The following is a 122861-nucleotide window of genomic DNA, read 5'->3' as shown; positions in this document are numbered from 1 at the left end:
TCATGTACGAACAATTGATTAATTACTCAAATTTATCGAATAGGACAACCGTGTGAAATATTATAGAATAGATTCTCTAGGACGGTTTGAATTTTCACATGCCTTAATTTTCATTTTAAGGAAGAGTCACTATCAGATACATTGAAATGCTTAAGCCAAGATACGAGAAACGATTAAAGGTGTTTAACTGCGAATCTCGAGCGAAACGTTTGACCGTTGATGCTCCGAAGCGGGTCGGGCTCGATCATTACTCGTCGTTTCATTAGAATATCGTCGATAAAAGGGGTTTAATTATAAAGGCACCGGGACGCTTCCTGTATGCGGTCACGCATACATATACATGGACAGTGGTGCATGCTGCACGCATACCCGCCCTTTGCGCGGTCTCCTCTCGTCTTTCCTACCTAGCCTACATTTTTAACCACCGCAGGCGATTACTAAGGCCGTTTTTTTTAATTACGAAACATTGTTGTGAGGAGCCGTTCTTGATACAGCCGAGCGATTATCTAGATAATCGTATGCGAGATTATGAAAATTATGCAAATCACGAAGTTCCTCCCAGCTCGTACCCGTACACGTCGGCAAACTATTACGATTAAATCAACGCTGTTCAAACATTTAACCACGTCATTTTATTTTGTATTAAGCAGCCATTTTTCTCCTCTACCATCGCCGGATGAAGATATGCAGCGATTATCATGCAAACAGGATTTTTTTAATGCATGCCTATGAATATTTTTTCTACTTTAGCATCCATGACAACGGCATGCAAAGCTAATAGAGTAACAGGTTTTTTTGATACGCGTCGATGAATTTACAAAGGAAAAAAATTGATACTTTGTCTATGGAATGGTGTCGTCCTACTTTTCGATACCTTTAACTCGCTATGTCCCTGTTCTCGCGTCAAATATTACGTAAAGCAATTTGACCACACCTTCGAATACCTTTAAAACAATTTCTATACCTTACCAAGTCCTGTATCGATGACGATGCAAAGTCTCGTACCGATATCTACATTAGTTTTCGTTCTATGAAATTTCAAAACTGTTCCAAACTTTTCCAAAGCTAAACTTTTTTAAATCTTGTCGTTTAAAGGCAAGATCCGCATTTATTCGTACCATTTCGCGCGACAGGTTTGCATGGCGGATGTTGGCGTTGATGGAATATAACGCGTCGGACTGTTAAAAGGTTTCACGAATCGTCTATTTGCGCGAGCAAATCAAATATCAGGCTCGATCGTCGCGCGTTCAACGCGCGCGGCGTTCGCAGAAGTGAAACTCGCTATTCATCGTCGCGGTCGTTTTCATGTGTGCTGCGCGACGTGGGATGCGAGCTAACAGTTGGATTCGCGCGATACACCTAACCGTCCTGTCTACAGCACAATTATAATGCAATATAATTGAGTCGTATTATGCGTTATGCATGAGGTGTAACGATTGCACTCGTTACTAATGATGTTAACAATTTTTTTTTCGTTGCGACGCAATTGTGATTACAGTTCGTTAGCGTGTTATTAAGATAGAAATTACAGGTTGCTCGAGTGTATGCATTTTCACGCATACGTAATCCCTATTTCCATTTTTAAGCAGCAATTAGGAACATCGTTGATTCGTTGCGAAAAGATTTTCACGTATTATCGCGTATAGTGTGTCGGTGTACCTTGTCCATAGCGCTATTCAAATGCAAGGAAACTATTTAGGTTAGTCGCATGCTCACAACGGAATCGCGGTTTAATTTCGCGGGGATTGAACTCGTTGTTTCGCGCCAAGTAGCACAGATGTCTTTTTTATCGACAGCGCGGAGCGCAACCGCTCCGGTGGCGCTAGTGTCCCAGCCAGTAGTGACAAGATGGCGACGCCCAGCGAGCTGTCTCTCGAGGAGATACGGAAACATTTATTGGAAAACGGTGGTACTGCTCGCAATCATGACGTGGTGAAGCATTTCAAGAAGTTCCTGACGGATCCCGACACCCGAGGTACGTCAAAATTCCTTTATAGACCGTGGCGAACTAACTGTCTCGTTTCTTCGAGGTGTGACCTCGATGCTAACACGGTGCGCTGTGTGTAAACACAGGACAGAGTTAATACTTGTCACACTCGGTGTCGAATATAACGACAGTCAGTGAACAGTGCACAAATTCACGTTACAGTCGAAGCACGGAATCGGTTCAAGGAGTATGTAAACACCCTGGCCACTATAAAGAACGAAGAGGTGCGTCATCGAGTATCTATTCCCTTCCGCCTTGACAGGAGCGACTTGTTGCGCGCCATGCGACGTTGCCAGGTTTACGAATGTATCGCGCGATTGATAAGAAACTCGTTATCTAAAGAAACTTTTAATTTATCGTTTCGCGTATGCTTCCTTTCTTTGCCATACGTGTTTAATTTATTGCTCGCGTAATTCATCATTACTAACGTTACGAGGTGTTTAAATATGCAAATGACTTATCGGAGTGTCTCTCAAACTTCATATTCAAACTCCTATACAGTAAAATTAAATTCCTCTATATCGTCTACTTATGAATTTTAGTGAAATGTATTTGTTTCGAATCTTTTCTACGTTGTTTACTAAAAGAATGCTCCAAAATACATGTAGAGCAAACTGGGATCTGTAGACACAAGTTTGAGAAACACTGGTGCAACAAAGGGGGTTCAGTTCGCGCAAACGTGTCGCGAAATTCGAGTTTTCAATAGTGTCTACTTCGTAAACTATGGCGCTCGTCGAAACCGGTCGCGTCGCTCCGTTCGTTCGTCCAAGTGTAACAATCTGAGAGAAACTATTTGCACAGGGGGAAAAGTATTTGGTCCTGAAGAAGAAGTATCGACAAACTCCTCTGGGGTTTTCGTCTCAGGAGCAAATGACATCTCCTATCGCCACTCCCGACATTGCTAGCCCGATTTCACCTGTAAGATCTCCTCCACCGTACCGGCCTCCGCCCCCTGCACCTTTAAGTCCAACAGCAGGCAACTCCACCACGATTCACGAGGAATCGTGTTTGAATTTTGCGCGCGATGGAGACGGTATCGATGCGCGGAAAAATGGCGTTGACTGCGTCGAGACCGGATTTTCAACGTCCTCGCCCCCCGTGCCACCGCGCCGTAAAAGTCAAGATAAGATCAAGATCGAGAATAAGGAGAACGTCGACAGGAACAGGGGTGTATCCGAGGCGGTTATCAAGGTGAGTTTTTTCCACGCATGTACTATATGTATATGTGTACGTAGTGGTGGAGAAAGCGTGAAATTTTGTCGACGTTTTGGCGCGATGAAAGGGGTTGTAGATGGCGCCAGTCGAGCCTGAGATGGCTTTCGTTTCGTATAATTTACAGGTTGGGTGCAAAGCTGCATTCAGTTTTTTTTTTATCTTTATCTTGAAAAATTGTAACCAATTTTGTATTATCCAGAGAAGAAGCGTCGCATGAAAAGCAAAATATCACGTTTTCTTTTGTTTTAGCACGCTATGTAGTATGTTGTCTATAGATTCCCGGTTGTGGTTCCATGTACACGTGAATAGAATTTGCAAATGATAAAGTGGTGAAACACGTATTCGCTTTATCGCGTAGTTACTTGTGACCAGATAATTTCGGCATTATTGTGGAACATTGTTGTGTGTACATTGTATGATTATGTTGAAAGGTGTTCACGGTTTGGTAAACGTCATTTAAGCGGCCGTAATAGCGGATGTAGTACACGAAACCATTGTTCCTCGTCCCGCACCCCTACTGTCTCGTTAAGAATGCACGCTTTATGTGAAATCAATCCCTGTTTAGAGCCACTAACGAACAATGAAATTATTTTGATTCTACAGTTTTCATCGATAAAAATTAATTCCACTTATGTCCTTACATAAGAAGTAAATTCTTAGTTATGAAATCTAAAACAGTTTACAATTTATAGATGAAAAGAAGATTCTACTCTTTTTACCTAAAGACGAAGTAGTCTCTTCGATTAAAATAAAAGGACTCTCTACGAAGATGGACAAACTTTTTGGTCTTCCAATGTTCACACTTAAACTCACTTTCGAAAACGAATTGACCCGTTATGTTCCTCTAATATTCGGACTCGGGATTGGAGTCAGAGCTGGCTAGAACATCGTCATTTCATCGCTAGTCCCCTCCTTGTCATGCTTGCACGGCACACGATCGACCCCCTGTACGGTAGCATTGCCTTGCTTTAATTAGAAGCACGAAAGTATGCCATAGTTAGCGAGCACGCTCCGTTTTCTGTATCGTCGTAACTCCCAAGTTTCCACGGTTCGCGAACGGTTGTAGCCGCCCTATTTGTCGCTGTGTTTGTCGCTGCTTCTACGTTTAATCAGTACAGTTGAACGTAGTCGCGAACATGATCCTATCCTATTGAGATTCGGCAATTCGACGATATTGAAACGTGCAGGAAGATGAGGCTGTCGCGGCGAATCCGGGCTCGACCGAGCAATTAAGCTTCCGCGAGCGGATGCAACGTTTCAACCGGATGGCTAGCGAGACCGATCTTCAAGGCAGGCCTAACGGCTCTCTCACACCCACTAAAAAGCGATCAGACAAGGTAATCAATAACTCCTTTCTTTCTAATATCTGCACTGTGAGTTCAGGCGTTCAGGGCACGTGCACCGAGAGAAATCAAAATATACAGGGTATCGTCGATAAGTGTCGCGGGGCCAAGACTGCGCCGCGACATTTATCGAACAAATCGTCGCGAAAAGTAATACAGCATATCACAAAACAGCATAATAGAGAAAAATACACTGTAATACAGAATATTCCAGCATTACAGAGCATAATACAACGTGATACACTATACCACAAGACAGCATAATACAGCAAAATACAGTGTAATGCAGGATATTCCAGCATAATAATAATCGTTCGCTGTATACATACATCCTCATATGGAATGAAATAGTACTATTACCAACGTTGACTCACGAACGATATTCTCCATACATTTTGCATTGTGTTCTCCTGGTTAACATAAGCCGTAAATCGTATAAAATTCGCAGTGTACTAATATGTTTCTGTCTCGTTACTGAACATTTGCACGCTTTCACCGGGGCGCTGGTTTCTCACGTCATTGTACAGAAGTTCACAATAATTGTTTCTGCCCGATCGTCCGACGGAATCATGCCTCGTAACCTATTCAGTTTCATTGACTAACAAATCTGCGCGGCCATTCTTTCGAGTACATTCCGTGGCAAGGTGCGCCTCTAACCGCCTAATCGCGATCGGTAATCGGTGCCTCGTTAAATAACAGAGTCCGACGATTGCAAAGTGTACTCGAGGCTTAACGTACCCGCGATACGCTCGGAGAAAGTAACGTGCCGGCCATCTTGCACAAATTTCCCGAATAATAATAGAAAGACTGCTCGACGTGCACCTGCAGTCGCTAATAATGTTCCACATCTACCATACACACATCTAATCTATTTAACTTATTCTTAGTATATTTCATCTGATTTATTCAACTTATTCTTAGTATAATTCATCGCACTGACATTCTACATCCCGTATAAAATATCGACAAATTACTCTGCTCTAACAGAAAGTTTACGCTATCCGACTGTGATCTTCACGCGGATGTAATTCATGTGAGAACACGCGTAGAGGATCTCCTTATCTATTAAACAAGTATCCTTTATTTCGCCCCGATAACCATCGACTAGAACACGAGGAGTTTTTAAACGTTTCGTCTTCGAATCGCGACCACCATCTACAAGACGCGTCAAACTTAGCACCGTGCAAGACTGTGTAAAAAGTAAGAGCGCGAACAAAATTATTTCGAATGACGAAGATTCGATAGAGCCAACAGGACTTCTTAAAAATGGCTCTTCGTGCAACCACTTGCAGGACCACATTTTTAACACACATATGAGAACAAAAATTGACTTGAGTTTTAAGACGCATAAACATTGTGCAAAGTTAAAAATCTGAACTTGCATTCGGCATCTTTGATATTAATTCCTAAGGGAAACCTCGTTTCGGAGCAATTCGACTGCCTAACCCCTAAATGCTCAAATGGAGGCGTATCGAATAGTCGACTCGCGAGGATACGCATCCTTTAGCGAGGAAGGGACGCCGCGGTGCGTACAGGTCCGACTGCCCATCTTGCATACCGAATAGACTACTAAGAATCCTTTTCTCGTATCCTTTACACGCGCGCCACCCTCTCGCCGCACGGCTCCACGCGTTTCTTTTCCCCTTTTCTACCTCTCTTTCTCTTGTCTCCTCTTGTCGTTGTTCGTGCGCCGTTTATCGCGGCGAGCAATATTCATCGCATTTGAATATCCTGCGGGCGGTATCTCGCGTACCGATCAGGATGTTGCGCCGATGTTGCCGTAAATCATAATTAGCCGCGCCTGAAAATTAAAAGTGGAGGAGGCGGAGAGGGTGGAGAGGTTCCTTTCCGCCGCAAAAGCTTGCACGAGCGTACCGCTCGTCCTTTACGCGGCCGATTCTACATCATCGTCTCGATATGTTTATCGTGCCGAACGATTAAAAGGACCGGCCACGCGGCAATCGGAAGGAAGGAGCGCCATCCTACTCGCTGGGGCTCGAATACGGCGCAGCTTGAGGGTATAGAACTTACTATATTAATCGTCTCCTTTGGTTACAAGAGTATCGCTCCCTCTTTAGGAATGGATGGAAAGGATTTTGTTAAAATTGAAATAGTTATGTTACAGTAGGTGTGACTATAGAAGAGGAGGTTATATCATCATTCTGCTATTGTAAATACAATACAATACGCAGATCTTTATGAAAACTGCCTCTTAAGTTGCTTTTAAGATGGGAAAATTGTGATTTAAACCTCGTGAGTTGCCACGTGAACTGCACTATATTTCAATTTGACTAACGTTCCCGACATTTTAGTCTCTAAGTAAAATTCTGGACTTGCATCGATTTCCTCGGAACTAATTTCCAAGGAAGACCCTCATCTCGAAGCAATTTAATTGCCTACTCCCTCCAGGCTCCATACTCAAATTTTCCACTTCTTTCCGTCGAAAAGCACCCAAGAAAACGTGACACTCACAAGTAAGGGTATCCACCGGAAACACAAATCGCTTTCGGGCACATTCGTCCGCACACCTCGCCGCAAAGAAGCTCGCGGGTGGCGCGTGGGACCGCGAGAATTGTTCATTATTCAAGAGCCCACCGTCCATTTGTGACGGACCGCCTTTCATGTACATGAATTCAACTGGGCGGTTGTTCATGTTTCTTAGTCGCGAGCTAGGGATTTCGGGGCACGCCGATCCTCTCGCCTCCGGACATCCTGTAATCTCTTGGGAGCTGGAACCTTCCTCGTCCGAGAACTTTCTTTACCGAGAATTATCATGCACCGTGGCTACGGCATTTCGCCCCTCGCATCCCTAATGACCCCTTCGTCTAGCGTTGTGTCGCGTGCCGCGGTCGTTCGCCGGCCAATCGCCACGTAAACACGTTTCACGTAATTTTCCGGCGTGCCTTCTTCGAAAGGCTCGTTATGAGTCATTGAATGCACAACAGTTACGTGCCCAAGATGGCTTATGGTAACCGTGACGCCGACAATTAGACACTGGGATCGTGATCGACGGAACCCTCCTTGGAAAACAGTTTACTTATGGGAACGCAAGATCACGTCGTGGGCTCGAGTTGGTTTCTGTACGAGCAAAGTTTGTTACGACATTTTGACTCTATCACTTTTGGGCCTTTTGCATTACATAAAAAAATGACGAATGGAAAATGTGTAACAGAAGTTGTAAGTGAATATATTCAGAATTATTTTGTGTCGGGACCAGAATGTGATTTAAGGGATAATTCGCTGAATTTTCGAAATAAATGGGAAGCTATTAGAAAAGGTTTTGAGCCTCGCGTTAACGAAAGGAAATATTAAAACGATGCCACGGAGTTAATGCGGCTGTTCGTAGTCATCGCGCTTCGGGGCTACGGAGCTCGCTCGTTTTTATGTAAATACGCTGAAAATGTGGGTGGTAAAGAATACTATTAAGAGTTGTATCTTCGTGAGAATTTTCGTAATCGTTTGTATATTCTTCACCGCTTCCCCGAAAACGGTATCTGATGCAACGGCGTGTTTTGAAATTTGTGAGCACCACTCGAAGCCTCGCCGCGCTTTTACAAACTCGTTGAAAAGACGTGGAAAAGACAGAACCGTGAGGAAGGAAACGAAGCTTACTGTAATCCGACAAAAACGTTAAAATACTATTAGCTCGGGAGTAAACCAAGAATTTTCTTTCGATAATTTGTAAAACTAGAGAAACGTAGCCTTTTTAACGCCGTATATAATATTTTTCTGTCATCTGCTCTTTCGCCAAAAGACGAACGCGCTTTCATCCCTCTTCGTAGCGCATGTTAACGCGCGAGCGCCGAGGGCGTCTCCGCGATACGCCTAACAAGAAACCCGCTTTTACTTCGACACCTCGAGGACGCGTTCTAATTAGGATCACGCGTGTTCGCCTCTTCTACGGGGGCGAGTCTTGTCGGGTAGTTCCTCCTTTCCGCATGGCGGGCGAAAGAGGCAGGGAGGCGGGGGGTGGCTAGAGATACTCATCGTAAAGGCACCTAACACGGCCATGCCGAACTTGGAATTTCTCTCGTATAGTTCCGCATACATTAGGGACCCTTGGTGAAACTTGCAGGGTAGTTTGCCTCCTGGCGAAAGGAGCGAGGTCGTCGAGGGCTGAGGCGCGCCGGTGCTGAAGGACGAGAGCAACGGGAGGGTGGGGTTCGAGGGTGTAAACCGCACAAAGTAATCTTACAGAATGTATATGCAAAGAGGTTCACTGGCAGAACGCCGGCGGAGAGGGTTAGAGGGGAGGGCACAGCTTGCATGATCCCATCCGCGACAACACCGACAAGACACCTCCAGAGGCAAACTTACCTCATAGTTCGAAGACTCTTCGACCTTTGCTCGCTGTCGGTGTCTTCGCTACGGTTTTTACCCTGTTTTCTTTCCGGAATTTAATCAATAAGTACGGGCATATACGCGTCGAGGGAATGCTAGTCGTATCGAATAGGGTACACGGTTTTGCACTAAATACCGATATGAATTAACTCCGTGCTACGTGATACATTCTTAGGCGTTATTAAAATAATTCGAAATTATAAATTTCATAATAACTTCTTTATTTTTTCGCAAGGGGTTAAGAGGAGATCGCAAACTTCTGAGATGAAATCCTCTGCAATTTTTCATTGGTTTAGCACTCTGACTTTACGTGGATACGCTCTTCTACCATTTATTTTATTTTCTAACTCCTTGCGTACAAAAATAAAATAGGTATCCATTTTCGCTGCCAACATTTAACTCAACACACCTGCTAACTGTATAACAATTTTATAGCGTGAACTCTTTGAAGGGAACGAAAGAACAAAAAGAAACCTGGCACACTTATTAAGGTTACCACTCATTTGCCTCGACGAGCATTTAACGGCTTCAAAGCATAATAACAGCCATACTTTATGCCCGGTATATTATCGAGCATCCATCACACGACGCGTGAAGGCGCTCAAATTCAATTCACGAGCTGACCGGACACTTTTTCGAGCGATGATTTGTCGTCGAACCGATCGACCGTGACAGTTCGTTCTATGATAATCAAACGCTGGGCGAAGTTTAATAACCGGTCCCGGGTAATTGCAGGCTCCGTCGCTGCGGTACCGTTCGCCGTGGCTAATAATTTATCGCCGTTATGTTAACAAGAATATCGCGATCGACGAGCGCGAACGATGATGCGCGACCCAATTCCCTTGGCGCCATCGGGCACGGGACAAATTTACGCGTAGGCCTCGGAGATACACGGCGCACCAATATAAACAGGCTTGTCTACAGGAGTAGTTAGCACCTACTGTTCCCGTGTAGCACTGCTAGATACGGCTAACAGAGCCGCCGACGTTTATTCCGGCCTATTACGAGTTAATCTTGGAAGCATACACATACACGCCGCGCATTATCATTTAAATTGGTGCCGTTATACACGCGCATTAAATTTGTTTGCTTAACAGTCGTGTCGACCCGCCCTCGCTTCCGCGGGAACTCTTTATGCCCTCGTGGCTGGAAGTAACCGTTCGGTTATGGAGAAACGACAGTAAAAATGAGATATGGACGTGATCATTGCACCGTTACAGCCAGTTAACCTGAATTCGTTGCGACTTTTTTCTCTTGTCGTGGATACGCTGGTAAAAGTTACTTTGGGATATGAGATTTCTACTTTTCTGCTAATTTTTAGGGCTTTAGTATTATTTAAAGGATTGAATATGCTTACTATTTCTTGTGTGAAAAGTAATGGAAAAGTCCTCTACCATTATCCAATCTGTAGCTCCTTTCTATTGCGACCAGTTTGCTAACATTTAGACCGACTCACAAAAGCGATGGTTGAACTTACCTTGCACACTACCACGTTTCACCTGCATCCGTAGTCTCAGCATTTCACGACAGGATAGTTTCGTACGGTTACCTGCTCGACTATTCCGTGTCAGTTTTATCGGAGCACGTGACTGTCAAGGATTAATGAAGCTCGGTGGACTACCGGCGAGCGAAATGACTTTCTTCACAGTCGAGGTCCGTACCAAATAAATCAGATTGCCTGATTCCTCTCGTTTCGTATGCGCCATTCACCAAGGACTGGCTTCGTCCGCGGGAGTTCGTCTCCCGTAGTGACAGCAGGAGAGTACGTCGAAAACTGATTGTGAACGTCGCGATAGCGAACCGAGGCTCCTCCCTTCCGGGTCGTTCTTGGTGGTCCAACCGTGGGACAACAATTTTTTCTATTGCCTAGCCGGCCGATCCTTGCGACGACCGTAAGTTAATCAAAGGAGTAACAAAGAGATACGAATGACGCAGTTGCCTGTTTACGGTTCCGTGTTCGAGGTCGCTGAATAATTCTACGTTGAGCTTTTGAACAAAATTCTGTTTTGTTATAGAAAGAAGATGGTAAAATCTAATCCAACCGTATCCATTGGTGTGAAAAATTGCAGAGTAGCTCATCTTACACGAGCGTACAAAGAAACGGTATAGAGTTGTAATTCATAGCCTGCTGGCGGTTCTCTCTCTCATTTCTTTTGTGGCCAAAAGGATCGTGAATTCGTTACAAAGTTTCGAGTCACCCTCCGTCGCGGTCAGGAGTGTCCGAACAAATGGTTGTCAGTGGATCGAAGGGAGGCGTAGTTCTTACACGACATTAGCCGCAGATAAAGGCAGATACTGTCTCCAATCCTGAAACGCACGGCAGGAGCATAGGTATCTTCTTACCGATCGACCGGATGAAACCGGGGAATGACCGATCGAGCGATGGCATTCCTTTCTGCTTGGAAGGCAGAACATGGATGAAGACGCGTAATTTGTTATCGGTACTGTAAAATGCATTCCACACGACACAATGTAGAGGAAAAGAGAGAGAGAGAGAGAGAGGTTGGAAGAAGGCAAAGATCGTCGCGCGAGATCGTCGCGAAACACCGAAACCGCATGAATATTTTTTCCGTGCTCGTACACCTAAGAATATTCATACTACTTTATCTGGTTCATCGATCGTTCGTGTAGTGTCAGCCATCTCTATTAGCGTGACGTTTATACGCACTTTTCAAATAGAATACATGAAAATTAATAAGCATCCGGTTCCGTTCCCCCCGTGCGTCCTGTTTACTATAAATTAGCCGCGAACACGCTCCTAATTATTTTCTGCAATTTCGCCCAAGATGAGACCACCTAGACGTCGTTACGCCACAGCAGACATCTAAAAACAAAAAAAAAAAAAAGACTCGGGGATGGGTCAAACAAATCTTTCCCAATGATTCAGAGGGGATGGTAAGAGTATAAATAGTCCCGCAGTTTCTCGCATCAGATTTGTTTGTATCGGAGTGCCATCATCTCCATCATTTCGAGTCTGTACGGATGCTAAATGACCAAACGGCTTCGAGAATACAACGAGGAACACGGCACGGTACCATCTGCCTATCGATGATTACGTTTCTAGCTAAAACATCCGCCTCCCCGGAAGAAGCGTATCCGTTCCAAGCTAATAACGTCTCTTTCACCGTTCACGCGGGGAAACCGATACCGAGGGATCTCGGGCCTGGGCCCCTGTTTCTCTCTACCGATCCCTCCTCGACTCTGCACAACATTCCGTAGCCGCTTTTTCCTTCGGCCGATACAAGGACGATACCGTCCGATGCGAATCTCGCTCCGTCGCGAGGATAATCTTCCGTTAAACGGTCGTGCGTCGGTGTCCGTGAGGGTCTAAGTCCGTACTTTATGCTAGGCGGTGGTAAGCCAGGAGTGCGCCTTATCAGGGATCTGAGTCGCGCAGTGAGCGGCTATTTGTATTCATAAGTCCGCGGGAGGCCGGCGCTCGCTCCCTGGGCCCTCGAGTCCTGGCTTCCACAAGGTCCCCGTCATTCCCCAGGGATATCCGACCGTCCCGGGCACCGCACGGAGAAAATGGAAGACGACGGAGGGAGAAGAAGAGGGCCACGTCATTCAACCGAGGCGCCCTTCGCGCCGGACATCTTGGAACGGTGGTCCTCGTGCGTGTGGGTACGTTGCAGGTCCACCGTTCGACCGCTGCGTATGCCCCGAGTGTCGGAGAATGTGACCAGTCATCGAGTTATTTAATTTTTCGAGGCACCCCCGTCGCGCATGTTTGCTCAGCCCCGCTGTGAGCACAAATTACCTCGCGACCGAATCACCTCCAGCGAAATATTCGGTCCTCGTCCTCGTCTTCGTCTTCCACTTCTCCCCACGTGGCCGCTGCCAATGGCCAACTGCCATTCATGTCGATCACACTTCCTGGCGATGCTGCGGTCAGGGACCGCGCTCGCCGAAAATGTTACCAATACCTTGCATAAACGCCATTCCGTTCTAATACCGCGGCAATTGTTCGCTCTTGTTCTTAACCGGCGTTGACCAATATTGGTCGTTTGCTAGAGGCATACAGTCCCAGTGCCAACAGCGCAGGGGAGTTCCTAGACACTCCAAAGATTTACTACGGAGCTGGAATATAGCCTTTGACGTTTCCGATAATCGCCGATGCGATTTTTAACATTTTGCACTATGTCGAGTGTGACTCGACATCAGGAAGAATATTGACCCATTGCGTCTACGACGTGGTCCCAATTATACGATCGGTTATCCAGTTTAGCGAATACTACAAACAGCAGGATGAGAGAGCTAAGAAAATGTAGAAAGCGCGTTGACGGACAAAGGATCGCGATAACGTGTTTAAATGCAGATCGGAGAGGAAAAACAAGAACGATTACGAGCGACTGAAACGGGCATTAGCAGACCGATCCTAGTTGCCATTACACGGGTTAGGTTGAAGGATCGTGAATGGGTATGAAGGCGGTAAGGCGTAAAAATCCATATCTGTTGCATATTTAAGTCCGGCCGACTTTGATGACGGTGATTCTCATCGGTCGATAAAACTTGGCGGTCATAACGAAGGAAATCGTTGGTTAGACGCGACGATTGGTCCGGTGTTTTCTTAATTAGCCACAGACGCGTCGAGCATACAACGCTCTCGGGGTTCATTCCCCGCAATCGTGGGGGTGTAGCAGCACCGGCTGACCCCCTTACGTCCGTAGGACACGAGACCAAAACGGACATGGCCGCGTCCCCCGACGTGGTCTAGGCGCGTATATATACGGTCAGCCCACCTCGCTATCTATATGCTAATCCATTGAGATGGTACCCGCAGATTACACCTCGGAATTAGCCCAGAGACTGGGGTATCAGGGCCGCACAGACAGCCAGGGCTGCGCCTATACGTACCTTTATCCCACCTTCTACACGTAACCCGTCCCGTCGAGCGCTTGCTCTCGCCCTGCACTTACAAGCCCGTCCGTATAAACTTACATACGTACACAGCCAGCCAGCCGAGCACACGCACAGGTGTACAGCGTACCTGGTGGAACCGTGGCCCCGCCGTTTGGCGTAGGACCTCTCGGTGACTCGGCACTTCCAGTTCGTTAGCTCGTGTTAATAACGTTAAAGAGGATGCGATAAACTCGTTAGGAGACGAAACAGCGTGGAGGATGGCTAAGCCCCGGTCTTCACGAGCAGGGGGACGTTTCTTTCGTCGCCGTGTCCGCTGGCTGGGAGACCTGTTCCTTGAATGAATCCGGGGGACCCAACCGCCCGATGACGGGATTCCGTTTAACGTTGCTCGGGCGCAAACCGTTACGGCGTTCTGCCACGATAAACAGCGATAGTCTGATCGCGAGGAAGGTTTCTTGTTTACCGAGGAGGACTCAAGGTGAATGAAAATGTAAGGAATTATTTAAATTGAGGCGTTACGAGCAAATTGTTACTGGCTGAAGTGCTCAAAGGTATAAGTCTGGATATGTTAAGTTGGTTGAGAGATGCAAACAAGTGTACCTTATAGACAGCAAAACGAATTCTTGTAATTCAAATGCTGGAGAAAAGACGTCGGCCTGAATGCTTCGGTAACGAGCGTCCATTGTCGTTGCGAAAGGTTCTCGAAACAGTGACATCGCCAACGGGGCAATCGAGTGACGACAGTTGTACGATGGCTAGTGCGCTCGAGTACCATGGTAAATTTATTAGTCGACGGGAATATGATCGCGCGACGCGTATTGCGGGACCGAGGTACATCGAGGGACATGATTGGTACGTACGAATATAATCCTGTCGACGGAGGGCGGCAGGGATCGAGGGGGTGGGATAGCAGAGCGACGTCGATGCTCCATGTTCTCCATCCGGACCAAATTCGACGTGCCGTCCGCGAAAATACGAGGCCCTGGTTATGAATTACTCACAGCCCCGCACCACCGGCGAAACTAATAATCGTCTCCATGACTGAATTTCTCTGGCGTCGTGTAATCGTTCGATGCTCGGCTTGTCGAACGTGGCCCCCGAACGATCCTCTTCGTATTTCAATATGAAAAATGGCTCCGACTCGGAGGATCGTTCCTCTATTCGATCGTACGAATTTCCAAGCAGTGCAAGACGATAGTTACAGTTGAAGACGTATAGGTAGGGTTAACTTGTACTCTTCGAGCTTGTTTACCAAAAAAGAAATCTTTCTAAACTAGCGAGGATATCGTTTCGAATCCTCTTCGTTATTCAAGTCTCGACAAAGACTAGTGTCCAATAATGACGTTAATTCCATTAATTAGCTACCATTGAAATCATACTAGACTATTTCCGTTCATCCGAGCAAAGGTGTACCCAAAAGATGCATCATTTTTATCGCGTTTCACAGCGACGAAATTTCAATTTCTCGCTAAATGTATGCTTTCCAATTGCGCTTTCCCTTCTTTGGGAGCGATTTTGGTGAACAGCCAAAGGGATCCCCCGACGAACAAGCCGGGCCGGTATCTCGCAGCTAGAGTAGATCCGAGGCGCCGCGTGATTCTCCCATTCCGCGCGTTCAGTTCTAACAGCGGTCCGCACTTCGGTCCGCGAATTTCGTCGGAGTCCGGGGCTAAACCTTGGATTATGATCCCCGACGATAGTGGCCGATGGAAATGGCGTTTAGGTAGGTGGGCGCTGGAGCTAGGTAGGCATTATGGTGGTCGTTGGGAGGCGTCGCCGAACCGAACGCTGAATCACCCAGCGAGAGTTTTCCTGTCAGCGGCAGTACGGCCGCCGCCGACCGACGAAGCCCCGTGGAATTGCCTCGTACGGCCACGAAATGAATGCGCGAACGCCCATTAGGGGAATAAATCAGGCCAACGTTATCCGCAGCGTCGCATAATCGATCTCGCGCGCGCCCGCTAATCCGGGGCCTAATCGTTCGTTCCGCGTCGCGACGCGCCCCCATCCGCTGGAAAACTTCCTCCTCGTTAGAGGATGGACGGTGGAGGACCGTGGGGATGCGCCGTTGCGGGTGATCTAGGAACCATGGTCCTCTTCTGGGAACTCTCTCTGTGCCTTCTGGGAAGGGATCAGGACCTGATTCCTTGTGATTTGAATGGATTTTTGCATTCAGAAGTAAGGGCTGACTGATGCGGATACTAGAAACGTTTAGTGGATTTTGATGCTAGAGATGGTGTGGGGTTTCTCAGATAAGTGGCCAATGATGGCGAACACCTAGGCTTCGAATAAATCTGAAGTTTACCGATACGTTTGTCTCATTTCCTCTTTTCAACATTTTCCAAAGAAGGAAACGAGACAAACTTCAGATTCATTCGGACCCTAGGGTTTTGCCCATCACTACAAGTGGTAAATTGTAATATAGTCAATCCCATACGTATTCGTACCCTTGATGTCTATCGAAGAAATTTGTCTAAATTAAATGATAGCTTTGATGTTTCCAAAAGAATGTTTCATTATAAATATGTACATGAATAAACTTTGCACATGTATATATATATAATGAAAAATTTATTTGGAAACATGACATCTATCATTTAATTTAGACAAACTTCTTCAATGAACACAGGGTGAACAAATATTTATCAGACTGATTGTATCTCAGTGGCAATTCAAATTGCTTGTATCCCGTAATTCTTCGTTTCCTCTTTCGATCTTCCACCATTTGCCGAATAACTTGACCCAACGGTTGAAGGTAGCGAAATGTGGCGAACAATGTCCGAAAAGAACATTGGTTGGAAACCACCAACTATTATTTTGCGCCAAAAGAAGTGTTTCGTTCTTATTAAATTAAGTGGCTGCCGATAAATCGTTGACCACGGATGGTGAGGGACACCGCTAATCCACGGACTTCGATAATTGCCCAAACTGTCGGTAATCTTTTAAGTGGTTTCCGCAAACAGCCAGACGTATTAATAGTTGAGCGCCAACGGACATTAACGGGACGCATTAAACAGATATCCCAGCTTTAATTTGCGAAATCGATCCTCCTTCCTGGCCGTTGCTGGCTTTACGTCCGACGCGCGGGCAGGGATAAATTCGAGGGTGCGGCGAGTCGCGAAAATGTTTGGTTAGCATTCGGCTTATTGGCTGGCGAATGTTCGTGCTCTGTTAGGCATGTATGGATGGCCCCCAGGTTATAATAAAGCTAATTCTGCGGTGCTCTTGAGGCAGCTCGTGCCGCAACATGTTTTGCCTCTCGTCCCGCCCGCCATCCCTCCCTCGCCGACTCCTTTCGCGTTTCACCGATATATCCGACCCTCTCGACTCTTCACCTCCTGACTTGGTACCACTGTTCCACGCTTCCCCCGCCTCTCCCCGGCTTTCTCCACGGGCTGGAACAACCGAATATATTTGTACACCCCCTCAGGAGGGTAGCGCGCGTCCGTTTATTAAAACGTTTCCACCCTGACGAGCTCGTTCCGCCTCTATATCTATCTCTGTTTTCTCGTCCTTTCCATTGTCCCGAGAAAAGAAGCTCGCTGGCTGGCTCCATCCAGCACGTGTGCACGATTTTCAAGTGTCCACGCGCTGCTTAATTTAATTATGAAATACGGTTTCGGAATTAGCAACAGCGAGGTCTGTATAAAAACGATCCCTTTTCGGTGTAACGACTGCAGGGCTCTCGATGTAACGCGTTTTTCGCCGTTTATCGAGCGACGGTCCAGGAGCATCGTTCTTTTGTTTGTTCCGAAGTAGGTGGGGTAATAGACAGGAGTAAACCGAGGAACTCCGGGAGTCGAGAGTCTTTGACGTCGAATCACCCGGAAAGTTCTCGAGGACGTTGTCGCACCGGAAAGTTTTAAGTGCGTGTCTTGGTCCTTCAAAGTTTTGGTCCTCCCGCAGGTATCCCCGATCAAAGAGTCAACGAGTCGCGCGTATTTCCCTGGGAGTAGTTCTGCGCCAAGATTCGGGCACGCGTGTCTTCGAATGTTTTGGCTCTTCGGTCCATTCACTCGAGCTGAAGAAATATACAAAGTATTATAGTTGGTTAAACGGGAACGGTGTTTCACCACACTCGAGCTGCCACGTAACAATGTAATCGTAACGGTTGTACGAGCTTCGACGAGTAAGAAATTAGTCTCGAGATAGCATCCAAGAGGGCGGTCCACGCTCAGCGTGACGCCGCGATGCTCGAGGAAATTCATGGAACAACCTGTACAGCTTTGACGGACGCCGTGTTACGATCGATTAAACGAACTGTCCAGACGGGGAGGGTTTGACGACGCCGTTGCATTAATTAATTCTCGGTGATCTCAATTAAAATATTAATTACGAAGAAACAGTGACCCGCTGACGGGACCAGGCGCCGATGAGGATGGACCTATCTTTCCTGCGTCCCCCTTCGCCTACCTCCCACTCTCCCTCTTCGATCTCTGCCAACGATGAATCAGAGGAGCCATCGTTGCGATGCTATTACGATTACCGCGCCTTCTATAAGCTTATCTGATAATCAGCGCCATTATGGTAGATGGTCTTGCGGCTTCAACGTTTCCGACTTGTCCGTCCATCTGATCGTTTACGGACTCGTTGCGTCGAGACAGGATGGGGACCATTTGCATATTTCTGAACCGAGATACGTGGAAACAAGTGTCTCGTGGTTGCTAGTCCCGTCGAAGATCGACGCGATCGCATCTCGAAATCGTTCGAGCATCGAAGAAGCCTACCGGTGACACGAGAATTCTGATGTTCTGGTTTCGAGACAACTATTAATACCCTTCTTATCGATGTCGGAGAAAGAGTGCACCGAGTGCTCGCAAATTTATGCTACGAGCCGCGAAGAGGTAATAAACGTGGCGTTGGTTTCCGAGTTACAGGCTAGAAGTTAGAAGATTCCGTGTTTGTATTCATTCACAGCTTGAAACCAGTAAATGACGGATCTTTCTCATCGCAGGATTTGTTCTCAAGCCTTGAAGAAGGTTTGATCTCTCATAGGAGACAAATAGGACACAAATTGTCCTATAGGACGTCGTTTCTGCCCCTTTCCAAATATCGAACACTTCTCACATACTACATATCTTCGTCTAGCCCTCAGAGGCTTTAGAATGCGAATATGCAGCTACAGTGCGGGCTTAGCGACCCCGAGGTATCCTAGCTAGATGAGGACCAGTGTACCAAAGATAAGAAATAACGTAAATTAAGGAGTTATATAAGGCAAAGTAATGTCAAGAAGAATAGAAACAATTGTATCGTGATGTGTGGATTCAATACAATAACTAAAGTGACATTTATGCACTTAAAAAACCAAGCATTTTCCTCTACCATCGTCGCTATTTTTCGCTTCCCGTTTAGCCGTCTCACAAAAAGTTATCGAAAGGTTACTCGATCTCCGTTTTCGCCAGCGAGCTCCAAAAAAGAAGAAAACCGAGCGAATCTGTTTGCGGGTCGTCCGCCCGGGTATTGTTGGACCCGTCAGGCAATAACAACCGCTTATTGAAAATACGATTGTCGAATCACTGATGGCGGATAACGCTCGGGACACGTACATAATAAAGACTATCTCTCCGTTCGTGTGTATCGATGCATTTGCACGAGAGCACGGGCGTCTCTCGCTCGGAGATAAAGAGGAAGCAAGCGAGTGGCTGTAGCGTACGAAAGCTGGGAACGTACCTCGATGCACCACCTGACGCGACGGGGGGTCAGTGGTTCTCATACCATAACTCCGTTCAGAGGAAGGATGGAGGTGGTGTTGGAAATTTCGAAGTGACACTCGCGGTATCTCGTTGGCAGATCTACCGAGACGACTCGCGTACAGAGGGTGGACGGGATTTGAACCGAAATTAAATTAACCGTGGAACGCGTGGAATGCGAACGAGTTTATGTTGACGGGATCGAACGGCCCCTGAAATCATGATTTCACTTAAGGACACGCGAGGTGGTGTCGATCGATAGAGATATATCGGGGCCCGGCTAATGATGACTCGACCGAATTCAAGCGGGCATCACGGCCCCCGCATCGCTTCGAGTAATTTACGAGGAGTCACGATTGATTCGGCTACGAGTGTCGATGTGAGCACCTCGAACGAACGATGCAGCCGTGACGAGTGAAAATACAAACAGTTTAACAGGGATGAGTAGTCGTTTAACGTTCTTGGGATTAGCCGCTCCTCACCACCTCCTCTATCCTTATTCCTCGCCTCTTTCTCCATTCCTGGATCTTCCTACCGCATCGCATGGACTGAACGCGTAGTTGCGATTAAAGCCGCGGAAACCGAACGAATGGCGCCTGGTACACGCTGCCTTGGACGACATTTTGTCGACAAGTCGGCTGGGTGTTACGAAAATAGTCCACGAACACGAATGCCAATTGTATGTTGTTGTGTTGTTGCGTTGTTGAAATAATAGACAATACACTTCGATAAAGGTATAAATAATGTCATCGATTCTTTCGCGGAGCATGTGGTTGTTGATCTAACTACCTCATTTTTTACTTACCCCATAAATCTCACAGATATCGTCTGATACCCCCCGTTTCCCTAATGCCAAGCGAAAACTTTGTCGAGCGTCCGATCACTTAGACATATGGCCTACTCGGACAGCTACCCTACCTCTCCGAGTACGTCGTTTCGTTGCTTGATCTATTCGCTTGATAGGGAGTCCTGTTGCCAAACAGCCATCGAGACGAAGTTTGCCTAACCCAGACCCCAGCTGACGAACAGCTCTTCGTGCCTGGCGGTGGTCGACAGGGGTTGCGTAAGTTAGTCCAGTCTCCCGCGGTCTTGCGTCAGAGAATCAATTATTGGATCCGTATATCAATCTGATGACCGGAGCGCATTCGTGGTACGCGACGCCCCGCTGGTTTTACGCATTTTCTCTCCAGAACCCCCTTACCCTCTTCGTGGCCGCTTGTCCCGGTGCTCGTAACCGCGAGCACGCATCGCTTCGTGCGTGAATGCACTTCCTCAACACGGCCAACCAGCGACGAATTAAGATCTCATAGATCCCTGGACTGGACGAAAAATTGCAGTCTCGAGGAAGTTGTTAACAAAAATGTAGGATCCTCTTTTGGATTGGAAAACTTTTACCTCTATGTTAACTCCCCGTATAATGAATCTATCTTTACACTTTGATTTTGCGTTTATCTCTCTGGAGGATCCCAGAACGTGCCCTCTTAAAGTTTATACCTTGATTCGGCCCTGTATTGAGCCGACGGTCGGGCAGACGACCGGTTTCACGCGGAGATGCAACGACGGCTCGCCCTGTCACGCGCAACGTTAATTTTTCGAACGACTGAGTGACTGACTTTCTTCTCTTCCCCGCAGGGTGCCGACGAGGATGACAGCGCTTCCGTTGCCTCGGTAAGTTCATCGTAGTCGTCTTCCGTGGATCGGTGATTATCGCGCGCCACTTCGAACGGGGCTGGCCGGAGATGATTCGGCGGACGCCGCCGTCCGTGATAAACGCACGCGATGGATTATCAAGATCTTAATTAAAATTTTCATCGGCTAAGTCACAGGCAAAATTCCCGTCTGGATGTGAATTTCGAGAAACGAATAAAGGGTCGGTAACTTTGATTCCCAATCGGTGCAGCAAAAATAGAAACGAAAAACGTCCACGGTTCTTCGCTGGCTCCGTTCGACCACGGTGTTCAATACCATGGGCAACGTCTATTAATCGGCGCAATTATCGGTTTGGAAAGCAGCAATTGGACGGGAAGTCGCGGGAGTGGTTGGTGAGAGCTGCGCAAGGGGACTATCAGGCGTTGGCGAAACTTGTTGGGGAGGAACCTCGCTTGGCTCGACTCAAGGTAACATAAATCCTGATCTCTTTTTTTGCTTCCGATTCAATCATACAGGATGGTATATTTGAGACCCGTCAAAACAGATAACTTCTGTTCCAAGTATTCTCCCATAAATTAAATAATTTTTACCATTAAAAAAAGAGACAAGATATCAGGGTGACCCGTCTCGAATGATACTATATTTCATCGAGTTCGATACAGATGACAAGTCGAACGCACCACGAAAACGAAGTCAAGGATATCGCTCGTAAATTTCTATCGACTCAAAATAATTACCGTTCGGCAGTGTGTGCGCGTTAAAAAAATTGCGGATTCGCGCGCGATCCGTCGTGCAAGCGTTCTCTGTTATCGTTCGCGCGCACACGGCCAATGGATCTCGCTGAGTTACGGCCGCGCCGCCTCGGGTGATAATGACAAAGGTGGCGGGCCAGAGGTTCGGAAATATAATTACGGTGTGGCTTACCGTAGGCCTGGGATCAGGCCGTTATTACACGCACGGCGGAACTTAACACCTGCGGCGTTGTAAATTCGCCGTTTTCGCGCGCCACCATTGACAGGTCAATAAATCTAAGGGCCCCCGTGGCAATCAGGCGGCCGGTGTACACCAAACCGCCAATATGTGGAGCGGATCACCAGTTGTCCGATAGCAACGAGTTAAGGATTATTCAGGCTATTGATATTCGTTATAATCCGTGTAGGGGTCTCGAAGACACGGAAGAGCTCACGATCGCCAGGGTTCGACGTGTTCCACAGCCACTTGAATCGATGTTGCTCGAAAGGAGGCTAATATTCGTGTCGCTATCTATATCAACGTTTTAGTCTCGTTTATAGAAATAAATGATACGATCCAAGGCGTGGAACCTAACCTCTCGAACCTAATTTCTTCGGTTCGGTTAAATCCAGGTGGCCATTGAGCGCAGCCTGAAAATCGTCGCCGTGATCGTCATCGTCGGATTAGCGATCAGACAGCAGAAACAGTTCACCGCGAACGACGATGTCGTTGTTGTTAGCACGCGTCGTTTCCTGACCGAGCAGTTTGAGCTGGCCTTAGCGGTCGTTCCGCGGAGAATGTCGATGGCGAAGGTGGAGTTGAATATTTCAGTGGGATGGAAAACGGCCGGGAAAGCGGGGGGTTGCGGCACGCTGGCTGGAGGTGGTCCGCAAAACGGGGGTTGGAGGCGGCCGAACCGCACGGGGGCTGCGTGCTGAATTCATTCCGCTGGACAAGGTTGCCCCACACCCTTGCTCCAGGCCACGTCGGCCTCATCCCTTGGGATAAATTGGCCGAACCCGCGTGTTTGCGGATAACATCGCCGCGATATACGCTTCGCCTATGGCCGCCGTACGAACGTAACCGTACACGGCCCCACGGTTTTTGCGACGAGTATCTCGCGCTCCCGTGGAAATTGGCAACGAACTTCGTTCACGGTGTCTTTTCCATGCTCTGCTCCCTGCAGCGTCCTACACTCGTCGTCTATCACGCCAGACCGCTTTTACATTGCTCGCGAGAACGCGGAAAAATGTTTTTGCCCTGGGTGCGCGTGGTTTTATTCGAGTCTGGTGCGTTGTATCTCTTTTATCACGAAATTCGTATCCCTCCCGGGAAGCGTGGCGCAGATATTTTTAGTAATTGAAGTCGAGGTTCCACGGAATTCGCTGCCTTTGATTAACCTACTAAAACTCCTGTAGAGGTCTTGAACTTACGCTTTATCGAGATGTAAGGTACCACTTTGGAAGGTATCATGTTAAAACTCTAAAAGTTTCAAGACTGGAAATTTCCAGATAGCTCGTTCGCCAAATTAGCGAACACCGTCGCTAATTTTAGCCGATATGTTCGTCGATACAGAAATTCGTTATCGTTCGTATTCCGGGCGATGTAACATCGTTTCCAGTCGAGTCTTCGACACATGGGATATATATTAATCCATCGATGAATATGCAACGGGTCAGGTCGCGAGAACGCGAGGGCAACGGGATGCAGGAGACAAAGTGAAGCAAACGATGGGGGGATGTCGCGGTCGAAGGGGGGGAAGGGAATGTCGGTAGGCATTCCAATTATTCCCCCAGTAATTAAATCAACACGGAAGCTAATCAACGTTACTCCCACTCGACGTTGCTCTCCCCTTCGGCCAATTTTTGCGCGGATAAATAAATCGGACCATTACCCGATATATCCGGGACGGGAAATCGTATTTCGCGCTTGGTTATTGCGAGGAGTGCAAACAATCCAAATCTATTTGTTTCCGACGAAGAAACGAGAAAAAAAGAAGGAGGAAGCTACTGCGAGCTGTGTATTACGAATGAGTCTTAGATAAACAAATATCAACCATCAAAATAGTGTAAATCCACGAGGACGAATTATCAAATGCTTCCGCGAAATCAAAAGAATGCAAGGAAGTACTTGGAATTATCATCGTGGACACCAGCTGTCCACCACGATTACTTTATAAATTCCGATCACATTGCATCGCCGTTCGAAGCGCGAACCTTTTACATCTCCAAAAAAGGAAGGTGGTCTCTTACCACTTTCTTAACGAACGCCTTATATACCGCGATCAACTGTGTCGAATCCTCTAAAACACCCTTCTCAATCTTTTTCGAGTGTCCGTGCAAATTCGCGCGCTGATCGATGACGCATTTGGAAGCCCGACAAAAGATTCGGGACAAGCTCCCTCGCGACCTTCTTTTCCCGTAGCGTTAATTAGCCATTTCTGGCACGTTGTTCGGTATTCGTGCACTTTTGTATTTATTGTTTACGAGGCCCCGTCGGGAGTCACGGCGCGTAGCTTTCCTTTTCTCGCTGGATAGTTTACGAGCCCGTATTAAAGAGCCGTTCACACACGTGGGCTACGTGATCGGTGCTCGAACGCCGTAGACGGCCATTGTATTCGCCGGGTCAGGTGTACATCGTCGTCGGGGTACCGTGTGCCCATTATACTTTATTAACGGACGCGTCTGGCATCGCGATAGATTCGACTCTTCGATTCGTGCGTCCCTCGGAAATGCAGGACGGGTGCATCGGTCTGACGTGGCGGCGGCCGTCTCTCACTCGACTCCATTATATTCCTTTCAGTGAAATCCTTAAAATCCTTTTTCGTCCTTTCGACAGGTGCGGTGCTACCGGTTTCGGCCCAAATATCGCGGCCAGTTCGATTGCGTGTCGAGCTTTCGGTACCCGTTATTAACGGGAACGATTGCTATGTGGTTATCTTGCTCTTTATAGTCGAGAATACATCCAAAAGGGTGGATTTTTATGTTATTTTAAAGTGCATCCGTGTTTCGATCAATTTGTACATGTAATTCATTAAATGAAGCTTGTTTTAAGTCTTGAATTGAGGCAAACTTTCGATGAATGTAACAATCGAGTCAAAATGATGGTACTCGGACAGGAATTACGATTAATAATAAACAAACATCACGACAAGTCTGAAGAGTATTCGTACAATTGAATTATTCAATCGAAATTAACACGAGTATCATTACTGAATTGATTTCAATATAAAGTTTAGACTACGGCCGTAATATCGTGTCGAATCTCTTGTTTTTAAAATTGTGGTTTGAAAGAATTACTTTTTGATACTTCCTCGTCACGGTTCCGTTGCCTCCGAGCCGATCCTCGCGAGCAGATTGGACGTTTGTTCCAGCGCGTGAGAAATTCACTACCTGGCTATGCCACGCATAGTCACAAATTAAATCGCGAGACGAGGAGTTAATTGCACGAGAGTTGTTCTACAAATAGAGACAAGATTGCTGGCGATTTCGTAAATGTTTATTTATAAAAACAGAGAAGCGTTTCGTCCGCAACTCGGGCTCATAATCTCGTTCCGCGTTTTAGTGGCTCTTACGGAATCGCGTCAGCTTGATCGTGTGATATAGTCACGCGGTTCGTGTGAAATATTTTTATCTTTACCGAAAATCGGCGTTCATTCAAAATAGTGTTCTTGTCTAGAGTACTATTTATGGCATGATGATGCGAATATATTCTTATACGCAACATATTGTCTGAATTGTGTAGAATAGAATCTGAAAGAGACGTACGTCGATTAAAATATAACTCAGGCCACAGCTACTACGATTTGAAATATTTCTTGAAAATTGAAGACGATCCCAGCTACTGCTTTGATCTTTCCGAGGCGAACTGTCTCCTGAAACCTACCGAATATGTGTACTTACGTACCCGAGCAACGAAATATGGTAACGGAAAGCCGTTGGCAACGATCACAGCATTATATATTGTCCGTTGAGCTGGGTTCAGCGCACGTCCGTGTATTTATCTGGTGGTATCGGTTGGTTTAATAACGCCAGGCAATCAGAAGGTGTTCCCTCCTACCTACTCCTGCATTCGCCGGTACACCCGTCGCCCCTCGCCGATAAATAATAACCATTTGTATCGGTTTCTAATTACTCGCTCTAAGCAAACAAATAAACGGCAAGCCAGGCAGAAGACGCGCCGTGAGAGGCAGCCTTAATGTTATGGTGGCTGCGGGCTGATTTAAGGAGTGTGGGACCGCCCACCTCGAAGATGCATCTCCCAACCGACCATCGGTCCACCTGTTATGAGTGTTCCAACGCCACTGTGCGTTCTTCTTTTTTCCTCGTTCGGTTCCCGATAGCTTGTCCCGATACGTGACCGTGAAAAATATCAGAAATACCGCGGCGTAATTAAATTGCTCGGGAACTGCGATTCCCATCGACGACCGATTGGACGCTGGAAAAGATCCATCTCGCGGTGCTGACTAATATTCAGCAGTCCTAGCAAATATTGCTGGAAATTATTAAACGATCATCTAGGATGCTCTGACATTGTTTGGAAAGCAATTAAGCTCTAACGAAACACCAAAATGGATTTCAAAATCTCGACTGTAGACAAAATAAAGTGATCGCCTATCTTTCTTCACGCTTATTCGTAGCTTAACTAGCTGCTAGCATTTATTTTGTCGTAGAATGCAGTCCATCGTGTGCCAGGTACCTAGACTCGATTACTCCAACCGCGATTGCAATTACAGCAATTGGTTGTTGCCGTTCGAGCACTCATTAGACTAAAACGCGCAATATTTTCTGGGACGCCCGATGACCGGATGTCCCACCGCGGTTTATCATCGGGTATTCGTTTCCAGAGGCGATTCTTTCCCCGTCGGATGACGAGGATGATCGATAAGAGGCACGTCGAGAGGAGAAACGCGTTTTCGCTTAAAAGGTCCTCGAAAAATGTCGACGGTAGTTCGTTACCAGGGGGCTATTAGCGGGCGTAACGCACGTCGTAGCAGCGTCGCAGGACTAAGTAAACCCTGGCTAACAAGGAGGCGTATCCGACGGCCACGAATGATCTACCGATCCAGATTTGGCATTATTTCGTTCTCCGTTTCTCCCTACGACTCCGTCCTCTTCGTCTCCGTCGTGCCTTTTTTACCCGTCGACCCTTTTCTCGCTCTAGCTCGCGCGTACACGCATCCCGGAGACCTCGCAGGCTATACCTCTACCTGCACCTCCTACCTACGCCCCCGAATATTAACACTCTGATTTATGCGCGTAATTATCTCTAGTTATTTTCTCAGGAAGGCCCCGGCGCGCCTTCGTTGCTTGTCTTCGTAGCTGCCGGCGCTGATACACAACAAATTAACTGTTCCTTCTTCCGACTCCCCGTTATCCTCGCGTACCCCTTCCAGATCCCGGCGTTTTCCCTCTTGGTATCGCGACTATTTATAGGCGCCTCGTTCCGCCTCGTAATTGCGTTCTTATTATTGGACGAGGCCCCAGTCGACGGATGGTAGCGAAGCCACTCTTCGTCCAGTCAAGTGCTTTTACGAATTGCGTATTTTCGTCAGGAATTACAGACTTTGCATCTTTTCCTAATAATTTCAATATTTTATTTTATTCGAAAAAGTGACATTCGCTTGGTCGTCCTGAGGTACATACAAAATCAGGCGCCATGTCGAGCGCGTTAAATTTTCCATTTCGTTGCACAGTCCGAGGTGACTTTGTCGCAGTTAGACGAAGAGAAAGTTGGGTTGTTGGGTAGAATGGTAAAACTAAGAGGACCGATAGTGGATCAGCGCCGGAGGGATGGTTTCTGGAGCAGGCAGGGTGTAAGATCGGGGCGCCAAGGAGGCGTCATCTTCCCGTGGCATCGTCTTCCGCGACACGATCCGACGGACGCCAGTGCTTGTTTTTCAGGACCCCAAAACCTCTCCTCTTTTCGCTCTAATAGTCTTCTAGAATTTCACGTTTCGTTTTGCCTCGGCGTTCCCCAACTATTCGTGCTCGAATTAGTCCCTCCTGCTCGTACGTAGATACTACGCGAACGCACGTTTTAATCGACGAACCCTTCCTACCGAAGAAAACGAAGAAAACGTTACAAAGACAATGGCGACGGTGGCCGTGAAACTCGAGAGTCGAATTCGTCTAGCTGAAGAATGGGCAACTTAATCCTTCGCGAAGTTTATTTTATCCTTTTGAAATAGGAACTATATCTCGCTTGTTCGTGTAATGATTCGTGAAAGTATGCGTATTCAAGTATTTACCAGGTTACGGATATGGTACATAATTATCAAGTATTCAGAATCAATTTAATGTAGTTATCTATCTATATTCACGAATTATTGTTGAAGTAAACAACACCATGAGTCGAATCAGCTACAGAGCATCCAATACAGAGTATACTCATCTCCACACGCGATATACAAATTAAATACACTATGCTCTGTATAGTTAGTACAAACTACAGAGTTACTAGTTGTTTCAAAGATTGTAATATCTCCTCAAAGTTCCACTAAATTCCATGTAGTCACTCATGTCAATCCTATCCCAGAGTGGCGTAGTCTTCTCTGTACATTGTGCCTGGAATTTTCATGATTCCCGAGGATCTTCGAGGTCTCTGGTCGTTTCATTGCTGGTAGAGTTTCCCTTGCAGCCCGCAGCGACGGATACTCTTCGTTCTTCGTGATTAATGTCGCCGATACAGGTGCGTTTCGCGAGGCGTACGTGGGTTCGCACGCACGGCCGAAGTCGATCCTTCGGCCGTAACTTCACCGTGCCCTGAGCGAGGTTCGGTGAAATTATGCGAGTAATAACGAGGAACGACGGAACGTCGCTCGGTATCTGGCCGCGAAATCGTTCGTGTCGCGCGGTCGTCGATCGTGGCCGGTGCGCTCGAGAAGCGTACTCCTCGACGGCGAGAGAGAAGGTGGAAAGAAAAAAATGCAAAAGGGCGTTCGCCATCACGTGGAATACACGCGTTTACGCATATATCGTGGCCGAGTCGAGTCGAGTCGGTGACTGCTTGTTCGCACTGTGCGCCGCTAATTAGCTTCAAGACCGATGGCTATCTGTCCGACCACATGTCCCTAAAGTGGCGAGCTCAAACATCCGGTACGCCCCTTCCGTTCGGAAACGCGGTCGGTTTCTTCGCCGTGGCGGAATCCATCGGTCGATTAAGATCCGTTTTCACTACCAGTCTTCTGTTCGCTTGGACTTCCATTTTAACCCTGCGATAGCACCCTTTTATATCCCTCTAACCCTTTGCCTTCAACGCTTGGTACAGTCTTCTAATTATAGCGTACGCCTTGCTTCAAAATGCCTAGAGAGCATGTATGTAGCACCTCGAATGCAAGAAAAAGTATATCATGACAACTCGACATTTCTGACTGGTGTGTCATGATATCGCGACGTTTAATTTCCCGAGATAACGAAATGCCGTGACATTCGGTGGCTCGACGTTAAAAGTCGTGACTTCCTATCACGTGAAAACGGACCTATAGGCGCGTCGCCAGGTCCCTCTTTGTTGAGTTGTATCAGTTAACGACGCCGATGTCAAACAAACGACCTGCAAATGCGAGTGGCATCTACACTCGGTCGTATCGATGCGTGACAACAGCTGTAGGCACTTTAAAATTCATAAAGTACGCGTGTCACCCCTACTCCGATAATTATACTCACATGCGAGATCGGATTATCGGGCGCTGGCCCTTTTCCCATGCGCACCGCGTCGCGTTGTGTCGAACCTGGCGAGATTGACGGGAAAAGACACCTTTTGTGGATGTCAACTTCAATTTGGTAGGTGGAAGAACTCTTCCTTGTTGAGAATCATCTTTTCGTGTTTTTAATTATTTATCAAGCATGAATCGAATCCCTAACAACAAATTTTGTCAATGTTCAGGATATTACCGTGCTCCAAATTCTGTAGTAAAATTGGAACTACTCGAATATCTTTTGAGGTAATTCACCGTGTGCTCGCTCGTGTTCAATTCCGAGCTGCCGCGATGTCTCGAGTTCCAAGACAGGCTTGATTATTTTAGAGATTCGCCGTTTCGCCTCTCAGAATTGGTGCTTCGCGCTTCATCCGATCGTACCTCTCCACGGCAAACGGAACTCAAGTTAATACGCGAAATTACAGACGGAGCTTAGACGCGTGTGCGCGGCGCAATTAGCGAACGGGGTTCGTTACGGAGATACCTTGCACACCTAAATAGTTGATACAAGGTCTCGCCTGTGTCTCTCGGTGGATTCGCAGCGAGTGCTGGCAACCCGCATCGGAGACGAAATTCTCGTCTACGTGGAAATTTAGAATAACGAACACGGAATAAACACCTTTTCGCCGTTGCTTGTCGAGGAAGAACTAGAATTTAAATGTTTCACGATGAGAAAATACAAAATTTCAACTGAAAGTAAAGAGAGGCGACTGTTTAATATGCTACTTCTATCTACACCTTCGGTATGAGACGCTCTTTCGCATACCTCATCTGCTAAGCGTCATCAAGACCTAACAGTCTGATAAAAATCAAATACAGTAATTTTATTTTATTTCGTCAGTATCGTACACGACATTAAAATAATTTTTTTATCCATACCTGCTCTTTGAAATAGCTTTTGTATGTCCATACCTGCGCACGTATTTTACAAGCTGAGGAATGTACAACGAGAACAATTCGTCGAAGCGGAACAGTACGTGCAACTGTATTATTTTATCCTGTATTATTCCTGTAAAATTTCGCCCATCCCGCGTGCACATAGCTAGTTCTAAGAGAAAAGCCTGCCGGGCGTTCGTTCCGTAAGCGTCCAGCGTGGAAACAACCGCGAGTTGCGTGCGTGTGCGCGAACGCGTTGCGCGAGAAGCGACGTTTGTGTGCGCCCTAAGCGGCGGACGGATTGCGTGTCGATCTGCGTCGAGATATTTGTTACTTTACAGTTGTATCACGTTTTTCGCGTGGAAACAAAGCCATTGTTTGTAGTTTGTGCACGCTACGCCCGCCTGAGCCGGCCGTTCGACGCGATCGAGGATGCGGAGCGCCCGTCGATGCCGACCTCTTCCTCCTGACCTCTTCTCTCGTGAAATCTGCCATTTTGACGACCGTCGCCAAGATGGCTTCGCGCGATTCTGCCCCTCCAAGGTGCTCGGGATCGCGCCAGTGCATCTCGAGGAATTCACACCGATCCTTGCGTTCAACTCCACGTCTGGAACAATCCTCCGTTTAGGAACACCCCTCGTCAGATGGGTAATATGCTTTTTTGCGAATTTCAATCCTGATGGAGCAATACTGTATATTGCTCTGGAGTTGACGAGGCACTCACGAATTGAAGGGGACAGAGACAAGGAAATTTCACCGTTCGGTTCGCTTTTGCTCCCCCAGGAGTCCCCTTTTTCTCTTGCAGTCACACTGCATAGTAGTAGTTCGCACTAGATCGTCGGTTAAACACGAAGTGTATCTTATGCGTCTCGAACTTTTTAATTTTTCTTACACATATCTACCCCGATAGTTACTATTGTTTTATCAGTTTACCTCGATACGTCTCGCGTTTGCCGTCTTCGTTACGCAGTAGCTACGTAGATGTACGCTCCAAACGCTCCAAAGGAATTAAATCATGTTCGAGACACGGGCTCCTCTATCATTAGTGTAATTAGACCCTAAACTCGATTTAGCCCGACGACGACGACACGGCGACGCACCGGTGTATATATGGCGATCCGGTCCTAAGGCTGCCGGTACAAATGACAAAAACTACCGACGGTGACACTGAAATATCAACGGCGACTCACGAATTCATCAGGTCGTGCCGCCCTCGGTTCCATTCTTCGCGGACGTCGCCACCACGTGTGCCCTCCTCAACTCGCTCCGTCTCCTCTACCTCGCTTGGAATTCGTGAATGGACGAACACGCGCGCAGAACGTTTACCCCGGTCACGGAACCATGGATTTTCTGGCCTCGTTGAAATTTGCTACCTTTCGTTCGATAGCGTTGATAGTCATGTTCGTTTTGCCAAAGATTTTGAAGAAGTACACAAACGGTTGCAGAAAGAAACAAAAACAAGTCTATCGTTTGTGTAGTACCATGAATGCGTTATTGGAACGGAATCAATTATGTTTTGGGACGTATACGCCTGTAATTGTCACGATATATGCGCTCTTCTTGGAACTCCGGGGCGGATAATCTGCTCACGAAGCGTTCGGGGGATGCACAAAAACGCCACCCTAGTTGGGCTCACTGGACGAAGATTAGCCGATCGCTATCGCCATCGGTTGTCTCGGCGTTAACGAGCCAGCTACACTCGGCCCGCCATAACCTGATCCCAAACCGTTTTCTCCCAGTTCGCTTTCGACCCCACTTCCGGCTTCTTCCAGCCCCCGAGTTAAGGGATGATCGCGCAGGTAGGAAGTTTCGTGCCTATGCGCATGAAACTTGATTCTCGCTGTAGTCGAACGTTAAGAGAAATTTTAAGACATTGTTGACCGATAATTTTACACAGAAACGACTTCATGTCATTTATTTCTTAATTGAATGTAAAGTTAAAACAATCTAAATAAACTCCAGTATACTTTATTTATATTTTACCAACATAATGAATTGAAGTGAATTATTTTACATACGTAACACGATGAGCAAAACTTTTGCAACATTCTGCATCGCCCTGGGTTTTATAAATTGAAATAAATAATGTAATTGCAAACACGAGCTTACTCGTGACCGGTGAACAGTGTGCTAAGACAGTTACCGTATTTGAATCTTATAGTTCCTTCACTGAGGAACGGTACGTTAATCGTTTGTCGTTACTGCACTTACAGTACATGTATGTCAACGTTACTTCCATGCCACAAAACATGGCCGCGTTTTATGGCCTCTATCGGTCGAAGTTTCTAAAGAGGATGTTTTTTTTTCTCCGGTAGCACATGAAAAGTTGAGAGTACATCTCCATAACGGAGGTGAACCATAACGCTGTTAACGCGAACAACAGATCGTCTTCGTTTTTCGAGGAGTGGACGAGCCCGGTTATATCGGTGGGGCAAAAACGCGTCCGTAAATCTTGTCGTCGGCGGTGCGCGGTCTCAATTTGTAAGCGGCACTAATATATTGTCCCCCCACCCCCGATTAATCGAGAAACGAGCATTGTAAATCGAGGATTATCGCCGGTCGATTGCATCTAGCCGCGGACGGCGCATAATTTATCCCTTAATTGGCCCTCTTAAAGAACGGATGCGACAGCAATTAGCCGATATGAGCCGGTTGTTAATACGCCGCACTTGTTAACACGCGAGACGGTTGGTGTAATCGACGCGCCATTGCCTGTACTCGATCCAACGAAATCGAAATCAACGTCGTCGGTTTCTGTTATCGACGGACGCTGAAATCCGCGAGCGTTAATCGCACTGGTGTTAATCCACGGACGGTACGATTTATTCTGTGACGAGCCTTGCGTGAAATTGAAACTATGTTAAGTAGTACGAGAGCTAGTCCCAGTAGCACCCCACTTTCATCCCTCTATTTAATCTCCGCGTTCGATCGAGGGAACACAGGTTGAACGCAAGAACCTCAGAACTCAAGGAGTGAACGACTTCGTGCTGGGAAAATTTACTGCTAATATTTTTTCGCCGTCGACGCAACAGGCTTAAAACAGTCGGATTGTATGGCACGTTACCGGCTCCGGAAAATTTATTAGTACTTTTCTGGCCTCGTGTTACGTTCGCTACGCTGCAACTATGCGGGGACAGAGGCCTGGCGCCACTCCGAGCCCCACGGTCGTCGTTAAACGATCGTTAAGAACAGATCGTATCTTCTTTCGGGTCTTCTTGCCCCGTGAGGGGCTCGATTTCACGAATTTTCCCGGCGATTCACGCGAACTACCGGTCATCGAGGGGAGCTAATCCTGCGTTTGCGAAAGTTTGCTCCGAAAGCGATATCTTTACAACCGTTGCAGGTGCAAAAGAAATCTGGAATGGCTCCTAAGTAAACACAACTTCGACTACTTATGTCGCGAGGGTGGTTAGGCTTCGGGCGTAAAGGGTCATCTTCGATCAGTGATTTTACAGAGTCAGACGAAGTGAAGGAATCTCTAGAAAAAGAGGAAAGGGGTTGCATTATCTAGATCGAAGTTAGCAGTCGAGGTAGTAACGTCTTTCTCTTTCATCATCCAAACCCGTCATTCTGAAAATTTACAGATTTATCGTGGGGCGCCACCCGCGCAGCCGATATCGGTTAAGAAAGTTTGAAATGCCTCTCGAGAGGTGAATAAATACGGATTAATTAATCGAGTTAGGCGAATGAAATCCACGGTTTCTGCGGCCACCTGGGAGGTAGGGCCATTTCGACGTTGGGAGCGCTGTTACTCTCCGTAACGAATTGTTCATTTAATTCCAGCGAACATTTTCGCCGTCGCGATGGGACTCGTTTCTCTGGCCCTCTACAGCGTGTTGCGATAAATCGGGAACAAAGGGGTCAGGAGGAGGGGTGGTTTGGGGAAAAAATGCGGCCGCCTTCCGCGTCAGGGAAAACGTCGATGGACGCACGGAAAAGAGACGCCGCCAGCAGTCGGAGCGGGTTGAAGCTCCGAGGCGAACATCTTTTTTCGAGATATTATCTGGTTTACGAGCTTTTACGACGATCCTTGTTTATTGCCGGGTAACGGAATGAAGATCAGCCTTTATTGCGTCTGCTCTTCCCGGATACCGTGAACCCGGCGAAAGGGCGTGAACTATGTTAAATAACTTTAGATGCATTACGGGAAAAAAATATATTAAGACCACTCTATGCAGTCAAACAAATGTGTAACATTACATTTAATTATTTTTCTTTAAACTGTTACGATTTGTTGCGTGTATTACACTCTTAATAATTGTAAAATTCATCGCATTAACCAAGGATTGAAATGTTAGTGTCTCGCTGGAGTAAACTTGAGATAATGCAGACTTTTGAACCGAGCTGTATCCACAGGTTCGCTATATTTTCCATCGGAAATATTTTAACGAGAGCAATGTCGAGCCCGGGATTATATCTGTCCGCCGGAGCGTTCCTGTATTGGATTCCGGAGGAATTACGAAAAATATCAATTAAACATAAAAGCACGGGTCCGTGTCATCCGATAATGGCGAGATCGAACGGCCCGGGGCGTCGAATAATTGGGATGGCGGCGGAAGGGAAAAAGGGAGAGCTCTCGGAGAAAACAATAGTGCAAATAACACAAAGCAAATTGCAGGTACAACTTATCGTACCCAGCGGGGACATAATTGAAGCGTGCGTTTAACGAATATGACGAATAATGCGCGTATCCTTTTTTAACAAGATCTTCATCACGGGAACCACTCCTGCCACCACGGGAATACAGAATACTCGACACATAATAACGAGTACTGTAAAATTACGCTCCTTTTTACTGGTGAAAAATCGAGTACACGTTAATAATTATTAATCTACGTACTATCTCATAGGAGCTGTTTTTTTGTTTCAAGCCTTGGCAAATCATCCCCTACGTATAGTCAAATATTTTAAGAAAATTCAACATCCACTCTCCAAATTATGTTTTCCTAACAAATTGGGAAGAGACTCATTAGAGATTTGTTATAGTTCCATCCCCGCCCTCAGGGGCTGTAGCATACGCGTACGCAGCTACAGTACGGGATTAGCGATCCCGAGGTACCCGAGCTATAGGGGGGTCAGTGGGCCCCAACAGATATACAAACAAATGTAAGATATACTGTAAACAATATTAAAACTATGGAGCAACGAAAAGAAGAAAATTGAGAGCAATAGTGATAATCGTATAATTAAGAAGAAAGCGTCAGTGGAATAACTATGGCTGTATAGTTGAAACACATAAATAAATACAGGATACGGGATACAGTTCCATGCCCCCCAAAAATTTGACAGCACCCTGTTGAAAGCATCTAACGTTTCTAAGTACACTTTTCCCTTCACAGCTTCGTTTTCCAAAGCAACACGCGTTCAACGCGCAATCCGACGCTCTTCGTTCCCTCGGGAGTAATTTTCATTGGGCGAGCAGGCTTTCTCGCGTAAACGTTCATAATGTCCGTTCCATTTGTTGGCCGTCGAAGACGCTCCCGGCGCTGCACCGAAACGGCAAACTTTCCACCGGTAAGCTGCTCGATCATTCGGTCGCGGAGCAGCGGCAGCAACCCTCTCCCCGTTCATTTGTTTGCTCGTTGATTCGTTTGCCCTCCGGGGTTTCGTGGATTCAAAGACGGACGCGCGCAGACCAGAGAATGGCGGTCGTCTGGTGGGGTTCCTTCGGCCAGGGGGACGGCGAGGAGCGCTGAACCGAACAGAAACGGTTCCCCAGTCCGCGATTCCAGCAGGTTCATTAGCGCTCCTGTCCTTTGATTAATGGCCGCCGGAGGATACCACTCGCCACCGGTTTTCTTACAGATCATTTCACCGTCGCCTATCTAGATGGTCGTTAAGATGATCCTCCTACGAGCCACGAAACTCGGGACCGGGCTGCAAATGCAATCGCGCTTAGCCTATAGCTATCCGTTACCAGTTTACGCGAGTTATCACCTGCCACGTCGCCGTGAGCATCGCCTGTCGTCGAATCCGGTCGCCGATGAGCGTTATCGCCGACCCTGTCGCGTCTATGATCTCCATCGAACCCTCCTCCGTTGCGTTGCACCGATTAATCAGGGATCGCCGACGATCTTAGCTTCATTCGAGCAGTAGGTGATCAGTATATTTTTTGAAAGTACCATTTAATTCCTCTCTAGTTTGCTATATTTCTCTGAAGCATTGGTGAGGTCTTCATCAAATTCTTCTGTTCCTATCTTTTGACGGACGTGTATTACTTTTAAATAACCTTTGTCTTCTACAAATTCCACGAGTAGCAGAAAGGCTTTTCGAGTCATCGAGGCAACAGCGCCAAGGCGAGTTGCGAATGCAGTCGCGGCGATTCCTACGCTTCCTATTACAAGTTTACACGAGTTATCACCTGCCACGTCGCCGCAGGCATCGCCTGTCGTCGAATCCGCTTCTCGACGAGCAAGATCGCACGATCCTGTCGCGACACGCGCCTTTGATGTCTGTTAAAGCCTTTTCTCCGCTGCGCCGGACTAATTAATGAATTCAGTTCGAACGATGTACCAGCAGGACACTTTACACGCGCTTCGACGCAGATGCCGTTGGCGCGAGCGAGGATTTGCGTTACGCATATATGTCCTCCTTTTTACAAAAATACAGCTAAATATTTGTATCGTATTTAATTTATACTTCCACGTACTTTTTCTATCGTAAACCACCTAGTTTCCATTTGCTCGTATCACGTATAGATCGCCATCTGTGGCATAGAGCGCGCCAACTTCATGCAGTAATTTTTCGCGTAAACTTTTAGTTACGTAGTCGTCGGTCAGACTCTCAGTCGAAGGATTCAGCAATTCAATGGTCGAGTATTGAAAAGTTCCCTTTGTTTCCGAGCGGCGCGGAGCGTTGTGGGAAATTTTGGTTTCCGAGACAGGCTGACGCGTCTCTTCACAAAGTTATCGATTATTCGTCGCGGCCTTTGGAATTATTCATAAGCTCTCTCGAGCTTTGAAGGGTACCGCGTGTTCCTTCCCCGGGGAGGAAGTTCAATATGAAAAGTAGACGTCGTCGTATCTTTCGTGACGGCGGTCGTGCCTCACAGAAACACTCTGTCTCCGAGAATCCGTCGTCCGCCTGGATGAACGAGGTTAATTCATTCATCCAGCGAGACAATGGCGGATCGGTTACACGGTGACTTGGCCGTTTATTAATGATCCCCCTTGAAAATCTTCCTGCGCTCCTAATGGCTCGTTTGGATTCCAAGGGCTCAGGGCCGGCTTTTGTCGTAGGAGTAAAAACGGGGGAGTAAAAAATTGGTCCCTATTATTTCACTCCAAAGTGACCGAGTTTCTTAGAATTTTCTGGAACGTGGAATTAACTCAGCTTTTGAATCGCGAATTACAACCTACGAAATCAAACCTCGACCATTCGTGTCGTCACTTGAAATCGTATTCGCGAGGGTGATATCTACGACGCGTGCATTTTAAGGTGCAAAAAAAAAGCAAGCGAAAATGCAGGGGAATGGTACAAAAGGCAGATCTCTTGTTGGTCGCTTTCGACGTGGTTTATTGCTCGGAAAAGAAAGGACACGTCGTCTTGGGCGCCATTTTCGAAATGGTCGGCCCTGGTAGTCTTCGGCGCGGACAGAGCCGCGGTGACGTTCACGACTTATGCCGACCCGGAAAGGGATGTAAGAGGAGGGTAAAGAGGTATAAGGAGGAAAGAATGGCGCCCACGCGTTATGCTAACACTAACGCTGCCGACACGGGCTGGGTGGTCCTATTCCGCTCCACCTACTCACCCTTCAGCCCTTTCCGTGGCCCACACCTTCGTCGCGGGATGAGCATACGAATACGACTAATTTTATCGATCGAGAGTCCCAAACGATCTTAATACCCGATAATGGCGCGACGACGAACACGAGGCTTCGCGACGGTCGTTGCATCCCGCATCGGATGCGCCTATTACGATTTTCAATGGAGCTCATCCTCCTTGAATGCACTCATTTTTCAAAGTCCTTTCAAAGTGCTAATCACGTTTATTCCGACGAGTTCTGGAGTTTGCGGAGTTGCAATTTTTCTTGGTGATCGTCATCGATGACCAAGGTTTGTAACTCGTGATTGGACAAAGCCACGAAAGAGGTGTCACCCGTGAGGTTCTCCTGTGGTCTTTTCCGGAGATCACAATGAGGAGAGGAAACGAGAGAGGCGGAGGTGTGAATGAGACCGGCTTGTAGTGACGCCTCCACCCGCGGCGTTCCCCTTGTGTCAACACCTTCCACGGACCTTCACGCCACCCTACGGTTAGCCGTTCACCGCACCCCCGAGCTCTTCGTCTCGTCTCGTCTCGTCTCGTCTCGTGCCTGCCTCGTACTCCCCTTCGTTCTACGCTCCTGAATTCATTCGGACGATAAACATCTTGGCCGCTCCTCGCATAATTCGTCGCGCTGAGGCGCCCATTCACGCCGCCACGACGCGTCCTCAATGAGTTGCAGCCGCGTGAATGGTGACGACTAGACGTACGGTCTTGCATTAGGTCGATCTTCCCATTGTCTAGCTCTTTCAATCTACTTTCGTTGATTTCTATGTAAATCCTCCCTCGTTCCGTTACATGTCGGCAGTAATATCGGTTGGACCACAACGCCAATTCAGAATACTTTCCAGAATATATCAAACTCGATTTCGAATTTCGAACGCTGTATTGTTTATAACACAGTCGTCTCCATAACTCTCGCAGCTCTCCCCGAAGTTGCACGCTTCTTTTCGCGTGGATGAATACTACTAGCCTCTTATCTAACCACCGCCACGAATCCACCGATAGCGAGTCGAGGCGAGTATTTATCAACGATATACGGTGCAGGGGTACGCGCGAGGGGGAGGGGGATTTTTTCGTCGCCGTAAATCTCGAACCCTCGCGCCGCGAACACAGGTAATATATCGTGCGAGCACGGGCAAATGGCCATCTTGTCCCGATTCGGAAACGATGTAACCGTTTAAAGCGTGGCGCACAGAGGCCTGGGGGCACCGTGGACGAGGAGGGTGGGGGAAGGACCTCTGTTGTCCTCCCTGCGGCGGCGTTTCAAAAAATTTCGTCGGTTCTGAACCGAAACGAAACGTATATCCGGGGACACCGGAGCCGTGACGGGCTCGAATGTCTCGCGGAGGCACTAAGTGGAAATTGTTGTCAAAAACGGCGGGGCCCTGGGACCCCGCGTATACCGGTTCGACGTTACCTCTGTGACCGCCCGCTCGTATATTTCGGCTGGACCCCGCGGTACCAGAACCCCGAGAGGACGTGGGCGTGAGGGAGAAGAGACACACGCACACACGCTGGCCCGATACGCGGCCGTCTCTTACCTGTACCCCAGACGGCTATTAGTCTCGTCCCGCGACGAGGAATCGCTCGCGGTTAGCAGGGGACGGCCACCTTCTTGAAAGAAGTACTCGCCAGAGCTTCAAGATGTCTGCTTTTAATTTCGACCCTGACCCAGTCACCGCCTTGGAGAATGGCTATGAAACCTCGGGACAGCTTTATTGTTGGGTGCGTCGAAACCATGGCCACCGTTCCTCTTGTTGTATAAACAGGATGTATCTCAGCAAGGGACTTCTGGATCGAGGGCACAAGATCCATGAGAATGACACGACCACGCGCCCTGTTTGATCTTCTCTCCGAGTTGAGAGATGTCCTCTTTCTTACAGCGAAGATTCAACCAAGTTGACACGCATGGAATATCCGTACCGCAGCGAGCGCGTTAAAATACCGCGACCGAGCAATCTGCCTCCATCTCCAACACCTAACGATCCCCCTCCGCGTGGCAAGAGTCCCGTTCATAAAAGTGTCACTTGTTTTTTGACGAACGCCAGAGAGCCGCCTGTGTAAATACCGAGGAGGAGCAGTGAACCACTCCCGAGGCTCTCTCTCGCCACCTCCCTCGTTCGGAGCCGGGCAATAAAGTCGTATTGTTTTTGCGGCGTTTGCGTTGCTTTAACGCCCCGGCAATATAACCTTAACAACTCTCCGCGAGCCGATCCGAGCCTATCCGCGAGGATGGAACAGAGACGGAGCTAGAGGCACCGGACAACGATGGATAAAGAGGCCCAGAAGAGGTTCCAGTGACTTTGTGCCCAATACGGCGCCAGGAACCTTCGCAGGTCCCGGTGCACCATGGGACCGTCGGACGTTGTACATCGTCGGACGGTCCATGGGTCCGGATGCGGCGGGGATATACCTCTCCTCGTACACACGGAACGACCCAACCCACCCGTTAGACCCTCGTAAAATTTTTTCTCGATCCTTTTGGCCCGATCCTACGGAGCAAACGGTCCGCTACAGCTTCGACGTCCGAGGATTTAATTTGGGCGACTACGTTCTCGTTCCACGTTCCCTTTCGCCCCCGTTCCTTCCATTCCTCCCTCTTGCTCCCTCCTTCGTTTCGCGACCGTTCTGCCTTGTCCCTCGATCCTTATCCCGATGGTTTATCATATCCGCTGCTCGCCGTCAGGAGCGAGCGAGAACCGTGCAGGTTCGTTTCATCGAGTCGAGTCTAAGAGGTACTTCGCTGAATTAATGCGTCGTTATCGATAAAAATGTTGGCAATTTTATCTCCGTGGCTTCCCTGATGTTGATTTGAAATGTATCTAATTCTGTCATATGTTACCACGTCATATTTTATTCGAGTACACCTTGCTGGATACTTACATCCGCTGTTCAGCCCCCTGATGAGATACCATATCGTTCCAGAGGGTCTAAGACTCCAACAGTCTAGTGTCTGAGTTTATCGAGTGCCGGAAGGGCTCGCTTCATGATGTCAGACGTTAGTCTACTACCAATGTTTGTAAAACGACAAATTGGCGCCTAATAACTAATTATTAGTATCAATACCACTGGCGAGGTCCGCGAAAGTAATACCTTGGCGACTGAACCAATACGTCGCGAATCCATCGCCGAGGGACGATAGTTTTCAACGGCGCCAGGTGAGCCTCGATCGGAATGCGTTCAGCGATCTTTCTTTCCTCGCTGTCTCGAACGGAACGTTTTCTCTCTTTCTCGTAATTATCGAGTTTAAGTGGTGGCTGGATGACTAGGGATCGTTTGTAAGAGGACTGTTACGCGTGGCTGCGGGACGCGCTCTTATCGTCTTTACCTCTCGTTATCTTCGAGTACAGAAGGTGTTAATTAAAACAAAAAGAACGACCCGGACGGTTCTCGCACTTATCGTGTCACTTAAGTCGTTTATCTCGTCAACGGCTATCCTGCCGGGTGTAAACATTATTGACGCGATAATGCGCGTCCCATCGAGCTTTCTAACGCTTTTCCACGCCCGCTCCAAGAGGCTACAGAACGATGCGTGTCGCTCGATACACGCGGTCGTACAATTGTTTCGTTGCAAGTACCTTGTCACGCTCATTTCGGAGATACCCTGACTTTTACGACCGCTCTCTCCTATTTTACGTCGGTCGGTGGTCGTGATAAGGCGTCGAACGAGTTTCCCTCGAGGGCGACTAATAAGTGCACCATGCATTTCAAACGAGGAATTTCAATTTATAAGGGTAGGTTAAGAAGAGAGAGAAACATTTGGTCTTCGATTACTATCGACCTGGGCTCTTTGTAAGCGAAAGTTCAGACACTGAAATCGTCGACTGGATGCGTTCTTGCGTCATTCTTCCTGATCGACTCGCAAAGGTATCGCGGTAATTGACAGCAGGTGGAGGGAAAGCGGCCAGGAGTCTCGCAATCGCGAATAATAACGATCACGCCGCTACAATATAGGATTTATTGCTCCGTGGGAGCGAGATAGCGAGGAAGAGAAAGGACGAGGGTTCGGGGAGAAGTGCTCCACCCGTAAAGCGGATAGAGTCTCTCTCTCTGGTTCTCTGGTTCCTCGTGTATATGCTAATGCGAGACGAATGTCTACCTCCCGTGCACCCTTCGCGTCCTCTCGCCACCAAGAGACGGTGTCTTGTGCCTCGGTACGGTGTGTCGACGACTTAGGAGGATGCGTTACCTCGTGGGCGTGTTTGTTCCTCTAAACTCTCCGCAGCGGGGCGGCCGCAGTTGCAACAGATTTCTCCCCCCGCTCGGCTCCCTCCTCGCGGCGTCGCTCCTCCTTTCGTGCAATCGATTGCCTATCGACACCGCGATAGATTAGTCGGAATTATCGTGATACGTTGCCAGGGACCGGCTCGTGGCCGACAACCGGCTCGCGGAGAAAAAGAAACCGAGCGGTTACATGCGCTCGAGGAGGGAAAAGATCCGTTTCAGAGCCTCAGACATCTCGAAATTATTACACGCCGACCGCGAGCTTGCCGCCATAGATTAGCTGAAATTATAGCGGATAACGCTGAGGGACGGGGATCGGCGACGATCGATCCGCGCTGCCGAGGCGCTGCGATGCTCGCCGTTCGGGTACCCGTCGATGAACACGGGGATCGTGAATTGTAGCAGTTCGGGAGCCCCTCGTTCAACGACCTGGCAGCCTCCTTTCGGCGCCAAAAAACCCACTGCTAGCATCGCGCGCTTCCTGCCGAGCGAGGTTGAATGTACTTTGAAAATACTTTGAAAGCACATTGAAAACTTGAACTCTTAGATGAGACGAATTCTTTTCAGTTTTCTTTCTATTAGATGAGCGTTTCTGTTGAGTTCAACTAACAGCCTTCTTTTATTAATACACTCGAAGTCCCAAAAACCCAAGTGACCTAACCCTCTCCCTCTTAACCCTTCATAGGTCACTGGTACTCATTGTTACCATTAAGGAAGGGATGGGAATTTTGTATTTTTAAATTTATAGTGAAAGTAAATGGATTATTCCACTTCATACAAGTGGACAAAAAAAATGCCCAGGGAGTTTTACCCTATAAAGGTCTTTTTTCTAAGAAAATACCATCAACGATAAGAATAACGTGCGAAAGTGCGAACAAAGGATGAATTTTCGCGGTCCGAGTCGCGAGTTATACGTTATCTCGCGAGATTCCATTACCGTGCAACGTAATTAAGCGTCAAAGCGCTGGCTGGTTACGCGGGGCGAAACTTTTCGACGTCGAGGTCCTGGAACGATCCATTTAACGTCGTGCAAGCGCCGCGCTCGCAGCGACGAGCTAGAACGAAAGATGGAACACGGTGGAATGGCAGGAAGAACCCGAGGAGGAACGCGGAGGTAAATGTCTGAGGTTTCCCCGGGAGAGCAACAAACGCAGGGGTGGAGCAGACGCGAAGCGCGGCGATTCCTCTACACCGAGAATTCGTAACACGTGTAGCCTGGTGGTTTATGGTGATTAGTAGTTTACGGGAGACATTTCCGTTGTCTGGAATCGTTCCTGGCCTCTCTGCGACCCATTCTTACATTAGTTACCCGATTCCCAGCTCCTACTAGCAACCCCCAAGCTCGGAACGTACGAAAAGGCAGCGACGAGTCGTGGAATTCTACCAGCCGCCATCTTTCTTCTTCTGGTTGCGCAAAGAATTCGTCGAACCAGTGGGTCCTAGAGTTGAAGCTAACGATTTCAGGTAGCTCGTAAACATGTCACTTCGAGTTCTCCCTTTTTGCAACCCTCGAGTTGCGAGAACAGTGCTCCAAAGTCTTTCTTCTGGATAGAGACAAGACCAGCTTATCGTCCTCTTCCTCCAACGCAACTTTGTACTCGTTCGAGTACGGAGGTCTGGAACAGGAGGTCGAGTTCGCTCGTAAACGTCAGCCAGATTGAGATTCCGGGAAACTATGACAACCGAATAGTTTCGGTGTGTCGGAATAGCGGAGGCAGGCATCTCCTAATTATCAGCACGACGCGCGGCTCGGTGTCGGGTGACGGGTGTATCCGGGACGGACTCTGGAGACTGTTAAATGTTTACCCGACACCGACGCGGACGCCAGCGGGTTAGCGCCAGATTATCGTGACACGGTTCCAGCAGCTTGAGCTCTCGAGTTCGAAAGGTTATGTTTTCGTGTAATAGGATTCCATCCACTCGCGTTTGAGTGCTTCGAGAAAAAATATGTTTCCCGAGTATGGCTACTTAGCTTCTTGCGTGGCTCCTCGGTATCCACATGAAGACGTTACCAATTTTCTTGGACTGCAAGGGCACTCTGGGAGTTCCTTCGAGTGGCGGAGAGACAGTGACAAAAGGAGTTCTTCCTGCTTTTCTTCTTTGTTGTGTCGCCTACTGGTCCTGTTTGCTGTTATTCACCCCGATGTTCAGGATGATTTATGGTGTTATTATTTTAGAAGTATCAAACCGCGTCCTACACGTGCTTCCTCCAGTTTAAACTTCTGTCCGGGTGGACATGATTGGATAGTGGATACGAGGCTTTTGTTCTATTCGAGGTTGTATCCAGGGTTTTAGAATCAAGATCACTCGTGCAACAGCTTATCCAATTGAGAAATAGTTTAGCCCTCGGTTAACTACGAGTCTACGAGCGTGTTGTCCAAATTCCAACGGTCGTAAACACGAAAATCCCAAGAATTGGGTAGGCCTCGGAAATCCGATCGCTGGGGGCCCCGGTCGATATCGAGCGGTCCTCCTCGCCGCTGGAAAGCGTGTCGCAACACGTGCTGAACGCATGTTTCTGCAAGCTGAAAGCCTCGATTGCCATGGGGGTGCAGCCACCGATGGAACCGGGGGCTGACAAAAGAGGTCAAGTCGCAGGACACTCGCTGTCAAACTAAACATTGACCACACACCGGAGCTGGCTGCTTCGTGTCCTCGCGGCGCGGGACGGTGTTATGTTTCGAGCTTCGTTACATCCCCACGGATACGTGAGAACAGAGCGAGGTCGTAAGGGGCTGCGCGCAGTCGCCGTTCTGTTCGTCGTCTTGTCATTTATCTGGCGCGGAGAGAACCAGGAAGGACCGAAGGGGGCTGGATCGACGAGTCCTCGTGATTGATCGGCAGCAACGCCTCGACGACTAGCTGGCGTCTTTCTGCTCCTCCCTGCGTCTACTTGCCACAGGAAATTCGCTACTTCCGCGAGCAATGCTTCCTACGTACCCTCTACGAGACCCTAATTCCGGGTTATTTAAGACGCAGTTCTGTTACGCGAATTAATCGACAGATTCTGGCTCGCCTCAGAAAGGATTTAACCATCGCGTTGCTTTTCTGTTTCGAGATGGACGTCATATCACAGTCCATTCTTTTAACGCATTCTTGACCGACAGGTATTCTACCTTTCTAATACCGAGTTACTGACGAAAATAATAAAATTCTGAAGCTGGTCGCTGGAAGCTAATTTGTTAAATTACAATCTTTTCATAACCAGGAGTAGAATTCGAAGTGACGAGAATTCACATCAGCGGTCGCGAATGTGTTAATTTGTCTCTTAGACCTTTCTTATTTCCTTTATCACGAAAGTCATCTTGGGTTACCCTCGATTTTTTTACTATTGGTGCTGTCAATTAGAGTAGGGCATACGTTACCCAAATTCAGGACGTTTTTCCGGTGGAATTGTACGAATCCTCTCAGGACAAATGTGTTCGCGGTAGTCCTGGCTCCAAGAACGAAATTTCCAGCATACCATTCCGTCGACGTGCTGGGTTATTCGACCCTGGTTCGCAGAGTCGCCCGGAGCACGGTCAATTAGAGCTCGAACGACGAGTGATTCGTCGTGAAATATTTCGGGTCGAGGGTGGCGGATCTCTCGGTAGAGAAAGGCCAGAAAAATAAGAGCAAGAGGAAAGGAGGACGAAGGGTGCCCTCCTCGGGTGTCTCCTTACCAATCCGAGAACTCTCGAGGATGTCGCTTGGGAACTTATAAATCGCTTCCAGGTTTCGGCGGGCGCTCCAAGGGTACGGCTGTCACGCGTTATCCTAACGACGTTTAACTAATCACGCCCGGGGAAAAATATATATCCGCGATGGGAAGCTGGCGCCTCGGGCCACTCTATCACCAGTGGGCCCGGATGCTTAATTTGTATCAAAACATGTCAGACTGGGGCGCCACGCGAACGAGTTATGCGTTAACCTCCTCTCGGCCCTGATTTTTTGCTCTGGACCGAAGAAATGGTCTCGCGTGTCTCGAGTTATTCGGGCGTCGATAAATGTAATTCGATTAAAACGTCGCCGTGCTGAACCATGTTTTGTCATGTATACGTGAATCGGTCACAACATTTCCTGTCTATAAAATTCATCTCAATGTACAATAGATGAACTTCAGGCTTGGAATCGAAGTTTCTTGCAAGAAAAGAATACGATCTTTTCCCTTATTTTGCATTAAAACAAAATTTTGAAATTCATGAACGTTACAATGTATACTGGGGCCTAAACGCAGCCACGCCGTTCGCGCAATGTGCCCCGCATGTGTGCGACCAGAAAATGCCATCCCCTGTCAGCGCAAGAACGACTTTGTTGCCCCCTCCGCCCCGTCCGCTCGTGAGTGAAATTGTACGGGGTAAATCAATTAGTCGGACCCTCGTGCACGGAGCGCAGCCGAATTCAATTTCCGTACAGCGAGGTTAAAAATTATTGTCCTCGTGCACAGTTTGGGATTGCGATAGCGAAACGATACACTTTCCGGTGCACGATGTGTTCTGTGTCCCAGGGATTTTTAACGAGCGTCCCACGGTACGATGAAAAGGACCACGACAACTTTTATTTAAATATCACACTAAATTGCTCTTCTCAATATTAATCAAGTTTTCCACCAATTAAAGGAAACCTCTGGTTGAAGTAACTGTAAATGTAAAACGCTTGCATAAACAGTCTATTTTCTTTAAATTCCTTCTTCCTTTTACGTAGATACAAATGTTGCCAATCCTGGTTCATGATATCATCCTAAGTCTTGCATATCGAAGGTGTCTTCGATATACCTAGACCTTCCGTGTGTGCATTTCGATCCAGTCGTTCCTTCTTTGGTAGTTAATGGATTTTCGTGTTGTGTCGCGCGGATTGCATGCATACGTTGCACCGAACGCGTGCATCCAGTAATTAAGACAGTGACTGCGAAACTGCGTCGTTACGACCTCTTTCCCGCTCGGCCCGTCCGTCGTAGATTGCACTCGTGCAGTGATAACCGGCAGCTGCACTGCTCGAACCCCCTTTGGTCGCGGGACTGCAATTGCCGTGACACCATTGCCTATACGCGATATTGCGCGCAAAAGGTATTACCGTTAACGCGTATCAACACACTGGAAACGTCGCTTAGAACCCGCTTGAAAATTATTTATCAATGCACTCTCGTTGTACAACTTGTGTTGCTCTAGCGACGGTAGCGTGGACAGTCTTTTATGCACTTCCTGTACGCACCCTTTAGCGTTTAAAAGAATATGAAATCCTATTATTTTATAAAAGATGCTGGTATATTTTTTCTTTGACTCATTTGCCACTCTTCGGGGGGTGTATAGTTCCATGTTCTGATTAACATATTGTTGACCGGACACGAGTAAACTCTTGTTTGCACTTGCATTATCTATTTCAATTTATGAAACCCAGAGAGATATAAACAAATCTTATAGTAACGTAAGAGATATGTATGTAAAATATTTCATTTCAATTCATTATGTCGGTAAAATATCAACAAAATTTATTGGAGTTTATTTAGATTATTTTAATTTCACATTCAATTAGGAAATAATAGTCGGTGACATGAAGTCTTTTCGCTAGACTCTAGAGTCTAGAGAGACGTCGAATACACCTCCAACTCCTAGAAACGGCACATCATCGATGAAACATTTACGTTTAAATGGGGGAAGAGGAGGCCCAAGCTGGGTATCGTAGTAGAAAATCTTCCCCGTCGGTCGAAATATGCGGGACAGCGATAGAGCCGGCAAAAAGTACGAATAACACGTTGTCCCGAAAAATTAATGGGGGAAGAGAAGGATATCAGTCGACGACATCGGAGTCCGTGGTACCTTCTGCCGCCAATTACAACATTCCACGTTGTTTTGCCCGGACGGTTGTCTTCGTGCGAGCAACGGCACGCGATTTCCTGCCAAATTGGGGCTGGATTACGATCGTTTCCATCGACGCCTCGAGCGATCGCAAGAAAAACTCCGGAGACCCCGTCGAATCTTCGCGGGGCGGTAGGAGATTTCGTTTCTACCCTATGGCGGAGAAAAAGAGAGAGGAATCGAGAATGCAAGCCGGTTATTTAGTCATAGGCTCAATTACATCTGGATGCACGATTCCTCGCAGCGAACACGAAGGATAATTCAAAGGGGTCGACTTTTTTCCAGCCGCGGGGACTTGTTGCCAATTTACTACGTTTTACCGCGTGCGCGTGTTATATGACTCGTTGCCCCGATCGGTTGCCGACCGGTAGAGGCGGGGAAAGCAACAATATTGTAATTAGAAATCGGTGGAAACAAGCTATACACGCGGGCAGAAGTTATCACTTTGCTGGGATCGATGCCGGCCGCGGGCTGTGATTGCACCCTGCCTACTCGTCGACTTTACGCACCGAGTACGCTTTGCCCGAACCGATCGTGTGAATTTCAAACCGTTTAAAATGTTGTGTCAACGTTTGCGATGAAAAGAGAGTCGAGAAACTCTGGAAGTTATCGCGGGATGCGACCCTAGCGCCGCCAGCGAGCTGCGATTGCATCACGGCTCTTTGTCAGTTTTACATACTGGTTCCACGTTTTCCTGAACTTATAATGTAAATCTCGAATCACTGAAAGTATCAGGAATCGTTAGTTCACTTTCAAAAGACTCTTCCCCGGATACGTTAGAGTTAGGAAGGCCCAGACACTGCTTCTCACTGGTTTCTCGTAGCAATTGTTCCTCTTCGTGAAACAACCCTCGTACATATGACCGCGGTCGACATAGATCTGGTATCATCCACTGCGATCCCTATCGAGCGAGTATCCAGGAATCGGGATGAATTTCATCGGGACGAAGAAGATGTTCGCATATCGATGGTACCTAGTCTCCTCGTTCGTCCCCCGATCGATCGTTATCCGTTTGGCAAGGGATATCTCGGCAAGATCGGTTCGGTGGTTGAGGCAACCGCGAGCCAGATCCGCTAGCGGTCACGAGCGATATCGGGATCGGTCGAGGCTCGAATCGAGAGATTATAAGAGCCGATCCTAAGCGATTTACAAAAGGGATAGCGATCATATATATAGCGTCGCGCGCTGCATAGGCGGTGCGGTGTCCCGTTAAAGCCGCATTAAACGTTACGTCGGTATCTACGTCGACGCTTGGGCACCTTCCGCGTGCTAGTACGTATACATATTCCCTGTGTACCTACCTGCCTCGCCGCGATACCGGTCCGTAAATCAGGAACACGAGCCACGGCGGAAAAAATCACTCGCCATCTCGTTGCCGTGCCCGATACGTTTACCTACGACGATGGCGATGGTAACTTATGCCTCTGCCTATCCGATCCCGCGCATGCCGGCTCCACGATATTTACGATTTGCTGGAAGTGCAGTAAACCACTCTCGTACGACCCTTTATTCTCTCCTCCGAGGCCCCGCGCCTCCCTGTCGTCCTCAGGCTTCGACGTCTCTTTGGGAGAGTTCTCGGTGAAAAGGCTGCAGCGTGGAAGCGATCCGTCCGATTGCGATGGATACCGATTTCGTACCAGTCACGCGACCGTACGAAATTGTCGAGCGTGAGGAAAATAGAGTGATCGTTGAGACTGTGGCATATCAACGAGGAGGTTACAGATTGCAAGTGAAAGGTGCCCTCAAACTTTGAAGATTCTTTGCGTCTAGAGAAGGGGTGGATGAGCTCGTCGTTAGTATGGATGAAATTAACTGCAGGTGAAGTTAGTTTAACTATTAATCTCAACAAATATTTTGAAAAGGCTAACTCTACATTCCTCCATCATTGCGCGACACGTAACGATTTTCCAATACCGATAGCTGCTTCACCCTACGCGTAATTGCCAACGGGAAGAATAATGTTATTTGTTTTTCCGAAGGTAATTATCGTTTGCGTAAGGAAGGGTAAAGAATCGAAGGTGCGAGAAGAATCGTTCCGTTTGAGATGGGCTAAACGAGGCAATCGGATGGCGATGGTCGAAGCTCGCCACGCGGCGGGCATAAATATTCCACCGGTTGCTTAAGAAGTAGCTATGGAGCTGCCGCGAGGCCAATTTAGAGGCAGCTCGGTTAATGAGCCACCGCGGATGCCACACGCATCTTTTTGCGCCCCCGGGTCCCTGCCTCTGTGTGGCCGACTCGGTGCTTAACAAACGAATGGGCACCTGGTTCTGCCCCTCCTTCCTCCACTATGTTTCTACTCTTCGGCTTCATCTCAAGAATCTCAATAACCACGTTTAGAAAATCGATTTCAATATTACCAATCGAGTTTTCATCGGATGATTAAAAAAAAAAGAAACGACGTCGATTGAACAGTCCCGTTGGTTGAACGTGTATCTCTTATCCCTTTGCACTCGAGGCCTTTTTTCTGTTATCTATTACCACGAATGCTAAGCTTAGATTTATTTCGAAGAATGCTTAAAACACTTAGACATTCTTATTCCGTTCATTCTTTTTCCAACTGTTTTTAACTTCTTTCCATCGCGATATATAAAATTCCCCCTTCGATAACACAGCGATTACACGTCAGGCGGAAAAGGAACACCGCGAGGCGTCGCTGGCTTATTTCATCCGGCGACGCGTTATTAAAACGTATAAACGAAGGTGATAAAGAAACGTATACGCGAAAGTTAACGCCTTCGGATTTTAACGGGTATCCAATTAATTTTGTGACACATCGCGCGCATTCGTACGCATTCGTGCGGAGCGCAGCTGCGGGACACGGGGCACCCCTGCGGCGCGCTTTCTCTTCCAGCTTGCCCCTTCCTCCCATATCCTCCGGGTCCGTTCTGCGTTCGCAGACAATCGCGCCACGGGCCCACGAAGAACTTTAGCTCTGATCTTCTTCGCCCCCGCGTACCACATCTGCTTGGAGAATTTGCTATATGGAAAAAATTACTCGATTCTGTTTTCCTCCACGCGTGAAATTCCATTGAGATGATCGAACTAATCGTACACTTCTTATTTTTCAAATTAGAAGAAAGATAAATATTACAATTGAGACAAATTTTAACAAAATTTGATCTGCGAACCCTGATTTCATCGCAACTACTCGACCTTTCGGAGTTTCAAAAACCTCGATCATGCCTCAGTTGATGCACACTCGTGTTTTTTCATTTTTTTTTGCCTCTCGAGGGGGTGCACGAATATCGCGACGGTATTGTCGAGAACGCGGGGACCATAAATAGAACAAGCCGGCCTCTAAGCCTCGCGGATCATTCCGAATGCTTCCTCGAGCTGTTCCCCGTCGTCCGTCGTCCGCGTCACTCAACGCTGGGGACATTATTTGTAGCCGCGGACGCGGCCCTAATAATAACGCCAAGCAACGGGAAAGCGAGCAATGAGACGGCGAGGAGAGGTCGTTTCGAGCGGTTCAGAGGGGACGCTGGGAAATCTTGCGGACGTTAAATAGACGGGCGACGATGGCCGACGAGGACGAAGGAAAGACGGCTCCGCGAGATTTCTTTATGACTCTCGGGGCCAGCGAGACCGAGCTCGGCCAGGAATTGATAATTAATGCTCGAGACTTAACGCGACCCGTTTATCTTTGGCTGGCTCTAACGTCGCGGAGGCAGGTGCAACCCCTTCTAAGTACCGGCGGGATCCCATGACATATGATAAACTACCGATCGCAAAAGGGTGGACTGGGTCTCTCATCCTCCGAGTTTCTGCGATTCGCGCAACTAGTCCCCGATCGACTGGAAAGGGACCTCTTCTTGGTGTGGGCTGCTGCATCGTAGACAAAATTTGGTCACGTGATCCGGTTGTACTGATATTCAACCGGTAAAAAGATGAGAATAAACGCTCTCACTCAAGATTGAAAGATTCATCAAGACCTTGATGAATCGGAAAACGATAAAAGGACTGGTAATCTTACTCTAAGACTTATTTACCTCGGACCTGTCTCCGGTGTTGCATTACCAAGTCGGGAACGATGATCCTGCTCGAGACGCATGCACCGCCGTTCTCGAGACAAATTAATGTCTCGAGGGCTAATTCAGGATTGTGTAGTATAGTGGTGTGTTGCACGAATGCGCCGTACACGTGTCGCAACAAGGCCGAACGCTTTTACACAATAACAAGTGAATACGTTTTAAATGTGTTCTCGGTGACGTCTGAATGTGCTCTGTCCCGAGGCGCAAGACACGTTCTTGACGTTACATTGAAATTTTCCTATTCAAACCTCGCATGGTGGTGGATGTAGATACACGTGGCAGCTTTGTGTTCGATGGAGACACATACTCGAGATGTACGCAAAGGTTCCTAGTCTCACTCGGTATTGTCCCGAGATACGTGGAAGTTCGTGACGCAAGTCTAAGGCCTTCATATACGGTCCTTTCCAAGCACGGTGAGTCGTCAATCTTGACTTCGCGACACTTATCAACCAAAGGATGTGAAACTTCATCCTTTTTGCTTCCCCTAACCGGGAGACTTAGAACATCAGTATCGGGGAGTGGTAGGGCTTTCCTCGCGACAGTTATCGAACAAATTTTCTATACAATTCCTTGTACTCCTCCACAATACCAATTTCCGCCTAACGAAGCCGAGGAACGTGACAATTTCATCGCAGCTCAGTCGGCGCAATTGAGCCGGCGATCAAAGCGATATGACGTTCGAATGCCATCGTAAAACAATGTGAAACGAGCTCGTGCAGACGTGAGCGGGTCGCGGGAGGATTTTCAAGCAGCCATTCGCGCCGCGAGCGGCCATAAGCGCGTCTCGTACCGCGTCTGGGTTCGTCCTCTCGTTCTCTGGTGGAGACAGACGGTATAGATATCAGCGGCTGTTCGCCGAGGCGCAGAAACAAATAAACGCGAAGCGCACGTCATAACTGTCGGCACGGGGGCCACGCTTAATAAATACTCGGTTGTTGGCGCGACGCGGTCCCGCGACGTGTCTCGGCCGTGTCTTCACGAGGGTGGCGAGGCCCTTGGCCATACCTACTTGAACTCGATACACACGCGTGCCAACTCGCATGCACGGTGCCAGGGCCGACATCGTATAGGAGCAAACCGTCCCTTCTTCAGTTAATTTGATTTTTTTTTTACGGATATCAAAAATTTAATTTAAATTCTCACTAATATGTACAGAATCTGAATGTTAGTGGTATCGATGACTCGATGTACAAAAGTCGATGTACCTCAATAAATCATGATTGAAATATAAGGTAAAACAGAGACCAACGTATACGAAATAACAACGTACACATAAATATAGCCCACACGTGAGAAAAATGGCACTGTAAAAATTGCAAAATACTTTCAAAATATTTTGGTAAATCACTCCTGAAACGTTCTCCAGATGTAGCGTATCGATGACAAGGTTCGTGAAAAAATGTTCGGTAACTGTCACGTGTGTTGTCCCCACCACTTCTTAGAGTTCTTCTTCTGGTGTTTAATAAATCGATAAGCTGACCGTGTTCCATAATTTTAACTTGTAACACGAGTTATAACGAGGGAACCTAATTCGGGAATTGCCTCAGAGACATAGTAGCTCTAGAGCCGGCCCTGGAAACGGAGTCGCGAGCTTTATGCGGGACCAACGAGTGAGATAGTACCTCGGTGACAGCGGCAACGAGCCGTGCATCGGTTAGTCTCGCCACATCAGGATCCCGACGTACGACCGCCTCTCATTCGGATCGGGAATACGTGTGCGCGTTACATGGCACGCATGTCTTTCTGGTAGCGCGTCGGAGAAGCCACGAGTTTGCGGGTCCCACTCGTATTTGCTCGATAATTCTAGACGACACGAGCACACGACTCGAGGATCCGTTCAGAGATTTTATCAATGGACGGAGTTTCTCTTCCAGGCACCGCGCGTTTCGTCATGAACGAGTCCACTGCTTTACTGGCTAAGTCGTCACGAATAGATCGGTTACAGGCGGAGCTCGTGGCGTTTTTCTCGCACTGAACGTGCTGAACACAAATTAAAGTAATATTGAAACGGGATAGAAAACACAACATAACACAGCATAATGCAGCATGTCAGGGTGAGATGTAAGAACATCTTTCGTCATACAATTAAAAAATCATTCTCTTCGTGGTTGAATCGACTTCAAGATTTCTCTGCGACTCATTCGCCAAAGTAACGACCCCCATCGGTTAAGGAGCGCCATTCGAGGGAATGAAAATCGCGGATAAGCGCCCGTTCCCAGCGTGTTTATTATTCCATATCCTAGCGGTGCGCACAATTTATGCGCGTTCACGGTATGATTTATCGCAGTCACGGCCGTCGTTGCTCGCTTAATAAAAGTAACGACAGTTCTAATTACGGTCGTTAGCAGCTCATAATGCTGGGATAATTATTGCGCGCGTGCTTTGATGTAAATCTTTCACTCGCTTGCATTAAAAAGAGCGATTCACCGCTGTCTCGTACAGAGAGTTTCACAAAGTATGCCTGTGGGAGTTCAGTGCAAAGGAATATTTGCAAAAATGCACGCGAAGAAGAACAAAGGAAATCTGAAGTTATTCTAAAAATGAAAATCCGTTTTCAGCTTCGTGTTAATAATGTACTTAACGTCTGAAGATGATCGTAATAATAACTTTTCAGGAACATCTTTCCACGATGAACTTAACAGTAGCATTCATTAACGGTGGCGTGCTCATTCGTTGCCAAGGCAATACATCCGCGACGTGTTTCCTGCGGAGGAACACGTATGGAAATCCTTAGAAGGCCATGCGTGCAGTGTAGACGGATACACTCGAGGGTTGGCGATGCTCCTTTTTTTCGAGAATCGTCGAGAGGACCGGCAAAACATCAAGGCCTCTCGAGAGTGGCCACGAGCTCTTCAGGGACGTACCGTATTACAATGGTCCTCGCGTAGAGAGTATCGGGCGTCCCGTGGAGAGCCACTCGAGGAGCGTGTTTGAGAATGTAGGGGCTCGGTTTTCTCTTCGAGCTTAAAACAAACAGCTCTCACCTGTGCCATCGATGGCATAATAACCACCTGTGCCGGTTCCCGTCCCGCTGGTCGGCCCCTTTCAGCTTTTTGCCTCCTCTCGAGCAGAAAACTTTTCGCCCTTGCCTCCTTTCGCCACGTCTTTCTCGCGACCCGTTACATAGCGTTTAACTTTTACGATCGGGGTATCGACGCGATACAAAATTCGCCGAAAAACCTTATGGTACACCCTGCCTATTAAAGATTGATTTTGAACAGAGAAGGTATTTTACTCAAGGGAAATATTATTGTATGTGTTTGATGTTAATTTAGCCAACCACCAAGTAAACGCGGTGACTTGACTGTTACAGAGTTTCTTACAGACTGAAAATGCAGAGAAAGAGTTGTTCGAACCTTTCTGGAATTGCAATAAAATTGAACGGTGCCGGTGGGGGTGAACGTTCGCAGGTATAACATTAGGCTCATCGCCTCGCGTACACGCAAAGGGAAACCCTCAAAATACTTGATATTATTTTTCTTCGACACTCCGAAAGCCCTGAAGTATGTATTACTTAATTCTTAAGAAACGTTACATTATTAAACATTTGATGGAAATTTGACTGCGATAGAATTCCGTTGAAAAATGATAAAATTGCTTTATTCGTGGAGCAAACTACACCGAAACATCAGCCGTTGTGTCTTTGCTCGTCGAGTGACGCTCGAATTCTCCAATTTCTCCGTTGCTGGTTCATATTCTCCCGAGTCCGCTTCGTCTTCCTCGCGAATGCGCGTAGCAGGCGCCCGTTGTGTTTTCTCCATTATATTCTGCGGCATTTATCATTGTATCCTTTTTTTCAATGCAATCAACGTTTTATCGGTCTCGTATCTCTTTCGCCGTTGCACGATTCTTTTTACTCCCCCCCTCGGCTTGTCTCCCTGCCCCTGGGCGCCTCGAGGAGCGACGAGGTACATACTCCATTCAGGTTCCCGGGGCCCTTCGGAGAGCCCGCGAGCAAGCGTTACGAGACCGTCGGAGCCACTCGTTTATCTTGCTTGACGAGGAAAGGAGGAATTAACGAGGAATTAATAGCGGATCCTAATGATAAATGATTTCTTCAACCCAGCCACCCCTGCCGCCTGTCCTAATTTGTCTAATTATTTCGCTTAATTCTCTCTCGCGCAACGACACAAGATTTCGTGCCTCGCTTAACGAAACGAAACTAATTAATGGGATCGTTAACTTACGGACCGGTTGGCATACGCTTCTAAGGAGAAATGAGACGATTTCCGTGGAGGACGTCCGCTCGACCCGGCACGTGCTCCGTTCGAATTATCTCGTTACATTGAACGAAATCATGAACTCGAACAGATTGATGATGGAAGCGTCGGTGTGAAAAAGGGGGATAATTGACGGCGATGGATTAACATCAATTACGCTCACCGAGGATCTCTCACGGATGAAATATGGGGATGCGTTCTTTTATCGATGCAATCTTCGCGCGATTTTGAACCAATTTCTTCTATTCGCTTTTGACCGATAGAATGTATCATTGCTCGATACCATCGCGGTCCAGAAAAGGTTACTTCGTGGAAAGACACTTTCCACGGCGATAAGTGTCTTTCGCGCCGATCGTTTTAAAAATACTCGGTCTTCAAGGCACGCACGAGTGACATCAACGATGAGGCTCTGTCGCCGTTTCTGGTTAACAACTTCCTCTCGTCTTAACGCCTCGAGAGCCGTAAACTCCAGCTTCGTTTTATCGTCCTTATATCAACTTTCGGAGTGTTTGCAGAAGAAGTAAGAGAAACAAGTAGTCGTCTAATGTCCGTCGTAAAAGTTCAGAGGTTGGGCTTTTTGTACCGTCGACGCTTTCGTCTCCGCCCTCGTCACTGACGCATTGAAACCATCGGTTATGATCGTTCCCTTGGAACGTGCATCTATCGTAACGCAGATGGAGGAACCGTGTAATTCGGTGAAATTGAAAATTTAAAGAAACGAATAAAAGAAATTGATGCAAATGTAAAGAAGAACTTACTGGAACGCTAATAAATAACTGAACTAATTGCAGAAGAATCTTCTTAATGAAGACCTCGTATTGTTTAATCCTAGTTTCATTTCCTGATCGTTAACTCGGCTCGAAAGACACGATTCCATCGGATCGAGGAACAGGTTCGATGGTTTAAACTCCGCTGAACTGTCAAAGGAGGCACCGTTCCGAAAATATACGTGCGATCGCCTGACGCGAGGAACAGGCTTCGAATTGCCTCAACTTTTCACGTAATCGTACGACTAAATTACAACTTACTCACTGGCAATAACGACAATTACGGGTTATCGCGCGGATCACTCCCCTTCGTGGTCGCGTGACGGTATCATCGCACCCTCGAATTTCGAAGGCGACACCTCGGCCCGCTCGGTAGCGTTTACTGTCATCCGATGTCCCTGTTCGCCAAACTCGTCATTATCCCCACCATCCGGTGCCCTGTAGCGATGGGGCCAAGTTTGGTGCGTCCACTCTAATCGGAGTCAAGATCAAAGTGAGTTCTATTCATTGAATCGACTGCCTCGATTATTGCAGGAATCTTCTTGCAATAATCGAGGCCCTTCTGCGCCCCTAAACGATTCGAACCTTATTCGAACCTATCAGCTCGAAGTCTAACAGCTAATTTGAATCTTTGCAACTTAGAATCCCAGCACACCTTTTTCGCGGCGTTCGATCCCATCGCTACCGCGCCATAATTCTCCGTCGTGCATCGAGCAGCCTGCAAATATGTTGTCGTGGTTTCACAGGAGACGGGCGTCGATCGTCTTTTCTGGAATCGCGTGCCACTGTCGGAGTTCACGTGACTGGTTCGAGCACAACAGCCAAACGAGACCTTTTGACAATTATCGTCGGTGGTCGCGTTTCGAGATAAGACGAGAGAAAAGGGGATGACGGCAGCCGGACGCGAGCACGCGTGTTTAACCAATGGGCCTCCTCAGCTGGCGCGTTCCATCAGTCACACGCAAATAACTCACTTTGCCTCGGAGAGGTAATTTACGTTCACTCCGAGTCCCGCTTTTGTCACCGGCAACGTCCTCGCGCATGACCTATTGTCTTTCGAGCTCAATCACGATTTCTTTTCATTATTTACGCGGTGTATGCGGCTTTTCGCGTGATAGAATGAGTCATTGTTTTTTAAACAGACATTTCCTTTTGATCGAGGGTACTACGTGAAATAAGATGATACACATTCCGAGCTTCAAATGAAATTTTTCCCATAGGTCTATCGAGAAGTGTTACGTACCTAGTAGTCGACCATTCTGAGTTTCGTCGAGTTATCGCGGGAGCGTCCACGCGAAAAGAGGTCGTTTTGAATTTCCAATGGTACCTCTGTCGACGTAGACGTAAAAGGCAGCCAGTTTGGAGAAACGAGCCGGTTAATTCTGGAGCCGTTTGTCAGCCTGGTAGCGGCATCAGCGTTCGAGCAACGGAGTATGGAACGAACGAGGCGGTTTCCCAACCGGCACGGTTACAACCGCACTCGGTATATTTATTGGTGACGTTATTTTGGTATTTCGTTACGGGCGACGTCGGGCACGAGGCCGCGGCTCGTTCGATCCGTTGAGTAATCGTCGCCATTAAGCAGCCTGTCCTCTCGCGTCTATGCGCGGGGCAGAGGCAGCTTTTTTGAAAGGCGACGCCACGAAAAGGGGGTGCCACCGAGCGAGAAATAAGGGAGGCGGAGGTAGGAAGCGAGACGTGGCCAAGACGAGAGCCGACGCGCTAGAAGAGGAACACCGACTGCCTCTTAACAGTGATAGAACGACTGGGATTCACGCTATGACCGCTACACCGCCGATTCGCGCAGTGATGAACTACCCCGACTTTCCCTCTCCATTTCTATCCGCCTCTTTCTTTTACGACCCGCGATGACGCGCGCGGTTTCTAAGTTTGCGTCCCTTCGGGACCCCCTCCGCGTTCAGTAGCACCAGCCAATTAGCGGTTTTCCCTTTCGGCGGTGCTCGGCGAACGTCGCCTGTCTCTTTGGTGGCCGATCGCGCGACCTTTACGAAACGAGGGATCACAGGATCGAGGATCACAGAAATCCTATACGGATTTGAATCCTATTGGTTACTTAAAATAGGGGCTTGCATGTTGTTAAAGAATACTATAACGGTGTTATTTACCTATTAGGAGGACCAGAAAGTAATGTGGTTTCTGCAAATGTCGATACTTGCTTGTCATTTATGAGCTCATTGTGTATCAATTGATTTTTGTCGACCTGGGATTGAAAAATTGCACACTAGGTAGGTTTGTTTGAATTTAATGTAAAAGTTGATCGCCCATTTCTTCCCTAATCCAAATTTTAGACTGACCCAGCGTGACCCTTCCTGTTTCCCTGTGGAGGTCCTTCGAGTGGTTCTAAAATGTAAGAGTGTACTTCCTCGCATACCGTTCGAAAAAGGAAAACAATCGCGCGTTGTTTGTACCGGATCGCACAGTTTTCAGGCCGCGGTCGTAAGTAGAGCTCGGTCGGTGTTCTCCAATTTACCAGGATCGCGTTGGTCGCTTTTCAAGGCACACGGCGGCGATTAGATCGGGACTCGTCGCGACACGGCATTGCCAGCTCCGTGGTATTTACTTCTGGTCGAGCGGTCGTCCAATCTGTCGAAGTGCCTCGGCTGATAGCATCGAACGGTCCCCGTCGAGGATCTGGAACAACGCGGCGAGTCCACGCCAATTTCTCTTTCCACGACGCCGTCGGAAGACAAAGCTGCTGGTCCCCTTGGCCGGAATTTCGCTCGTAGGCGGAAACCGGAGAGAGGCATAACAGCCGAGAAAAGAAGATGGAGAGAGAGAGAGAGAGAGAGAGAGGTTCGGCTCGGCCCGCGGTTCTCCCCCGTTGGAGCGCATTGCCGCCCGTCCAAAAAACGGTCCCCACGGAGTCAACGTGGCCCATTATGTACGCGAGGGAGCGAGCTTTTTTGCGGGGAATGCCGACGCTCGTCGAGGGTGGCCGCCGCCGTCACGTTGACGAGAGCCGCGCAGCTGGAAAACCGAGCCACTTCGCGGCCCGTAGAGATTTAGAGAAAAGGGAGGAAGAGGAGCAACTGTAACGGGAGTAACAGACAGCGCACGGAACATTCGCGTGCTTTCGGCTATCCCTATATATTTTGCTTCCAACCTACACGTGTCTCCGCGTGTCTCCTCGCTGTTCCGGGCTCAACATTCTTGCGGTACGGCCCCGCTTCCATCCTGACTCCCTTCCCGTTCCCTCGTGGTCCCATCGCGTTTCTTCTTTTCTTCTTGTATATCGTCATGAGGATGGTCCGCAAACTAACGCGTAATCCTCTCGTCGCCTCCACACATCACCCTCCAACGACGACCGTCTCCGCCTCGAGCACACCCCCGCGTTCGCTTGGACTCTCGGTATGCCGGTCGAGGCACGAATTTGTTACGCAAAATTACGATCTCACGGCTTGTATCCTCCGGTAACCGAAACGAGTGCCTGGTTTCGTTGGTTGCTTTAAGTCAGGCATGAGCAACCTTCCTTAGTTTGGGGACCACGTTATCGTACCGCTTCCGAGTCGAAGGGTTGCCCGTACGTGCTTAGGTGATACGAATTCGACATTGCGTAGTCCCTCGAAACGACCAACTCGAGGTACAATTTAGTAGAAAAGCTTTTCTCTCAGCACCTAAAACTTTTATCGTACCTTATCGTACATCCTGCAAAAGCCCTAAAGTATGTATTACTTGATTCTTAAGAAACATTACTTTATTAAGCATCTGATGGAAGTTTGACTGCAGCAGAATTTCGTCGAAAAATGATGAAATTGCGTTACCCGTGGAATAAACACATTCCTCTCGAAACATCAGCACCTGCCTCCCCCAATTCGTAATTTCCATGATCGTTTCAAGACGACGTCGCGTTCTCCGACACTCACATTTGTCGCTGCGATTGGTTCCGTTCGGGCATCGAATAAACTACCCTGCTCGTTCCCGGGCAATTAGAAATCTCTGGGCAGCGCAGCCAGGCCGTACGTCAGAGCAAAGTGGAAAGACCGATTAGGACGACTCGCTGTCAAAACATCCACTCTGTGCCGGGACACGCGGCGCACCCCCGTCTCTCCGCGGGGCTTTCTCTCCCTCTGCGAACGCAAAGAGTGCATCCATGCACTCTCGGAGAATCAGCCACCCATGTGCACTCCCGGCAGTCCATCACTCCGCTCGGACGGCTGCTGCTGCTCGCGGCCGAGAGAGAAAGGGCACCAGTGACCGAAACAAACGGGGACGGAACGAGGGCCGGGAGCATAGCTGCCCCGACGCATAATATATCGGTTTAAAAGTACCATTCATTTAAATGGCGTTTATACCGGCCCGCCGCGGGACGAAAAACACAGGCCGCAGACCTGAAAATAATAACGGGGTTAGCAGGGTCCTCGACGAGGTGAGAAATGTCCCGCGCGGCCGGCACGCGGATGCAATTGAATCAATCATCCCACGAAAATGGGATTCTGGATGCTTTCACCGCCTGGTGAACCGCCATTAATTACGCCAGAGTGCCGTCGCTATAGTTGTCAGCGGCTGGGAAAAACGTCGCGTCGAGTGTGTCCGCCTCGCGTCTTTTTTATGGCGTCGTGTTTTCGAGAATTTTTTCGAAACCGTGTTCCAACCTCGTGCCGGTAAACCGTTCGGTTTCGGACACGCTGTAGGTACCGTGATATTTGAGCGTGACCTTACAGTTGAACGACAAGTGTTCTCCGGATCGGGAGATCGAGCGAATGGTTAGATCAGGGAAGTGAAATCCGCGATCTGCGCGAGGAATTCGTTGACCACGATGTGGTTTTTGATGCCAAGAGGTTTTCCAAGCTAATATTGTTGTTCTTTGACGCCAACGCGGTTTTTTCTTTTTGTTTCAGGTAAGTCATGCGTAGTCGACAAGAGTGGATCCATGGGGATGCCTCATCTGAGGTATTCGAAAGGAGTTACAGGCCATTTGACATACATAAGTAGGTGCAGGGATTGGGTTGTATAATACGAACACCTGTTCCATTAAGACGGGCTTGAGCCACCATTTGCCTCCGAAAGTAATGCTACCCCCATATTTATTGATTACAGGTGCTCGTATTATTTTGTCCATCCTCTATATAATATTACATGAAAATTGTTATTTCCATAAAACCTGTCCGAACGATTTTGATCGATTCTGTCGATTCCTGTCGGTTCCACACGCGTCGAACGCGCCAAAATTCGAGTGCTCGCGCGCCGTTTCGTCTCTCCGCGCGCGTTTCACAACGCGTCGCGGGTGAATTATTAAAACGGCGCGAGCGATTTTATCTCGCAGCCACAAATAAGCAGCTCCCTTCGAGCGGAGCGTTTAGGTGTGATCGAGGAGACAGGCCGCCTAACTTTATAGTCCCTAACGGTTCCGACACTCGCTCCGACCCCTTCTCTGCGTTCTTCCGCTCCAGGAGAATTACGAAACCTCGTTCCTCGATGGACGTATACGTGTTCCCCGCTTGAACGTAATCAACGTCGACTTCGGCCTTCGTACATCACCGCCGCGTACAATTATGTCAGCGATGACGCGCCTCCGACCGGTCGGAGGGAGACCGATGGCGAGAAAAGAGGCAAGAAGTAGAGAGAATCACGAAATCCAAGAGATATTCTTGGATAAGTTGCGATACTAAAAGACTGATTAATAAGTTAATTCATAAACTTTGGCAGCTGCTGTGCTCCTGGAATTGACGTGTTTCCAATATAAAATATTCTTCTGGCCAATACCCCTTTGATTCTGACTTATTATCCAGTGGTTCTTGAATAATCTGCATAATGAAACTGAAATTTGAATAATATACAGTTGTACTATAAACTATGTACAAAGAATGAATGAATTATAAAAGCACATGGGCACCTCAACGAGACGCAAGCGTGCCAACGGGGATTCCGATTTCTCAAACGCGAACACAGTTCGATGTCTGGCGTTATCTCCGCGACATCTATCGAAAGGTCACGGTCGTGTTCGCTCGTCACCAAGAATTCGACCGGGAGGCTGGCCCGACTTTCTGATCTCTCGATAAAAACGGGTTTCCGTCGCCCGGTGACTTACGGCCCGGGGATCGTCTAATCCTCGCGCGCGTCGTTTAGAAGCGCTTACAGGCGATCGCCGCTAGGAGAGGTATCGTTAAACCGAGGGGCAATAACTTCGGAGCGACATCGCTGGGCGCGAAATCGTCGTGAAAGCGACGAAAAAACCGGATATTTACGGAGCCTTCGAGACCAACGAATGATCCCTCGCGACCATTTCGTCTTTGGGCTCGCTCGTGGTTGTCTACTCGAGGATTTCACTCTTGAGAGTTTGTGTCCTCGTAGGAACGCGAGGAAGAGTCCTCGCACTGGAAGTTGCCTAGTCATTTGCGGGATGGTGCCTGTGTGTAGCGTGACAACGTCGACAACATCGACAACAAACGTGCTCGCAGGAATATAATTTCCTGGGTGCTCCTCGACTATAACAAACAAACTCTTCGCCGTCCCTATCAAATCTCCATCAAAGTTCGTTCAACGTAAAAGTCTATATCCGGGATGCCCGGTGTCCATCGCAGAGGCTTCCTCTTAACAACGTCTCCGTTAGAGCAAAACTTTCCTCCGGAGACCGTCTGCGTGTCACTGCTGGCCAGGACGGATGGAAGAAATTTTTCTCGAGGTCGTGGCAGTCCTCGGGTTTTTTAAAACCAAACTCTGCCATCGAATCTCGAGGAAGACGAGCAGGAATCGCGTTCCGCCCGGGGCTATTCACCGAACAAGAGAGGACGATGATCGTCGAAGAAGTCGGAGAACACCGCGGACGGGGGTGCGGACTCCTAGCCACGCGAGGATCCGAGTCGAGGGGCAAAAAAGAGAACGCCTCGCCTAGCTGGTCGCGCAAGCGGGATCCTGCGCGCTGGAGAGAGGAAAAGAGCCGAGAGGAACACAAACGAAACGGTAGCAGACGAGGAGCGCGGATTAACAATGCCGCAAATACTGGTACCGGCCGTGGAATGCCCGCGAGCGCACACGGCGCATAATTAATACCACGGTCGGTTGGGGAGGTGCACGCCGAAGAGACTCGCGGCGAGCAGCCAGCCAACGCGAGAGAAAGAGGAGGACGAGCCGCTGCCCGCCGCCCTTAGGGGAACGGAGACGACGAGGTCTCGGGAACGAAGGTGGATCGTGGAACGGTGGAAAGAAAGAAGAAGGGAACCCCGTTGGTACCGGAGGGACCGACCGGGTTCGGGATGTCCGCGGGGAGGAGATTTATGTGGCTCCTGATTGAATCGTTCTCACTCGATCGCGCCGCTTGCTTTTTGCCCTCCCGAGATTCTCTCCGCGCCCCATCCTCCCAACCCCTCCTCCAAACCGTTCCTCCCGCCTCTCTTTCGCTCTTTTTCCGCTGGCCAACCGCTCGGTATGACCGCGGCCTGGACCGTACGGATTATCTGCGCCCGAGCCTCCTGTAACCTGTAATGCACCCTAATCTCTCGTGATTCGGCCTTTAGTAAATTCTGGACTTGAAATTCTTGAATTCAGACGTAACTCTGTTTAGAGCTGCGTCGTCCTCTATCCATGATTTTTTGCCTTGAAGCTGCCAGGTCATATCAGTCCCATATGCTATGATGCTATTTTTTCTTATTAATTTCATATACCGTTAGATGAAATCTACATCTGTATTTATGCATTATACAATATTTATTTGAATTTATATTATAAAGGAATTTAAAAAAGCAATGTACATCATTTCATCGCATTTCTCAACTTTTTGTTTTATGGAGTTAATCGATTTGTGCAATGAACGGATCATATATCGCACAAATATATGTGTTGCTCAGTAGGTGGATGGCTAAAAAAAAAACCTGTGCGGTGTCGCGGAGGAATGCGATTGACCGCAGTTCGATAGCGGAAAACTGTAGATCATCGTGCTCGAAATTGTGTTTCCTTGTAGGTGTCGCACGGTAAATAAGTGTTTCGAAATGCGCAATATTGTCTGGAACACCCCGATAAAATTGCAATTTTCTATTTCCACGGCGTGGTCCAAGGGTGCCAACGAAACGTTCCTGGGCATTCGCGCGGAAACTAGTTAACGTCGCGAGGGCAGGGCCGTTTATTGCACGGTGAAAGGCGAATCGCCCCGTTAACGGGAATATTACACGACACCGCGGCGCGATTTCTTTCTTTCGGCATCGGCCACGTTGTTATCGAGATAAGATTGCCACGGCGGAGCCCGCGACGAGCTGGAAACCGCTGAAAACCTTGAGCTCTCGTGGCGGTGTTCGCGCAACGTTCACGTGCTCGTTCGTCACGGCTGTACGCCTACGCGTGCACGCCCACGACCGAACAAAAGCTAGAAAATTAACGTAGGAAAGTAGCATTTTGTCGAGATTAATATCCCTACCCCTCCCTCCGCGTTACGTGCCAATCGCATAGATCTTCCTCGAAGGTTCGCGCCTTCGTACCGGACGTGGTCTTTGCGCATAAATTCAGCGACTCGAGGAGCGAAACCGAGGAACATTCTTCCGACTCGAACGTTTACGCTGAATTTTACGCAGCTCTTGAATTCTTGGTGTACAGTTTCTTCTCTCTGAGATCTGATATTTGAAAATCCCACAGTTTACACGTTACCTCATCGTTATCTGCAAATAACGATGTTCTCGTAATTCCAAATTAATTCAGACTTCTCCGCAAAACGGATACCGAGGTTACCTCAGGGTTCGCACGCAACGAAATAATTTCGTGCTGAAAGAAGTGAGGCGTTTTTTACGCCGTCGATCCAGTTCGCCGTAATGTAACTATGTCGTCGTCGTCATCGGCGTTGTCGTGCGCGGTAAATTTCTGAAACAGAATCTCCTCCATTGTAATGCCACGCTTTTGCTCCGGGCGCTCTGTTAGCTAGCTAGGCGGAGAACGGAAGCAAAACAAAAGACGCCGAAATGCGTTCATTATTTCGAGCTAATTGGCGGTGCCTTTACCCTCGAGCTGAGAGGGAACTGCGAGGCCGACCCGCGCGGCACCAGGAGCCACCAGCCTCTCGTACTTTCAGAAACGACGTTCTCTCTTTTACGCGTTCGCCGCGGGCCTCGCGTCCTCCTCCCCCTAACCTTTGAATTAAATATTCCTCCTCGGTGAACAAGAATTTTCTATACCCTCTAATGTTGTATTCGTGTCCCGTGCGTTCCACGGTGGGGAAGCCCCGAATTCGTCTGCTTTACGACGTCGAACCTCTTTATAGCTCCTCCTGGGGGTAATCGCGGTCGTTCCGAGCCCAGGCCGATCCCGTGGCTCCGATGAGGTGTAATATCGAGCGTGAACAGAGGACTGTAATTTGCACCGCGATACATCGTCAGGTTCTGGTGACTGAAAGGAGGAGAGATAGAATTACGGTAAGAACTACCGACGCTTTTAAGGAAAGCTACCTCCAACTTCTTCAGGCCAGCTGGCTTTCTCCTTGAGCACATTCGAAGAGGAATACGGCGAACGAAACGAATAGTTCGGATACAGAGTGTCTAAGGCGTGTGGAAGTAATGCCTCTGACAGCAAAGGTCTTAGAACCACCAAACATCGACAACCAGTTCCCTGTTCTGTAAACGTCACAGCATCTTGGACCTAACCTGAGCCCAGATCTCGCGACCCTCGAGAACAAGTACACCCGGAAGGGATCAACCAGTCGAATCTCGAGAACTCCGGGTAGGTCAGCGTACAAAAAAGTGGAACTGAGTTCGCCGGTCGTTCTAGCGAGGACGTAGCGATACTCGAGCGCATCGGTCGACCCGACGAAACATGGTTGCACGGTATACGTACACGACTTACGATAAGTATCGCGACACATGTCGGCGTAAGTGCGCGATCAATAAGGCTCGCGGGAGAAGACGGTCCGTCTCCTGGCGCGGTTGGATGTCGAGTAGCCCAGCATCGAAAGAACCCAATCCGTTTTCCGTTTGTTGCGTCCTTCTTGACACGAGGTAGACGTGGCCGGGCGGCGAACAGCGGGTAGGTCGTCACATTCGTGGTCTTCCATACGGTAGCCTGCACCTACCGATACACGCTTCCACGCACACGTGTGCTCGGAGAAGAGCGTAAGGCCTATAGATAATAATTCCCGGCCGTATTACGGCGTGGGGCGCAACGTCGCGTCGTTGGTTCCACCGGACAACGCCACGTGATGGTAATGGCCGCGATAATTATTTAGATAGCGGAGGATATATGCTTCCTAGCGCAGCATGGGACCCGGCCGCGTCGTTTCCATGGTGCCCCCGTCGCTGGAACCGGGGACGCGGTCGCCCGTACCAACGGAACCCACTCCAAACGTAGACCCTCCTCCGCGTGTTTCGCAGCGAAGCCTCGGCCTCGTTGTTCTGCGACGGTGATGGGAATACCGACGCCTTCCGACCGAGATTCGTCCAATCCAACCTTGCTCGATCATCGAAGATGGTTCTCTATAGTTTCGACTGATATGGGGGTCGTTAAACGGTTTTTCTCGTAGCTATGAGCTCGGAAAAGATACACATGACAGTGCTACAGACTCGGGTAATCGAAACTTCTTTCAAGCCTAACTCGGGTGCTCTGGAGGTCCTCCATCAGGTGCTCAAACTGATCAAAATATTCTCGATATTGTAATATCGCATCCCCCATACCCAAGAATACGGAGTCAAACAAGAACAAGAATCGTAGGGTGCAGGATTGGTCATGTAGCAAAAGCGGTTGACTGTGGACCCGAAGATCGTGGGTTTGAATCTCCGTGCCTTATTTTTAGTAGAGACTGCTACAATGTCCTAGACGGTCCAAACGTCATTGGCATTCAAAACTCTCCAGTTATACCGAAAGTTCCATACGCTTCAAGTGTTCTCCTTCCTCTAGGTGTACCGGATGTTTCAAGTCTTCTAGATACTTTAGGCATCCAAATGCTCCAAGTGTTCTCGGTTTTTGACATATTTCGACTATTTTAAACGCGCCGAAGGCACCTGGCCTCGTCCGATAGCCGAAGTTAGATGCGTGTCACACGGCTAGCACTTACGTGGATGACCATCTGTGCCATCTTCGTGTCCTCCGGCAATAATCGACGTTTTAGAACCCTCTTAAAACTGGTGGTTCCAGCTGAACACTCGTCCAAGTCGATACTAGGGAGATCACAAAGGAAGATCGTTCGTCTTGCGCCCGCATAACGTTTGTGTCCTCTTCGAGGAGAATACGGCAGTGTAAGAATCGCCAGCTGCTTCGATAAAAGCACTTTTAACCCTCCGCAGTTGTAGGTGGCAATATTTAAAACCTACCACGACCGGTGAAATGACCGTTTTCAAACTGTAGTATCCAAAACCAATTTTGCATTTAATTGGAAAAAGTGTCTTTCAGATTAGTCATTTGTACCATCTCGGTAGAAATAGTTACAAATGAATGTCGGTAGGTTTAGTGTTAAATAGAGATATACGTGGAACGTTATGTTTCTTTTCTTCCAAAATCTGCAACAATACCAATCGCGCTAATATTCTGGAACAAATTGTTAGCATGCGAACGCATTGTTCCCGGGGCAAGTTTTCCTTCGGCAAGGTTAATTCGCGCTTGTTCGCCAGAAGATACCAGGCGTTGTAACCTGTTCATCGGAGCATTGACTGCGTACCACGCGCAGGAATAGACTAATCATATGTATCTGCGTTATGATTGGTACATAATCGCGTAATGTATCGTGCGTGGCGCGCAGGTAGGCGAGCTAGTGAATTTCACGGAGCCCTGTTTACGAATTATGTTAAACAGCCTTCAAGAATTAACACCGACGACGATAGAGATCTGCCCCGATGCGGTAACCGATCCCCCCGGCGATTAACTTCGTTTAGACGATTTGCTTTTAATAGCGTTTGCATAATTAAACGTGCGAGCCACAATATTCCGACTATTTGGTGGAACGAATTTTATCAATTTTCCCGATCGGCTATAGATAACCAGTTAATGTGCCTTTAGGCCGAATTGAATGGGGAAAGAGCTTATTCGTGGTCATTCCTAAGCGGCTCCATCGGTTCATCTAGATGAAACAAACAAAAATATAAAAAACACATCGCGATCGCCCGATTCAGACGACTTCTGACATCGAATACTTCATCGTTTCTCCTCTGGCGACTTCGCGACAGACTTTGGGGCGAATCTACCCCGGTTCGGCGTATGCATCGCGGCATTACTTCCACGCAGCGTACCTCAGCCCGTGGATCCTGGCCGAGAGAGTCCCTCGATTTTCGCATAAATCAGCCCTGTCCCCCGAACTTCCCCCCTATCTCTCTCCGTCTCGTTCTCCTAAGCGAACAGAGCGATATCCCTTCCTCTTTTCCTTATGTTCCACCCACGGACGGCGAAGGGAGAAAGAAGGAGACGGCGAAACGAAGCAGCGGAGGAGCGCTATTTTATTGCCGGCTTAATAAATGGAGGCTCCTTTATTTGCTCGAGCCAGCATCCGCTCGCAGTTTGCCAACCTGTTTGCTAACAACAAATTAATCGGGTGACGTATCCCGGAGAGCCCGTACATATAAGCGTACATACATACACGTATACATATCCATATATATTTATACGTATACACGCGAGAGTTCTTACGTCTCTCCGTCTCTCTTCGTCGTCGTGGTTTAGCCTCTGGTCCTTATCCTCCGCTGGCCGACTCCTTCGAGGACGAAGACGACAGCCAGGAGTACGGAGCTCGACAGCGGCCGTTCTTTCACCCCTTCGAGCGACCTGCAACCTGCTGCTCACTTCATCGTTTCTCCTTCTGCTCCCACCTTCGTCTCTCCTCGAAGGTTCGTAGCCCAGGTATGCGTTACCCGCGGTGCTACGGCCCGATACGTACTTACGCATTGGCCAATCTGTAATTCATAACGCGAACGCTCGCGGTTTTTGCCCGACCCCGCGCTGGGAGACCGCCGGAAAGAAGTCAAAGCCGGCTGGAAGAGGCGAGGGACGTCCCGAGCGTCACGTCCCGTCCCGTGGGAATAAAACCTGACCTGGTCAACGTCCCGACTTCTGGCAAAACACCTCGGGGACGGTTCATCCCCGACGTCCTCGATGAAAAGGATATCATTTGGGGACCTGTCGATGACAGACACCCCGACACCTCGTGATCTCCTAGATGCGCCTAGTTTTCGGTGAACCATGATTGACCTAACACCTCGCAGGAATACCTCTGAACTACCTCTATTCGAACTCATTAGGCACAATTAAACCTTTAGCGCGTTATAGCGTTCGTTGACGAAGGCGACCGTTAACATAGACGATTAGACTCAGGAATGTCTGCTGTTTGGTTTCACTCTGTGCAAATGGCTTCCTCGAGTTTATACGTACACTGCATACTTTTCACTCGGTTATCCCTGATGGGAAGGTGCGAAGCCCTAAAAGCACTCTTCACTTTTAGGACAGCCTCATAGATGAATGCGAATAGAATGATCAATCTCTGAATAAAGTAGTCTGTCCTGTATACTCTTTTGGACCAATATGTTTCGTGTCACTATTACTTTTTATCGCTATTCGATATTAATTCTAAACGTTTACGACGTTCCAAAGCAAATTTTACTATCTTCATTTTCTGTACGTTGGCGGTTGATGAAACCATCGGCTTAACGACCCGGCTGGCAAATTGCTTCGACTACAAATTGACGATACCTGCAGCTTATCAGAATTCCTGTCTAGTTGCACCCGCGTAAAAAACGTGGCTCGTTTAACCGAGCTCGTTATCTTGTAACAAAGTGCACCGAAGATCTTTCGATGCCCGTGGAGAAACAATAAACAATCGAGACGTCTCGTTAAATCGACCCGCAGATTTTCGAAAAAAATATCCGTCGCGAGACTTCGCAAACAGGTTTCAGATTCAACGTCCACGTTTTCAATGATGGAAGACTATGGAAAGTATCTTTCGACTTTTTCCATCAATCTGTATTTTCCATAGTTTCATTTTATCAGAATTCCTCGGTTAATCGCTCTTCTTTAACACGTTGACTGCCAGATAATATTCTTGAAAATTTCTGTCGTGATTAAATTTTGTTTGCAATCTATGAGAAACTACATAATCAAACATTTATTGAGACATTCCGTCAAAATGACAACAAATTTTCTAAAAATATATGAGTCGTGTGTTCCAGCATCGTCGCTGGAACAGGTTCCAGATTTAAAGTCTGTCCGATTTCCAACGACGGAAGACGGCAGGGAGTGTCTTTCGGCGTCGACATCCGGGGATTATATCAGCTGCGACGGACAGCTCGCCTAACAAATGATTCCTCTAATTCTCTTTTCGTCGACCATTCGTATAATGGTCGTTATCGTCCCCGACCCACCGGGTAGCGCTGATACTTCGGGATTACCATATTTACGACGAGTCGTTCTCGGACAGGATTCGCGCGAGGTCTTTGTCTCCCGTTCTGGATGCGGGAAGTTGTCTCACCTTCCTCCTGTACATTTCCTTCCACGAAAACTTACGATTCCTCCGCTGGAATCGCCTCCTATTTTTCCTACGCGGAAACCAAAGTTTTCACGCATCTTCTCCTGCTTTTCAACGGATTTTCATGTCTTCGATCGAAACCAGCGACTAGGTGACCGGGTTCGTTGAATTCTCCCAGGTCTCGATCCCTCGATCCTCGATTCTGGGCCCGAGTCGCACGGGAAGAAGCCGACTGGCAAATAGCGACAGCTTACCGACGTTTCGATACATTTCTATCGGGAGCAATAAAGTCCCGGTGGTTTTTGCCCGTTTGGAAACTCGTTACACGCTCGACTCGTCTCGATGGATACGCTCTATCGATGTGTCGGCCCGGTGGATCGGTTCGATGCAACTTTTTCTCGCGCCCCGGCGGTTTTTTCGCCCCGTGGCCGTCAGGTTCCGAACGCTGTGCATCGAGCCGCTCCGACGACGACGGCGGGCCCGAGGACTGGACGCCAACGGGGCAGAGATACTTTTCTTCTTGGCTGCACGAGCCGCGTGGTTACTCGAGAGAGCAACGACGCTCGGGGGACCTGGCATTCCAACCCGAGATGCCGGTGCCGTGCTTACGTAAGAAAATCTCGGCAAAAGACGTTGCAAGAAAAGGGTTCGCGACTCCGGGCCGCCTCTTTCTCCTCCATTTTCGTTTCGCGACTAGCTATCCTCTCTCAGGATCGCTGCACCTGCTCGCAGCGAAATCTCCGCGATGGAGAGAACACGGAGTGTCGAATGGAGGAAAAGCAGCTGAGATTTCATTTTGTAATTCGGTTCGGTAGCTTTGGCAGGACAGGACTATAGGAACACTAGTAGGCAGTACTTGGGATGCAGCTGTCGCTTTTGAATTTTCGCTCTGCATTTGGTCCTAGAGGCTTGGATCGAAGATAAACACGTATCGAGTAGGTAGCTTCTCGAGGAAGCCTAGAATCACCGATTGGAAGACAACAGCTTCTAAGAGGACACATACACCTGAGCAACCTGGACCTGGACACCTCTACCAGACGAAGATTCAACGCACCCTTTGTCAGGAAGTTCTCATGGCGAGTAACCCCCAGCAAGTCGAATAATGGCATCGTTCGTTCCGAAACTGACGACTACTTGCAGAGACCAGAGACACTTTTCTTCCTGGTTGCACGAAGTTGCCGAGTTGCTCGAGGGAGCAACAATACACGGGATACGGCATTCCAGCTCAAGATGCTACTACCGTGCTTACGTAAGAAAAGTCCGGCAAAAGACGCTACAAGAAAAGGGTTCGCGACCGTGGGCTGCTTCTTTCTCCGCGCGAGCGACTCTCCTCTCTCGGAAGAGCTGCACCTGCTCCAAGTGAAATCCCCGTGCTAGAGGAGACACGGAGAGCCAAAGGGAGAAGACGGAGAGAGACTGATGCCGGCAGGCGTTCGTCGTCGTGGCCGTCGGCGTCGTCAGGAGTCGTCGCCACCGGCAGCGTCGTCGTTGTCGTCGGACCACTCGTTCTACTCGGGCCTAGCGGTCCGGTAGCTGCTCTCTCCGGGTCTCCGTACCGGTCATGCGTCGCAACTATAATTTGAAATAATTTATAAATCCTATTCAATTCAAATTAAGGCTCCACTCTGTCGGATGAATAAAAGATGCGCCCGTACCCGCGTTCGTTGGTTCGGCTCGCTCGCTCGGTCGCTCTCGTACTCACGCGCGGCCCAGACCGCGCAATAATGCGCGCGCGTGTGCGCCAGGGCAAATGGTGGCCCATTATGCTTCCTCCCGGTGAGTTACGCCAGGGGCGGATTGCCGCGAATTCCTCGACGGGATTATGAACAGAATTTGCGAAATTGGGCCGCGTCCTGTCGCAATTTTTCACTTTGCAGTGTCACCACAGGGTTGTGGGACTCGATGGTGTCACAGGTTGAATGTGCACGTGTGAGAGAATCTGGACTGCAGAAGAAATCGAAGGACCTGGAGGAAAACCGTCTTTCTGCCGAAGAAATTTGCACAGAGGGAATCGTGGACGATATAGTGTTCTGGAAAATCATCGATCGTGGCCACTGACCCGTTTTCGGCGTATATTGAAAATCGCGGAGGATCCACGAATGGCAGACGAGCTGGTCAGACACTGCCCCCTCTCTGAATATACTTCGATCTCTGGCGTGGTGTTCATATTTTATTGCGAAAAATCCGACGGATGGTGTGTGCCTCCTACCGCCCTTCCCACTTTTCGTGTTATCCACCAGGCTGGACGATGCAAAGGGGGTGGGAGCCGCACGGGGCATTATAAAGCATTACAACGAGTGCTGTTAACGTCCGTGTCCAATCCGCGTGCCGCTCGAAAATAAAATACAAAATAGCGCGACAGCGCTTTGTAAAGCTTTCTGTCAAATCCATCGGTCGTCGGGGTTCTGCCTCTTTTCCTCTCTTTCCACTCGAGCCGCGATTCCATCCCCACACCTCCGGGCACCCCTCGCGGCTCGAATAAATCCATCACTCTCGTACCTTTTCATTTTACTTTTTTTTTCCAAGCCACCCTTCACTACAGTTTCGCACTGTCAGCTGTAAAAGGGTCACGATGTCCCCTCGATCTCACCAGATTCTATTCCATAGTTTCGCGCGTCGAGTATCGTACTCGCGATTGGAAACGACGGGATCGTAGGGGAGTCGAAGGATATACTTTTTTTAAAGGCGCTCCTCTCTTTTATTATTATTAATTTTAACTTTGAATTTTGCATATCTGTTACTTTGTCAACCACGTTATCCGTACACGGACATGACACTCCGTTAGCTAAAAACAATTTATTTTCATAGCTAGATGTTAAAGAAAGTAAATCTAGATAGTATTTCTGAATTTCTATAAAGCTTACGACAAGAAATACCATCGCAAGTTTTGAGCTCTGTAGTTACCAATCGAGAACAAAACTTCTTGCATCGTCCAAGAAATAAAATTAAGTACAAGATCCACCGCGGCGGGATCTCCGTGGAAAGCGCCGTGAAACGAAATCAATTTGCTCGTATATCCACTATAGGCGCTTCGCGGAGATTGCGTTTTCACCTCGGGACACGAGAAACGTCGGCGACTTTCGATTCATCTTCCTATTTTCGCTCGCCGCCTCTTCTACGCTCCAACCTGGCTCTCCGCGCGCTGGTATTCGTCTCTTTTACCCGAGGCTCTCCAACACGCGCGCAGTCGACGCGAGTTTCTTCCCTTCCACGTTTCGCGAGTGCGACCGATTCGAATTGCAAATCAAATAGAACGTGCCCTGCTCGCCGAGGATGTTCGGTCCCGCTGCTCGATTCTCCTTATCTCCAATTTTCCGCAGTGGAAAGAGATGAAACGCGGATATCGCGCGCAAATTAGGACTTGGGTCTCCCCGTGGACGATGTTGAATTTTCAAATTATCGATTTCAACCCTACCTGGAGGCTATAAGACAGTCACTTCCGCCATTATCTTCAGCGATACATATACCAAAATTGAAACTGTACAGGGAAGATTATAACCTCTGTGTCTATCGACACCCTTCACTCACCCCTTAACGATTCCAAAATTAATTACTAAAGACATCCCGACGTCCCCTGCGAGAGTTTCGCCTAATTCTCCGACAAGTTTCTCCATCCAAGAATCAGCTTTTGCCAAAATCTTCGATGGGCAACCGCAGGATCAACCGCGTCCGTGGATCTCCAGGGGGGGATGAAGCGACGAGCGCGTCGCTCACAGCCAATCGAGAGTTTATCGGGCTGTAGCGCGCGCGCCTCGGGATATTCGCTGCTCAATTTCGTTTCTCCTCCACACGCACCCCTCCCCCCGTTTAATCATGGTCCTGGGCCCTGTTCGGGGGTGGCTCGTGTGCGCTGCGAGGGCTACGCGGGCGTCACGGGTCGAACGGAGACGGGACGAGCGTCGAAGGACGGAGAGGGGTTGGTGATAGCAGAGGAGGGGTTGCTGGGGCGGCGGCAATACCCCCGCTCGGGCCGTCATTTGTCAGGGGCTGTCGCGGCACGAGCGTGTTTCTGTTCCAGCGGCGCAGATAGCGGCCCATCCATAGGCCGTTCATCTTTATTCCTTTATATATAGAGTTCCTATCCCCTCCTTCCCCCGCGGCTCGTTCCCCTCCAAAACGCTCTACACGACTCCCTCGAACTCATTTAATTACAACAAACAATTTATTAGGTCCATCCCGGGATCCGCCCACGGGCAGAAACAGAATTGGCGAGGGGGTGGGTGGTGGGATCGGGAGGATTGAAAATTGGAGAGGGAGGGTTTGGGCGAGCAGAGAGCGTGCACACGTTCGCTCGTTCGGCGAAACTGAAATTATTCCGCCGGGGGTGGCCGGTCACCCGATTGTATCCGCACAAAGGAACGTGTTTTTGGTTCGTTCTCGATGAAACGTGTCGGTTCCGCTCGGCTCGCTTCGATCTACCCGTGTTCGCGGACCCCCTTCGTCGATGAACCCGGACCAGAGGAATATGACCGCGTCCAATTGATCCCTGACCAGCAGAGAGGCCGCGGAAACGAGTTACCGATTTGGCGGGAATATTTAATGGGGGTCGTTGCATCGGATCTTCAAACCATTTTTAATATGGTAGCGTATGTCTGCAGTGGTTTTACCAAAGGGGGCCGTAGGTTCATTTAAAAACAAAATCTTAGAGCTCCTTTTGGAAGAACCTTTACGTTAACGATACGCGTAGGTTAAGAATGAAAATACCTATATGAACTTTGAACTTTGCTCCAATCCACTAGTCATATTTGCTGCTACGACACAATTCCCAATTTATGCTTTTGTTGGTAAATTATTCAGAGTACAGTGTGATTGAGAATTCACGGATCTGGACAACTAAAATAGAATACTTTTGTCCCACTTAAATGCCTCGTTATATTAACGTATCATTTCCTCGCGACGTTTGTACACATCTTCCAGAAACTCCTAATTTTCTGGTTATGTCATCCTCGGGGCGAATGATCCGTTCGAGAACAAGGATCGTTGAACCAGAGAATAGAGTTGGCGCGAAGGTATCGGGAATCGCGTGTGCATTCGCCAGTCTACACACGGAGAGGAAAATATTTCAGCGGTTGCGGGGCGACATTTAACTCGTACAAGAACTATGGAGGACATAACTCGGTAAAGAGGCGAAGAAAACACTACCCGATTGCCGGAGTTACAAGTCATACATTATTCTGGAAGTCGTTACCGTCGATCGGACATGTACGATAGGGCGCCGCTATTAAGAACGAAAGCGTGAGATTCGGATTTACCAATGATCCCTTTCTCCCTCTCTCTCTCTCCCCCCTCCCCCCCCCTCTCTCTCGTTATCCCAGCAATCAACGAATTGATTGCACCAGAAACCGAGGAAACTTTTCGTTTAGAAAGCTGTGCCGATAGAAATCGCGCCGCCATTATAACACGGGAGCTCCCGACGTAATTGAAGACGTAATTACAACTCGAGCCATTTTTTTTTTACCCACGAGAAGTCAAAATGCTCTTCTAATAAGGGACACGTAACGCATACGTTAGCGAGTGTAACGCAATTTTCCGTCTCGCAGTAGTCGTTCCATTCACGAGTTTTTCCGCGCCGGCAGTAATTACGCCTCTTGCGAAAAGCAATCCGCGAAACGAGGACCACGGACTCGGCGAAGTTCACACGGGTTACCTCGCTGCATCATACACGCGTGGGCGTAGAACTTCGCGTCGGCGACCTACGACCCAACCTGGACATCAACGCGCGAGGATCTCTGGATGTTTCGTCGGGGACTGATAAGACTCGTGGGGCTCGGTACGATCTCTCGTAGAAAGATTTTAAAACTCCCAACACGATTCTCTGTTTCTCTTGAACACATTTTTCAAATGGTTATTCGGTTCACACGAGAAAGGTGTAATTTTTACTTGAACGCTTTTTATCGAACATCAAATACTCGAGTTAAGTCTGATATTTTCTAGAGAGTATGCTACAATTTAATTCTTAATCATAATTCTTAATTCTTTATCATCGATAACCCAAGTAAATTGAATACGAAGACCCACATATTAATACACCTATCTTCAGACCACTAAAGTTTGCCACAATATTTCTACACGCTCTATGCACTACAAACAGTCGCTTGGCTGAAACGGTGGCCATGTTGCGCAGAAAAATGGAACCATTGTAGCACATCCCTTACCAGTGTCTCTCGGGTGATCCGAATGTTACGACAATAGCGCCATATCTAGCAAACATCTGTTCCGCGAGGAAATGCTCCGGTTGCAGTTTTCCAGTAGTCTAAAGTGCCTCCACCGGTGTAGCAAACGCCATACACGCGCCCTCGAGGGATCTCATGATCGCGCAGTCACTTGTTTCCCCGCGATTCGATCAATTACGCCGACACCATTGTAATTTGTAGCGTCTCTATCTGGGTTTGTCTGGAACCGGTTAACGAGGCTGAGCAATCGGAGAAGAAACGATCTCGTTGCCCCCAACCGAGCCGATTAATCGGCTCTTCGTCGAGAGTCGAGCGCTCTGGACCGCTGCGTCAATGGCGTATTATCCTGTAAATAAATGTATCTTCCACGTTCTGTTGGTTAAAATTTATCCAAATCGATGGATTGGTAGGAATGACCTTGTGCTTTAACCACCTCGCTCGCTAGATTTAACAGCCTTAGACTATTATTTATGGTGACACGTGGAAAGCATAGTGTAGAATGAAATTCCAAAAACTCGTGAAGATAGAACACACTGTTTTAGAGTGGTATAGTATTATACTTGTATATTATTAGGTATAGTAATTCTTTAGTGGAACTATTTTTTCTCGAGTTCTGCGAGGTCACAGTGCGCCACTGCACGCGTGCCGTTACCTTGGGAATATTTTCATCCAGCTCATTTCGGTCTTACGCTTCCATCCTCGTGGATCGCGAAATAAAGTAGCCTCGAACACACGATGTAATTAATTACAGCGATCTGATTGCACTCAATTAATCCCGCCGTCTTGCCGGCGGATCATTAATTAAGAGCAGACGAATGTCTCCGGGATGTAGACACTCGAGGATACGCTCATTTATTTGGAATAATTTACTTTGAATTACCGTACCCGGAGCCTGCTCCTTACGCTAGATCCTCGGGATAAATTGTCCTTTATCAACTCGCTGGCTCCTTATCGATGGATTACGTTACACTCGAGGTACCATATTTCTGCGACACTTCTAGACACGTCTCTTGACGATATTGGTGGATCATTAGGCGGACAGGTGAATCAAAGATTTCTCCAAGAATCTCTGCAATCTCCTATCCTCGTATCTCAGAATTCGAACTTGACAGACCTGCTCTTTTAATAACTCGTGCTTCGTTCCCACAAATATTCCGCGGGCGTAAATCTTCTAAAAAGGAGCTTCAGCACCGAAAATTGTTCGTTCCTCAGTCTCCAGAGAAATTTCCGTGGTCTAGCCGCCGCAGAAATGCAATTATCATTCGGCGCCGCACGGAGAGGAAGTTCTCCCCCGGACTGGAATTCCTCGCGACCACTCTCGTCCCGTTAAGTTTTTATTTATACGGCCTCGACGTGTTTCTCCTGCAACGCAACTCAGGTTTTCCCGTTCGTTACTCGAGTCCTCCCTCTTGAATCGAATTACCCTCTGTTCAGCGCGGAGAAAAAGAGGAGGCGTGCCCGTTCCTGGCCACTTGCTCGATTATTCCCACTTCCGGGAGCTTTTGTCTTATCGCCGTATTCACGAGGTATGTCTCAAACTCCTTCCATTATTTATTACCTTTCTAACGTATCTGCACGATGTTCCAAGGGGGTGGCGTTAAAAGACAGCTAGGAGAATAAACTTCACGTGACAGGATCTGTACATTCCGAGAAATGAGGAATTGATCGTTATTGAAAAATTCGTCGTTGATTTTCAGGGTGCCCTCAGGGGCTGTAGCATACGTGTACGCAGCTACAGTACGGGTTTAGCAATCCCGAAGTACCCGAGCTGCAGGGGGGCTAGAGGGTCGTCACAGATATGAAAATTAAGAGATAATGCAAAGAGTATTAAAACAATGCAGGAGTTATATAATACAAAGTAATGATAAGAAGAATGGGAATAATATTTAAGAAGAACTTTAATAAATAACGGAACGGATTTTCATGGTGTTATCCAAAAAGGGCCATTTACAAACATTGTCCTGTCTGCTGGCGCCTGAATGGAAGCTCCTCGGTTCTTGTCAGATTTCTCGGTTACCCACGTCGCACGCAACCTCTGCTCATGAGATCGAGCGGCTTAATAACATGATTCAAGGAGCGGCAGCGATCGGTGCATTAAGGTCAGCTGGGTCGAGGTGTATAAAGATAAAAGCCCAGCCACCGACCGATCGACGAATAAGTTCTCTCATGTCCAAGTATGTAACGCGCGCGAAAGATTCGACGCTCTTCGCGTCCAAGTTTAGGAGACTTATTTTACCTATAATCCTCCTGCTTTATAATGTGGCTACTTAACTCCTGTTTAATTAACGGGGCTGCCTACTCAATCTTTGAGACACGGTGAAAAGGCTATGTAACTTTGGATCGTGAGATCGTCGCGTGTCCTGGACGAAGTAACTCGCTAAACGCCCGTCCACCTTTCGAGATCCCTCTGATGAGTAAATCGAGCGTCGATCGAGGTGCTCGGCAACGGGTCACGGGGGTCAGGCCACGCAAAAATAATAATCAATCGAACGACTAGTAAGCGAGAGTCGGGCAATTACGCGGTGGCGGCGGTGCCTGTGCTGCGGTTTACCCGGGCCAGGAGGAACGAGGACAACCGAGGCCTCCTGCCGCCTTTAATTCACCTCCATCGCCCTCCTGGCAACCCTCTCTCCCCCTATCGTAACGCAACAACTCGGGACTCCCTCGCTTTATTATTAAAAGTTAAAATTCCGCTGGGAGCCGGGCCGAGATCTTGCGGCTAGCGGCTCCTTCGCCTCCAGACTTCTTTCGTCTTCTCTCCCCCTTGCGAGCGGCCTTCGTCTTTTATAAAGTCGTGCAAACGCTCGTTGCCGGCAATCTCCAGCATCCGGCTAGCATTTACGCGCCCGTTTTTTAAGTCTCCGACCGTTTTGACTGACGTCCCGCCGGCGGACTCGTGAACAGGCTTGGGAGAATTTGCGGAATGGATGTTGCTTGGGAAATTGTTAGGGGTTTCTTAAGTTCGCGATTGAATGATGTTAGGGAGTCCTTTATTTATAAGAATAATAAAAGTCGTCTCACCAGGTGTTCAAGAGATATAGGAGGAAAGGAGAAACAAAGAACACTACTGTTAAAAAGATATGAATGAGCCGTTCACTGCACAAATCGATTAACTCCACTTTTTGAAAAATCTTATTTAAGTGTCAAAGCACTTGGTATAGTCAAAACTTTTTATATTTATACCAATTTTCCTGAGTAAGAAAGATTAACAACCATTAAACAACAAATGGAGTTTCATGGAGTTAATCGATTTGTGCAATGAACGGCTCAAATATAAGAACGTGTGTTGACACAGAGGTGAACCTTTACCGAATTTAAACAGGAAACGCGTCCAATAACGTGCAACGAAAGAGTAATGATCGATAGGTGGCGTAAACCTCCGAAAACGTCGAAACTAGCGCGATGTACCTAAAACTGGTCCGACTAAAAAAAAGAAAAGAGCAACAAAATAGCTGGTCCAGTTGAGCGCACCGAGCAGCAATAAAATTGGCAGCTCTCGTCGATGGCGAGGATCTCGTATTCGCTCGAACAGCGATTTTTTCCCGTGGCGCGTACATCGTCGGCTGGCAAGCGGAATTGTCGAAAGGCGGTAAAACTGTCCGACGAAGAGCAAAAAGGATTGTGAGCCGCGCGAATTACGGCTACGCCGGGATGGCTGTTTACCCGTCGACTGATTGGAACGGAAATCTCCGCGGTGGATGGTTTTCCGCGACGGAATATTTAAACGGAACAGGAGTCGACCGAGTCCGGAAAACCGCAACTCGTTTCCTCGTCCGCTGTAATTCGGTGCCACTGGATACTAAATTTTGAGGGTTCATAAACAAACGAATCCAGGACCAATTTCAGTCTGTTCTAAACCGAGACTACAACCGTGAGAACTACATAGATTCGAACTAGATTCGAGAGTCCTCCATCGACGAGCGACATCGTGGCCTAATAATTAATTCGTCAGTGTACGATTTTTTTTTCTCCACGCGAGCCTCGTTCCCGAAGGGGTATACGTAGATTGTTCCGAGAACGCGACGGAATCGATCTCGAACAGGGCTTTTTGCACCGGGGCGGGGATCGTTCGATGGTTAACGACTCGACGACGCGATATAGCCGCCCTCTACGACGACGATCGCGAGTAATTCGAGCGATTCGCGCGATTACATATTATGCTAAACACGCGAAAATGGCTTTTTAAATGGAACATCTACATTTATGCGGTCCCCACTCCTCCTGTGCTCCCCTCGATCACGGGCCAGGGCTCGGGAACGCGTAAGCACCGTCGAATTAAACGCAATTTTCGTCCAAGCCGAGGTATGCATAACAAATTGTCGAAGGACTGAACGTCTTTATACTTTGAAACCGACCGTGGCCATTATAGACGTAGCACGGGGGCAAAAGCGGTGGCTCCGTCCCCGTCGACGATTACAATCCGATCATTATTCCTGCATAATGCCAGCACCCTCCCCCTTTTGGTGGTTCTCGTCTCCTCGTGTACTCACCTGCCTTAGAACTCGAGCGAATCCTAATCAGTCGCGTCTCGCGATAATAAGAGCGAAAATGGCCCGAACCACCCGTCCGCGAAATTGAAAATTAAACGTTTCGCGGCTCTGGCCCGAGAATTCTCCGATCCAGGAGCGTGGTTTAACTGGTATGCTTTTTTCTGTTCCATGTGCTGCCCGGGCATCCCGTCCCCCCAGGATCCGACGTCCGTGAGTATGGGTTATTACGTATCACGAAATGTTGCAAAGTATTGCCTGCAGGAGAAGAGGTATCAAGGTTGCACGGTTAGGTTGGATTCACACTATCCGCCAAGCGATCGTGCGAAGAGGTGTTCTTCAATAGATTTTCAAATCTGATTATCAATAAATTGATTACCAATGTATTGAATTGGATTCATTACTTAACCTTTTGAGTGCCAGAGGAAATTTTCGTACATATCCGAGAAATGCCAAACAATTTTAAGCAAAGATGCATGATTGTAAACAAAATGCTGCTTGGCCCTTTTTGCAAGTATATAAAGAAGCGATATATCGCTCCTTGGAATTCAAAGAATTAAATAGTCTACTACTCTAGATCTCCCTCTCACCATTTTTTAATTCATTTTTTTCCATCAATTAAACCTAGTCAACCTAACACCCGTTGAATAATATTTTGACGGATCTTTGATGGATGATTGCCCCATGGGTAGTGTGAATTCAGCTTTAGCGCGAACAGGTTTCGTTCTTGTCGCAAGGGCCACGTGAGTCCGATTTCGAGCCCGAAAAAAGTCTCGCGCGTATCGCGTTTCGCTCATTGCCACGCTGCACCGCGAATGCTCGTTCGATTGGTTATCCAAGAACGAAAAAGTGGAACGGACGTGCAACAGCTTCGAAATTCAACATTCCGCTATAGCGTCTTTATTGAATATCTAATAAAGTTTCGTTATTTTAATTAGTTGAATTAAGTTAAATTTCAGTTAAACTAAGACGAGAGGTTTTCTGGTTTCTGTTTCATATCTTCCGGACCGATCTCTCGGACGAACCCGCGCATCATCCATCTTTCACGGTACCGAACGGATCTCAGGGCGTAAGTAGCATTCAATTTCCTACAATCGTAATTGCACGCTCTCGGCGCTACTCCAGGTAGATAGCGCTCAAAACGCGCCATTAAGCATCGCTTTTTACCGATTCGAGCGTACACGATTCGGTTATGCAAACAGTGTACCAGCCCCGAAGACGAGGCTGACAAGCGAAAGATCACTTTGTTGTTGCTCGCCCGCGTCCCGAGAGGTTAAAGGGAGAGTACGGAGCGAGCGTTTACTTGCACGAGCCGATAATCATCGTCGAAACGCTCGGAGATATGCCTCCCCCGATGGCATCGCGTGAAGACGACTACTTATTGAATCCTCTGGCCGCGCGTAACTAGCCACGAAGCAGGAAACCGGCGCCGTACCAACGGACTAATTACTCGGTAATAACGATACTCGGGGGCGAGGGAGTGACTGACCGTCGGTTATAATTTATAGCGAAACTTCTTCGAAGGAAAAGTGGTTTTCCGCACGCGATCGATGTTGGGTCACTCCGTGACAAATCGATCACTCCTCGCAGACGATATCAGGGATTGGTTGAAATTGAAAGACGATACGGCGAGCGAATAATTAGAGCTGTGTTAGAGATATTGGAGGACTTTGAAGGGAATTTTAGTTTTATGAATTTTTACTTCTGAGCCTATGACTAACGACCTATAGTCAATAGCATACATACTCGCACCCTCTATGTCTATCGAAGAAGTTTGACTAAATTAAATAAGAGTATTGATATTACCAAATGAATGTTTCATTATAAATATGTATATGAATAAGCTTATGTATCTATATATTTATATATACATCAACATATTGGTACAAACATACACTTGGAAACCACCATTTAATTTAAACAAATTTCTTCAGTGGATATAGAGAGTACCAATATCTGGGACTGATTGGTATACTTTTTAGCAAGATCGAAACCAGTAACATGACGACTAAAATCCTCCAATTTAACATGGTGCATCATATTTCAGTCCGATCGAAATTCCTTGCATCGAGCAAGAGGAATCCTCGACCAATGACCCTTTCCCGTGTGGATCGTTCGGTCGCGATAAATCAAGATCTATCGTGCTCCCCTGAAAATCGCGATCGGCCGCGACAATAACATCATACGCCGCGCAAAACACAGGGATCGTTATCGTACGTTTGTTTCCCGCGGCGGATCCGTTCCCGCTGCGAGAGCACTGACGACGAGCGCACAGCTGTTCTTGTCAGTATCTCGATGCATCACGATAAATCCGGCGAGTTCCTTTTTCGTTGGGTTCCGATGCACTCGCTCGCTCGCACGCTCGCCGTGTGTCCTACCCGATCCAGCGGACAAGATCGGGTAAAACCGAGCGCGCGTGTCTTCTCATGCAGGACGACGGTATAATCGCTGGATCGAGGCCCTCGGTTAGGTCTCAATTAAGCGGCAGATTTATATCGCTAGACTCCTCTCCTACAGCGATTATCGCTCGAGATTGCATAATGAGACGCGATCGTCACCGAGGAAACACCCCGAAATTGCGCTCGTCGCAATACTCGCGATTAATTCCTAATCGATTCATTCCGGTCTAATTCGGGCACAATACAGTGGATTTTGTGGTCTGACATTTTTGTTAGTATTTATAGTATCGTGTATGTTGGGAACTACATATTCATATGGACGAGTTCTTTCAAAGATGAAGAAGACAAGTGCTGGTAGATTGAAACTAGTTAGTGGAAGTCATTAGTCGCTCGACGCCGAAGCGAGGATTCCTCGTGAAATTGGGATTGAAATAGGGGGCGTTTGAGACATCGCTTAGCTAGCTTGGAATTTGTTTCAAAAATACATGACGCTCCAAGCTTGAAGCACTTTTCAATTCTCCAAATTCCCACGATCGAGGCAAAGAGGACGCCGCGACGCCGTGTGCCGGATGGCCCCCCAAAACGATAAAAATCCCGCGATCGGTATCGGCGCGGGTTTCACGCATCGGAGATGAAAACTCGACTCGCGGCGCGTACAAAAGCGGGGCCCTCGGGCCGAGATGCGAGGCCACGAATACGAAATGACGGGACGGATATCTGACGTCTCTATAGTAGTGAAACGGCGTGCATGCGTGGCCGTTGGCTCGACGGGGGTCCCGGAGACGTCGTCGGAGACATCGGACGCCGCGGGCGGCCATTGTCTCAAGGGAGTCTCAAGGGCGCAGGGCCCAACCCCGGCTGACACGCACGAGGGGGTCGCTGCGCCCCGTCGCGGGCCCCCGAACCAAATTAATAACCGAAACTCGAGTATTCCTATTTCAGGCGAGGAGTTATCGGGCCCGAGCCCGGCTCACCTGAGACCTGTGTCACACCCACGCGATTCCTGGCCACGAAAACCAGCCCCGTGTCCCCGCGGCGAGTGACTTATGACCCCGATAAACGATATTTACGGCGTAATCGTTAATTAAAATATATTGGAGGTAGCGGTGCACTGGAAACGAATTCGCGGGGATCGCGCGAACGCGTGCCGAGGAACATGCTAATAACTTATTCGGGATCTGGAGAAGCTGCTGGGAAGCAATTCCTTTATAAAAAATATCAAGTCACTTCTCGCAGTAGTGCACTGTTCGATAAGACCATTGTATCGACAGCCAATCGAACTGCCTCGCCAACTCCCGAGCAACGAGCTTATACCTCTTAAACTTTCTCGAATGCGCATCACCGTCGTCCAATTTCTCATCGGCTGATAATTAACGCGCGCGTATAGATATCATCGCGGGTAATCGCGCAGGCGTTTTCGCATAACACGAACGCGGGCCGCGGCAATTTGTGAAACAAGAATCATCAGCCTCGTTCGCGTTTACTTCGTCCTCCATGCGCTCGCATGCACACACACATGGCGACCTTGTCACTTTTTTTTTTTCTCTTTTTCCTCTCCAGCGTCGCCTCGGTATATCGCGAGCGGCGCTATAAGCGGGCAATTAAAAGCGTGCAGCAGGGACATTTATGTCGGCATTAACTGCCCGTTAAGACGGAGGAACCACCTAACCGTGGAAGGTGTAATTGGCCGACGTGCTGAACCCGCAGCTCGTAAAACAGCAGGCGTGCCTGCCTGGGAGCAGTTTTTCCGCTCGCCTCGCTCTCTGGGAATCGCGTTTCGCTCAATTTTCGATTAATACACCCATCCTCCTCCACTGATCCTATCTGGATATCGCCAAGATCGTAAAATCGTGGTTGATTCATAGCTAGATCATATTCGCACCGTGATAGTCACATCGCAGACACTAATAGTACACTACTGCCAAATCACGCGTTTTAACCGCTGGTGAGAGCCGTTTTATAAGTTTTAGATAGTCGCTGTGGCTCTTCTACAGAGCAGAGGTTCAACTGGAGGCGGAAAATCCACGAGACTGGTGCGGTTAGCGAAAGCCAGCCAGCCTCTATATTATAATGCGGCTCGTTACGCTGCCCCGGCTGCGAGATATACGTACCGGCGGCAATCCATTTCTCCCTCGCGGCTTCGATTAAAATGCCAGACGTCGGGAGGAGAGATTCCCCCCGATACGCGATATTGTTACGCGTGTACACGTTGTAACTGTCCGGATCCGTGACGGAGTCACGCGATATGCATTATGCACGCACGTAACGCGGCGGCACCGCCGGCAGACGTTTCCGCAATCACTCCCACGACGCACCGTCGCGCCGATGACGATTGCCCGTTTGTGAGAAACGAGTCATCGATGCTCCATATTGCCTTTCCCAACGCTCCTCGTGCCCAAACAGAAATTGGCTCGCGGAACAGTCTTCTGTTTCGTCTGGAAGCTTTTTAGCGAGCCAACGAAAACGTAGCGAATTTCATCACATTTTGATCGAGTACTGTAGACATCGATCAATTCAGGTTAATTTAACAGATTGGCGTATGACAACTCGAAATCTATGAAGCATAGTGTTTGATATGCGATGGGCACATATTTTCTTTTATTTACCGAACTGACAAATTTGCCAGAAACCCTTCTTTCTCTAAATTTTTCACTTGAAATTGAAAATGTACATATTCACCTATCCATAGTCTCTTTTAGAAAAAGGTTCCAACACAAAACATTACCCAGGTTTCAGTACTGCAAAGTTCTATAAATAACAAAGTTAAACTCCCTTTCGAGAGTTGATTCTCGAAATAAAGCATCGTAAGGAAAGTGGAACAGTTTAATCCTCAAGGTAAACTCCCTCCCTGTTGTTATGCCTTCGTAAGAACGATTCCGTCTAGCGTAGCGAGTCGGAAGATGCTTTTACTGTCGCATGAATTTAAAAAGTAATTACGGTTGTCGTGTAGTGCAAGTGGTTTGCGCGCAAGTTCAAGTGTAAATACAAGGAGGGATATCTTTATTGCGGCTAATTTCTTGCGTGTTCGTTATTCCAGGAGAGAACGACTCGTAGAAAACGCGTTAACGCCCCGCAAGGGAGAAAAGGGGCTAACGAAATAATCGTTACGATCGCTCGCGATAATTACTATCATTTCGCCCCGTCATTCTCAAAACTAATTGGAGCACCGCGATTCCAAGTTCATTCGATCCGTGAAGGGTAATCTTATTGAGCCTCGAGAAGCTAAGCGTTCGTTTATGGCTGTAACCGTTGAGGGTTAGTTAATTTTATAAAGGTAATCGGTGCGAAGAAACCTGGAAAATAATGTAGATGGTGTTCTAAATTTTCAAGCAATAGGAGAGAAAGTAAGTTGCCCTTGCAACCACAAGATGTTTAACTTTCGATGATATTCTTTAAATTTGAAAGTTGATCAGTCTTGAAATTAGAGTAGTCTTTAATGGAAACTTTGAATAGTAATACGTTTTGTCGACGTTTCGGTCAATTTATGCTGGCCCACTTGCAAACTAATTACACGCACGTTCTTGCGGATGTTGTGTGGTATTCCTCGAAATGATCTTGGACAAAATTGGTAGGTAGAGTACCAAAGAAGATAATTTTCTGAACAGTATCGTGGTTTAAACAAGTTTTTTTTTTTTATTTACGAAAAAACACCGACACGATTTTAATTTTCATGATTATAGATACCGAGCCCTACGCTTTCAAGACTCCTCGAACGAGTTCACTAACGAAATTCTTTAACTTTGAGCATGTACATGCTACTACGTTTGAGATTATACTCGATGCTGAAAAAACAATCTGATTTGGACTCGACTCGACAATTTCCCTGAAGTAGGCCATCGTAAACTACCCTACGCGACCCCGATACTGCAATGCAAAAACTTCTAAAGATTCTTTCAAAGATCAACGAACCAACCAAAGAATACTTTTCTACAGTTTTCATAAGTACATCGCAGCTATTATTACAATGTCGCATAATTAGTTTTTCTGCCGAGACTTTACAAGGGTAAATCGTTTGTCCATCGTCGTGTTGCGTGTCCCTCCCGATTAATTAGCCCGGCAGATGTCACCTAACCAGTCCCCTTGTTCTTTTAAACGATTTCCATTAGATAGGGTTGGTATAATGGCATAGGCGTAACGTACGCGCGACAATCCAAGGTATTTCGTAGGGCTTTCTCCGCGTCGTCCAGCTGTTATTCCGTCGAAACGCGAAGAAATGTCGCGATGTCACGATTCCAACGGTGCGAAGACCTCCGACGCCGATATACACCGTGGTTCATTACAGCAGCTGCATTTACCCGTATATACGCGACGCGTCATTACTTTTATTAGCATAATGACAGGCGAACAACTCAATTTGCATGGAAAATCACACAGGTCCGTAACGAAGTTCGCCCGCGGATCCGTGATCGTCCTTCTACCCCGTCTGAACGTGTAATATAGCCCTTGCGTATGTTGCCTGCATACAGGGTGGGGTACTTAAGACTGGCCCCCTTGAATAACCCATTTACGAAAAATCTTTTGAATGTCGATAGTTTTCTTGTAGGTGGAGGTGTAGAAAAGGCTCGATTTCTGGTTTTTAAGCGGAATTAGTGGTTCTTTTATGGAGGAATTCAGCTATATTGAATCTTGTTTGTGTGATTGAACTGATAACTGGATTAGTTAATTTTTCGTTAAATTCAATTTTCCATCGAATTCTGTCTTAAAAAAAAGAACTGATTATATCATCGACAGAAAAGAAGTTGACTCCATGACTTCCCTACTGTAAATGACTACTTTCAGACCGTCTTTTGAAACCAAGCAAAATTTATTCAAAATTATTTCGCCTATTGCCAAGAGCACGTAAATTATCCAAACTAACTAGTGTTAATTGTTCCACCCTATATACACGCGTGTGGTTGGGCGTCGCTATGTCGCGAGCATACCGAAAAACATTGTAAAAACCGTTTCTGGGTGCGAAAGAGAGATCCTCGGACTCGAGACTCCCTCTTCGGGGTTCCTTCACGCTGGATAATTCCGTATCATCATCGAAATTGCAGTCGATCGTCATCCACTTCGTCGTCGATCATCGTCCTCGTCCTCGAGCAGTTGATTGAGAGTCGTCCATGGATCGTTTGCCACCGCGCCCGATCGAATCGTCCATTCCATAATTGGCGTCGGTAATGAGCACACGAATTACTTGGTAATCGATGTCCTGACTTTTCCAAAACAACGAGAACCTTCATGCTAATAATACCGTTCTTAGACTTCGCTGTCAGGGAATCGCTTGTCGCACTGACGTCTCAATCGAACGTGGCTAAGTCGGTGTGTCGATGGAAAGGGTCGATTAGGTGTGTTTACACGATTTGTTGGACATCAGCTTTCATTAACTGTTCTCGCTAGATTCTACTTGTAGGTTTTTGTTTTCTTTAGGCCGCACTAGTCGTGCGTTAAAAAATTGATTCTTTGCTTCCTCGATGGAATTTTATATGAACAAAAAAATACAATTGAGACTGCTGTGTAAAAATTGAAGTCACAGCCTACGTGAAAATTGAAGAAGTTGGTAAATAATGTGCGATACTTAACCCGTAAAAGCCCTAAGTTCCAAATTTGACATCGGACTTTTAAATCGAATTGTACACTGCAACTGATTTGTTTTTAATATTTGGCTGTATGTATGTTACCATTGCATAATGTTCTTTTCAACAAAAATTAAAAAAATAAACGTCAGCTGTCAAAATTGTTCAAATAATAAATACATTGATATTTTCTTTAAATTTAATTTGGAAAACCAGGCTTCCAAGGGTTAAGAATTGTCGTAACGTCACATGGCGCAGAAATTTGGTGCGAAGAAAGCGAAGAACACAGTGCTACATCATCTTTACATAAAATTACCGACTATACGATGTCGAGACGGTGTTAAAGCTGCCCGAAAACACGAAGTAACGTGCGAAGTAACTTATCGACCGGTGCGTTTAGCATCGGGGCCCATCGATGGCTGTCGATTTGCTTTATTAAACGATGCCTATCGCTAATAACGAAGATCGCGTTTATCCGACGATCGCTGGTTGATATTTTACCCGTTCCTGCTCCCCCCAAGCCTTGATCCCTTCGAGGACAGGGCGCGCGAATGGCTCGGGGTTCCTAATTTGAGCTGGCAGCCTTATTAAGGCACCGCAATCTCTGCCTCGATACCGATCTTCGGGAATATTATGTAAATAGAGCAGCAAACTCGTTCGATACGGAGCACTATCGACCGGAAGGAATACGTTTTTCTTAAGAAACGGTGAAGTAAGAACACAAGCTGATAGAGGCAGGTGTTGCGCCTATAACGGCCCGATTAATCTTTATTCTATGTTATAATAATAACACCGCGTTGTTATTACGCATAGATATCGCGAAAGGCGATCGTGGCAATTTTATCCTTAGTCCGAGGAAAAACGTGATTCGAGAATATTGTAACTAATGCTCTCTTCGGTATGCGATTGATCGAGATAGGTAAAGTTTCCTCTGGCCGCATGGTCCAAAGAAAGTTAAACGTTAAACTCTCTAACTTTATAAGACTTTTGAGTATCTTCTCGCCAATGGAGCCTAACGCAACAACAACCTAGCATCAGCCACCACGGGCACATTTTCCCAAGAAACGCAGTCTGGAGGTCCGGTTCACCGAACCAGATCCTCCCGAAGAAGGACCGCTGGTCGTCATCTTCCGTGACCGGATGAACGGCTCCCGAGGTTCGGGTATTAGCGCCGATCGCCGTAAAAACGCATCTTTGCCAGCACGCTCTCGGCCACCGATACGAATCTCCCGCGGAATATTATGTAAATAGAGGCGCGCGTTAAAAGCGTACCGCCTAGAAATGGCCGGGCAGCGGTTGGCCCCAGCGCGAGCGGATGCTGGCTGAATAAGAAGCGCATAAAGTAACATTTAGCGCGCGCTTAAACGAAATTGCTGTAATCCTTTTGCGGCGTGGCGGACGAAAGCACCGCTAGTGCCTCGACGATGTACACGGGGTGGGGTCAGGGGGTTGCGGGAGGGTGGACGCGGTGCATTAACATAGCGATTTACATAATGCGTATAATTCGAGTAATTATGAAGGGAAATATACACAATTTAATATAATGGTGGATGTTTAGGGGCCGGCGCTATATCTACCACGGGAGATCTCTCCAGGCGCAACTGGACCCCTCCGCTTTGCCCTCTTTTCGTCCCTTTCGCTCGACACGCATGCATATGTACAGAGAACGCGGCCATTCACGGGCCAAGACGCCACTCGATGGACGCAGGTGCGTCGAGCCGTCGCAACGACGCGTCGGTTTCAACGGGATCGTATCGACGCCACCGGTAGGAACGAAAGGCGTTCGGCTGGATGGAAAGATTGGGGTCCGATGTGCTTTTAAATTGCTTGTGGGGTAGATTCGTGACGGCAGCCGCGGATATACGATACCTCGAACTTACGTTGCATTGCCATCGGCTATATAAAAAACGTTTTATCTGGTAATACTGTATGAAATGGGGATGAAATTCATATACTTTTATTGAAAGTGTTATACAAATGTACGAAGAGCACTAGCAATATTATTTTTTAATAAATATTCAAAGCAAGTAACATACAGGAAGTAAATTGGCCGTTTCTGGCTCCGAGGGTTCCTCGAAATAATGACGAGGCATCTTCGCGCCTCCTTTCTACCTGGCAGACATTGATTGATACGACCGGCACTTCTAGCGTATTTTAATTTACGTTTTCGCACGAGGAATGCGGATTTCCTCTGTTCCTCGTCTCGAGTCTGTCACGTTCTTACCCAGAACAATCTTCAAGCTTCCCCTCTGACATGCTTTCAATTTCGTACCACAATTTTTTCCCTCTTCATCGATGGAGACTAGCTTCCATAACGCTATCAAGATCGTAACACGTGTCTCGCACGATTCCTCGCGGTTCTACAACTTATTCTGATCGATCGTGATTTGGAATTGCACAGTGGAGAACAGACGTATATACCTGCTGCAAATTTACGGGAAACAAGTTTCTAAGGGAAATGGTGCTCGAAATTTATTTTTATTTTTTAAATCAACCAATTCGGGCTTCCCTAAACCACTAATTAATTAACTCGATCTAGTTCCTAATCCTGTGGATGCTTAAAAATAATCTCAACCGAATAATTTTCTTAGAAAAAAATTTCCAAAATTGGCAAATTCTGAAGGCTCTAAGCTAGACATACTTACCCAAGAGCAGCGCGCGAGATGTGTTCGATGCCACGGTCTGTTTTCGACTGGCTTCACCTGGTATACCCGCCGTGACTCGGTTTCCAGGTATAAATTGAGCCGGCTCGCTGGTTTCGAAAGTTTCGCCGTTCGGTTGTACGCGAAAGGGCAGACCCCACGCGAAGTACTAACGAGATAGTCCCTGTTTATCAACAGCCGGGGCGCACGTACGTGGTCTCACTCCAATTAGCGCTACAGCCAGAGCTAATTGCTTGATATAAATCGCCGCGACTTAAAAAACCGGCCGAATAATTAGACGCTGTGCTGCAGGTGCAGCCAGTTTATTATGCGGGTCCCGATGTTTAACGCATTACCGGGTGTATTATTCTAACGGCGCGTCGCGATCCACGTTGTGGAACCAATGTGGCGGTACGCCGACTCTTTTCCTTGGCGCATGCAAGAGCGAACCGATTACAACGTTTCATGCTAATAGAGCCTATTAGGGGCTCGTCCGATCGCATGGCGATCCGCGCAGCCGCAATCTGAATGTCAATCTCGATAGGAGGAACTCCGGGGTCTGTCGTGAGTTTTCTAGGGGTATAAAATATTTCAAACGAGGTTCTACGTAATTGATCGGAGTCGAGACTTCCGGGTGCCTGTGAGAAAAATATTTACACGTCTTAGTTTTCGCTATTATTTTGTTTCACCGATTTTAACTTGGATTTATATATGTGCTTCCTTTACTTTCGTAGAGTACCTTCAATATAAGTAACGACATAGGATATGGTACCATCTTGTTGCACTCTACAGCTTTTTCAAATAACACACTAATATCGACATTGCGTAGTTTAGGCTTTTTTTTTGGAGTACCCTTGCTACTGTCACGGTTGGCATCCACCAATCACCGAGCTCGTGAGACGGTTCGCTGGTCACCAATAGAAGTTGTTATGATTGCTGGGCTGGACCATCGTAAAGTCTTTTCTGTCTGTCTTAATGAAGGCGTATATTTCACCTAATGGCAACGAGCGGTTATATTTCTCACTGTCGTCGAACGTCGCGTTGCCAGGGAGGTATTTCGTCCCCCTGCCTAGCGACACAATTGAGAGTTCTCTTCTATCGCAAACCGCGTGCCACTCCTTGAGATGTTGTCGACCCGCGTTCGTGACGCAACGTCGCTGTATTTTAGCCTCAAAAGTTTCGAGTCCCCGATTGGAAACCGGTATGTTGAGATGTTAAGGCAGCTTTATGAGACCCAGTGGTCGATAGGAAAAGAGATTTCCTAATAGATCGCATCGATACGAGGTGGCGTGTGATCCTGTAGGCTAACGAGACATGGTCCTACGGATAAACAAGAGTAGACGGTTCGTAGCAGTGACCCATAACCTTTCAAAACTCAGAGTTTAGTTGTGAGAAGATTGTTAACCTTCCTAGGCTTAGAACACAGTTTAGACAGTGAGAATCCCGGCACTGTTGCGTTGAATTATTGTTCCGAGGTGGATATTTCTCTCGTAGTATGAAATTTATGTCTGACACACTGGAAGTTCTTTTATCAAATAGCTCCTACTTATCCAAAAGACACGGATGGCATCTGACATACCTGGAGTCTTGTCGCCAACCGTTATCCACTCAAGCTTATCGAATCAAGCTTACCTATGGATCCTTCAAAGGACACAAGATGATCCTCCCAACTATACAATGGCAACCTGTCGATAAGCCACTATCCTGAAAAGCCAAGAAGAGGCAAGCCATGAATTTCCTCGCGGCAAACAACCTCGACAACTCAGATCTCTAGAATTTGCCGCGAAACACGTCCAATCTGACTATCCCGAGGCACCGAAGCGATCGAGCGAGCAAGTCAGCTGGGATGATCGAACAGAGAAGCGGAACGCGAGAGGTTGGGGCGAGGTTTGCCCGAAGGAGGCGGAGGTCCGCTCGACTGGCGGTATCTCAAGATCTATCTGAATAATAACGTGTACGACAACATGTCAAATTATTCAGAACCGCGACACACGCGGGCGTACACTCGCGCAAACGGGGTTTGTACGTGCACGTCGTGCAACGGGGGCGTCGGCGTCGGTGCGTGCGTGCCGCGTGCGTGCGTGCCGCGCGTTCGCTTCCATGTCGGCGTCGAAGAACGCGGAGGGTAGCAGCGGGGAACGACATGTGTTCGTGGTGCCGGTGGCTCTCTACAGCAGTTTTATAATTGCTCGACTGGATATCGTGCCACTCGTTGGACGAGATTCGCGAAACGTTGCCAGGATCGTCTCGTGTCTGCTCGCGCGAGTCGAGGCGCTCGCCTTCTCGAGATCCGCCCTTCGGACAGTGCCGCGCGTCCTTTAGTTCGCATCTGTTCTTCGTGTTTGTCGCGAGGATGTTGCTGCCGTCCGTTGGAGACGGTGGAGTTTATCGAAGGAACAGTGTTTCGGAATAAATACTTCGAAACTTGAAATTGCGTCACGTTTCTCAATGCTTTCTTCGAGCACGGTGAACAATTTTTTTGTACTGTATCGACCATTCGTTACTCGTTGTCTTCTCGAAGCGTGTTAAGTCGGTTACTGTTCGTCGTCGAATACAGTCGAGCGTTACATCGGTACTTCCGACTTGTTATATGTACTTGATATAGGGAAATATTCTCGTGATCGTCGATTCCTCGCTCGTACCGACGAATGATGTAATGGAATCAGAGCAGGCTTCTCTTGCAAATCGAACAAGGAACTTAAAAAAACACACGCAGCTGCTCGCCGCGTCTCTAGACTTTCTCCGTTCCGTCGCGAAGCTGAGTGACAATTAAATCATAGGTTCCGAGTTGATCATGACGGATCGGGGAACAGGGGTCTCGTGCGCGTCGTTGCATGCCGCCAAGGCTTAAGGTCCGTTTTCAAGTGACGTAAAGTCGTGAGTTTTAATACTCTGGCATCGAGTATCGCGACATTTATCACTGTGAAAAATTAAACGTCGCGTGTAGTGTTACCGCTGAAGCATTATAATTACTTTTAATGTAAACGACAGCTACGTGGAATGTTAATCTCTTGGACTTCTCCATGGTAGCAGGATCTCATCGATAACTTGTTTCTTGTTAATGTTAATTATATAAAAATATTCATGCTGTGTTTCAGTTGAACTCGCCGTGTACTTTCCTCGACAAAAAATCCCAGACACTGACCGTTAATAAGAAAGATCCCTCTTTCGTTAAAAACGAAAGATTTGAAGCAGCAACGAGAAAGTTTTGGTCTCGTGAAAACGGACCTTTACTTCTCCGTAGAAATTTCCTCGGTTTTCCCGTGGAACAGTTGGCGATCGAGGCGGTTTCGTAGCACACGCCACCGCGATATCATGTTTGCCGCAAAAACGACGTTAATCGCAGTTATACCGTATGCGTCTACCGATACGCGGTTGCCGACTCGGAGCGTAACTTGATTGCCGCCTGTCAACGATTGTCCGTGTATATACTCGACGATAATTTGCCGGTGCGACTGGCGAGCCCTCCCGAACCTCCCTTTGCACCCTCATAACGCTCGGTAATGACAGCCATGATAGATCTGCCCAGCGACGTTTAATCGTCGCGCGTAGCCACGCGAAACGCGCGTCGATTACGCGACCATCGCCGGTCCCTTTAGACTTTAGACAAATAAGAACTCGACGCTGATCATAATAACGAGTATTAATGATGATGCTCTTTCTGTTTCACGCTCACCTGTGTCGCCATGGACGTTGCACGCTCGACGATGGATCATCAGTATGTAAGTAATCGAGTTTTACGTTATTACCGTCTGTGTTTTGTACTGTGTAATTGATAAGTGCAGCTTATGTAGAGGCAAGGTAGCTATCATTAGTGAAGCACGGATAGGGCATAGAGTATGATCGCATGGAGATAGAGCACCAACGGGAGAGATAACAAAAATTATTAATCGTAGAAGTACCGTAGTAACGTTCATGCACAGAGTGCTTCAAACTTTTATTTCTCCGATGCACGTATCCGCCGCGGCGCCGAAAATCGGCAGAGCTCGATGGGCACGTCCTAGGTCGTTAGTTAACATAAATTACGGACATTACACATCAAATAAAGGGTGTAATTTTCGGCGTGGCAGTTTAGGATTTCGGTGTTTCCCGATCTCATCGCGGGATCGTCCAATTACGAGCGATCGAGAGCGGTTTATCGGTCGTAAAACCAAAGGGGGGAGGCTCGTGCGGCGTCGAAATGGATTTCGCGCGCAAAAGTCCGCTCCGATTTCCCGCGAGACGGCGCGCGCACTTTTTACGGAATCGGGGGAAGGTCGTTTAGGTTGGCAGGTTTCAATTACGCGGCTCTGTCGGCCTGTCTGATGTTGCTGCCGCTCTTATTATGTGGAATATGAGCTCGTGCTAGCTGTTTTCTGCCCCCCGATTCCGGCTACCACTCGTCGATCGATCCTCCGACGCTTCTACGTTGCCAGCCACCTGTGCGTGGATCTCGATCTCTCCTCTATCAATCTGAGAACCGACGAATCCCTTCGAACGCTACGCTGCGCTTGTCAATACCGATTCGAGGGCGTTTCGACGCCACAAAAACAATTGCGCCATTCCCGAAACTATGGAGATAAAATTGGTATGGGATGATAGATTTACGCCTGTGGAAACTGTAGATGCGGTACTAATTAAATGTGTGTCGGTTAAGTTGAACTATAGGATGAGAGCGTGTGTGCTCTACAAGAAGATGACACGTTGGAGAACGTTAAGGAAGTCAATGGCTCTATTTGTCCCGTAACTTACAAGCAGAGATGATTACATGTTCGACGAGGATCTCGACAAGTCCACGCGTGTTCTTTATGGTGATTTTCGCGTGTGTGCTTGTACTTCAATGCACGTAGATGATCGGGAGCTCCATAAAAAATAACGAGGACTGACTTACTTATGACATGAAATAAAAACGCGAAGAAAAGACTGCTCCAAAAGAAAATGACACGCCAAGGAATGGAATTATACGATGATTTTTGCACTTACACATGTATTTTAATATGTGTACACGACCGTAAGCTCCGTAAAAAAATAACGAGGACTGACACCGATCACGCGAAATTAAAACGCGAAGAGAGACATTACTCCAGGAGAAGATGATGCGTCGAAGATAGAACTTAACCTTACAAATGTTTCCTGTATAAAATTAGTTCATAGCATTGCCAACCGAATTGAAAACCTACTATTAGTACTTCCAACTTTTTGAATTAAAAAATATCTCACCAAGTATGAACAGGTAAACCAAAGGTGGAACAGTTTTCAACTCGGCCAATCACAAATAGTTAACAGGTTTCTATAGATAAATACTGAAATCAAGAAGTCCGCGAGTCGGCTCCCAGCAGAGAAAGCGTTGAAAAAACTCGATGTCTCCATTTCTCTCGTACAGTTCATGGGAGTGGGTGATTACACGTCGTCGCTTTCATCGAGGACGTTTAATTTGCCTCGTTTCTCGGTACGGTATCTTTCGTTTCGTGTTATATCGGGAGAGAGAGAGAGGTTCGATCAAGTTTCTACGCGTCGGCCACTGCTACTAATAACGGAGCAAACGACCGGACTTGTTCCACGGTACTTAACTTCGCGGGACATTTCCTGGTAGCCGGGGTACACTGAAGTTCGTGTATCGTCGCGCGTAACCTGTCATTATCAGGGATATTGCTTGTATAGCGACACGCACGCATTTGGAAACGTCTCGTCTGTATGTGATTTATTAATTCGAACGTCGGTTCGCACTCTGGTAACGCGGCGGGGCTGATCGCCGTCCGCGGACGCTTATTCGGCGATTACCGTTCAACGCGCCGATCGGGTTGTTAACACACGTTTTACTCGGGCGACGCTCGTAAAAATTTCCCTGGCCGCAAATTAATTCCGATACGCCGATGAAAGGAGAGAGAATGACGATTCGGTTGGAAGCCTGTCGCGTTTGTCAGCGAAATCGACTCGGGAATGGCGCTATCATCGAGCGTCCTCGGATGGCTGAGGTTGCGGAGATCCTTTTTTAATCAAGCTTACCAAGAACTTGTGTGGAGTCTTAAACTTCAGGGTTTCGGGATCATAAGTATGCGATAACTAATGAAAGAAGATACTACATCTAACATTGATCGATTCTAGGATTTGTTTAGAAAAAGATGGACAACGCAAAGGACCTGTTGCTAATGCCTCGACGACCTTTAACATTTACTGACAGCACTACTTGTTGTTTAAAATATCAAAGGTTTTAAGTTGACGTGGTTTTAACACAAAACTCAGTCTGAAAAGTGACGTCCTAGACGTAGATTCGTTGCACCGAATCCTTGCCCATCAGTCGAACTGTTATCCGCGGTCCCTCGTGGGCATGGCTGGCTATTCGAATTAACCTACCGATAACAAACGCAGTAGGTCCCTATCGAAACAAATAAAATCGATCAATTATTCATCGAGTACACGGTCGAAGCAGCGGAAGCGGGGGCGAGAACGAGGATGATCGCGTACCGACAAAAACGATCGCAACCGCAGAATATCCTAGCCAACCGAATCGACTGGAACAGCATCGATGCCGGGGAGCATTAAATACCGAGCCATTTACCGCGGGACCGCTCCCCGTATCGCCGCTAAACGTCCGTTGCTTAACACGAGGAAAACGCATCGAGTGCGCTTAGCAACGTACGTCCACGCGCTATGCCGAACAGAGATACATACAGCGAGAGGGGCGTTTTGGATGGAGCGCGACGAACCGTGAATAATTATGGCCGATACGGTGGTTGCATAGGTGGATCGCCAGCAGAAATGGGCAAAATTAAAAGATAAGCGTTGAATGGAAGTCCAAGATGTACGTGTCCAAAATTAGAATCTTGTGTTATAGAATGTATAGAAAATATTCTACCTTCTGCAGGGACCTGAGCTTTAAAAGTAAAAGTATCGAAATTTCAACCCTTCGAAGCATGCGATTTAAAGAAAAATGAAACTCGAACCGCTCATAATCCCACCATGCATAAAATGCTAAGCAAAAGGTGGGCCACTTTGTAACCCTTTGCACTTCGAATTTTCTGATTTCAGTACATTTTTGTCGAACTTCAATCGACATATCGCAAAGGGTTAACCCATCTAATCCCCGAAGAGTAAACGAAAGGAGGTCCTATAGAGGATATATACTATTACGAACGTCCACGATCCGGTGAGAGAATGGTGGAGGCGATTCGGTTGGAGCGCGAGGAACCGTGAACAATTATGGCCGATATGGTGGCGTAGTCGGTGGGTGTGCAGGCAGGTACACAACGTTTGGACGCGAAGGACGGGCATGGGACACCATGGACCGTGGACTCTGCGGCCTGTGGTGCTGGCCGAGTACGTCGGGGCTTGGGGTTAATACGGTGGCCGGTGATGCACGACCGACGCAGCGCTGCGGCCGGAGCGGCTGACCGCACGCCAGCTGCCCGACGCCGCTCGAGCTGCCCGCAAAAATCTGTAGCTGACCCTTGTGCCCGTGCTGTTGCACACGAACCCCTAACCAACGCCCGCCTCCGCGTCCTGCGACCCTTCTCCGTCGCCTACGACGGCGTCCGCCGCGCTCCTCCGCGTTCTTCCGCGTGCAACGCGCGGATTACTCTTTCCACGGGCGTCGATCTCGAACGCTTCCGAAGCTGAAGGTTGTCTTGAAAATTGCTGGAAGATTAGCGTGCCGGAGACCACCGACTACCGTGCGCGGCATGCGCGCCAGGCTGTGGCGTTTGATTAGTTTAAACGGGGAAACGCCAGGCGTACAAGCGTCTTCTTGCTCGCGGTGTTACGCGCGCACCGAGCGCCCGAGAGGGACTCGCCGAGCATGCTATTACCGGGGAACATAGGTGGCTTTTAGCTTGGGCGAGTAGGGACGTTGCGCCTGTTGCGAAACGTGTTTCGCAGGGAATCGAGAATCCAAGATGTATAGGATCATCTTCTTGGAGTTTTACTGACGATATCGGAAAGTGGGACGCGATCCACTTTTGCTAGAAGCAGGTTAAAGCAAGTGCTTCTTAAACGGAATTGTAAAGACAAATGAGTGTGTGACATCTCCGTAGATGTTGAGTCTTTATCTATCGAGACGTGCTTCCTATTCAGTTATGCCTTGTAGAGAGGATTCTCTGTACGAACATCTTTTTGATCGCATCGATGGACTACAAGATTTAAGTACCCAGTAAGTCTGAATAATCGAATAGAAGTTTTGGATGGGTAGCTGTCTTAGGAATTTTACTATAACTCAACCTGTCGCTGGATATTAAATTCCGCGTCGTTCCGTGCCACCACTCAGAGAAATCCCGGTTTCAGGAGGAATCCTTGCGCTTAGAACGGATTCTCCTCCGAAGCGTGTTGCGGTATCGCGGCAAGAAACGAGCGACTCCGTTCGCTCTTTCCCGAGGCAGGTATCTCCGGGTGACAAGCGGCGTGCACGGGTGAAATTGAGATTTCACGCACGTCTGCACGGCAGCAAGGTAATTGCGTTAAACGGCGCGGTTGCGTATGCGACTGCTGCGCCCACCTGTGTCAGCCTGCGTCGCTGACTAAATAATAGAATTCACTGTGCGCGCGCTCGTTATGGCTAGCCGCTGGCTAGCAATGGGACTGAGACGGGTTCGGGTTCTATCGACACCGCGAAGAAATTTACAAAATAAACGAAGGTGTCCGGGTAACAACGTTCACTGTCAATCTAATACTCTTGAAAATTTCTACTGTGATTAAATTTTGTTTAGAGACTATTGGAAACTGCTTAAAGAAACACTTATTGTGGTATTTAGTTTTGTAACTTCATCAGAGTTCATTTAAATTCATTTTTTGTGACACTTAATTTTCAGAATTAATTTTTGTAGTTTTTCCGCGAAAAGCACTGTCACCCATATATGGGTGACGTGACGATCAACGTGTTAAGGTAGTTTGGTATCAGAGAATAGTACAGGAGAAGAAAACTCAGACCAAGGAGCTTCTCCAGTGGTTTATCTAGAATTTGACAGAAATAAACAAGTGTTCCAGTTTATTCTAATATTCCTCGTTGGTACTTCAACAAGTACGACCAGTTACAAGTACCGATGACTACGTGTTTCCGGACCTATTCGATGTCTCGAACGTATACCCGAAACCCGATGGTATCGATACGCACGTCATTGGATTAATCCCATCGCTACCTCTATCCTAGCGAGAGAACGATGCAGCCCATGTGTCGGACTGCGCATCATCGGCCTCGTCATCTCGCACGCCGACACAAAATCCTATGGCTAAGGACTACTAATCAGGTGGCGTGATTCACTGGCCTCCTCGCTGTCGACGCGTTCACTCTTCCAACACGATAGCATCGATTTCCTGGCTTTTCGAATTTCGACTCGCAGACGCAGCCTTTCGTATACAGTCGCCGGGCGCGCGACTCCGACCGCCCAGGTCGCACTTCCGAAAACTAACGGACGGTGTTTCCCGAATCTTAACTAAACGTTACGTTATTAAGTGGCTTTCATTATAGACTGGAGTCGTTTGGTATTCTCAAAGAAACTATGAACGTAGAAGGTTGGAAGTTCCCAACGAAAAATATTAATTTCTCGTTAAATAACAATCGTTCTCCCAAGATCCGAGAAACAAACTATCGCACCCATGTTTTATTTACACGAACAATGGTATTGCTTATTTATTAAGGATCATTCCACGAACGTTGGAACTGCGGAAGTTTTCCAGGCGGAATATTTTCCAGAATTTTTCGGCGGCAAATTGCCTCGGCGTTATTCCCCCGCGAGCGCGCGTTGCATTACAGCCTCGCCAATTTACTTTTCTCGAGTGAGGCGCCTATATCTTTAATACGTTTCTCGTGGGAACGATTCTCACTCGCACGATGCACTTTACCGTAGGCCTCGATCGAACGCTCAGGGCCCGGACGCATCGCAGTAATTTAATTGACGCAAAGATTGCCACAAAAAGTTCATCTTTACATAATGGTTCTTTTCCTTTCTCAGCGATGCCAACGATCATCGACGTTTCCCATGCTCCAGCGCCGCCGCATTACTCGTGAACCGTGATCCCTCTTTTCAGGACGCCTAAATGTCGAGAGGCTCTTTTTCGTCCCCTCCCCTGAAAAGCTTTCTGAATTTCTCTAATTGCTCTTGTGAACTTATTATCGATGCGCATTAAATATGTCGAGGCTTTGTTTTCCCAAAAAAGGTACGGCGGGTACAGCGGGTCACTTACTTAACCCTTTCAGACACAACATTTAAAAATTACCGACACTATCCTGAGGACAAAGAGTTCTCATTTTTGCACAGAAAGAAACACCAGTTTCCCTCGAAAACTACACTATTACGATTTATTTTTATTTTTTCCATACTAATTTTAATTCAACTTAACCCGAAAAATTAAATTACAATAGTACGAGAAAAATCATTCAGGTCTCAAACGGTTAACTATATTTTCTTCAGGGACTGATCTTCGGTACTAAAACTAAGTTCCAATACCTCAAGTCGTGTATGCCTTCGACAAATCTATCTTGTACTTTAAGCAAAGTGTTTTCAGTGGCAGTAGATTCAATAATCTTTACATGTGTAAACCCCCTGCATAAGGCTCGATCGCGAGGAAAGTCCCGAGCTGGTGGATCCAGAAAGGAAACTGGCACGAGTCGTTCCCTCAATTGGATTAGACCGAGTGGCTTGTAACCGCGCAACGTCGGTTCTGCTTTCATTCTTTCGCGGCAATCGACACAGCTCGGTGAAAACGTTTACCTTTCTTCGTCGACGACCTATCGTTTACCTTTCTTCCGGTGGTTTGCGGACACCAGATCGTCGAGTGCTCCGGTGGAAAATGGGTCCCATTATCGTGGCCTGGGCTCATTGTCGTCGGCTGCTTCCCGGTGACAACGACATCCCCATTGTGATGAGGAATCGTCGCACGGTTGCACGGCTTTGCACGAAAGCTCTGCAACGATTTTACGGCTCTTTTCTTCGGGATCGCTTGACCGTCGAATCGGTTCTGCCGAAGGGACGGGAGGGTCTCCTTCCAGGCGCGCGACACATTTATCCTCACGGTTCGCCTCAACGACGACAAAGCCCCGTCCGTGGTCGAATAAGGGGCCTCTTCCTCTCTGTCTTCCGCAACCGAAATCCAATTTGCATGAACTGCGACCAAAATGGACGAGGTAATTGGTACACAGTAGGGATTAGGGCTGCGCCAGGGCGACGGATGTTCCGGGCGCCTCTGTTGGCTCGGATTCCTCCGTCTCGGAGCAACGATTCCCGGACCTCTGCTTTCTTCTAATTGCGACCGGCTGCTTTTAACTTGAAATTTCTGGCGCACCTTTAAAGAGGCATCCGACGGAGGAACTGTTTCACGAAAGGACAATTAGATCAGCGATCGTAATTTGTTGGACATTTTTCAAGCTCTCGGTAGATGCCTCTGACGCATTCCACGGTTATTCTGCGTGGATATCCGTTAACTACATTAGTAGGAAGATGAGTATATTCGTTTTCCATAACAGAGAACGATTGGGAATGAACTACTTGACATACTACGAATCAGCTGGATATATTTAATTTCTCCAGTTTTATATATTTGCTATATCGAATCAAGTTGTATTTAGCGATAAGGATCGCGGTGAGCAGTATTTCTACTAGTCATCGCGAATGCTTAATTTGACTCTTCGCGTGCCTTAATTTCGTCCATTGTGTTCCCCGATCAGGTCCCATTATGCAACGAAGGGTCGTCGACGATAAATTCAGAGTTTTCGAGTGGTTGCAAATCGTTTCATTGTAAATTACGGGCGATAAAACGCGGATGGAACGCCCGGGAGAGCAGTTCGCCGAAAGTAGCTTTCGAGATATACCTGGGACAAAGCAAATCATTCGCGAACGTTCCCGAAGAGGGACGCGTCCTCGCGGTTATGGCACGGAAAAACAGAAGAAGAGGAGGATGAAGAAGAGGAGCTACAGGAAGAGACGTCGCTGGCGGAGGCGGCGGTGGACGAGGAGGAGAAAAGAAAGAGGAGGAGAACGGTCACATAAATACGTACGCAACGCAAACAAAAACCCACAAAGGACCGCGCTCGCGGCAGATACGATCTTGCGGCATGCAGATACGAGCATACTAATCTCTCCGAGAGGTCTCTCCGAGGAAACCGTGTCCTTTTGTTGTATCCGTCTATGAAATATATTGGTGTCCTACCCCGACGTCCGACACGGGGGAACGATTCAATATCATTCCGACATGGAGGATCTTCGGCGCATTTTTCCGAGATCGTGCGCCTCTAGATCATCGACGAACGTACCGGGAAATAGAAACGTATATACGAGTCACTGGGTACGGGACAAAGGACGGATTTTTGCGCTCGAAGAGTTTTTATCGAAGATCAAATGACGGCTGGATGGCCGGCATAGATATTCCTCTGGAGTGGAGGACTTCGACTCTCTTACAAATTCTAGGAATACGCGTAAACGCAGGTTTTCGTACTCGACAGAAAATACCGCAACAGAATATAACGAAAGCTCACTTTTCTCGAACATTGGAAAATGTTAGTCGAAGCGAAATACCTAAACAGGGAAGAGTACACGGTTCGAATGAATCGACCACCACGAATTTCCTCCAGCGAGCTACAACGATAATTCGGTTCTTCTGGTAGGAGCATGTCGATATTCGTAGCATCCAGCTAATTTCCAGCATTTGCATGCCGATACAAGGATAGGACGCTGTGGCGGGCAGCAGTTTCAATTTCGCAACGGCGATCCAATCATGTAAATCAGGGGTAGCATTATTAGTGGCTGCAATCGAACTCTCCTAGGCCAATGGGAGCGATCGGGGGTGAGAAGCAGCCCCGACTACCGATCCGAAACGAAGGGAGCACTAGCGTCCAACTAATCCTGGGTTTACCTAATCGCTTACTCTCCCTACCTCCTTCGTCCAGCGCGCGATTCCGCTGGTTCGCAAAGCGGCTTACCCTTTCACCCCCTTCCGCCTCTTGTTGGGACACCCGAGAAATTCCGCATCTGCGATCGAATCGCGTTCGATTCTCGTCAGGATTCGTGAATCTTCGTGGAAGTTCAAACCGTTGCCCCCAGAAATGCGAGACATTCTTGTCCGGACAAAAAACTTTCAACAACGAACAAAGAGTGAACAACTGTTTCTCATGTACTAGTTAAATGGGAATTAGAATTTGATACATCGATTAAAATGTATATAAGAGATTGTAGCAACGAATTTTGCCCATCTCTGGTTGCGGCCACAGGTCGGTGCTCGTTCGAACGTATTTTCGGCCACCGCGAGGTGGCTGTCCGTCCGAACGGATCGCGATCTTCGTCGTTTTAGGCTTGATTCATACCGTACCAGACCAGTTGGCATCGACCAAGCGACTCATTCGCTTGACGAATTGTTATACGATGCGTATTCGGCGAAGCTGATAGCCCTGTCGCGAGTACAAGGTGACGCACTCGACGAGGAACGTTTCAGAATTTCTGTTGCTGTGGAAGGCATGAGAATCTTGCCAAATATATATACAGAGTTACGCGAAAGGAAGAAAATGGAGCTGGGTGTTTTACTTAATGACCCCGAGGCTGTTTTATAGATAGCTAGATTTAGCCCACGTCGTGGTTATTGATATCGTAAAAAGCCTAAATCGTTGGAACGAAATTCTATCATCCTACTAAACTGCTACTGTATTCTAGGAATCTACGTGGCAAGAAAGTTAGCGTGACCCCCAATTAAAAAAAAATACAGCAAAATAGAAATTATTCTATAGGTAAAGCAAGTGTCAAGGACAAAAAATAAAAGGGTAAAGGCTCTTGGCTCAACCTTGCGTAATAATCGCCTAAATATTCTCCTATCTGTTCCCCGATTGCGCAACAAGCAATTCCCGTTTACCCAGATAACATCGACCGGACCAAAAGTTCTTATATTGAATCGTCCCCTCTCAAGCGCGTCGCTCCGTAGAATACCTAACTCGATCCCACAACGTTTGATCGAATCGCAGTCGCTTATCTGTCATCGTCCAGACGCGAGGTGCGCTCCATCGATGAAAGTATAAATTCCGTACTCGATGAAAAACTATCGCCCACGCCATGGGGAAAAAAGAACGGAAATAAAGCGGAGTACGGAACGGCAGAGGTTGGTATCGTACGTTTCCACGACAGGAAGAATCGGAGTCACCGCGAAGGGGAAATGAAACAGGAAAAAGAGAGGAGAGGGTTCGAGAAATATAATCAGCACGCAACCGATAATTCCTCACGGCGAAAGAGCCGGAACGGCGGGCGCGATCGAACGAAAACGTAAGCCAGGTAATCCCCGGTGAAATAGCGCGCTGGATCCCGAGAACTTTGCCGTACGCCCTAGGACATCAGGGACATCGATTATTCGCGGGAAACCGCTCGCGTTAATCGTTTAAACTCCGTTCCAGGAGGACGTACCGCGGCGCCCGTGCCTCCAGGTACGCACTGCGTGATCCAGCAAACCGCCGAACACCACCATTCACCCGGGGGATATCGATACCCGTTCTGGAAGAGTCTGGGCTACGCGCCAGGGCATCAGTCCCGTGTTTCGGCAAAACAGCCGGGAGATTAATAAGAAATTAGAACCGCTTGTGACGTATTCTTCGATTACAGTATTCCTAAGTAACAAATGCAGAATAGTGGTATACAGGCTGAGGCAGCTAAACTGGAACAGTGCGATAATGTTAAATCTATCCATGCATAACCTTCAACGATCATGTATTATAAACAAAATCTCATGGCGGTGGCCTTGATTCAGCCTCAGCATCTGAACCAAAAAAAGCAATAGTCATATAAAATAGTCCCCTCGAACCTTCTATTCCTCTTGGATAGCGTAGAACATTTTTTTGTTACCTAGTTTCAACTTTGCGTTGGTTCATACTTGAAGTGGTCAACTCGTATTCAAAACACTGAGCGTCCTCTCGCGGTAAATGACGTCAATCCTCGATTTCCGGTCTCTCACGGTTGCACGTGTAAGAATGACCCGTGGCACGCACATTCCCTGACCGAGTACTCGGCGAAATTGTTAGCTACCGATGCTCGTCGACGCGAGTCGCCATTTTCCAGTTAATGGACGCCGCTGATGGCAATGTCTTGTCCGCGTCGCGGCTCGGCGGAGACACCTGCGACGCACCGAAGACTCGCCAAAGGATCGTCGATTCGATACCCGCAATTGTGCTTAACTATTTCTCACCGTACCACTCCGATCGCGTAAAGCCACTTGCGCTGTCGTGTTCCCCGGAAACGAGCTGGTCAGGATGGTAAACTTGGTCGAACAATTGTTTTGTTCTGGAAGCTAACTCGACCGACCGGTGTATAAGGTGCCTCGTTTCTTTTGCGATTTCTCACAACCAGCGGAAATCCTAATTCTTTCTTAATGACTCAAAATTTCGTTCTCGATCTATCATCAGGCTAGAAAAGAGATCCATTTGGTTTCACGTATCTTGGAACATCGGAACAAGCTTGGATCTCGCGAAAAACATGCGAAGCGTCGTGAATCGATCGTGGGACGAAAAATATTTAAATTTCTTCAAACTAGGCATCGAGTTCTGCTGAAAGGATACGCATCCCATTTCTGCTCCTAACCTTCACTTAAGAGGAGCACCTAACCGGATAATTCTCCGAGTTTCAAACGTTTTGCGAATCGAAGGGCTATCGCGAGAAGGGAATCTAGCGTTTAAGGATTTTATCGCGGTAGATTGAAAAGTTGGGGTCGTGTCTAGTTAACGTCGCAAACATTTGTCGGAGAGGAGTTAATATCGCTGCGAAGAATAATGCAACGCGATATCGCGAACGTAGATCGAGGAATTAAAGACTCCTGCTGGTCCCGGGATAAGAATCACCGTGCAGTCACAGCTCGTTTGAGCGGATGCCTCAAGTGATTTCAGTTACACCTCGTTTGCACGATCCGGTCGTATACGGCTCTTATTATTTCCACGATCTAGGAAGCGGTGTTTCAGTCGCGTCGACGAATTGAAATTGCAGGCTCGATGGCGCTGGATAACATTGTGATCCCGATGCGAAAGAGAACGCTTGGGTATCGGTTCGGAGTGGCCAGTGAGAGCTGGCGTTAGCTAAACAATCAAGCGTCCAATTTCCAGCAATCAGTGCGTATCGTTTCGTTCGAAACTCTGTGGAAAATATTATAGCGAATTTAGAAGAGTGTAACGCGATGAGGACAGATCTCACCGAATATTACTATAGCGGAAATAGCGACAAAACAAATGTTCTTCCAAGCAAGAATTCAGTGTCTCGAGTTAGGATTAATATTGGATACTAAACGGTGTTAGTCGTCGAAGTGCGAGATACGGAGAAGGTCGGATAGCATCGTTAACATTAGACGGTAAGCGGTGTTAAGTATTACCTTGGCCACGATATCTCGCCGGTATACGCAATTTCGAAACGTAGATTTCACGGATATATCGACGGTCGAAAGTGAATTTCTTCCATCTTCCCGATGGATCTCTACGGTAGGTACGGATTGCAGCCGGAGTCGTGTTTACCTGGCGTGCAGCTGGAATTACGAGCGAAAAGGAGGGAATAACAAGAAGGGGCCGAATAAATCATAAAGCACGGCTCTTCCGCGCTATGCTAATGACACCTCCTGCATCCTGTGTATCCTTGGCGCGGGCCGCGAAAGTTCCGAGTGGCACGCCACGCGGTTGTTGTTCGTTCTTCTTTTTTACGGGACCCCTCGGCAACACACCTCCTTGACGCAATTGCAGGAAATAAAACACTCTTCCTCGACATTTCCCCGCGTTCAACCGGCGAACAACAGCGCGAGACGCCGCGATGCAACAGCCGTACTCGGCCGTGTAACGAGACTGCGGTGCGAGAAAGAAATATCGCGCCACGGCGTTCGCGTTGTACCCGAGAAAAATGAGCCCAATTAATCCTGGACACGATTTTTCACCAGATCGCCGTGCATTGATAGCGCGACCCGCGATAAAGTTCGGTCGATCCGTGGTGGCACTGCCTGAGAACCGGGACAGTCCGCGGAAGCGAAGCTAACGCCATGTTTCCGAATACCGATATAATCTAGATCGTCACCGCCTCCATATTTAACGCATTAAATCGACCAACAATAACGTTTGTTTAGGTTTCGCTTCTTTGGAACTCAAAGTGTTCATAAAATGATTGTTGGCGAGGTGAAGGTGACCTGATTAAGTTTCAAATTCGCAGCAATAGAATGCTAAGAAAGCATCTCGAAAGGCCTTGAGCGCTATCATCCAACGCCATCATGGAAGAAGGCATCGAAGACGATCTCGCGAAGGATCGAATCGTTCCAGAAAATCCAATCGCGCCGTCTAATGTCAGATATGAGACACCATAACGCCGCGTCGAGTAGAATTCATGACTAATAGCGCTGATTGACGTTCTAGCCGATATGCGTCGGGCATAGACACGAGGCTGATCAACAGGCGAGGACACGCGCTATCGAGCACGCGCCGATAGATCTGACATCTCGACGCCCGACGCTGTACACGTGACCGGAGGCTCGTTACATCCTCCTATCTTTCTTCCTTCTCCCAGCCTGTTCCCTCCTCCGGTCTTCCCGTCGGAAGACACGCGCCCGACGTCTCCCCCGATTTCCCGGAATCGTCTTCCGAGAGATCGAATCGCCGCCAGGATCGGGACGACCCACCACGGGTACCCACGAGTTCGGAGGATCGGTCGCCGAACCGGCTACCTCTCCCCCAAGTCGAATCCCGTCGCAGAGATGAACGCCGCAGTTAAGGAGCCGTCGACTGAATCTGTTAACCCCGCCGAATCCGTGGAAACAAAGACATCTGGGAAACGATTATTCGCGGAGCAGCCTGTTGAGGGTTCGCAAGGACCGATATTCCTAGTCAATTTGTATCCTTGATCCGACGCGATCACCTCTCAGAGATGGTATCGAGGCATGCGAGCATCGATCCTGGACAGGGCTCGGAACACGGGTTTCGCTGTGGGCTGAAGTTGGCAACAATGCGAGGACGTTCGGCGTTGCTTTCGAATTAGGTACTTTTATCGTGTACGCTAACCGATGCTGTTTTATGGGTTAGGTTCAGAGTCAACGCGCAGAAGGGATTTTAAATTATTAAAACTCGGAACTCGACGTGGAAGAAAGCAACAAAATCACGTTTAAGAAAAGTTGCTCCGTAGGGTCGCGTTCCCTTGGATTTTTTCGCTTAACAAGGATCCAATTACGTCGAGTACAGCGCCCGAGGCCAAAACGCGCGTCTTTCCGCAGCGCAGGCATCCATGGTTCCCCAGGGCGAGGATCGCGAGCTTCGTCTTGGATCAGCCGAATCCATCGTCTTCCGAGTGGCATCTCAATATGGCATCAAAATTAAGAGGTTGATGGTAGAAGCGTTTGTATTGGGAATCGACAAATTTCCTGAACCGAGAAGTCAGCAGTAGCAAAGTAAAATACCAAAATAGATCGACTAGATAGATGGTTCATTAAAATCTATTATCTGCTACTCGATGGCATAAATAAAAAATGAAGAGTGACGACTACAGAAGCATTTACATTGGAAGCTCAACCATGCCTCCAAGTGCATTAATGATCGGTCCCTCAGCTCTGAGCATCCATGGAAAAGGGTTCCAAGAATCGCTCTTTCGTCTTACTTAACGTTTTCCTGATCCGGCAAACCTTCCCTTAGACCTTGGCTTAATATGGAAGTCGGATTCTCCGCTCGATCCGGCGATAGCGGCCTTAATCAGCGCGGCGGAATTGACGAAGTCAGGCATCCGCGGGTGTTCGAAGGGTGCTACCGCAAAGATATTTGGGCCGGGAGCGCGGATTTAAGGGGAATCGCATACCAGCCGGGCTGCGACGGGGTCCCACGGGAGCCAAAGGGAGGAAAGGGCCAACGACGCCGGACCACGAGACGGCCACTAAATATTGTGTTCGCGCAGAGAATACAGCTCTCAGGACACGTGTAAGCGGGGCCGCGGGATTCCGTATGAGCAGATCGGCCCGCCGATTATACGCTAATTCAACGCAAATTCCTTCCCGGAGATATCTGTATCGCTCGCATACATCAGAGCCCGCGGTAGCTGCTGCCGTTGTTGCTGCTGGCCTCTGCTGCTGCTTCTCCAGAGGCCTGTGCCGCTCGCCGTGGCTCGAAGCGTCCGCAGTCTCCGGTTAGCTTAATCAGTACCCACGAGGAGACAACTATATACCACGGCTACATAGTTTCGTGCACATATAGCGTCCACACATCGACCCCGGAGACCTACGAATCCGGACGATTTCTTTCGCCCAGGACCGAAGGGCGAAAGAGACGAAGAGCTCGCGCGAAACCGTCGCGACGTACTAATTAATCCAAGCGGAGATTTGATTATGATATCGGACACGAACGGTCAGTCGTCGTATTCAAAGGGCAGCTTCTTTTGGGACCATCGGAAAGAATGCCTTTGAAGAGGTCGATTCGGATGGAAGAAGCAACGATTTTGTTTTCTGACCAACGTCCTAGGTGTCTTGGACATTTTACGTCGCGATTAATCGTGATACAGAGGACAGAACGATGTAAAGCAAGAATCGGTCTTAGGGCCACGACCCAACGACGAGGTACGCGGAACAAAGGCGAACACAAATCACTCGTGGCCACGTTCGACGTAAAGGTTCTCACGCATGACGAAGGGGGCTTTTCAACGGGGAATCCCGCTAAAGAGTGCGAAGACGACGGCTACCGTATACCCACGGTGTACCCAGGTCCGTGCGCGCCGAAGGTCCAGGGCACAGGACCGAAGATATATCACGTTGTCGGCCGACATACCATTCTTTTGCGGCACTGCGGCGTCCGACACAGTGCGCGCAGCGTTCACAAATTAAGGAGCGCCAAAGTCCACGGGACGGCGTAGGTATGGCGCTATCGCGCTTCATAAAACTTCGTTAGCACGCTGGAAGTAGACGGCCAGGCGAGCCACGGTGTGTGTAACCGCGCATAAGCGCTGATGGCCTCGCGGGGCTACCGTAAAAATTCATTTTGTACCCGCTCGTGTAATTTCCCCCGGATTCTTGCATCTTTCGCACCGCCGGACCGTATTAGGCGAACCGTGTTCGCCGGACCTCGTCCCCGTCGCGTAGACCCGCCTGTCGTCTAGGAGATCCTAATCTTGATTAGCGCACCGCGTTCCTTTATTCGTGGTAAACGAGATTCATCGCGATGTCTTCCTCGGAGCTTCATCCGCGCGAGGAAACGCGACTCGTTCTTTACTTCGTGCTGGTAACCTTGTTAAACATTCTATGATTTTACGACACCGGGTATATGCTCTTCATATATACTCTCGTTAAAGGGAAAAAGAAGCCAGCGGTCTGCGGAGTTTATATATTATATGTATAGTCGATGCGAATAGCGTATTATTTCTTCCACTGGTCTGTGTCTGACCATAAGACACCGAATCTACTGAACATGTAACAGGCTCTCACATAGAGTCCCGGTGCTCGAATCTTCTAGATATCAAATGCTTTAGACAAACAAAATTGAAACTAATCGAGGCTTCTATGTGTCAGACATATTCTCTGAGTAAGACGTACTTGTATGTCAATACCAAATCAACCCAAACGTACTTACAAAATCATTTTCTCCGTCGACCGTTTCCCCTTTGAAATTTCCTAAAGGAGCAAATACACCGGAGCGCGGTTCAGGAAACTCGTCCTAAACCTGTTCAGGAACGCCGAAGGACAGTCCCCGGTACAAGGGTAAATATTTGTCGAGCAGCCAACGGTCTCAATTTCGATCAGAGAATCCTTTGGCAAGTGCATCCTGCCGGAGGAACGGTATTAGCGCCACGTGCCTCTAATATCAACCAGGAGGTCGTATATCCTGCCGGTGCGTTGCTCGTTAATTTGCTGTGGAGGCAGTGCATATAGGGCCAGTGGGCGCACAAGGTGCACCCCACACGTGGTCGCACGTACACGTTCACATACACGGGAGCCGTTGGTGAGCAACCAGCGCACGGTGGCCAACGTTGAAGCCGTTCGCACACACGGACGCGTCGGGTAAATAGGCATACACGAAAGAGGGGCGCTCGCGCGCGTGGTTCTCATCATTAGGTACGTAGCCTCGTTAGGATGAGTTTTTCCGCCGCTAATGAGGTGGGCTGCAAGTTGTCTCTGCGGCGTGCAGACGGTCCGCCGCGTACCCGGCTCTCCTCTCCGCCTCGGATCAGGTGGACGACGGTCCTGGCTTTCTATGACGTCCGCGTGAATCTGGAGACCAGGGGACACTATTTTTAATCTACCCCCGGGACGCGGACTTGACGGAATTAAAATTCATGTCCACTGGCTCGCTTGCTTATATCCCCGACGCGGATCGTATATTTCTCTCTTAACGGACCACCCTCCGCCGGCTCGGACGTCGCGGAATAATCCGCGTTCTCTCCAACTGTTACGCCAACCGGCAGATTTTCTCTTTTCGTTCTACGCTCGCGGCACGAATTCCCCGAGCTCCTCTCTACCGTCGTTACGAATTCTCCGAAATGGACGGTGGATGTAGAGGAATTCTCGTTACGGAGTTGCTACTGGTATTATTGAGCCGTTCACAAATCAATTGACTCCACCACTTTTCACCATAAAATATACCTGGATCCACGGGAATTTCGACTCGTATCTTTCAGTCTTCCTTCCCTCTCCCTATAGGGGTGTTAATCTCGAAACGTATCGTCGATAGGGCGAATAGATTTTCTGAAACGGCGACTCAATTTTCAGGAGCTTGCTCCGGTTAATGAGACACCGAAACGTGGACCGCACATCGACAAGCACAGTCGCGTGTCGCCGTTAACAGCAATGGCGCATCGTGCATCGTCGAAAGTGATATTAAGCGTACACGCGCGTTTTTCGCGAGCGAAACCCCCTCCACGCCCTCGGCCATTAAATTTACGAGCCGTCGCGGTAACTTACAAAGTATAATAACGTATATGCTCGAAATAATCCTTCGTCGGGATAACCCGCTATATGGAAATAGCCGGACATTTGAATAGCTCGATGTCAAAGCGAGCCACCGCGAATATATTTCAACGCTTAAACGAGCACGGCCCGCTTCAACCGCGGCAGCAACGTTTTCGGGGACTTTTTTAAAACCGCGGTATTTACATTTTACTCGCGCGCTATTTTTATTCCGGTGTTGTTTCGCGCGACGAAAGCGACGAAACAGTTGAATGAAATTGAAAGTGGAGATTTGTAAATTGCGTTCCAAAGCTGGGATTTGGTTATCGATTAGAAATCATTGTGACTAAAAAATGATGTCTCCTAATGGATAGAAATAGACGACTGTCGACAAGGTGGCACAATTCTTCGATAGCTTAAGCTTTCGAAGACCTTCTAGCAGTCCTCGCGCTCCTCCGAGTCCTCGATCGATCGACGTCCTTTGAACCGACCCCTTCGGGGCGTCGGGGTCGATCTGAACCCGAGCCAAGAATCTGACGGGGCCGCACCAGTTCCGGTGACGATTTTTTCTCGCCAGGTCGGCGAGATCCTCCGAGTAATTCGAGCCTCGACGACGATCCTCGAGTTGGTCTTTCTGGCGAGCGCCGTTCTTCCCTCTCGCAGTGCCTCGTGATCGACTGCTCTCAAAGTGCTCCTCCTCCTCTCGAGTGCTGTCCGACGTCGCCATTCATCCAGCTCGTTCCGGTTGACGTAGCCGGGTGCCGTTGCTTAATTCGCGAATATTTCACCGTGCCTGCTCTCTGAAAATACGCTACAGCTGCTCTCGTCGTGTCTACAACCGGGGCCACCGTCGCGATTTTTCCGAAATATTCCCGTCCAGCCACCGGGGCACGGTGGGGGATTGTAAATTTCCGTCGTCGAGTATTTTTACGTCTCTCGATTCTTTTTCTTTCCGGGTACTCGAATAATCCGCGAACTCGATAATTCTATTCTCGAGCACGCGCGCCACGATGATTTAATCCGGAATTCTGATTTATCGGGTAGTAAAACGAGTTGTTCGCGGGAACGCGTGTTTTGGCAACAAACTATCGTAAGAAATGCAAATTTGGCGTCGTGAATTATTAACCTCTTCGGACTCCGTACACATTGTAAGGTACACGCATTACGGGATTATTGTTACATACTGAATAATGTGTTTAGCGGAATGATAAATACAACGTACCCACCGTTGGTTTCTGGTTAGTTACATTTTAAGAGGGTTGGGACATGAATTGCACGGGGGAGTATTTAAAAAAATATTTAGTGAAATGAAAAATGAAGAATAATCATTATCCATGACGTTGTTATGCGTGTTGCAGACTGCTTTGCACTGGGCCGCGAAGCACGGCGACGAGGACATCGTGAAGCTGATAGCAGGGACCTACAAGGACTACATCAAAAGCGTCAACGAGACCTCTGTGAGTATTAACCGATCCATGCACTACAAAACAAGTTTAGAATTTATCGAGCCTGCTTAACTCTGATTTCTCTTTTGTATTCTGTTTCCGGCCTTGCTCCGAACCTGCTGTACACAGAATGGGGTAAGTCTTTCATACCACTACTTCATTTTTATCGTCGGCGTCTTCCTCCTTGCCCTAAAACGAAACTTCACTCGAAAAGATTCATCCTCTTCGACTAAAACAAAACAAGTCCACATCTATAATTGTTCCACAATGAAATATTCATTTGTGAAGTCAGTTTCCCTAAAAATCGCTCAAACCTGCAAATTTCGTGCGTATCACGAAATCGTTAAAATCCCCGACATGAAGCTGCAAAAGTGATCGATTCGGCGCCGGAACCGCGCGTATTCGAGTGAAAGAGGAAAAGCAGGAAGAGGAGAGAGATCGATAAAGCGAAAGCGGGGCGAGGTTGAGCCGCGGCACCGTCGAAAATAAATCGCGAGCGAGTATCGCGACGGTATCTACCGTAATCTCTAAGTGGCCGCCGTGCGAAAGGAGCGCAGGCCTTGCATTTAAGCGGTTCTGCGAGCGCCGCGCGTCTCTCGAGCGTAGAGGACGAGGAAAGACGACGGATGTTCGTTCTCGGTGGAAGGAAAGAGACGAAACGGTAGGCGCAGGGCGCGGAGAGAAGACTCCGCAGATAGGATCGGATGTGTGTGGTCCGCCGCTTTGCTCTTTATAAGACTTATATAAGCCGGAGTGCCCTTTGCGGGGGGAAAGAAACGGGGCAGAAAGGAGGCGAAGAGAGTGACCGAGGAAGCGGAGAACCGTGCTCGTTAGCGGCTCGCGACAAACACCGCTTGAACCACCGTGGACGTTCCTCCGAAGATGGACGAGCAGAATGCTTGTCGCCAGAGTGAAAAAACGGAGTAATTTTGATGGAGGACGGCCGGGAGGTTCGTCTGAGGTACAATGTCTGCTCAAAGCTGTGTTCCTTCTATCGGGTGTTGAACAAGGCCATCAAAATCTCGGGCAGATAGCGTTTAACACGTTGATTGCCAGACTATGGGATTCGCATCCTACGTCCAACCGATCAGTTTCGTTCTTAATTTAATTTCTAACTTGGGATCTAATTGGGAGATAAGTTTGATAATTTTCATTTTCCGTTTATCGAAGGTCTCGTCCCATTGCGCAAGACTCTTCCGTTCCCTTTCCGCTTCGGAGATCGCTATTAAGGAGATTAGCGGCGTAATGGCTGCAGATCGCATCTAATCGCGATCATATTCGCCCGGCGGTGAATCTTATAAATTCCCAAAGCACATTCGTGAGCCTGCCTCGTTCCCTGCTCATTTGTCTTCGCAGCGTAACCTGAGTCGGCCTGTCGGCGCCGTGACACCTTTTTTCCCTCTCGACTCCTTCCCACGGCGAAGAGATCATCTCACAAAAAGTACTCCACACCTCTTATCGAGAATTATTAATGTGTAACCCCTGTGTCTGAAGAAATCAGTAATAAAGAACATTGGTTTCGCGATAATTGAATTTAGTAATCGGCGATCGGGTAGCTTCAGTCGTCGATTCTTTTAAAACACGGCCCGCGTCGCCTCCATTTCGCCAGACTCTCTGTTTCCGTGGGATTAGCGCTCGATTTAATAAATACGCGTGTATTCGTGTAGGTACCGACAGCGTGGCGCGGCTAATCCACTCTGGAATGGATCCATCCTCCATCCGCCTCGGTTTTTTTCTCCTTCCAGCGGCTTTAACAGCAGACGGTGAATCGCGGCACGGCGTAATCTGTCACAGCCACCGCTCTCGGCGTAGTTTTCTGCCGGCTTATCCCGCCACCGCCACCGGGTCCCCGCTTAATGCTCTGGCAAATGAAAAAGAGGGAAAAACAGCACGGGTCTCCAGGTCCCCGTCGCGCAATCCCAAGTTGCGTATCTTTCTCGGTTGGACGCCAGCGATTTCACACCGTGTAATATCCCCTCGTTCCGTGTAACCGTTCCGAATCGAGAGGAATTCCGGTGGCCGACACTTTTTATCCCCGCCGATCGGGCACGGTGTTTCTTTCACCGGAGCGTGGCTTTCTTTTGGTACAAAGTAGTTTTCAGCTCTCTTTTGTTACAAACTGCACCCGACCCGAGTTTCTGGTATTTCTTGTCCGTGTACTGGATGTCGAGAGAATTAGAACGAAATTTCGAGAATATGCAGGCTGTTTGTCATGAGAGGAGACGGAGCATTAACCCGGTATCGCGTGGATCTTATTTTATCCCTCGTAGAGGAAACGAACGAGCCCTAAACATTATATTCGAGGGATGAATTTTTCCCTGTAACTTGAGGAAATGGTGAAATTCGAATAAAAACCTCGTCCTTTTTACAGGATATTTAACAAGCAAATGATAACATTGGAAGTAACTTTTTTAAATTTGACGATACGGTGTGTCATTTATGCGACAAATATATTTTGTCTTGGAAGAGTCTCGCTTTGCGGCTGCATCATTGTCAACACATTCTTGGAGTCTCCTCCAGGTGGTCTCCAGAGGCGAGAGACCCGAGGCCTCACACCGTGCGATTTCTGGCTGTGTGGGATGGCAAAAGAACGTGTTTATCTCCTACAGAAAATTGCAATTATGATTGTAACAATACCGAAAGAAACATGACTAGGCCCTCTCGAGACCACCTGGGGGAGATTCCAAGAATCTGTTGACAATGATGGGAACAAGTGGAGACTCTTTGCGGACAATATATGGACATCTATACGTGGGATCCAATGAAAATAAATAGCTTATTTTTCGCTAGTTGCAGCATCTATCTTTAAACTAGGAGAGTGACTTGGTACAAGTGAAAATGTGGCACTCTCCAGATTTTCTTCCCTCTCGATTCACTCACCCAAAAATTAGCGCAGCGAGTCGCGAGGCGTCGTGAAATTGTCATCTTCTTCTTTCTAAGCGCCTTCTTTCGCAGGCGTGGCTCGTTTGCCAGGCGATAGACACGTCACGGCGAAATTGGTCGCGGCGTTTCTTCTCGCGGACGGTTCCTGGCCGGCGTTAGAACCGGCGCAGACAACCGCGGGCCAACGTCGCAGACGGTGGATTGCAGTCACGAGCGTAATCTGTCACGGGTACCGCTTCCACCGTAGTTTTCTACGGCTTATCGCGGCATCGGCTCGCATTTAATCCCCGCAAAAAACGGTGCCCGTTCCCCACAGGGACCGTAAGCCGCCCGTGTGGCGCCTGCATCCTTGCCAGGCGTACGACAGCCAACGACAATGGCGATCCCACCGGTGGACCCCCGAGACAACGCCGGAATCTGTCCTCGTACAACGGGTGACCTGTTTCGAACGCGTCTCCCAGCGAACTAGAATCGAAAACATCGCGAACGAAGAAAGTAAAATGATACTTGGGGAATGAGGACTTTGAAGGGATTCTAGAAGGGACGAAATCCCCGTCGAGTCTTTTTCGTTAATGGTCTGTAGATACACCGGGTGCTTGAAATTTAAATATTAGGAGCAGTTGCGAGAAAAATTCTTACTCGGAATCTTGTGCTCCTATTTCATTCTTCAACCCCCTTCGAGTCCAAACGATCTTCAATCTTTTAAAAAATAAGACAAGGACCATTTCCTCAGCCTCCTAGATGTACGTTTCCTCTCGACTTTCCTCTTGATGTTTTAAATTCTCTTTGAAAAAATAAATCAAGCAAGATCGTTTCCCCAGCTTTCTAGGTGTACGTCCCTCCTTCGAGTCTCTCGGAGCACCTGAGAGACACACGATCGTCGGGGAACACCTAACAGGGTCGAAAGGAATGGGTTCCACATTATAGGAACCAATATCCGAGGGTGTCGAAATACAAAATGTCGGAATCGTCGGCGCGGAGGGCCGTTATGATTTAGCTGCTCGTAAAGGCGGCCCCGATGTTGGAAAATATTAAAATTGAAAATCCTCAACGGTGATATACGCGTGCGTGATATTGGTGGCCGGCAGCTGTCCCGTTCCCGAAGTCTGTCGCGCGAGGAAGAAGGGAAACCCCTCGAAGAGGTCGGAACACCGGAGCGGAGGAGACACGGTAGCACGAAGAGATTCTGAAAAACGCAAAGGGATGGGCGAAAGGAGAAGGGTTCACGGGGGTTGGCTCCAGCGATATTGTCTCGAGGCGCGGTGACTCGGCGTGTCGGGACAATGCTACTTTAAAATATATCGTCGAGAGTATAAAAAGGGTGGGAAGTGTGGAACACTGCCTACAGCGACGGATCGAGATTTCGTGGACCCCTCGGCTCTATATTTTAAAACTAATAAACTGTGACATTATAAACTTGTGCAGTAGGCGTTGGAAATTTGAAATTATCAGACTTAATAGGAACACGAGAGAATCTTATGTCAGTTATTTTATGTCATCCTTCTAGCAAATGCAACCACAAGCACTGACGCCGCTATTTCGCTTGCTCGCTGTGCGCTGCACCCCTTTCTGACTTCTTTCTGGATTCTATGAATTTTATACATATACTTAGACTACGATTCGAGTAATGGAAGTCGAATGGTTAATGCGGCCCTGACCGCATAACGGCGACGAACGAAATGGAAAAAGGCCAAGACTGAGAGAAAGATCGAGCATGCGTGAAGGCAGAGGGTGTCGCGCCACTTGCCGCGAGGACACACGTGTCGCGTGCTATTGGAGTTGGGAAAAGGGTGACTCGGTGTCGGCACCCCATACGTGCTTTCCTATGCGGCCCTCTCTATGCGACCGCCTGACTTTCGGCTACCTATACGCGGGGACTTTAAAGTGAAATAAATTAGAGTCGATGCTCGCTGAATAACTCTCTCGGTCTCTCTGCCCCTCCGCTTCGAACCCCTTTCAAAGTCTGGCTCGAGGGGTGCTCGCACTCGCCTCGATAACAACGGCGAACGCGTCCGCCTATGATCGCGGTTTCCACCCATTTGTCACCGCGTTTATTGCGGAATGCGATATTGAGAGCAGGATATATAGAGAAGCTGTTTATGGTCGCTCGTTTCGACCTCCATTCGATTTCTTTTAGGCCACCCTCGCCGAGGTTGACACTACAAAAGTTAAAATATAAATTTACATTGTTAATTTACTTTAAACTAATTCCCACTGATTATTTTTTTTCCACACGAGTCGAAATTTTCCCGTCCGCTTTCACTTTTGTATTAAAATTTACCTTCGCCATTCGTCGTTCAGTTTGCATACACGCCGTGGAAGCTAATCTGCGTATCGACCTTCCAGCGATCAAGATCCACGTTGATCGGGGGATCCGTTCGACGCATCGTCCGCGTTTTCACCTCCACCATATAATGACTGGTGGACGCGCGCGATTACGCGCAATTTGTCGCACTTATCGAGATGGACATCGCGAACGACCGATACGTGCTCGCTTTCGCGAGTACCGGTTCACCCGGTCGACCGTCGCCAAGTTACGCTTTGCATACGATATTTCAAGGTCGTACAATTTTGTCGCCGCATCGACCACCGTGATCGATCTCCCCTCGATCTTTGAAGAAATTATTCCAACGCATCGATAGCGCCGATCGTTTCGCAACCGATCTTGCATCGGAGCGAAGTCGAAATTGTTTCAAATTTTCGATCGTGGATCGAGGATCGAAATATCGAGATATGCAAGCTCAAAGTGTCGCATCGGTCGTTAATTACAGAAAACAGCGACAGACACGAACGAAAGCGGCACGCTAGTGTATTTGCAATAAAGAAGGATTACAACACCACTCGGCCCCGGTGTCCTCCGACAATGTAATCCCTCATCGTGCTCCAATAACACGGTTCTTCCTTCGTAATACCGTTCCACGAAGGATCACCGTGCATTCAACACGCAATTACGATGCAAACGATACGGAACGAACGTCTTGACACCAGTGGCGAATGCACGCGTCGCGATCGCTGCGCGAGTACGCGGAATAAACGAAATGGACGAAAGAAACGGTGCAAAAAATGGGACGTATCATGTAATATCGTTGACACGTTAAATAGTGTCGCGCTGATGGAAATATTGGACGAACGTTATCTCGTAATTAGTATCGATGAACGGCAGGTGAAATGGGGCCAGTTTTCCTCTAGTCTGTCAGGGAACAGCTGCTGCCTCGTCGCTTCCACAGAGGTATTAACGATACCGTTGATGACCGTTTGATTAAACCATGGTATCTATAAATTAATAATTCAGCAGCTTAGCATAGAAGATCCCGATCTTTCGAATAATGTAATCAGTAAAACGCGTGTAATTGACAAAGATAGACTATCGGTAAGATTCAACGATGTAGAAACCTAACTGATCGAAGGATCTCTACGATACCACACTTTTAGGTTTACCATAGATTCCGAGAGTAAAACGCGCGGGAAAGCGTGCGTAACGGTGTATTTCTTGAACTCGCAGCAGCTGGATTTCCGCGCGAGACCCGGATGAAAGTCGGGAAGTTCATATGCGTGAGTCGACCTATCGTCGCACGCAACGTTCGTTCGTTTTCGCGGCATCGCGTTTCAATCTTGCTCGTGCACGTACACACGTCCATATCCAGAAGATAATATTGTTGTCGCGGAAACGCCAATTCGCACGCTCGAAGTGATATTCATAATACGACGCCATTAATTCCTCATTGTCTCCGACGGTCTTCGCCCCCTTCGCCTGACTTTTCCTTATTTCGTTTCTTTCCTTTGTCCTTTCGTATATCAATGAATTGCTTCGAATCAGAGTCACATTGCTCTCCAATTTCTGAAAGGTCCTCGACTATCGCCAA

The 122861-nt window shown here is 48.0% G+C and overlaps 2 protein-coding genes across 5 annotated transcripts in view; both read left to right on the top strand.

Annotated features, from left to right (window-relative positions):
• The first annotated feature begins 1814 nt into the window (after positions 1–1814).
• Positions 1815–83287, top strand: LOC128885235 (ankyrin repeat domain-containing protein SOWAHB). Of its 4 annotated transcripts, none has more exons than XM_054139173.1 (7): positions 1815–1975; positions 2150–2211; positions 2789–3178; positions 4390–4539; positions 21072–21107; positions 21452–21556; positions 82472–83287. In XM_054139173.1, exons 1-7 carry the CDS (start codon positions 1849–1851, stop codon positions 82628–82630), a joined length of 1029 nt encoding a protein of 342 aa, XP_053995148.1. In that variant the 5' UTR covers positions 1815–1848; the 3' UTR covers positions 82631–83287. The 4 variants fall into 4 exon arrangements, with proteins under 4 accessions (XP_053995148.1, XP_053995151.1, XP_053995150.1 ...); XM_054139176.1 differs by lacking the exon at positions 82472–83287 and adding an exon at positions 62096–62284 and having other exon boundaries at positions 1816–1975; XM_054139175.1 differs by lacking the exon at positions 82472–83287 and adding an exon at positions 57983–58208 and having other exon boundaries at positions 1816–1975.
• Positions 83288–116210: 32923 nt separating this feature from the next.
• Positions 116211–122861, top strand: part of LOC128885237 (uncharacterized) — a 14213-nt gene continuing 7562 nt past the window's right edge. Inside the window, exon 1 of the mRNA XM_054139177.1 lies at positions 116211–116250. The gene's annotated coding sequence lies outside the window, so the exon portion shown is untranslated. The remainder of the gene's footprint in view (positions 116251–122861) is intronic.

This window comes from Hylaeus volcanicus, chromosome 2, assembly GCF_026283585.1.
Source record: "Hylaeus volcanicus isolate JK05 chromosome 2, UHH_iyHylVolc1.0_haploid, whole genome shotgun sequence".
In the NCBI taxonomy this organism is placed as follows: domain Eukaryota; kingdom Metazoa; phylum Arthropoda; class Insecta; order Hymenoptera; family Colletidae; genus Hylaeus; species Hylaeus volcanicus.
Note: the sequence above shows the minus strand (reverse complement) of the source record. Positions and strands in the feature narration are given on the sequence as shown.

Bases quoted from the DNA above. Each gene is read 5' to 3' on its own strand.
- LOC128885235 (XM_054139173.1), top strand. From the start codon at position 1,849: ATGGCGACGCCCAGCGAGCTGTCTCTCGAGGAGATACGGAAACATTTA. The intron at 1,976-2,149 runs GTACGTCAAAAT...TTCACGTTACAG, and splicing joins GACGGATCCCGACACCCGAG to TCGAAGCACGGAATCGGTTC. The intron at 4,540-21,071 runs GTAATCAATAAC...TCTTCCCCGCAG, and splicing joins CTAAAAAGCGATCAGACAAG to GGTGCCGACGAGGATGACAG.